Source organism: Phyllobates terribilis, unplaced genomic scaffold (assembly GCF_046119375.1).
Source record: "Phyllobates terribilis strain yellow unplaced genomic scaffold, ASM4611937v1 Scaffold_11__3_contigs__length_659146591, whole genome shotgun sequence".
Lineage (NCBI taxonomy): Eukaryota > Metazoa > Chordata > Amphibia > Anura > Dendrobatidae > Phyllobates > Phyllobates terribilis.
In genome coordinates, this window is record NW_027362771.1 from 104,598,590 (window position 1) to 104,742,768 (window position 144,179).

The 144,179-nt window shown below is 44.6% G+C and overlaps 3 protein-coding genes and 2 long non-coding RNA genes across 5 annotated transcripts in view; 2 read left to right on the forward strand and 3 right to left on the reverse strand.

Annotated features, from left to right (window-relative positions):
- Window positions 1–1,326, reverse strand: part of LOC141165012 (uncharacterized) — a 22,343-nt gene extending 21,017 nt beyond the window's left edge. Inside the window, exons 1-2 of the mRNA XM_073650661.1 lie at window positions 1,231–1,326; window positions 56–138 (exon numbers count right to left, since the gene is read on the reverse strand). Of these exons, the coding sequence (XP_073506762.1) occupies window positions 56–138; window positions 1,231–1,276 (129 nt within the window). The 5' untranslated portion in view covers window positions 1,277–1,326. The remainder of the gene's footprint in view (window positions 1–55; window positions 139–1,230) is intronic.
- Window positions 1,327–40,499: 39,173 nt separating this feature from the next.
- On the reverse strand, window positions 40,500–42,037 carry LOC141165014 (uncharacterized). The gene is made up of 4 exons (XR_012251028.1): window positions 41,926–42,037; window positions 40,986–41,068; window positions 40,642–40,686; window positions 40,500–40,542 (listed from the first exon to the last, which is right to left on the reverse strand). It is a non-coding gene; the product is annotated as an uncharacterized lncRNA (long non-coding RNA).
- A 489-nt stretch (window positions 42,038–42,526) lies between these two features.
- On the reverse strand, window positions 42,527–84,505 carry LOC141165015 (uncharacterized). Its single transcript, XR_012251029.1, has 3 exons — window positions 84,467–84,505; window positions 42,718–42,811; window positions 42,527–42,617 (listed from the first exon to the last, which is right to left on the reverse strand). It is a non-coding gene; the product is annotated as an uncharacterized lncRNA (long non-coding RNA).
- Window positions 84,506–84,955: 450 nt separating this feature from the next.
- Window positions 84,956–99,263, forward strand: LMAN2 (lectin, mannose binding 2). The gene is made up of 8 exons (XM_073651392.1): window positions 84,956–85,162; window positions 91,962–92,080; window positions 92,170–92,287; window positions 92,375–92,454; window positions 94,498–94,659; window positions 94,804–94,918; window positions 95,329–95,448; window positions 98,413–99,263. The coding sequence occupies exons 1-8, from the start codon at window positions 85,018–85,020 to the stop codon at window positions 98,571–98,573; spliced, it is 1,020 nt and encodes a 339-aa protein (XP_073507493.1). The 5' UTR covers window positions 84,956–85,017; the 3' UTR covers window positions 98,574–99,263.
- A 19,821-nt stretch (window positions 99,264–119,084) lies between these two features.
- Window positions 119,085–128,379, forward strand: TMED9 (transmembrane p24 trafficking protein 9). The gene is made up of 5 exons (XM_073651393.1): window positions 119,085–119,277; window positions 125,362–125,462; window positions 125,540–125,665; window positions 126,058–126,204; window positions 127,441–128,379. The coding sequence occupies exons 1-5, from the start codon at window positions 119,109–119,111 to the stop codon at window positions 127,588–127,590; spliced, it is 693 nt and encodes a 230-aa protein (XP_073507494.1). The 5' UTR covers window positions 119,085–119,108; the 3' UTR covers window positions 127,591–128,379.
- Window positions 128,380–144,179: the final 15,800 nt, after the last annotated feature.

The following is a 144,179-nucleotide window of genomic DNA, read 5'->3' on the forward strand; positions in this document are numbered from 1 at the left end:
ATAGTTTTCTTACTTTTTTCTAGGCCTTTGCTGATATACTTTGTCTTATACTTACGTTCGCTTTCTGCAAGCAGCTTCGACTTGCTAGAGAGCCATTTTCATCTTGGTTATCTCTAATAGCAAATGACGTGGCAGGAGCTGAAACATATAAAATACCGTTAGTTACCTCTGTGATAATATTTGTTCATATTCTTATTTCAATTTTAGTTTAAAGAATCTTAGTGAAAAGTCATTATTAACATTTTAAAGGGAAAAGGGAGTGTCCCCTCTAGAATATTATATGGCATATATGTCCTAGATGGGAAAACCTCTTTATGATTTTTTTTTGTTGGGTTTATATTATGAATATATTTTTACAGCTGTTTTCTTCATTTTGAGTTTGCATTATTTATTAGCGTGACTATCCATATTCCAGACTTTACATTGGCCATTAGAGCTGGCACAATTGCCTGACATCTGTTTTCAGCTGTTCAGTTGTCAGCTTTGCTGTGTAGACTGGTACAGCATCAGCAGAGGATTTAGTTATAGCTCTGCTGTATTTCGGGAGCCACAATAAGGCTCGGAATGCATCTTCCCTGTCACTCCTTTATCTCTGGGGAAAGGAGCTGTCCATCTTTTTTTGGAGACTATATCAGTATATGACATTTTACTGTCAGCTAAAGAGGTTTTCAAATGCTGGCCAGAAGAAAGAAATCTTTATAAAGTAAAGAAATTAGTGTAACTTAGCCCGTGGTACTCTCACCACTGCAAGTATATACAGTCCTAATTATCTATCAGTTACCCGACTCCAATCACTGACTTCAGACATCAGGTGACTGATAGAAAGGACGCTATCAATGGAGAATGTAGTTTTATGTGGCAGCCATTAAGCTAACTAGACGTTCTTGTATTACAAAGACAGCTTGAATCTGCCACAACAGGAGCCACTCTTATAGAGCGTTTCCACTTTATGATGTCCATATACCCTAGTTGGGCGTATTCATGGGGCTTGACTTCATGAGACAATCCCTTTAAAGAAGTCTTTAGCATGCTCCTAAGCTCCCCCTACTGGTGGTTGCAGACAGTCAGCATTTTATCATTTAACTCTGAAATCTATTCAGGTCATTTGGAATTCTGTCTAAAAAAACATGAAGCTATATTTGCAAAAAAGGAAAAAAATTAGAAAATCAATCAGCAAAATTTTAAACCTAACAATCATATAAAAATAGTAACACAATCAGTGGCACTTACCAAAGCAACAAAGAGCTGCAATCACCAGAAGACACAAGGTCTTCATTTCTGCGCTTCTTGCAACTGTATCTTCAGTATGAATGCAGGTAAATGAACTATATGGAAACACTGATGATTTGGTTAATTTATACAATTTTCTGTGTAGGTATACATCCAATACTAAGCAAACAGGAATCATAATAAGGAAGCAAGTATGAAATCATTGTGAAACATGAGAACGATGAAATCTAATAATTATGTTACTTATTTTTCACGGTGTGCAAGAATGATCAAAGGATGTTACCTTACTGGTGATTATTCTTACCCTCATGTAAATCAAATATTATCTTGCCATTAACCTGGCAACAGGTAAAACCAAATGTAGAGTACACAGTGATCAGAAATAATAAATGTCACCGAACTGCAGAGCAAATACAATACAGATCATTTTACAAGAATGACTTATGAGCGTCACCCTTTAGGTCAGGGTTATTGGGCCGAGTTTACTAATGTTCTTTTGTGTTCTTGAATGGTTGTCCTAGTGGTAGGAGCTGCAAGACCAAGAAATTCGGGCAAAAATTAGAGCAGATGGTGGTAAAAGTAATAAAACTGCAGATTGTTCTTTTAGGGAGAGTAGTTTCCTGCAGATTAAATATTTGAACTCATTAAAGAGCTTTTACTTGTCCTCTCTGATACCTTGCAGCTCCTCTTCCACCACTGCCTGATCTCATGCCGGCCAGAACAAGATGTGTGACTGGCTGTTCAGCTGAATGGACATGTGGGCGCTGCAGCCAATCGCAGGCCTCAGCAGAAATGGCTTGGTCACTGCTGTGGCCAGTGACTGTAGTAATCCTTCTCAGTCGGAAACCTGTGGTTGACCAGGCAGCAGTGGAAGAGCAGCAGCAGAGAATTTGTAAGATATGATTTATTTTTTACAACCTGTATGCTTCTTTTTTAAAGATATCAGGGATGCTAAACAGCTTTAACATATCCATGTTTTGGCACACATACAGTGGTGGCCAAAAGTATTGGCACCCCTGCAATTCTGTCAGATAATACTCGGTTTCTTCCTGAAAATGATTGCAATCACAGATTCTTTGGTGTTATTATTAGTGTTGAGCCACCCCCGTAGTGTTCGAGTTCGGTTCGGTTCGTCGAACACCCGTGTGTTCGCCGAACTGTTCGTCGAACTGTTCGTTGAACACCTTCGAACACCGTTAAAAACAATGGCAGGCAAACAAAAACACATAGAAACACATAGAAAACACCTTCAAAGGTGTCCAAAAGCTGACAAACTGCTCAGAAGACATAACTAACACATGGAAAAGTGACAAGTACATATAGTCATGCGAAAATAAAAGAGGTGGAGGAGTAAAAGGAGGGGGAGACACAGATATAGGCATGTCATGCCCTTCTAAAATCCAAAAAGTGAGAAGCCGACACGGCCAGTCCGCTCCTGCCCGTGCCACCTCCGTGTCGCCGGGTTTGTGCCAGAGCCGCGGTGAACCCTGACGGCCAGCCCCCCTCTCCCAATACTGGTGCCTGTCCGCTGGTGGGTCGAGCGAGCCCCCCTGTGGTGGAGGCAGCTCTAAGCTTTTTAATTTAAATTGTCTCTCTAATTTGAATGAATACACTTTAAATCCATTTACAAGGATCTATTGGAGGGCAAGTCTCATGCCAGCAGCCGCGTAATTCCAGCTCCAGTAGCGTCCACTAAAGCTGCTGCAGTTAAAAAGCTTTTATAAGGATCGAGCTCGGCTGTCCACCGCAAGGCATCCTACTGCCAGTCCCAGCCCCTATGCCTTGGGGTGCCTCCTGATGCTCTTCACTAAGTATCCCATGGTCCCGAATCATTTCCTTTGAAAAAATTAAGTGTCTAAACTACAGGTGGTGTAGCTTGCTTAACAGCCGGGATAATCCGCTGACTAGCAGACACTGCTACTAGGCACAAAGTATTTCCTGGGCTAGATGCAGTTAAAAATTTGTAATTAGATACTCTCGTTGGATGCTGAGAAAGCATTCCATAGAGTCTCCTGGCACGCCATATATGATTCTCTTAAAAAGCTTGGGGTAGGGGTCTAGGGGACCCTTTTATAGCCAAAATCACGGCCCTGTATCGCAATACGTCACCTAGGCTGAAGATAAATGGAACTGTAGCACCCTGAGGGCTCGGTTGCTACAGACGTATTGCACCTCACCCAGAGGTGTGATATCTCACTCTCAGGTAAGGATGGAGTGTGGATCAGGACCCGACACCTGCATGCATTACACCACATTGCCGTGGGGCAGGGCGACCAATATGCCCCTGAGATGGGCACGACAGTCCCTGTCCCTGGCTGGAGTGGGGGGAGGGAACACTGAGGAAGGGGAACCCTGTAGTGCAGGAGCAGGGAGGAAGCAGTTCCTGGGTGCATTGAGAAGGGAGTATAAAAGGTGGGCACCATCTTAGTTCAGTGCAGAGAAGTCTGAGCAGAAGTGGCAGGGAGCAGGGGCTCTGCATGAGCTCTGCTCCGGAGGCGGGCCTAGTAACAGAGGCCCAGGCCTGGAAGAGGGAGAAGGAAGGAAGAGGAGCGGAGAAGGCTCCAGGAACGAGGAATGAAGGGATCCCAGGGGTGCGGACGGGTGAGTCGCCACCGCACGCCCGAATCCACCTGCGTGGAGGGGTCAGGCCAAAGGGGGAGACCGGTCCCCGAACTAGTGGAGGCAGGAAACGACCCTCAGCTAGAAACCGGAGGCTCTGACATTTTATGTGGCGCAGCCCCTCGCTACACCCGCTAGGAAGGCACCACATAGGGTCAGGGAAACTGGCGCCAAGTTTACCAAGAGGAGGCCCGAGGCAGCCGGACAGAAGTGTTGGTAAGAAAGGCCAGACAAAGGACACACAAAGGGGGTCCTGTGAAGTGCTCCAAAGTTATCTAGGAGTTGTCTGAGCCCCTCACCTGGTGAGCACAGTACGACGTGGGCAGCCGTTACCTGCAGACGTGGTCTGGATAATAAGAACTGTGAGTAAAAGCCCTGGACTGCATCACTGACTCCGTGTCGTTACTGCTGCTGCCCTACACCATCACCACCATCCTCCGCATACACTGCCCTGAGGCTATACTCCTCCCGTGGGGAGTTATGCTACGCTCTGCTGCACCCACAACACCAGCCTCAGCGGTCTGCCCTGGAGCGGCGGTTCACTCTGACCGCAATCCACGGGTGGCGTAGTCGGACATTTAAACATCAAAACCACATAAATAGTTCCGCCACTGGTTTGACCGCCCTGAGCCACGGAACCGGGTTGCCGCCACGGAGACTACAACCACCAGCATCCACCAAAAAGGGTCCGGCTCCGGGTGTCCCAAGGCCCAGGGGGCGCGTCAGAACATTTTCATCACCTTTCACAATCACCAATGGGACAAGGCAGGGATGTTCTCTGTCCCCTCTCTTATACATCCTAGTGACGGAGCACCTGCTCTCATCAATTCGCCATAACCCCAATATTAGGTGGATTGAGGTGGGAGGCACCGAGTACAAGTGCTCTCTATTTGCTGATGATGTCCTAGTATATATCACTCAATCACATATATCCATCCCTGCTGTTATGGCTGAAATAGATCACTTTGTTACATGGTCAAATTTTAAAATCAATGCAGCGAAGTCTGAGGCCCTCGATGTCTCCCTCCCCAAATCCATATAGGATTCCATCCAGTCCAACTTTCCCTTTGCCTGTCCCTCACAGGGTATCAAATACTTAGGAATTCCTATTCATAGAGACCTCTCCCATCTATGTTATCTTAATTTTGGGCCCTTTATTGAACAACTCCATACAGACCACGGTTGGCAAGTTAGAACTGTAAGATTCACTACGTGAACCGCTGGTGTTTTGTGGAAAAGCACATGTACACTGCGTTCCAAATTATTATGCAAAAAGTGTTTAGGAGTGATAAGGGAAGAATTTGTTTGTTTGTCAGTTAAACTCATTGATGGTGATGTGTGTCAGGGCTCTTTATATCACTGTAAGCAATTGCAGACACCTGTGCTAATTAGTTTGGCAGGTGTGTCCAATGAAAGGCAAGACTACTTAAGAAGGCTCTCTCACATTATTAAGCAGCCTACATTTTCTGCCAAAATGGGAAAGAAAAAGGATGTGTCGGCTGCTGAGAAGCAACAAATTGTGGAGTGTTTAGGTCAAGGCATGACTACAATCAACATTGTGCGATGATCAGGATGAAGTGTCTTGGCAATCAAGAAGTATGTAGCTGATTCACAGTACACACGTGTGCGTGCTGATAAGGGCAAATTGAGGACTCTTTCCTACAGGCAATTACGTCAGGTTGAAAGAGCAGCGGCCAAAAAGCCTTGTCATAGCAGCAGACAAGTTTTTGAAGCTGCTTGTGCCTCCAACGTCCCCCGAACAACAAGATGCAGGGTCCTTCAGAGGTTTGCAGCTGTGCATACGCCATCCTGTCGACCTCCTCTATCCACTTCACACAAGCAGAAACGGCTCCAGTGGGCCAAACATTACATGAAGACTGATTTCAAAACAGTTTTGTTCACGGATGAGTGCCGTGCAGCGCTCGATGGTCCAGATGGATGGAGTGGAGGATGGCTGGTTGATGGACACCCCACGCAAACACGGCTACAGCGCCAACAAGGAGGAGGTGGAGTAATGTTTTGGGCTGGAATCATGGGGAGAGAGATTGTCGGCCCCTTTAGGATCCCTGAAGGCGCTAAAGATGAACTCCATAATGTATGTGGATTTTCTCAAACAGCACTTCCTGCCATGGTTCAAGAAGAAGAACCGTGTATTTCACAGCAAGATCATTTTTCTGCATGATAATGCACCATCTCATGCTGCACATAAAACATCTGCATCTCTGGCTGATATGGGCATAAAAGGGGACAAACTTATGGTGTGACCCCCATGTTCCCCTGACCTCTACCCCATTCAGAACCTTTGGAGCATCATTAAAAGGAGTGTCTATGATGGCGGGAGGCAGTTCACATCTAAGCAACAGCTCTGGGAGGGTATTCTGTCCTCATGCAAAACAATTGAAGCAGAAACCATCCAAAACCTGACAAATTCAATGGACGAGAGAGTTCAGAAGCTCCTTTCGAACAAGGGGTCCTATGTGAAAATGTAACATCACCTAGAATAAAGTTTTCAGTTGAAAACTGTTTGATTTCAGTTTCTAACAACCTGCTAATGCTTATAATTTCAAAAATGACCATTTTTTTGGTCTTTATTAAAATGAAAAGGTTGATCGAAAAGTTTGGGGGATCTAAGAGTGTGGCAACCCAGTAGTCATGATTACTTCGAATTCTGACAATATGAGGGTCATGCTGCAGGTAGTGCAGCAAGAAGGCACTTATGTGTCTTGCGCATCTCGGAGCCCCAAAATTATTTTCCGGGCTAGATGCAGCTAAAAATTATTTTTAATTTTAAATCTGGTGAAGCTTTAGTATAGATGGCCTAATAGGATCAGTGCTGCACACTGCTACAAAGCCCAAATTATTTTCCAGTCAAGATACAGATAAACATGATTAGTAATTTGAAAGCTTAAAACGGTTGGTAGGGTGATTTTAACCAATCATCAAGCTTTTACTCTCCCCAGGATGACACAGGGGTAGAAAAGTCGTTTCGGATCCATGATTTGTTCATCTTTATGAACGTGAGTCTGTCTACATTATCAGTGGAGAGCCGCGTGCGCTTATCTGTCAGCACACCACCAGCAGCGCTGAACACACGTTCAGACAGAACGCTGGCTGCGGGGCATGACAAGATCTCCAAGGCGTAAGTGGCTAGCTCCAGCCATTTATCCAGATTGGAAGCCCAAAAAGAGCAAGGGTCCAGTGACACAGTCGTGGCTTCAATGTTTACTTGGAGATACTCCTGTACCATCGTCTCTAGGCGTTGACTATGTGTCAGACTTCTTGTCTCCTGTGGCCTTGCAAAGGATGGGCTAAAAAAGTGGTGAAATGATTCTGCAAAATTGATGTTACCAGCAGATACTGTGGTTCTGTTACGGTTTGAGTGCTGAACACTTGACGGTCCCACGGTTGGCAAGTTGGAACTGTGAGATTCACTACGTGCACCACTGGTATTTTGTGGAAAAGCACATGTAAGATTCTGCAACAGTCTCTGCTGATACTCCTGCATGCGTGCATCCCTTTCTATGGCAGGAATAATTTCTGCAAATTTACTTTTGTACCGGGGATCTAACAGTGTGGCAACCCAGTAGTCAGGATTATTTCTAATTCTCACAATTCGAGAGTCATGTTGCAGGTAGTGCAGCAAGAAGGCACTCATGTGTGTTGCGCATCCAGGAGCACCAAGTCCCTGTTGTGTTGGTGGCGAGGTAACAATCATGATTCCTTCCTCTGTCCTCTCCCCCCAACCTCGCACAACAGAAATGTGATCAAGGTCTCCCTCATCTGATGAGTCTTCCATCAGTTCGTCCTCCACTTCTTCCTGGGCTCCTGCACCTTCCTCACTAGTTTGGCTGCTACCATGCGCCCTGGTAAAACCATCTCCCCCACCCTCACATGCCTGCCGCCTTGGTGCTGCCGACCGTCTGGACCTTGCAGATGTTAGCCCTTCCGCATACAACTCCTCCTCCTCTACTTCCTCCACCTCCTCTTGTGCCACCACCTGACTCCGAATTCTGTTTAACATGTGCTCCAGCATGTAAATCACCGGAATAGTCATGCTGATAATGGCATCGTCAGCACTAAACATCTTCGTCGCCATTTCAAAACTGTGCAGAAGGGTGCATAGGTCCCTGATCTGAGACCACTCCTCCAGCGTGATTTGCCCCACCTCTGAATCTCGTTGGCCCAGGCTATACGTCAGAACGTATTGCACCAGGGCTTGTCGGTGCTGCCACAGTCGCTGCAACATGTGCAGAGTTGAATTCCACCGGGTAGGCACATCGCATTTTAGCCGGTGAAGTGGCAGGCCCAACGACTTCTGTAGAGATGTAAGTCACTGAGCTGCGGGTTCCGAACGGCGGAAGTGAGCACACAGCGACCGTGCCCTCTGCAGAAGGCCATCTAGTCTGGGATAGTGGGCTAAAAATTGCTGGACAACCAGGTTCAACACGTGAGCCATACAAGGCACGTGTGTGACATTGCCCCGGCGAAGGGCCGCACCCAGGTTTGCAGCATTGTCGCACACGGCCTTCCCTGGTTTCAGGTCCAGTGGAGACAACCATTCATGAAATTGGTTCTCCAGAGCTGACCACAACTCCTCAGCTGTGTGACTCACATTTCCCAGACATTTCAATGTAAAAACCGCCTGATGACGTTGAGCCCTACTGCCAGCATAGTAAGGAGGTGTGCAGGATCCCTTCTGCGCAGTTAGAAAGCTTGTGGCATGACCAGACAGGCTTTGGGTGCAGGTGGAAGACCGAGAGGAGGTTGAGGAGGCAGAAGCAGTGGCGGAACTTTGACATAAAGAGGATTGACGCACAACTCGTGGGGACGGCAAGACTTGGACAGCAGCCCCTTGTCCTGCTGTCACCATAGTTACCCAGTGCCCAGTCAGCGACATGTAACGCCCCTGTCCATGCCTACTTGTCCAAGTGTCTGTGGTGAAATGCACCCTGTCACACACAGAGTTTCTCAAAGAAGCGGTGATGTTGTGTGCGACATGCTGGTGGAGCGCAGGCACACCTTTCTTTGAGAAGTAGTGCCGACTGGGCATCTGGTACTGGGGCACTGCGACGGACATAAGGTCTCGAAAATCCTCTGTGTCCACCAGGCGGAAAGGCAGCATTTCTGTAGCCAAGAGCTTGCAGATGGTGAAATTCAACCTCTTAGCTTTCTCATGGCTAGGAGGAAATGGTCTTTTACTTGTCCACATCTGAGGGACCGAGGGCTGGCTATTGTGCTTAGACGGGGTTGATAAGGGTGTCCCCGGCAAACTGCCGGTCTGTGAGGAAGATGCAGGCGGACATGTTAGGTTGCCTTGATCCAAAGGTGGTGCTATCGATGTCGGACAGCGCTCAACACCAGCTGGTGTTCCCACCTCCAAAGAAAATGATGACCTGCCAATCACGCTGGCTGTTGCGGGTAAAGAGGTGGCAGGTCTGCGCCCCAAAACAGGTGTGACTGCTGTCCCGCCAGTCACAGAGGATGAAGAGGCCGCGGATGCACAAGATATGGCAGACGGTGGTTGGCCCGGCCGGCTAGGCCGCATTGTAGCACACTGAGCTTCCCACTGCAACTTATGCTTCATGTCCATGTGCCGGTTCATGCATGAAGTACTCAAACTATGTATTTTTTGGCCTCTACTTAGCTTTTGCTGACAAATGTTACAGATAACACGAGTTGGGTCATCTTTATCGATCTGAAAAAATGCCCAGGCTATGCAAGGCTTAGCACCCATGCGACCTGAAGAGCCACCACGACTTGTGGTGAGAGGCAGAGTTGTGTTTGAGGATGCAGTTGTTGACGTGCTTCCAGTACTACGTCTCTGTCCAGGAAGGCGCAACCTGACCTCGTCGTCACTAGCATCTTCCTCCACCTCCTCTGCTGACCTCATCTCTTGGCTGACTGTGGGTTGACAGTAAGTGGGATCTCCAACCTCATCATCATCACCCTGTGTGTTATCACACCCGTCGTCCTCAGAGCCAACCTGTTCCTGCCCTGACAAAAAACTAAAGTTGTCGCTCCAATCAGGTATTTGAGTCTTATCATCGTCTTCCTCATTGTCTCCACCAACAGGAGTTACAGTTTGGGAATGAGGGTCTACATTATGGTCAGAACCTTCTGCGTCTGGTCCTGGATCCGACTCATAAAGATTCTGGGCATCAGTGCAGATCATTTCCTCGTCTGGATTCACAGAAGCGCTGGAGTCGACCTCTGATTCCCAGGCTATAGTATGAGTAAACAGCTCTGCAGACTCAACCATCTGTTCTACCTCATACTCAGACGGGCAGCTGGAGATTTGGGAGCTGTGAGGAAGCAAGTGCGATTTGGGTGACACCTTTGAGGACTGGAGTATTTGTGATGTTGAAGTTGATGTGGAGGAGAGCCCACTTAAAGGAGCACTTGATATCCGTTGAAGCACCTGCTGTTTTTGTGCCTCATCTGGAATTTGTAGCGATTGGCGTGGCCGTAAGAAAGGGATCTTATCACATTGTCCGCTAAAAGAAGTAGACATTTTAGTTTGGCTGGAAGATGGTCTTTCTTCTGCAGATGTTACTGTTGCTTTAACACCTACCCCACGGACACAACCTTTTTTCCCCTTCCCAACACGCCTATTCCCCTTTCCACCAGCAGCAGGCCTTTTTCCACTCATTTTGGTGGTTAACTAATTCACAACTCTGGAGTTGTTTGCACAAAAAAACAATGGATGGTAACCGAGCAGAGCTGAGTGGCCAAACTGTGGTATTAGGCCAAAACTATTGGCTGGGTTAGATGCAGAAAAAAATTATATTCAATTTGCAACCTGATGGAGGTCAGTATAGATGGACTAATACAACAAGTCCCACACACAGCTAGAAGCCCAATATTTTTTCAGAGGTAGATGCAGAAAAAAATATATTCAGTTTGCAACCTGATGGAGGTCAGTATAGATGGATTAATAGAACAAGACCCACACACAGCTAGAAGCCCAATATTTTTTCAGAGCTAGATGCAGAAAAAAATTATATTCAGTTTGCAACCTGATGGAGGTCAGTATAGATGGATTAATAGAACAAGACCCACACACAGCTAGAAGCCCAATATTTTTTCAGAGCTAGATGCAGAAAAAAATTATATTCAGTTTGCAACCTGATGGAGGTCAGTATAGATGGACTAATACAACAAGTCCCACACACAGCTAGAAGCCCAATATTTTTTCAGAGGTAGATGCAGAAAAAAATATATTCAGTTTGCAACCTGATGGAGGTCAGTATAGGTGGACTAATAGAACAAGTCCCACACACTGCTAGAAGGCCAAATATTTTTTCAGAGCTAGATGCAGAAAAAAATTATATTCAGTTTGCAACCTGATGGAGGTCAGTATAGATGGATTAATAGAACAAGACCCACACACAGCTAGAAGCCCAATATTTTTTCAGAGCTAGATGCAGAAAAAAATTATATTCAGTTTGCAACCTGATGGAGGTCAGTATAGATGGATTAATAGAACAAGACCCACACACAGCTAGAAGCCCAATATTTTTTCAGAGCTAGATGCAGAAAAAAATTATATTCAGTTTGCAACCTGATGGAGGTCAGTATAGATGGATTAATAGAACAAGACCCACACACAGCTAGAAGCCCAATATTTTTTCAGAGCTAGATGCAGAAAAAAATTATATTCAGTTTGCAACCTGATGGAGGTCAGTATAGATGGATTAATAGAACAAGACCCACACACAGCTAGAAGCCCAATATTTTTTCAGAGCTAGATGCAGAAAAAAATTATATTCAGTTTGCAACCTGATGGAGGTCAGTATAGATGGATTAATAGAACAAGACCCACACACAGCTAGAAGCCCAATATTTTTTCAGAGCTAGATGCAGAAAAAAATTATATTCAGTTTGCAACCTGATGGAGGTCAGTATAGATGGATTAATAGAACAAGACCCGCACACAGCTAGAAGCCCAATATTTTTTCAGAGCTAGATGTAGAAAAAAATTATATTCAGTTTGCAACCTGATGGAGGTCAGTATAGATGGATTATTAGAACAAGACCCACACACAGCTAGAAGCCAATATTTTTTCAGAGCTAGATGCAGAAAAAAAATTATATTCAGTTTGCAACCTGATGGAGGTCAGTATAGATGGATTAATAGAACAAGACCCACACACAGCTAGAAGCCCAATATTTTTTCAGAGCTAGATGCAGAAAAAAATTATATTCAGTTTGCAACCTGATGGAGGTCAGTATAGATGGATTAATAGAACAAGACCCACACACAGCTAGAAGCCCAATATTTTTTCAGAGGTAGATGCAGAAAAAAATATATTAAGTTTGCAACCTGATGGAGGTCAGTATAGATGGACTAATACAACAAGTCCCACACACAGCTAGAAGCCCAATATTTTTTCAGAGGTAGATGCAGAAAAAAATATATTCAGTTTGCAACCTGATGGAGGTCAGTATAGGTGGACTAATAGAACAAGTCCCATACACTGCTAGAAGGCCAAATATTTTTTCAGAGCTAGATGCAGAAAAAAATTATATTCAGTTTGCAACCTGATGGAGGTCAGTATAGATGGATTAATAGAACAAGACCCACACACAGCTAGAAGCCCAATATTTTTTCAGAGCTAGATGCAGAAAAAAATTATATTCAGTTTGCAACCTGATGGAGGTCAGTATAGATGGATTAATAGAACAAGACCCACACACAGCTAGAAGCCCAATATTTTTTTCAGAGCTAGATGCAGAAAAAAATTATATTCAGTTTGCAACCTGATGGAGGTCAGTATAGATGGATTAATAGAACAAGACCCACACACAGCTAGAAGCCCAATATTTTTTCAGAGCTAGATGCAGAAAAAAATTATATTCAGTTTGCAACCTGATGGAGGTCAGTATAGATGGATTAATAGAACAAGACCCACACACAGCTAGAAGCCCAATATTTTTTCAGAGCTAGATGCAGAAAAAAATTATATTCAGTTTGCAACCTGATGGAGGTCAGTATAGATGGATTAATAGAACAAGACCCACACACAGCTAGAAGCCCAATATTTTTTCAGAGCTAGATGCAGAAAAAAATTATATTCAGTTTGCAACCTGATGGAGGTCAGTATAGATGGATTAATAGAACAAGACCCACACACAGCTAGAAGCCCAATATTTTTTCAGAGCTAGATGCAGAAAAAAATTATATTCAGTTTGCAACCTGATGGAGGTCAGTATAGATGGATTAATAGAACAAGACCCACACACAGCTAGAAGCCCAATATTTTTTCAGAGGTAGATGCAGAAAAAAATATATTCAGTTTGCAACCTGATGGAGGTCAGTATAGATGGACTAATACAACAAGTCCCACACACAGCTAGAAGCCCAATATTTTTTCAGAGGTAGATGCAGAAAAAAATATATTCAGTTTGCAACCTGATGGAGGTCAGTATAGGTGGACTAATAGAACAAGTCCCACACACTGCTAGAAGGCCAAATATTTTTTCAGAGCTAGATGCAGAAAAAAATTATATTCAGTTTGCAACCTGATGGAGGTCAGTATAGATGGATTAATAGAACAAGACCCACACACAGCTAGAAGCCCAATATTTTTTCAGAGCTAGATGCAGAAAAAAATTATATTCAGTTTGCAACCTGATGGAGGTCAGTATAGATGGATTAATAGAACAAGACCCACACACAGCTAGTAGCCCAATATTTTTTCAGAGCTAGATGCAGAAAAAAATTATATTCAGTTTGCAACCTGATGGAGGTCAGTATAGATGGATTAATAGAACAAGACCCACACACAGCTAGTAGCCCAATATTTTTTCAGAGCTAGATGCAGAAAAAAATTAGATTCAGTTTGCAACCTGATGGAGGTCAGTATAGATGGACTAATAGAATGATGCTATGCCCAAAAGATTTTACTTCACTAGGTGCAGTAAAAAAATTGGTATTCTATACACAGGTGGTATATCTTGCAACACAGATAGGCTACTCCACTGACTAACACACTCTGCAATAGGCCAAAAAGGATTAGCTTTGCTAGATTCAGCCAAATGCTGTGAAAAAAAACTTGCACAGCACTGGCACAGACCTGCCTGGCAAAAACTGATAGGAACTGATGTAACCTAGTCCTGAAAAGGACTCCAATTACAATTAGTCTTTACTCCCACAACCTATCTATTTAAGAGCACAGACCTGCCTGATAAAAGTCGTAGGAAATGCTGTAACCTAGTCCTTAAAAGGACTGCAATCACAACTATTCCCTACTCCCAAGCTATCTGTATATTTGTGCGAAAATTGGCTTGAAATTAACAAGGTATAGCGCACACAGCAACAGCGGTGCCGTCTAACACGCAGCTGCAGCAGTGAGAAAATGGTGGCGACGGGGAAAATGGCTTGGTCTTATAGGGCAAGGACATGTGACATACACTGCCAATGACACATGCCCTTGCTTGTGTGAAAAAAAGCACTTCGCTCCGTGTGTGCGCTGCTGATAGGCTGACAGATTGCACCTCCCCACTGTAAATGCGGGAAAGAGAAAAAAAAATGGAGATCTTCATTGTTCCTGCAGAGATCCATCCCCTGCCCCTCCCCCCACCCCGCTGTACACTCAAACTGCGTATTAACATTAATTTTCATCATTACTGAGAAAAAATCCAGTTATGATTTTGGTGCACGAACAGTTATCGAACATAACCTCGAACAGCCGAATTTTTCTCAAATTGTTCGTGTTCGCCGAACGGCTCGAACACCGCCCAAAACAGCTCGAATTTGAGATTGGCGAACAGTTCGAGTAGAACAACGCTCATCTCTAGTTATTATCTTCATTTAATTTGTCTTCAATGAAAAAACACAAAAGAGAATGAAGCAAAAATCAAATCATTGATCATTTCACACAAACCTCCAAAAATGGGCCAGACAAAAGTATTGGCACCCTCAGCCGAATACTTGGTTGCACAACCTTTAGCCAAAATAACTGCGAACAACCGCTTCTGGTAACCAACAGTGAGTTTCTTACAATGCTCTGCTGGAATTGTAGACCATTCTTCTTTGGCAAACTGCTCCAGGTCCCTGATATTTGAAGGGTGCCTTCTCCAAACTGCCATTTTGAGATCTCTCCACAGGTGTTCTATGGGATTCAGGTCTGCACTCATTGCTGGCCACCTTAGAAGTATCCAGTGCTTTCTCTCAAACCATTTTATAGTGCTTTTGGAAGTGTGTTTTGGGTCATTGTCCTGCTGGAAGACCCATGACCTCTGAGGGAGACCCAGCTTTCTCACACTGGGCCCTACATTATGCTGCAAAATTTGTTGGTAGTCTTCAGACTTGATAATGCCATGCACACAGTCAAGCAGTCCAGTGCCAGAGGCAGCAAAGCAACCCCAAAACATCAGGGAACCTCCGCCATGCTTGACTGTAGGGACCGTGTTCTTTTCTTTGAATGCCTCTTTTTTTTTCCTGTACACTCTATGTTGATGATTTTTCCCAAAAAGCTCTACTTTTGTCTCATCTGACCAGAGAACATTCTTCCAAAACATTTTAGGCTTTCTCAGGTAAGTTTTGGCAAACTCCAGCCTGGCTTTTTTATGTCTCGGGGTAAGAAGTGGGGTCTTCCTGCGTATCCTACCATACAGTCCCTTTTCATTCAGACGCTGACAGATAGTACGGGTTGACACTGTGGTACCCTCGGACTGCAGGGCAGCTTGAACTTGTTTGGACGTTAGTCGAGGTTCTTTATCCACCATCCGCACAATCTTCCGTTGAAATCTCTCGTCAATTTTTCTTTTCCGTCCACATCTAGGGAGGTTAGCCACAGTGCCATGGGCTTTAAACTTCTTGATGACACTGCGCACGGAAGACACAGGAACATTCAGGTCTTTGGAGATGAACTTGTAGCCTTGAGATTGCTCATGCTTCCTCACAATTTGGTTTCTCAAGTCCTCAGACAGTTCTTTGGTCTTCTTTCTTTTCTCCATGCTCAATGTGGTACACACAAGGACACAGGACAGAGGTTGAGTCAACTTTAATCCATGTTAACTGGCTGCAAGTGTGATTTAGTTATTGCCAACAGCTGTTAGGTGCCACAGGTAAGTTACAGGTGCTGTTAATTACACTTTCAAAGTTTACCCAATTTTTCGCACTGACTGACCTTCATTTCTTAAAGTAATGATGGCCACTCGTTTTTCTTTACTTAGCTGCTTTTTTCTTGCCATAAGCCAAATTCTAACAGTCTATTCAGTAGTACTATCAGCTGTGTATCCACCAGACTTCCGCACAACACAACTGATGGTCCCAACCCCATTTGTAAAGCAAGAAATCCCACTTATTAAACCTGACAGGGCACACCTGTGAAGTGAAAATCATTTCCGATGACTACCACTTGAAGCTCATCAAGAGAATGCCAAGAGTGTGCAAAGCAGTCATCAAAGCAAAAGGTGGCTACTTTGAAGAACCTAGAATATTAGACATATTTTCAGTTGTTTCACACTTTTTTGTTAAGAATATAATTCCACATGTGTTAATTCATAGTTTTGATGCCTTCAGTGTGAATGTACAATTTTCATAGTCATGAAAATACAGAAAAATCTTTAAATGAGAAGGTGTGTTCAAACTTTTGGTCTGTACTGTATTTGAATATTTATTTGAGAATGTATAATTCATTGCACAGGCTTTACCTTGGATTGAGTCCTTTAGTCTCATATGAAATATTTATTTATTTAATGTTATTACTGTCATAGGTTATTATATATGTCCAATTATTGTGAATAAGCTGTGGGCAAATAAATTAGGTTTCAGATATAATTATACAGATGATTTATTGAGGTGTTTATTTATTTTTTGTTATCTTATATGAGCATTCCTTTCCGGTCCCCTCCTCCTGAGCTGTATTTTAATCATGTTTTTTAAAAGAACTTTTATCTTCTTGTTGTTGGTTTTGAGATGTTTAAATTTAAATAAAAACAATTTATGATGAATAATTAGTATTGTGTTATTCCTTTATACCTTTTCTGTGTGCCATTGACCTGGTCTCTAATCTGAGCTGTTGTTAACCTGCGATTTCTGAGGCTGGTGACTCGGATAAACTTATCCTCAGAAGCAGAGGTGACTCTTGGTCTTCCTTTCCTGGGGTGGTCCTCATGTGAGCCAGTTTCTTTGTAGCGCTTGATGGTTTTTGTAACTGTACTTAGGGACACTTGCAAAGTTTTCCCAATTTTTCGCACTGACTGACCTTCATTTCTTAAAGTAATGATGGCCACTCGTTTTTCTTTACTTAGCTGCTTTTTTCTTGCCATAATACAAATTCTAACAGTCTATTCAGTAGGACTATCAGCTGTGTATCCACCAGACTTCTGCACAACACAACTGATGGTCCCAACCCCATTTATAAGGCAAGAAATCCCACTTACTAAACCTGACAGGGCACACCTGTGAAGTGAAAACCATTTCTGGTGACTACCTCTTGAAGCTCATCAAGAGAATGCCAAGAGTGTGCAAAGCAGTCATCAAAGCAAAAGGTGGCTACTTTGAAGAACCTAGAATATAAGACATATTTTCAGTTGTTTCACACTTTTTTGTTAAGTATATAATTCCACATGTGTTAATTCATAGTTTTGATGCCTTCAGTGTGAATGTACAATTTTCATAGTCATAAATAAATAAAAACAATTTATGATGTATAATTAGTTTTGTGTTATTCATATTTACATAGTTACATACATAGTTACATAGTTTATAAGGCCGAAAAAAGACAAGCGTCCATCCAGTTCAGCCTATTTCTTGTGCACTGCAGCTATTCTGCTATTCCTATACCATGCGGTATAGGCCAATTTACATCATTGACGAAAAATTCACTTCCCGACACCAATCTGGCAGTTAGATTAAATCCCTGGATTAATTAACTATCACTAAGCATAAGATGTAATTTTATTGTTCTCAAGAAAGGCGTCCAGGCCTCTCTTGAACTCATTAAGTGAGTTGGACATCACCACTTCCTCTCCCAGAGAGTTCCAGAGTCTCACGGCTCTGACCGTAAAGAATCCCCTTCTATGCTGGTGCAGGAACCTCCTTTCCTCCAGACGCATAGTGTGCCCCCTCGTCTTTGTCACCATCCTTGGTATAAACAGGTCATGGGAGAGATCTCTGTACAGCCCCCTGATGTATTTATACATGTTTATGAGGTCTCCCCTAAGCCTTCTCTTTTCCAATGTAAATAGGCCTAATTTTGACAACCTCTCTGGGTATTCTAGTCCCTCCATTCCCTTTATTACCTTAGTCGCCCTCCTTTGTACCCTCTCTAGCTCCAATATGTCTTTCCTGAGCACCGGAGCCCAGAACTGTGCACAATATTCTAAGTGCGGCCTTACCAGCGCTTTATACAGAGGAAGAACAATGTTCTCATCATATGCCCCTATTCCTTTATACCTTTTTTGTATGTTGGGTATGCTGAGTTTGAGGTATCTTGGATTATTTCATTAAAAATTGGTGGTATTTCCTTCTCTTTATAGGATTTGCAATGCCACACAGAGTTCTAGCAGCAGACACATCTCTTCAATAACTGTTAAGAGGAGACTTTGTGCAGCAGGCCTTCATGGTAAAATAGCTGCTAGGAAACCACTGCTAAGGACAGGCAACAAGCAGAAGAGACTTGTTTGGGCTAAAGAACACAAGGAATGGACATTAGACCAGTGGAAATCTGTGCTTTGGTCTGATGAGTCCAAATTTGAGATCTTTGGTTCCAACCACCGTGTCTTTGTGCGAAGCAGAAAAGGTGAACGGATGGACTCTACATGCCTGGTTCCCACCGTGAAGCATGGAGGAGGAGGTGTGATGGTGTGGGGGTGCTTTGATGGTGACACTGTTGGGGATTTATTCAAAATTGAAGGCATTCTGAACCAGCATGGCTACCACAGCATCTTGCAGCGGCATGCTATTCCATCCGGTTTGCGTTTAGTTGGACCATCATTTATTTTTCAACAGGACAATGACCCTAAACACACCTCCAGGCTGTGTAAGGGCTATTTGACCAAGAAGGAGAGTGATGGGGTGCTACGCCAGATGACCTGGCCTCCACAGTCACCAGACCTGAACCAAGAAGGAGAGTGATGGGGTGCTACCCCAGATGACCTGGCCTCCATAGTCACCAGACCTGAACCCAATCGAGATGGTTTGGGGTGAGCTGGACCACAGAGTGAAGGCAAAAGGGCCAACAAGTGCTAAGCATCTCTGGGAACTCCTTCAAGATTGTTGGAAGACCATTTCTGGTGACTACCTCTTGAAGCTCATCAAGAGAATGCCAAGAGTGTGCAAAGCAGTCATCAAAGCAAAAGGTGGCTACTTTGAAGAACCTAGAATATAAGACATATTTTCAGTTGTTTCACACTTTTTTGTTAAGTATATAATTCCACATGTGTTAATTCATAGTTTTGATGCCTTCAGTGTGAATGTACAATTTTCATAGTCATGAAAATACAGAAAAATCATTAAATTAGAAGGTGTGTCCAAACTTTTGGTCTGTACTGTACATTCCAGGAGACCCTAGGGTCATATACATCACTGAGGAGGACTGGGGGGCATAGATATAACTGGGAAGGGCTGAGGGGCATAGACATCACTGGGGCGGTCTGGGGGGAATATGCATCACCAAGGAGTGCTGGGGGCATATACATTACTGGGGAGGCTGGGGGGCATATACATCACTGGAATCTGGGTGCATATACATCACTAGGGCGGGCTGTAAGGCATATACACTACTGGGATCTGGGTGCATATACATCACTGGGGCGGGCTGCAAGGCATATACATCACTGGGGAGGGCTGGGTGGCATATTCATCACTGGGGAGGGCTGTAAGGCACATACATCACTGGGGAGGGCTGTAAGGCACATACATCACTGGGAGTGCATTGCTCGCTAACTCGACCCACAAAGCACATCCTCACCCTGGCACTGGACAGTGTGAGTGTAACGCAGATGGTATATAGAACCACTGTGCCATGGACCTGGTAGAACCTGGAGGGGCATAACTAGACTAACACCTGGGTTTTCGCTAGAGCCCCTGATGGTGTGGTTAGACTTGTGCCACAGATGGACACCAGGTGCTACTGCAGGACAGACTCCATTATGAGAGCAGCTGACCTCAAGGGTCAGGACAGCATACACAAACTCAGAGACCAAGGTCGGAACAGATACTGGTGTGAAGCGCATGGATCAGTTAACATACCTCCAGAGCAGTTTCGAGTTCAGTTAGGTTCAGCTCCAGAAACACCAGAAGCGGTCGACATTAGAAGGGGAATACCAGGCTGGTGACCATCAACAATGAAAAATGGTGACTTCGAGGAGGACTAGCTGACATGATTATTATATGAAAAATCCGCATAAGGTAAGAGCTTGACCAAGTCGTCGTGATGCACATGCCGTGAAATTTCACAGGAAGTTAGACAGGTTGACTCGCTCCACCTGATCATTGGACTGAGGATGGTATGCAGAAGAAAAGTCCAAGACCCCAATCAAAAGTTAACAGATAGCTCTCCAGAACTTGGATGTAAACTAGACTCTCCTGTCGGACACAATGTGGAGTGGAAACCCATGAAGATGAGAGATATGCTGTATAAATATCTCAGCGAGCTCGGCAGCAGATGGGAGACCAGGCAATGGAGTGAATTGAGCCATCTTGAAGAAACGGTCTACCGCGACCCAGATGACAGAGCAATCGGATGACACAGGGAGGTCCGTAGTGAAGTCCATTGTGATGTGCTGCCAAGGAACTGAAGGAACAGGAAGCGGTAGCAGCCACCCAGACGGCAGATGCTTAGGAGTTTTGTCTCGAGCACAGGAGGCACAGGCAGAAAAATACTTCAGAATATCATATCTCATCGTAGGCCACCAATAATATTGAGAAATTAGTTGCATAGTTTTTTTCTGCCTGGCATGACCTGCCAGTTTAGACTAGTGCCCCCACTGCAGAACTTGCTTATCAGATTCAGAGACTAAAGTCTTTTCTGTAGGAATCTGAGACATGTTGACAGGAGCTTCTGTGACCATCTTGGAAGGCTTGATGATAAGTTGTGGCTCCTCTTCTTGGTTGGAGGGCACGAAGGACCTAGAAAGGGCATCTGCCTTGCCGTTTTTGTCAGCCAGCCAGAAATGCAAGATGAAGTCAAAGCGGGCAAAGAACAGTGACCACCTAGCTTGACGCGGATTCAGTCTTTGTGCAGACTGCGGGTAAGCCAAGTTCTTATGATCGGTGTATATGAGAAATGGATGAACTGCCCCTTCGAGAAGGTATTGCCACTCTCCTAGAGCCATCTTAATCGCTAGTAACTCTCGGTTGCCAATCGACTAGTCGCATTCAGGAGCAGAGAAGGCCGTGGAGAAGAAACTGCAGGTGACCATTCACCCAGTATAAGACTTCTGTGTGAAAACTGCTCCTGCCCCAGAGGCTGAAGCATCCACTTCCAAGATAAATTGTTTATTGATTTTGAGCCTATGAAGTACAGGAGCAGCAACGAATGCCTGCTGAAGGGTCAGAAATGCGTTCTCAGCCTCCGGAGTTCATACCTTTGGATCAACACCCTTACTGATCAGTGCCGAAATGGAGGTGGTTAGAGAAGAGAAATGAGGAATAAACTGGCGGTAGTAGTTGGCAAATCCCAAGAAGCGCTGAATTGCCATACATGGAGGTGAATGGACTGCATCCTCCAAGCCATAAAGGGGTTGTCAAATACCCGATCAACCCCTTTTTAAAATAACCGCTCCCCGTTAAAAATAAAAATAAAAGATATTCACATCTTATAACATTAGCTCCATATTCAGAACCTTTTAACTAAGGAACCAATATGTTTCCAATAATATAGCAACATATATAGAAATTAGTCGTATTAAGTGAAATAGTGTAAGCATAAGAACATCTTGAAATAAACGTGTGACATTTTACGGCTTTTGGTCTTTAAGCTATTCTTCATGCTAGTTTTCTGTGGTGTTAGAGAACCATATTACAGAGATTCTATCCTTCTGTCATGTTGACAATGGGATTAACGTTGATTTGAAAGCAGATTATCAGATTTACAGTATTGTTCCTATATACATCTTCAAATATCAAAAACTTGGCTAGCAAATGGAAAGACAGTGTAAATCCTATGCAAAGTTCTTTTGGACTAGACAACAGACAGTAGATAGTAGAGTAAGCTGTGCTTCTGTCTGTGTCTTGTATATGGTTACAAGCATATCAATTTCATGAGCATCCTTGCATAGTATCGCCCATGACCTTGCTTTTTCAACACCAAGAGGACAGAACATTTGTTGACTTGAATGAACTTTTTTTCACAAGCTCTTTGTTGTAAATCTGAATCCCATGAGATAGGATAGTTCTCATTCTCTGATTCTTCTATCCTACCTGGTTGCTCCTGAATTAGGAAACTGAAATTAAAGTATTCCAATGGTTCATAAAAGACTTACCTTGAAAAAACATAAGTTAAGAACAGGAGAGCTGGCCACTGCAGGCAGGAGATACAAATCTGAGGCTAACTTGAAACAGGTTGGGCCCCAATGATTAATGGTAATCTCCTGCTGATAACACAGTGTTTGATCAAAACTACAGCAAGCCCAGTAAGTGACATATCCTTATTTCTAATCTACTTTACAGAAATACATACATTCTTTATGGGCACCACAGTAAATAGAGAAGGTGCCTAGGACTGCAAGGGGTTAAAAACTAAAGGCTGGAATGATACTTCAAAATTGTTACAAGGGTCCTGTAGACACTGGATTGGAGGACAAGAGGTCAGTGGGAGGGTCAAAGGGGTATGAGAAGGCAGGTATGGCACCAGGTGTCTGTACCTCATTGCTGGAAGAATCATACGGAGCCGTGATGTCCGACACCCTGGAGAAAATAATGATGGAGAGGGTGCAGCTGCAGGGGGCATCGTGGCTCCAGGAGATGCTGGTGCGGTGCCAGCAAGAGAATCCTCCGGAGGTGCCCCTTCAGACGTCACCGGCCCAGCATGGCCGGCCGCAACGCCGAACCCATCCGCTAGATCACCTATCCCCGAGTCATCCAGCAAGGGCGGGAAGAAGATTCAGGCCTGTCAATAGCGGAGAGCGTCGAAGATCGCATCAGCCAGCGTGATGCGAGAGGTCGGCGCCACAGAGGCGGACTTCGCGGAGCAGCACGCAGCCGAGCACAGATCTGGGTCTCAGTGCGGTCAGCGGCACCGAGGCGGCAAGGAGAGGTGAGCGAGCGGCGGGGGCGGAGCTGGCATGGCACAGGGCATGCGCACAGGCTATGGGCACTGGACGTAAAATCAGGTTGCAGGCATGGAAATAGGCTCCGGACGCAGTTACAGAACATGGGACAGAACGAAGCCTTTTGTGTGCAGGGCAGCACAATACAGGGGTGCAAAATGCTCTGCATGCAGAGACACTACAACCCTCAAGCATAAGGGTTAACAGGCGTAATCAAGGATGACAGTCATATGAGTTTCATATGGCTTTATTCACATTTCTAGAAAGGTCACTGGTCCTGGTTACCCTTATATCCCCAGGGGCCACGCATGGCAGGGATAAAGGGTTGCTCAGTTATTCAAGGCAGGGCAATGGTGTGTATTTGCTCTGTGGCTGGCTGCTTGCTCTCAAGTTTTTTATTTCAGTCGGTGAGTGGAGTCAGTTCCCCTTCTTCCCAGCGGACACAGCGTTGCTGCCACCATGGCTGCAGTCATCATGCGAGTCGTAGGAGATCTACATCAAGAGGGCGCTCCAGTAGCATTCAAAGAAGATTTTCGCATGGAGCATCCCATTCACCATCAGAGGATTCATCTCCCCAAATACAGTGCGGAAGGTCCCGGAGGAGCAGGAGTCAGAGGAATGCGGCCTGAGGGATAGGTGGTTATCTGCAGAAACCCGTCCCAAAACTTCACCTGTCACTTCACAGCCAATGATGCAAGCATCACCACCATGGCCTGAGGTCTCCATTGGATCAGCTTCTACACCTCCTGGGGGTGAGTTGAGCCGCAGCGGTGCTTGGCCTTCGGCAGCCGGCGACAATGATGTTAATACTAATGATGAATTTATTAAAACGTTGAAGGTTTTTCTGGCGAAATTGCAGCAAAAAGACAGCAACCAGAGGATTTCGGATCCTACAGGGGAACATTCCGCTCCGTCAGGTCGGGCTGAATTTTCCGCCAATTTCGCTTTTAGGGATTCCATGTTTTGTGGCGTTGTGCCATTTGGCACTCATGTCCCTGCTGAGACGAGGGAAAAAATTATACGAGGGAAAAAATTATCCACCACGAGTTTGTGGATATTTAGTCTCTCGTTCTGGTAGATCACGTGACGGTTGACAAGGAAAGGAATTTTGAGCATAATTCAGAGCAAAAGTCTAAGGTGGCAAAGACATTTGGCAAATGGTTACAGGGTTTTTCTATCTTAGCTTCATCATTTGTCAGCAATTTCCTGAGAAAGGTTCCAAGCTGTTTGTATATATGGATACAATTTATGGCGCCTACAGGCTGCATCATGGATCAGCATGGTGGTGTTACGACGACGAGTTTTGGTGTTGGTTGGCTTTGTCACCCTCAATTGGTTGGGCGGCCAAGGCAACTGATGATTGGATTCAGCTAATGTAATCTCAGAAGCTCCAGGCAGGAGCCACTTCAGCGGCTTCAGCAGACTCAACGCCAAATCAGTATCCCACAGCCTTGTTGGCTCTTTAACGAAGGTCATTTTGCAGTTGTCAGATAATTTAAAATCAGTTTGTGAGCAGACAGATGTGGCATGTAAAAGTTGTTTAAGGAGGTGTCTTTGTCTCATATGGCCGGTCCTCCATTCACGAATTTATGGTTGTCCCCTCTTGGCTTGGTCCCCAATAAAGAACAAGGCAAGTTTCGGCTAATTCAAAATTTATCCTATCCGCCTGGGGATTCAGTCAACAAAGGGATACCGAAAGAGGATTCTGCAGTATCTTTGATGTAGCAGTCCAGTGGGTCTGTAGGCACCGTAGGGGGGCTTTGCTTGCAATATCAGACATAGAATTAGCATTCCATTTGTTACCCGTTAATCCTGCTTGTTACCAGGCATTATGGCCTCCAAGTTCGTGTAAGTTGAGTCTAATGACCAATATGACTTTTCTTGAGCTTTTCCCCATAATAGTAGCTGTTGAAATCTGGGGTTCAAAAATGGCAAATAAAAGGATACTTTTTTTTTGGACGGATAACAGTGCTGTAGTGTGTGCAATTAATTCCCTAACAAGTTCTTCATTGCCGGTGTTAGCATTATTACGGTACTTGGTGTTACGTTGCCTTCACTTAAACATATGGTTCAGGGCTCACCATGTTCCTTGATTAGATAACGGTATAGCAGACGCTCTTTCTCGTTTTCAGATGGACCGGTTCAGGACACTGCATCCCTGGGCATCATTTGTCGGTTCTCCATGCCCGGATCACTTATGAGCTCTGGCCGAGTCGAATTGTTGCAATTAATTCAGACATCGGTGGTGCAGTCTACATGGCGGAGTCACAAGACATCCTGGGATACGTGGTTAGGTATTGCCAGTGGAAATTTTCCCTCTACACCTGAGCACCATTTAGACATAACATTGCTAACCGTAGAATTTTGAAGGAGGAAGGGCCTTTCGGGCGCTAGCATGCAAAAAGGTCTTTCGGGTAAATCTTTTATAATAAAATTATTGGGGGGCCGGGATGTTACAAAGGATTTTGTAATCAAACAAAACAAACAAATAGTTAAGGGTTGGAAAAAAAGAGAGTAAAAAAATGTGATTAGAGGCAACCAGTATCATTTGCAATGTTGAATCAGATATTTAATGCACTAGCTTATGTTACCAATAGTGCCTTTGAGAGGCGCCTGTTCGCAGCGGCTTTTTCCTTAGCGTTTTTTGCAGTTTTGCGGGTGGGAGAATTAGTTGCTTTTAGTGCTAAAGCAAAAGGGAATTTGCAGGCCAATGATGTCATAGCCTTTACGGACAGTTTAAAAATTTGTATAAGGAGGGCACTTGGTCTAGGTGAGGAAGCTATAAAACATTGATACAGCCTGTCGTGGTGGTCATTCATGCGGGGGGAAATGATCTCGATAAGATTAAGATTTCAAACATCATAGTGTTCATGAAGTCGGACCTAAGTAGGTGTAAAAATTTGATAAAAAAAAAAATTAAAACATTTGTGTATAGGTTTGGTCAGAAATCGTTCCAAGACAAGTATGGAGGGGAGCAAGGAATCTGGTAGCCTTGGAGATGGCTGGGAGGTTAGTAAACATGCAGGTATGAAGACTTGTTCATTTTAATGCTATTGGTAATAACATATTTTTGTCCAGGTTACAGGATGGAATTGATGGTGCCTTGGTTTTGTTGGGTGGCGATGGTCGGAGGATGAAATAAGGGCTTATTGTCCTCTTTCCATGGCGTTTTTTTCTTATTTTTTTACATGCTCAGTGTCTCGTGCAGTGATATCGGCATGGTTTTTGTTTAAATAAAGTTACATGATGAATACATTTAAATTTTAAGGTGGTGTTATGGTTATCAATAAAATAAAGGAAAAAATAAAGCTGTGGCTATTCGCTCACCCAACATTGGTCTTATGTGTTTTTTCTTGTTTAAAAAAGCCTTTTTACAGTTATGCCATTGGAAGCAGTCTTTATTTTTACAGGGACTGAAACCTGTGTTAAACATGAACTTCTCAGAAAGGCCCACAACTCATTAAATGGTAGCTAATATTTTGATAAACATCTGACATGATGGCTGATGAGACCCCCCATCAATTATGAGAACAAAGGTACAGAAGCAGTAAGCTAAGAAAACTCATTTATGACAATTGTGCAGTGAAAAACAGGCTGCCGATCACTCGCTGAATGAGTTAAAAGCTTATCTGTCAGGTGAAATTATCTTTCGGTTTGCACAAAAGATCATCTTCTCTGCAGTACATCATCTGATGTAAACAGGATGTGATGCTGCCGAGATCAATGTCAGCTTATGCGTACTGAAAGATCTATTACAGATCATTTAGTGTGCATTTGAACAGCGGTCTGTCTGTTTAAACATGCTATTAAATGACCATTGACCCGCAAACCTTTTGCCAGTCCAGGAGTGTGTCAGAGGTGACAGACAGTTGACCTGCAGTTGCTTGCAGGAGATCTCTTCCTTTGGCATTACAGACACCTTTTTAGACCTGTCTCACTCCGTGACCCTGCGGCTACCTTCCTCTTGCTAATTAACACCCGGGCCTAGGTGTTTAAATACTTTAAGTTTGCAATAGGGAGGCGCCCATGATATTCACATGTTTCCTTGTGAAAGCTTGGAGCTAGTGCAGTCTGCTTTCTTCCTCTCTGGTGCTAAGAGAACTTGTGTGTAATCTCTCTGAAGTCGGCTCAAGCTAAGTTACTTTACCCCGTGTCTGTCTACCTTGTTGTCTTTAGTTGTTAGTGGGGACTGAATAGTGCTCATCCCCATCTTCCTTAGCCAGGGCCTAGCTCTAGGGAAATACAGTGTTTTACGTTCCTGTGCGGCGATTGGTGAGGAACCAGTATAGGGACGATAGGGGAGACAGTGTGATATCAGATCAGCCTAGGAGGTCTCCACTCTCCCTTTCCCTAGCGTCTGGGCTCCCTTCCCCTCATCCCTTCGTGTTGCACTTAGTCTTTCTCACACCTTGCGTGACAGGCGGCTCAGCAGGAAGACTGGTCTTCGTTTTTACCTCTTACTGCATTTGCATTTAACAGTCGAGTGAATCAGTCTACTGGAACATTCACCATTTTTCTGTAATTATGGTTTTCATCCCCATTTTGGTGAATTTTCTAGGATTAGTTCTGAATGTCCTGGGGTGGAGATCACCGTACAGAGTCTTGGGGATGTCTGGAAGGAGGTTCAAGAGAATATTGGGATGGCTCAGATTCAACAAAAACAGAAGGCCAATGGAAGACATTCAGTGGGTCTTTGTTTATAAGATCAGAATAAGGTTTGCTTGTCATGCAGGAACATTAAACATAGGGTGCCGTCGGCAAAGTTGGGTTCAAAGTTTATTGGTCCATATGAGATCCAGTGCCATTCAGATTAAAACTTCCTCCATCCCTTCGCTCTCCTCAAGCGATGTCAGTCGCACACACAAGCGCGTTTTTCTGGGAGTTCCATACCTAAAGCATTTAGTTGTGATGAAGGTCTGTATCAGGACTGAAAACGTTTAACGCTATATGAATGCAAATAAAAGGAACTTATTTTCAAAGAGTGCCAAGTTTTTTCTGCTCTATGGGATGTAGTTACTGACAGCTCAGCTGTCCAATCTGGTACAGGGGCATGCTGAAGCTGGCTATCTCCAGGTCTTCATTATTCCCAGGTGACTGCGAGGCTACTTAACTGGGCTGTTTTTCCCAGACCTCTGCCAGATGTACATTCAGCTTTTGTGAGGTTTGTTTCTCTGTGCCTAGTGTGCTGTGTATTGATCTTCTGTTATCTGACCTTGGACCTCGTTCTGACCATCCGTCTATTTAACCCCTTCTGCTCTGATCCGCTATCCTCCTGGTATTCTGACCAACGGAACGTTACCTGGGTACGGCTTGTCTCTACGCCTTGTCTCTTCCGTCTGTTTATGACTATCCCGTCTCACGGGTTGGCTGTGAAAAGTGACTCAGCGTCACAGAAATATTACTATTTTTTTTCCACTAAAATGTTGCTTTGACCCCAAGTTTGCAATTTTCAAAAGGGGTGATAGGAGAAAGCGAACAGTACAATTTCTGCTGAGTACATTAATACCCCATAAGTGGTCGAAAACTGCTTTTGAGGCTTAGTGCAAAACTCAGAAGGGAAGGAACGCCATATTGGAGTTCAGATTTTGCTGGAATGGTTTGAGGGTGTCATGTCACGTTGGCAGAGCCACTGAAACTCCCATAAGAGACCCCATTTTACAAACTACACCTCTCAATGAATTTATCTAGGGGTGCAGTGATCATAATGACACCACATGTGACTCGCAGAAATTTATACCATTGGGCGGTTCAGAAAAAATAATTAAATTTTTACCACCAAAAAATTGTTTTAGCCCCAGATTTTACATTTTCACGCTGGGAAATGGGTAAAAATGGTGCCACAATTTGTCACACAATTTCTGCTTAACGTGGCAATAACCCATATGTGGCTGTACAGTGTTACTTAGCCACATATTGAGACTCAGGTGGGACAGAGCACTATTTGCCTCCTGGAGGGCCGATTTTCCTGAGACTTCTGGCCTTAGACAAACGTTGGTGCTGCACAGAGCCCAGCAAGCGTTATTTACAGTGGGCGGTCGGGAAGCAGTTAATAAAAAGTGATATTTCTAAATAGAACCTTTGATAAATTGAGCTGGACACATTGATGGGCATGCAACCTTTTTGAACAGCATAGTATAGTTTTGAACAGCATGTGTATTAATGTCTGATTATTTACATCATTTTAACTCTTAAGATTCCTGGTCTTCAGTGTAAAAGGTCACCCACCCTTCTATGACCATATGTAATACTGGAATCTTCTACTTATTAGGGCTTTTGGGCAGATATTAGCGCTCAGGTGCTTTGGCTATTTCAGTTTCACCTGTAGCTCCATCCCTGACATCATGACCCAAATATTGCCAAGGTTTTAAAGGGAACTTGTCATGTCCCCAAACACTATTGACCTGCAGGTTTATAGTATTGTAAAGCTGCATGGTCGCCGCACTGAAAGCCCGACTGCCGGGAAAAGATGAACTATATGTCTTCCGGCAGCCTCCGGCTTTCAGTCATATTGACACGGCCGGCACAGTTTCAGTCACCGCTTAATACACTAAGTGACAGCCGGCTCTGTACTGATGTGCTGCTGAGCTAGCTGTCAGTCAGTGCTGGGGTGCGGTTATAGCCGCCACTCACTGTATACTGAGCAGTGACTGAAGCCGTGCCTCTATGACTGAAAACTGGAGGCAGCAGGGAGGAATAAAGATTATTTCAGCCAGTAACTCCTCTTTCAGTACAATGTCTGCATGGCTTTAGAATGCTATAAATCTGCAGATTAGCCCTATTACAGGTCAATGGTACTTGAGGACATGACAGATTGCCTTTAAATATATGAACAGAGTGATAGCTCGCTTTAAAGCCTAATAATTTCCCTTGATATTCTAGATAAAAAATGGGGGTAGAATACCACAGGTTACTTGTAATCCTCCTTACATACACATTAAATATCAGATTCTTCTTCATCACTGAAGAAGTGATAGTGGCACCAGCACTTTCTTGACAATTTAGCGTTCATAAAGTTCATCTGTTGGAGCCTATTCCTTATAACATTAGTAATTTTGTGTGGGTGGCACTTGCCTTCAAAACCAAGAGAATGCAATAGATCTGAGTTTTGATGATACAGTGCCTTATTTCCACCTATTAAAATCTGTGTGGGTACTGCATATACTACTTATTGAGCAAAGTACAGTTAGGTCCATATATATTTGGACAGAGACAACATTTTTCTAATTTTGGTTCTAGACATTACCACAATGAATTTTAAACAAAACAATTCAGATGCAGTTGAAGTTCAGACTTTCAGCTTTCATTTGAGGGTATCCACATTAAAATTGGATGAAGGGTTTAGGAGTTTCAGCTCCTTAACATGTGCCACCCTGTTTTTAAAGGGACCAAAAGTAATTGGACAATTGACTCCAAGGCTATTTCATGGACAGGTGTGGGCAATCCCTTCGTTATGTCATTCTCAATTAAGCAGATAAAAGGCCTGGAGTTGATTTGAGATGTGGTGCTTGCATTTGGAAGGTTTTGTTGTGAAGTAAACATGCGGTCAAAGGAGCTCTCCATGCAGGTGAAACAAGCAATCCTTAAGCTGCAAAAACAGAAAAAACCCATCCAAGAAATTGCTACAATATTAACAGTGGCAAAATCTACAGTTTGGTACATCCTGAGAAAGAAAGAAAGAACTGGTGAACTCATCAATGCAAAAAGACCTGGGCGCCCACGGAAGACAACAGTGGTGGATGATCGCAGAATAATCTCCATGGTGAAGAGAAACCCCTTCACAACAGCCAACCAAGTGAACAACACTCTCCAGGATGTAGGTGTATCAATATCCAAATCTATCATAAAGAGAAGACTGCATGAAAGTAAATACAGAGGGTTCACTGCACGGTGCAAGCCACTCATAAGCATCAAGAATAAAAAGGCTAGACTGAACTATGCTAAAAAACATCTAAAAAAGCCAGCACAGTTCTGGAAGAACATTCTTTGGACAGATGAAACCAAGATCAACCTCTACCAGAATGATGCAAAGAGAAAAGTATGGCGAAGGCGTGGTACAGCTCACAATCCAAAGCATACCACATCATCTGTAAAACACCGCGGAGGCAGTGTGATGGCTTGGGCATGCATGGCTGTCAGTGGCACTGGGTCACTAGTGTTTATTGATGATGTGACACAGGACAGAAGCAGCCGAATGAATTCTGATGTATTCAGAGCCATACTGTGTGCTCAGATCCCGCCAAATGCAGCCAAACTGATTGGTCATTGTTTCATACTACAGATGGACAATGACCCAAAACATAAAGCCAAAGCAACCCAGGAGTTTATTAAAGCAAAGAAGTGGAATATTCTTGAATGGCCAAGTCAGTCACCTGATCTCAACCCAATTGAGCATGCATTTCACTTGTTAAAGACTAAACTTCAGACAGAAAGGCCCACAAACAAACAGCAACTGAAAACCACCGCAGTGAAGGCCTGGCAGAGCATCAAAAAGGAGGAAACACAGCGTCTGGTGATGTCCATGAGTTCAAGACTTCATGCAGTCATTGCCAACAAAGGGTTTTCAACCAAGTACTAGAAATGAACATTTTATTTACAATTATTTAATCTGTCCAATTACTTTTGGTCCCTTTAAAAACAGGGTGGCACATGTTAAGGAGCTGAAACTCCTAAACCCTTCATCCAATTTTAATGTGGATACCCTCAAATGAAATCTGAAAGTCTGAACTTCAACTGCATCTGAATTGTTTTGTTTAAAATTCAATGTGGTAATGTCCAGAACCAAAATTAGAAAAATGTTGTCTCTGTCCAAATATATATGGACCTAACTGTATATCACTCACTGTGCACTGTTTAGCAATTCTTGACTCCATATGGGCATATAACAGCACTATATGGGCACTGTATGATTTGTGAAGCTAATCAGTCAAGACAAAAACTGTGACAAATACTTATTTTCAATGAATTTATTAGACTTTTGATCAACAACGCTAAACTATAAATTGAGATGGTTGATTTTATCTTCATATTACATTCCAAACTCATCTGGATTGTGACCTTGGCTTCCTGGGAAAACAAAAGGAAAAAAAGTTGATACTTAATGTTATATGTTAAATACTTTTTTAAAAGACATCATTTTTAAAATCAGTAAAATGTACATTTACTCGAGATGAATGTAACTTCATATCACATATGGGACATACAGGTAAAGGGAATCTGTCACCAGCTATTTGCCATCTAATATGACAACAGTATAATGTAGAGACAGATACACTGATTCCAGTGATGAGTCACTTACTGGGCTGCTTGCTGTAGTTTTGATAAAATCACTGTTTTATCATAGAGAACTAGTAAATCTGCTGCCATGTAGTCCTCCATATTCATGAGATCTGTATAACCCCGCCCCCATCAATGATTTGCAGCTTTCTGCCTATGCACAGTGTACACACAGCTGCCAATCAGCGGTGTGGGTGGGATTATACAGAGCTCAGCATTCAGAGAACTGATAGAACTGCTGCGGATAAAATTGTATCAAAGCTGCAGGAACAAGCCCAGTAGGTGACATTTCACTGGGAATAAGGATCTCTGCCCCTACATTATGCTGCTCTCTTATGGGGTAACAAAAACCAGGTGATAGATTACCTTTAAGGTGCAGATTTAAAAATGAAAAATATACTGCATAGTGCATAAACAAAATGGAAGGGCATGTCATGAATTTTATCATAACATTAAATTATGGTTTTATAGAATAAAGTTGCAGGCTTTGCTTTTGGGTTCCTTAAAAAAATAATAGTTATTTTGATGTAAACTTATAAAAAGTATGGCAAAAGCACTTTATTTTCATGTAGATTAGTCCTATAGAAGCCAATAGGAATAGTTTGGTAAACTGTAAAAAATACCATAAACTATAATATTTTGGTATGCAAATGTATGTCCTGACTGGCACTGGCTCTGCATTGGGGCCGGCTGTCAGTCAGTGCCGGGGTGCGGTTACAGACGCCCCTCTGTATACTGAGAGCAGTGACTGAGCCTGTGCCGGAGCCCCCGTGACTGAAACCAAATGCTGCCGGGGAGAATAAAGTTAATTTTCTCCCCGCAGCGTTCGGGAAAGTGCAGGTGTCGGGCAGGTTAATAACACTATTAACCCCATATCTGCAGGTTAATAGCAATTGTTCCAGTGACAGTTTCCCTTTAAAGGGTTGTCCACTACTTGGACAACCGCTTACAAAATACTAAATTCCCCAATGTAAAATCTGAATGCCCAACACTCACCTCCTGTACCAGCGGCGTTCCTGCGATGTCGACACTGGGTTTCCTGAGGCTCCTGTGACATTATTACGCCACATGACCCCTGCAGCCAATCAGCAGTCACTTATGTGCTGCAGTACTCACACTTTGCCAGCACGTCCAAGATTGGTCCAAAGGAGGTGAGAGAAGAGCAGCTCAATAGCGGCTTGTGATTGGTTGCAGGGCTCACTCAGCCTCAGGAAACTGCCGATATTGCTGGAGCGGCGCCGGTACAGCAAGTGAGTGTAGAGCATCTTATTTTACACTGTGGAATATAGTATTTAAAAAAGGTGTTAGGTAGTGGACGACACCTTTAAGGCCCTGTTCGCATGTTTATTTGGATAGTCCTATTCAATGAGCATCCTTTTTGAGCATCCTAATATTGGAAACAGACAAACTAAATAAGTGATCTGTTGTGTCAGTGATGCAAATGAAAGTAGAGGGTCCCTGTTAATTATTATGGGGTCCGTCTGGATTCCGTTTTTTAGAACAGACAGAAAACTTCTACATGCTGGACTCTTAGTTCTAAAAAACAGATACCAAGTTGTCATTAGAATTATTAATGGGGGTCTCTCTGCTTCCGTTTGCATAGCTGATGCAACGCATTAGTAAAATTTTAACAGATAAACGCTAAGTCCGAACAGAAGTGTGAACAGAACCTTAGCTGCAACTTTCAAAATGCAACACTTGTTATACATGATGGAAGTGTAGTAAAAGGGATATTCATATCTCAGCAATTCATGACTGAGAGGGGAATATCCGTGTCTATACAGCCCAGGAGGCTGCACTATGCCGTTATCAGAACTTCCAAGTAACTAATGCAGCGCCAATTAAATTGTTACAATTGAAGTTTTTTCCTTTTTTTAATCTTGTAAACAACATACATAATATATACTATTTATAACAACAAGTAAAATTGGTACTGTTGTGTGACCAGAACACGTCAAAAAACACAAAAAATTGTGTGGGCTGTAAAGGATTAAACACACATACATATTTTTACCTTTTTTAACCAAGTCCAAGTCCTCATAGGAAGCCGCCAGAACGTCCACCTCCACTTCTTGCTCCACTGACTCCTAACCACCTAATAATCCTTTAAGCAGCCCTTCAAGCAGCCCTAGATTGACACCATTCAATAGTCCATCAAGCAGCCCTGGATTGTTACCACCCAATATTGTGCTAAGAAGCCCTTCATCGCCACCCAATAGGTCTAATAGTTCAGGCAATATTGGAAGTTGACGAGTTGTACGTTTATGCCCTCGTCCAGTCTCGTCTTCACTACTTGGTGGGAAATCTGCAGCAACACTGTCCTACAATATATATAAAAAAACAATATTAGACTTGTAGGAACAGCATTCAGTTTAATTAATCATCCATTACCCATATGTAAAAATACAGACAATGCTTTCATCCTTAGACTCCTAAAACAGCTTCAAGGGCATGTTTACTTCTGGACATTACTTTTACAGTATGACCCAAATATAGTGCTGAGATCCTGTACATCAACAGGACCGTTGGTTTCTCTCTGATTAGACTATTGTACAGTGTCTCATGTACAGATTACCCTTAGGATGTAAGCGGCTGCAGAAAACTCTGTGCTGATACTGAGCTAAGAAGAATTTGTAAAAGGCTTCAGTTCTAAAGTTCAGAATTGAGAATTTAGCGCTAACTTAAAAGAATTTATTCACCACTCACATCTTTTTGATACATTAAAACTTAGGATGGTCGGTGAGAAGGTCTACAGGCTCGTATACACATAAAGCAAGTTATACTGGTTCATGTGCTGAGATTGTATGGTGCTTAATGGGTTTGTTATATGATGTGATGTATGTAACTTTAATTCACTGCACACTGGAGAGGTAACATAAGCGGTCACTACTGTGTTCACATTCACTCGCAGTGAAACCTAAGGGTGCTTTCACATTGCGTTCTGTGTCCCTGTCGGGGAAAACCTCCGGAATCCTCCGCAAATCGGGGTCCAGGAGTATGTGCCGACGGGGCCATAGACTGTAATGATGCAGACAGGGCGAACGTGCGCTCTGACGTGTATCATTTTCGGAAATGTCCACCTACTCAAAGCCCCCTAAGAGAAGACCCTCAGTAAAATATTATAAGGACCTGATCTGTACATCTGGTAAGTGTTCCAGGTTTCCATGAATTTAACATATATAGTATCTGTATATCGTGTTATAATAAATCAGTGATGTCTGGGGAAGCGGTCATATTTTAGCAAAACCACTCACATCACAGGCAGATGACTCCCTGTAGACTGCATATATTACCTTATATACTGTTCTAGGCTTCTTTCTTTACACTACAGTATGTGAACATTTATCATTTTCAACCTATAACATTAGGAAACTTACCTGCACCACACAAATGTCTACTATTGAGAAGGGATCAACTCCACGCTGCTCCTGTAAAAGGAATGCGTCATTAGTGATTACTGATTGAGAACAAAGAGCAAATTCCAATTACGTGGATTTTCCATTGAAATTCAATTTGCAGCAAAGTTATTCACTGCAAATTGAATGTTCTTTATTATACTCTGGGGTCTGGAAAGAGAAAACTAAACGTGAAATGTGAAAAAAAAATAATACTCACCTCACTGTTAACCTCCCTACTCGCCCTGCTCCTTACTGCCTGCTGTTGGGGTCTCTTCTATCTGATGTCATATACCCGCATCTCTGGTGTTTTCACTCTAGAACGGGGCTTCCATCCATGACCAGGCCTGAGACATCCCTGCGCACTGTAACCCTACGACGCACTGTAATCCCATGGCCTGGTCACGGGCGTAAGTCCTAGCCTATAGTGACAAGGCTGAAGATGCGCGTGCAACAGTGGGGAGTGAGCACCAGGGCGGTAGGAGAAGTATTAAGGTTTTTTTTTTAGTTTTTTTTTTCCTGTTTGCCGGCCTTCTATGGTTGAGCAAAATGACATTCATCTGGCAGTCATTTTGCTGAATACGTGCACAGTGAATCACAAAAAGATCAGTTTTCTATTTGCCCATACTGTAATAAATAGCAAAAAAAGAAAAACTTTTAAATGTGTATAAGGGTCACCAGCCTCTTCTATGACACCAGATGTTGAGAGAAACAAAGATCAGGCATGTTTAATTTCAACATGTCCAATCCTTTGTTCCTGGGAGAGATAATCTGCCACAAGAGGTGTCTGGCAGCTTCTTTTCCCCCTTTTCTCATTTCGATACAAATTGATGGTGAAATTTGGAAACTTATCTAAAGTGATTGGTGAGGATCTTTGGCAATATAAATATAGGGGGCCATCTCATGCTCAGTAACCATGGCACACAATGTATGGCAAAGTTAAAGGGTATTCACTTTTTAGAAAATTTTCTATATACTTTGTGTATAAATTCTTCACAGTTCTATTTGAAGACTTCTTTTTGCAGTCATTTAATAGGAACTGATACTTTTCCTTTTAGTGTAGGTAAATTTGTCCTGATAAAGGGATGAACACACCAGTAAGACTGATCATAGTTACATTACTGTATGACAGCTCTGACTGTAACTAGCTGGATTCCCATTTTCTATCATACACACAATCTATGTACCGACATGAACTTCAAAAGTGTCCAATGCTTTCACGTTACTGAGCAATGTTACATAGAATACAATGTAAATATTTTTTTTCATTTTTTACCATCAGCTGTTCAATGTTTCTAAGAACATCATTTTCATCTGCAGCTACTTGCACCTAGGGACAGCAGATAACAGTCACTTTATTGGGCTTCATGCACTTGATTTAATGATTTCAGTAAGACTAATGAATTCTATATATCAAATAAATTATCCCAGTGACATGTAAAAATACTTCAAGGGATTGTCCCATGAACAAAATATATTTTAATTAAAGGGAATCTGTCAGCAGGTTTTTGCTATGTAATCTGAAGATAGAATGCTCGATCTCTCTCTTATTAAGCTCTGTGATATACTTGCAATGATTGTTTTAGCACCAGGAGCTGATCATTACTTGGACACAGCAGAGTCATGCTTTCTGGTCCAACTCCGCCCCCTTCTGTGATAAGCACCTCACTGTCTATAGCTATGTACACTGAATGCCTGGTGTGGGCGGGATTTGATTTCTCAGTTCTGCTTCACGCTAAATCTAAAACCTCTGATTGTGTCAGAACTACTGCACCCGGTAAACTGAGTGATACATCGCTGGATTCAGCGTCTTTGTCTACAACTTGCTGACAGATTCCCTTTAATAGATCTTGGAATAATAATAAGTTTCACAATTGGAGGTGTTAAAAAAAATTTTCCTCTACTGATGTAATCCTATATGTGCCCCAGCTATGTATTGTTATTTGCTGTGTTCAACCATGCAGAACTGCTCCAGTTCATGGTCAGCACATACCAGAGCTCCTGACCAGGGAACGAAGTATAAGTCACTTATGATAAGTGAGCATACAACCAAAACAATGAGGACTCGCAACTATTACTTTCTCAAGTAACTCATTTCACTGCCTGTTTTATTTCAGGAGCAAGTGTTTCTGCCTCATCTCGGACCCTCTGAGATCACCATTAATCAAGTCAGTGATGTAGGAGTTCCAGCAGCCATGGAGCTTATATGTCACTGATTTATGGTGAGCTAACACTGGTCAAAAGGCAGAAACACTCCTGTGATAAAACAAACAGACAGTGAAATGTTTTCCCTCACACAAACAAACATCGGTGAGCCACTGCTGTTTTGTCTGTATACTCACTTATCGTATGTGACTTCTGCTTCCTTCCCTAGCCAAGAGCTGTGATATGTGCCGACCATGAACTGGAGCAGATCTGCATGGTTGGACACAGCAAATAACGATATATAGAAGGGATACATTTATAAGATTATCTCATCACAGGAACATTTTTTTAGACATCAAATTGTGCAACTTATTATTATTCCAAGATCTATTAATTAAAATGTACTTTGTTCATGGGACAACTTCTTTAAATAAAAAAAGATTAAAATGAGGAAACAAATTCTTACTGGATTTTGATCTGATCCAAACATGGTGCAGCCGGTGACATCCTAGGTGATAATGGAAAACATTACTGTAAATGATGATCCTGGTAAGTAAAATAAAAAAGAGAGGAAACTGCTGCTATCAAAAAGTAATATCAACATTTATTATAGTGTTTTGTTGTAAATTATACACTGCTCAAAAAATACAGGGAACACTCAAATAACACATCCTAGATCTGAATGAATGAAATATTCTCATTGAATACTTTGTTCTGTACAAAGATGAATGTGCTGACAAGAAAATCACACAAAAACCATCAATGGAAATCAAATTTATTAACCAATGGAGGCCTGGATTTGGAGTCACCCCCAAAACTAAAGTGGAAAAACACACTACAGGCTGATCCAACTTTGATGTAATGTCCTTAAAACAAGTCAAAATGAGGCTCAGTATTGTGTGTGGCCTCCACGTGCCTGTATGACCTCCCTACAACGCCTGGGCATGCTCCAGATGAGGTTGCGGATGGTCTCCTGTGAGATCTCCTCCCAGACCTGGACTAAAGCATCCGCCAACTCCTGGACAGTCTGTGGTGGATGGAGCGAGACATGATATCCCAGATGTGCTCAATCGGATTCAGGTCTGGGGAACGGGTGGACCAGTCCATAGCTTCAAAGCCTTCATCTTGCAGGAACTGCTGACACACTCCAGCGATATGAGGTCTGGCATTGTCCTGCATTAGGAGGAATCCAGGGCCAACCACACCAGCATATGGTCTCACAAGGGGTCTGAGGATCTCATCTCGGTACCTAATGGCAGTCAGGCTACCTCTGGTGAGCACATGGAGGGCTGTGCGGCCCTCCAAAGAAATGCCACCTCACACCATTACTGTCCCACTGCCAAACCGGTCATGCTGAAGGATGTTGCAGGCAGCAGATCACTCTCCACGGCGTCTCCAGACTCTGTCACGTCTGTCACATGTGCTCAGTGTGAACCTGCTTTCATCTGTGAAGAGCACAGGGCGCCAGTGGCGACTTTGCCAATCCTGGTGTTCTGTGGCAAATGCAACGCGTCCAGCACGGTGTTGGGCTGTGAGCACAACCCCCATCTGTGGACGTCGGGCCCTCATACCACCCTCATGGAGTCGGTTTCTAACTGTTTGTGCAGACACATGCACATTTGTGGCCTGCTGGAGGTCATTTTGCAGGGCTCTGGCAGTGCTCCTCCTGTTCCTCCTTGCACAAAGGCGGAGGTAGTGGTCACGCTGCTGGGTTGTTGCCCTCCTACGGCCCCCTCCACGTCTCCTGGTGTACTGGCCTGTCTCCTGGTAGCGCCTCCAGCCTCTGGACACTACACTGACAGACACAGCAAACCTTCTTGCCACAGCTCGCATTGATGTGCCATCCTGGATGAACTGCACTACCTGAGCAACTTCTGTGGGTTATAGAGTAAGTCTTATGCTACCACGAGTGTGAAAACACAACCAACATTCAAAAGTGACCAAAACATCAGCCAGAAAGCATTGGTACTGAGATGTGGTCTGTGGTCCCCACCTGCAGAACCACTCCTTTATTGAGGGTGTCTTGATAATTGCCAATAATTTCCATCTATTGTCTATTACATTTGCACAACAGCATGTGAAATTGATTGTCAATCAGTGGACAGTTTGATTTCACAGAAGTTTGATTCACTTGTAGTTATATTCTGTTGTTTAAGTGTTCCATTTATTTTTTTGAGCAGTGTATGATAGCCAAATAGCAATGAGGTGATTTACGGATGATAAGTGCGCATTTGTGTCTGGCACTATAGGGTGGACTATGAGGCCGGTACTGTATGGCAACAGATGGAGCAGGCAATATATTGAGGCATCTGCGGCAGGCACTTGGTAGGACATCTGCAGCTGGCACTGTATGGGGCGTATGCGGCAGGCATGTGCAGTAAGCACTGTATGGCGTATATATGAAAGGCACCTGCAGCATGCATACTATTATCATTTTGAAGAGGCCTTTGAATAGAATGATGAAATATTGTAGATTTCTTTGATAAAGAAGAGTCATTTACTAAACTAAAGGTTGTTGCTTACAATGCAGAGCAATGAGAATACCGACAAAGTCCATGCAGGATGTGGACTCATTGAAATGAGGACAATAATAACAATAGTATATGTTGCTTACCTCAAATTCTTTTTTTGCTTTCTTTAGTTCTGGTTCATTATTCTAATAAGCAGATATATCACATTCATTAGGTATATAAATAAATCACTATGAAAGATAGTCTGAATACACAGTAAATGGCCATATTAGAATTCTTTTTACCTTATATTTCTTATATGCGCAACAAAATTTTACCATATCTTCACTCTAAAATAAAGGAAATCAGTAATTTTTTAAAAATGTTCAAACACATATAAAGAGTCTTCCTATATCAAAAGTCTGGGAAAATAGCGATGATGGCTGTGGTCTGCTTCAGACACCCCTACCTATTGTCTAAGTGCTACGAGAGCAAAGGCAGACACACATTTAAATAAATGCCGGGAACCAAAACCACGTTACTACATTCCAAATGTTATTTTATCTACTCAAATTTAGGAAATAATAATCTCTAATAGTTTTCTTTCTTTTTTCTAGGCCTTTGCTGATATACTTTGTCTTATACTTACGTTTGCTTTCTGCAAGCAGCTTCGACTTGCTAGAGAGCCATTTTCATCTTGGTTATCTCTAATAGCAAATGACGTGGCAGGAGCTGAAACATATAAAATACCGTTAGTTACCTCTGTGATAATATTTGTTCATATTCTTATTTCAATTTTAGTTTAAAGAATCTTAGTGAAAAGTCATTATTAACATTTTAAAGGGAAAAGGGAGTGTCCCCTCTAGAATATTATATGGCATATATATCCTAGATGGGAAAAACCTCTTTATGATTTTTTAGTTGGGTTTATATTATGAATATATTTTTAAAGCGGTTTTCTTAATTTTGAGTTTGCGTTATTTATTAGCGTGACTATCCATATTCCAGACTTTACATTGGCCATTAGAGCTGGCACAATTGTCTGACATCTGTTTTCAGCTGTTCAGTTGTCAGCTTTGCTGTGTAGACTGGTACAGCATCAGCAGAGGATTTAGTTATAGCTCTGCTGTATTTCGGGAGCCACAATAAGGCTCGGAATGCATCTTCCCTGTCACTCCTTTATCTCTGGGGAAAGGAGCTGTCCATCTTTTTTTGGAGACTATATCAGTATATGACATTTTACTGTCAGCTAAAGAGGTTTTCGAATGCTGGCCAGAAGAAAGAAATCTTTATAAAGTAAAGAAATTAGTGTAACTTAGCCCTTGGTACTCTCACCACTGCAAGTATATACAGTCCTAATTATTTATCAGTTACCCGACTCCAATCACTGACTTCAGACATCAGGTGACTGATAGAAAGGACGCTATCAATGGAGAATGTAGTTTTATGTGGTAGCCATTCAGGAAACTAGTTATTCTTGTATTAGAAAGACAGCTTGAATCTTCCACAACAGGAGCCACTGTTATAGAGTTTCTTTTTTTTGGCTCATAGAGGAGAGTGGGGATTTCCACTTTATGACGTCCATATACCTTAGTTGGGCGTATTCATGGGGCTTGACTTCATGAGACAATCTCTTTAAACAAGTCTTTAGCCTTCTCCTAAGCTCCCCCTACTGGTGGTTGCAGACAGCCAGCATTTAACATTTAACTCTGAAATCTATATAGGCCATTTGGAATTCTGTATAAAAAAAATATGAAGCTATATTTGCAAAACAAAAGGAAAAATATATAATATCAATCAGCAAAATGTTAGACCTAACAATGATATAAAGTGGCTTCCAAAATAAAACTTACTAGTGTAATAGTAACACAATCAGTGGCACTTACCAAAGCAACATGAAGCTGCAATCACCAGGAGAAGACACAAGGTCTTCATTTCTGCGCTTCTTGCAAGTGTATCTTCAGTATGAATGCAGGTAAATGAACTTTGTGGAAACACTGAAGATTTGGTCAATTTATACCATTTGCTGTTTAGGTATACATCCAATACTAAGCAAACACAAGAATGAAGAGGAAAGTGTGAAATCAATGTGAAACATGAGAAAGATGAAATCTGATAATTATGTTACTTACTTTTCATGGTGTGCTAGAATGATCAAAGGATGTTACCTTACTCATTATTCATTACTCTGCATCAGTAGGGATTTTTTTCTTAGATTCCTCATCATGAAACCACCTCTTGAAAATGAGAGATCTGGCGAAGATGTTTAGGTCCTTCATCGCTGTGAATGCAACAAAGCGGGAACAGGGAGAAAAAGTTAGTCCCCTTGAAAACTCTGCAATATCTGTGGTAGATAAATTATTATCTGATAAATGTATTACCTTTAGAGTATCCGTTGATGATTCACCATCAATTTGTTTTCGCTTGTTGAATGATTATCTATTAGTCCACTTTGACAGGTCGTGATATTCTAATCTGTTGAGTGGTGTCCGAGATGTTTCCAGATGAAATGGAAGATATGGACACTGATCTATTTCTAGAAAACGATGACACCGGATTTCTACGCCACCGATAAATTTGATTATTCTGAAAATCATTAAGATCACTACTGTGAACCGACTTACCTTTTCTGCTCCATGCCCGAAATGGGGCTGTATGCCATGCGGAAATTGTGTTGCCTGCCCTAATATAAAGCCTGTAACAAATTTCTCAAACTCTGACGGAACAAAAATATACACCATTACCCACAACATCACTTGCACTACACATGTTGTTGTATATTATGCTAAATGTCCATGCCCTATGGTGTATGTGGAACTCACAACTCGTGAGTTAAAGTTCGAGCACGCGAACATATTTGTGACATTCTAGCGGCCCAGGATGAGGACAATTCTGATCAGCTTAAGTCAATATCTAAGCATTTCAAACATTACCATAGCTGTGATGCCACTCCTAAAAGTAAGGCTGTGTGCCCACGATGCATTTTTTAAACGTTTTTGCAGCGGCAATTCCGCTACAGAAACGCTTAAAAAACGCTTGGTAGAAGGCCTGCCATGTTCCCTAATGATAATCTGCATGTGCGGTGTTCATGCTGCGGAAATTTCCGCTGCGGGTTATCATTGCGGAAAAAAACGAAGCACTACCAATTATTTTGCAGAAGCACTGCGTTTTCGCCGCCATTGACTTGCATTGGAACGCATAGATTATACATCACTGCATCTGTACATGCGGAATCCAAGTGTTTCAATGTGCGGATGGTACCTGGGTCTAGAGGAGAGGAGACTCTCATCCGGACCCGGGTACCATAGAACCTGTAAAAAAAAAGAATAAAATAAAAAATAAACATTATATTTACCTTCTGATGGCCCCTGGTCTCCTTGTCTTCGCTTGCCGGCAGATCGCGGTGGACTGAAGGACCTGCGCTGACGTCATTTAGTCATGTAACGAGTCACGCGACGCTGACGTCGGCAGGTCCTTCAGTGTACCGCAATCTGCCGGCAGCCAGGACGGATAGAATCAAGACTGCGGGGGCCATCAGAAGGTAAGTATAGATTTATTTTTTTATTTTTAACCATTCTCTCGGGTCACACTATATAAATCCATGCCGGTTGCATGGATTTATATAGTGTGACCAAGTTGTCAAGCACTTTCCAAGTGATGCTAAAATCGCTTGGAAAGCGCTTGACAACCCGCATGCGGAAATGCATGTGAAGAACTCTTCATATCCGCATGTCCCTGGCAGGAAAATCGCATGTACAATCCGCATGTACAATCCGCATGCATTTTTTCTGCCAGGGAGATGCAGAAACGCTCAGGAAAAATCCAGAGCATTTCTGCATCGTGGGCACATAGCCTAAGATGATTTTATCTAATTGACGTGGAGGCAATATTGCACAACGCCTCCCCCAGCAGGAATGTAAATGGATTTGGGCATTGAATACAGTGTACCCTAGGGGTTTAAATAAGGTCTACAGTTTTGCACCATTCCTATAATATGTGTATTAATGAATTTATGATCTGGTTATTTATTTCCTTGATTTTAATTGGTTTTATATATTAATACATTTTTAAGATTCAGCCTGAGAGGCACATCTATCTATATGTATATGTATGGATGTATGTGGATTGTGTCATTTATGGATTATATTCTTTTTTCTATTATATATTGTATTTTTGATCTTTCTTTTTTTCTAAAAAATTCCTTTGTGTATTTCAGTTTGGATTACGCAGAATTCGTGGAATGAGTCACAAGTGTGCTCTCTACAACCTATGTGAACTATTTGCACTTTATGTAATCATTATTGTACTGTAATTTTATGACATTTTGCACTGTCACTTTGTATCTAATTTTAACATAAAAACTTGTTTTTTATTATGGGTTTAATTTTCCTTTACACTGATTGCACATGAGATATAGCAGCTTATGCACTTTGTATTTTATTGATTTATGCTCCTTTATCTATTGCACAAGTTCACTTTAATTGTCCTTTATGACATTTTGTTTATTTTGCATATTTTATAAATCTTATTTATTGATTGTATGTTGCACTTCTTCACTTTATTATATTATTTGTATCCACCAAATCCAGCTTAGCCCCTTTTGTACTAGATATATTTGGAGTGACATAATCCTCTTGTCATACGTACTTCCCATGTTTCATCTCTGGTTTATATTTGTCCTCTGCTCCTCAGCATTCTTGCCGGGTTATTGAGTCCGTGCGCATGGGCACACCGAACCCGCAGGTTCTGCTACTCGCCCTGTCTTTATCCGAGGCCGTGCCGGGTCACGTGACCGGACTCCAATCACATGTTTTGTCACGTGGTCTGTGTCGCGCTCGTGTCACCCGGTCCGGCCCTTTCGGATGACGTGGCAGGGGGGTGGGCCAGATGGGTGCCGTAATGTTGTCTGCGCCAACATGGACTATAATTATCCCCTTACGTGGCAACCTGGCATTGGCTGGGAGTGATATATTAGGTGCCTCCTGCTGGTCTGACGCCACGCCCCCTGACGAAGGCTTTAACGCTGAAACACGTGTTGGGACCTTGCGTCAGTCCAGCAGGAGGAGATGGCTACAGGTAACTTTTATTAACAGATTCTATTCATTATTTGATTCTGTTGGCCCATAAAACATCACCTGGGTGGGTCGGTCTAAGGAGATTGCTATATACCATTGTACATTTGTATTTACTCTGTACCCCCTAGTTGCTATTTGTGCGCTAGCTATTGGATATCTGAATTCAATATTATGTGGTATATTTCATCCCCTCCTGCTGTACTGATGTATTAGTGTTGCTCATTATAACTTTTATTTACTCTAATTATTCTAATAAAATATCTTTATACTAACCTTTTTGGCTATTCTTTTTTAATTTGTTCTAAGTAAGACCAAATGTAGAGTACACAGTGGTAAGAAATAATAAATGTTACTGAACTGCAGAACAAATACAATACAGATCATTTTACAAGAATGACTTATGAGCGTCACCCTTTAGGTCAGGGTTATTGGGCCGAGTTTACTAATGTTCTTTTGTGTTCTTGAATGGTTGTCCTAGTGGTAGGAGCTGCAAGACCAAGAAATTCGGGCAAAAATTAGAGCAGATGGTGGTAAAAGTAATAAAACTGCAGATTGTTCTTTTAGGGAGAGTAGTTTCCTGCAGACTAAATATTTGAACTCATTAAAGAGCTTTTACTTGACCTCTCTGATCTTGCAGCTCCTCTTCCACCACTGCCTGATCTCATGCCGGCCAGAACAAGATGTGTGACTGGCTGTTCAGCTGAACGGACATGTGGGTGCTGCAGCCAATCGCAGGCCTCAGCAGAAATGGCTTGGTCACTGCTGTGGCCAGTGACTGACTGTAGTCCATTTTGGCGGGAAACCTGCGATTGATCGGGCAGCAGTGGAAGAGCAGCAGCAGAGAATTTGTAAGTAGTGTTGAGCGTTTCAAATTTGGGTTCGTGTTCGGGGTTCAGGTTTGTTCGTGCCAAAAAAATCGGCTCCGCCCATGAACATCCCTGATTTGCCACCCTGTCACGCAGATGTTATCAACCAGATGACAGTGTGGCAAATCAGGGATGTTCATGGGCGGAGACAATTTTTTTTAGCGCGAACAAGCCGGAACCCCAAACCCGAATTTGAAATGCCGAACAAATTCGCTCAACACTATTTGTAAGATATGATTTATTTTTTACAACCTGTATGCTTCTTTTTTAAAGATATCAGGGATGGTAAACAGCTTTAACATATCCATGTTTTGGCACACATATGATCTGGAGTGAATCACTGTTGAAGAATATTGTATATAACAATATATGGTACATAATGGAGTTCAATGTTACCAATCCATGAGAATGTCCTATGTTTTAAAAAGACTAGGCTCCAGCTTTTTGCAATACAGCAGTACTGAAAAGTGTCGTGTTGGATAAAGCTCTGGTTTAACCCCTTAAGAATTTGATGTACATTTTCATCATATGTCACAAAGCGTTGTAAGAAGACAGCTCAAGAGCGGAGCCAGCATCTGCCTGTAAGTGACCAGAAAGCTCCAATCACTACAGTTTAACCATTTCAATTTCACTGTCAATCTTTGACCGTTGCAATTAAATAATGCCATTGTCGGTGCGTGTGTGCGCACTGCCATCAACTCTGCAACATGATCAAGGAAAGCCAATGGGTCACCATGGCAGCCAGGGCCTGCTAAAGGCCAAAGTAACTGCCATTTTAGTCATCCTAAGTCCTAATATGAAGTTCAGCCATAGGATAACAGCAATTTCACTATAGTTTAGAATAAGCAATCGGATCATCACTGGTTTGAATATTCTAGGGCAGTGGTGGCAAACCTATGGCACACAGGCCAGTGGGGGCACTCAGAGCCCTCTCTGTGGGCACATGCACCGTCTTCCCAGCACTATTACTTTTTCTTCGGCTCCTGGGCACATTTCCGGGGACTGCAGTGCTCGCACAGGCCCTTTAATTTCTTCTTGCAAGCGCACGCAGCGTTCTGATGCTGACCAGATGTTTATGTATGAGTTGTTTTTTCTATGCTAAAACCTCAGTATTCAGGTTAACCCCTTCACGACATCAGACTTAAGTTTACGTCATGATCAGGTAGGGGTTCCTGCAAAATGACGTAAACTTACGTCATGGCGATCATGTGACCACAGGTGCAGTGGCCACACGATCGACGCCATGAGCTCAGCTTAACCCCCTCACCACCTTTGACGTGCATGTTTAGTTTCCACTGTTTAGGACATCAGGGGCTCTGCAAATGTGACATGGCGTGCACCATCTATGCCAGCCAAGTTTGCACTCTAAAAAGTCAAATGGTGCTCCTACCCTACCAAGCCCTGCTGGGTGCCCAAACACTAGTTTTCCACTACATATGGGGTATTTGTGTACTCAGGAGAAAATAGACCAAACAATTTGTTGTGCAATTTCTTCTGTCACTGAAGATGAAAAGTTTGGGGCTAAAGCAACATTTTTTCCTTCCATATTGCTTTAATTCCTGTGAAGCACCCGAAGGGTTAATAATGTTCCTGAATGTGGTTTTGAGCACTTTGAGGGGTGTAGTGGTGTCACTTTGGGGTATTTTGTCATATAGGCCCCTCAAAGCCACTTCAAAATGTGATGCGGTCCCTAAAAAAATTGGTTTTGTAAATTTTGTTGGAAAAATTAGAAATTGATGATAAACTTTTAACCCTTCTAACTTCTTAACAAAAAAAATAAGACTGTTGTATATGACGCACCCCCTGGGCCGTGGGGTACCCAGAGCCGGGCCTGTGGATGCTGGGGGTTGTAGCCACTGTGGCGGTGACCCGGTCCGTGACCCAGGGCGGTCAATCCAAGGCGTATTTAGGTGTATATAGGGTATAATGTCCGACAACGCCACCTGTGGAATGCAGTCAATAGAGACCGCCGCTGCGGAACCGTCCTCTGAAGCTGTTGGTTTGGCAGCAAGGGTAGTATAACTCCCCACAGGAAGAGTGTTGCTTCAGGGCAGTGTGTGTGGATGATGGTGGTTGTGCAGGGTGTCACAGTGCAGAAATAACCACAGAGTCCGTATAGTGCCGTCCCAGGGTCTTTACTCACGTTTGTGTCAACTTCCAAGTTACAGACGTCAAGGTAACTCCCCACGTCGTGCTGTGCGTACTCAGTGAGGGGCTCAGTCCACCCTCAGGTATTTCCAGAGCACTTAACAGGACCCCTTTCTGTGTACCTTCCTCTGGCCTTCTCCCTGCACCTCACACCCAGCGCCACTTCTATCCGGTACCCTCGGGCCTTGGCGGGCGACGTCTGTTCCGTCCCCTGGGTCCTATGCGGCTACCTTCTTGGTGGCTGGTGTGGACTTATGGCCTGCTGTACTTAAAGTGCTGCAGCCTCCAGTTCCCAGTTGAGCCCTGTAGTCTCTGCTGGTTGGGGGACCCGGTTCCCCTTCTTTGGCCTGACTCCCCTTCCTCCTCGTAGCGGCGGGCGTATGGGTGGCTGCTGCACGGCCCGTACCCCTGGGGTCCCTTCTCTTCTCGTTCCTGGAGCCACCCTGCTCCCTCTCCTCTTCACTTCTCTCCTTCCAGGCTCAGGCCTCCTGACTAGGCCTGCCTCTGGAGCAGAGCTCCTACGGAGCCCCTGCTCCTGGCTTCACCTCAGTCTGTCTGACTGGAACTCTGAACTGAACTAAGATGGTGTCCTGCTTTTATACCTCCTTCTCTAAGTGCTCCCAGGATCTACGTCCTCCACCCACCCCCACTACCTGGTTCCCCCTCTCTAGGTGGTTCCCCCCACTCCAGACAGGGACCAGGGACTGTGCTATCCCGTAGGAGCAATCTCGCCCTGTCCCCCGGAAATGTGGTGTAGTGAATGCAGGTGTTAGGGTCCTGAGCTGTACTCCTTCCTTACCTGAGAGTGAGATACCACACCTCTGGGTGAGATGCAATACCTCTGTGGCGACCGAACCTCAGGGGCGCCACATATACATCACACAGGAGACGCTGGGACTGCTGTAGATACATTTCAGGAGATGCTTGGGGAATATACATCATAGGAGACCCTGTGGTCATATGCATCACTGAAAAGGGCTGGGGGGCATAGACATCACTGGGGAGGGATGTGGGATCATAGACATCACTGGGGAGGGCTGGGAGAAAAATACATCACTAGAGATTGCTGAGGGGCATAAACATCACTGGGGAGGGCCGGGGGCATAGACATCACTGGGAGGGCTGGGGCTTCCGCTGCTTTCTTCATATGTGGGAAGGGAGTACATTGCACGCTAACTCCACCTACAAAGTACATCCTCACCCTGGAGAGCCTGGAGGGGCATAACTAGGCGAACACCTGGGTTTTCACTAGAGCCCCTGATGGTGTGGTTTGACTTGTGCCACAGGTGGACGCTAGGTGCTACTCCAGGACAGACTCCGATACCACAGCAGCTGACCCCAAGGGTCAGGACAGGAAGCACGAACTCAGAGACCAAGGTTGGACCAGATACTGGTCTTAAGTGCAGGGACCGGTTAACATACCACCAGAGCGGTTTCGGGTTCAGTTACCACGGGAACGGTTTCAGGTTCAGGTACCACCGGAGTGGTTTCACGATTGTCTCAGAGAAGACGGATACCGGAAAGCAGAACTGGTACTGGTACAGGTTTAACTGAACTGGTACAGGGACCTGATAACAAGTTAGCAGCTTGCAGACAGACTAGCTACAATTGCTGCTCAAGCACCTCCCAATAGGTGGAGATGCCTTAAATTATAAGTGCCTCCCAGCTATAGGCAGGGGGCACAATAGGAGTGCTCGCATTGTCTCTTTAAAATACAGGAAGTGCATGCGTGTGCCCTAAGCGTGCTGTCAGAGGACCTGTGAGGCACACGCTGACCCTGATGCACAGGAGCCGCGGCGGAAGCAGGAGATCAGCTGGGGCGGCGAGTATCTCGGTGTCTCTGCAGAGATGCCGACACAGGTGTTACAGTACCCTCACTAATGCCCCCTCTTCTTCAAGCCTGCCAGGAATCTCTCCAGAAGAAGTGGTGCATGGATGTTCTCCTTGGGGTCCCATTACCTCTCTCCGGGACCAGACCCCTTCCAATCCACAAGAAAACAGGTCCTCCCTCTCACCTTTTTCATGGCCAAAATGTTCTAAACCTTGAAGACATCTTCAGTGCTGACTGGTGCAGGAGTGGTACCCGGATCCTCAAAGTAGGTACTTAAGATGACAGGCTTGAAGAGAGATACACGGAAGGAGTTGGGCACATGTAATGAAGCTCGGAGCTTCAATTTGTAAGATACCATATTGATCTGCTTTAGGACCTTGAACAGACAGATGAAGCAGGGACCCAACTTGTAAGATGGCATCTTCAGCTGGATATATTTTGACAAGAGCCACACCTTATCTCCAAGCTGGAAGGTCGGTGGATCCAGACGTCTCTTGTCGGCATGCTTTTTCATCCGTTCGGGCAACCTCTCCAGAGTGGCTTTGGTATCCCTCCAGATCCTGGAAAATTCTTCAGTGAGAGCATCAGCTGCAGGAATGCCAGAAGCGGTCGACACCATAAGGGGAATACCAGGCTGGTGACCATAAATGATAAAAAATGGTGACTTCGACGATGACTCGCTGACATGATTATTATATGAAAAATCCGCACAAGGTAACAGCTTGACCAAGTCGTCGTGATGCACATGCTGTGAAATGCCGCAGGAAGTTAGACAGATTGACTTGCTCCACTTGATCATTGGACTGAGGATGGTACGCAGAAGAAAAGTCCAAGACCACATTCAAAAGTTTACAGATAGCTCTCCAGAACTTGGATGTAAACTAGACGCTCCTGTCGGACACAATGTGGAGTGGAAACCCATGAAGATGGAAAATGTGCTGTATAAATCTCTCAGTGAGCTCGGCAGCAGATGGGAGACCAGGCAATGAATTGAGCCTTCTTTGAGAAACGGTCTACCATGAGACAGGGAGGTCCGTAGTGAAGTCCACTGCGATATGCTGCCAGGGAGCTGAGGGAACAGGAAGCGGTAGCAGCCACCCGGACGGTAGATGATTAAGAGTCTTGTTTCGAGCCCAGGAGGGACAGGCAGAAACATACTTCAGAATATCCTAGCTCATCGTAGGCCACCAATAATGTCGAGAAATGAGTTGCATAGTCTTCTTCTGCCTGGCATGACCTGCCAACTTAGATGAGTGCACCCACGGCAGAACTCGCTTATCAGATTCAGAGACTAAAGTCTTTCCTGGAGGAATCTGAGACAAGTTGACAGGAGCCACTGTGACCATCTTGGAAGGCTTGATGATAAGTTGGGGCTCCTCTTCATGGTTGGTGGGCATGATGTACCTAGAAAGGGCATCCGCCTTGACGTTTTTGTCAGCTGGCCAGAAATGCAAGATGAGGTCAAAGTGGGCAAAGAACAGCGACCACCTAGATTGACGCAGATTCAGCCTTTGTGCTGACTGCAAGTAAGCCAAGTTCTTATGGTCGGTGTATATGATGAACGGATGAACTGCCCCTTCGAGAAGGTAATGCCAGTCTCCTAGAGCCATCTTAATCGCTAGTAACTCTGTTTATTGATTTTGGGCCTATGAAGTACAGGAGCAGCAACGAAGGCCTGCTGAAGGGTCAGAAAAGCGTTCTCACCCTCTGGAGTCCTTTGGATCGACACCCTTACTGATCAGTACCGAAATGGAATAGGTTAGAGAGGAGAAATGAGGAATAAACTGGCAGTAGTAGTTGGCAAATCCCAGGAAGCACTGAATTGCCATACATGGAGGTGAATGGACTGCATCCTCCAAGCCATAAAGGGGTTTCAACTATCGGATCAGATCCTTTTTAAAATAAGCGCTCCCCCCTTAAAAAATAAAAATAATCTTATAACATCCTATAAAATTAGCTCTATATTCAGAACCTTTTATCTAAGGAACCAATGTTTCCAGTAATATTGCAACATATGTAGAAATTAGTCATATTAAGTGAAATAGTGTAAGCATAAGAACATCTTAAATAAACGTGTGACATTTTACAGCTTTTGGTCTTTAAGCTATTCTTCATGCTAGTTTTCTGTGGTGTAAAAGAACCATATTACAGAGATTCTATCCTTCTGTCATGTTGACAATGGGATTAACGTTGATTTGAAAGCAGATTATCAGATTTACAGTATTGTTCCTATATACATCTTCAAATATCAAAAACTTGGCTAGCAAACAGAAAGACAACATAAATCCTATGCAAAGCTCTGTTGGACTAGACAACAGACAGTAGATAGTAGAGTAAGCTGTGCTTCTGTCTGTGTCTTGTATATGGTTACAAGAATATCAATTTCATGAGCATCCTTGCATAGTATCGCCCATGACCTTGCTTTTTCAACACCAAGAGGACAGAACATTTGTTGACTTGAATGAACTTTTCTTCACAAGCTCTTTGCTGTAAATCCGAATCCCATGAGATAGGATAGTTCTCATTCCCTGGTAGACAGTACAATGTTACTTTATTCTGTCTTGTCCTACCTGATTGCTCCTGAATTAGGAAACTGAAATGAAAGTATTCCAGTGGTTCATAAGAGACTTACCTTTTATTTCAGAAACAGCCCAAAAAAATAGAAGCTAAGAACAGAAGAGCTGGCCACTGCAGGCAGGAGGTACAAATCTGAGGCTAACTTGAAGCAGGTTGCGCCTCAATGATTAATAGCAATCTCCTGCTGATAACACAGTGTTTGATCAAAACTACAGCAAGCAGCCCAGTAAGTGACACATCGTTATTTCTAATCTACTTTGCAGAAATAGATATTCTTTTATTTTTACAGGAACTGAAACCTGCCTTAAACATGAGCTTCTCAGAAAGGCCTACAGCTCATTAAATGGTAGCTAATATTTTGATAAACATTTGAAATGATGGCTGATGAGACCCCCCCCCCCCATCAATTACGACAACAAAGGTGCAGAGGCAGTAAGCTAAGAAAGATCCTAGTTACTGACCGGTAACGGGATTTTACAGAGCCCATGACAGCACCACCTGAGAGAGGGTATCCGCCGACCAAGGACAGGAACCTACTGAATAAAAAGGCGGTACCTCTCTTCCACATCAGTTTTTGTTTCAGAGCATGAGAGGTCCTCCAAAAAATAGGTTAGTACATAACTGCCACCTAAACATTTCTTAATAAAACACCCTAAGAAATGCACACCGTAAGTGATAAAGGGGAGGGAATTAATAGGGTGCTGACATGGGCTCTGTAAAATCCCGTTACCGGTAAGTAATTAGGATCTTTTCCCCTTCTCCCATGACAGCACCACCTGAGAGATTTAGAGAGATAAGACACCAGAGGGAGGGATCACGGCTTGCAACACCTTCCTCCCAAAGGACAGATCAGTAGAAGAGGAAAGGTCAAGACGGTAATGTTTGTAAAATGTAGCAGGGGGTGACCAAGTTGCCGCCTTACATATGATGTTGATGGGCACATCCGCTTTCTCCGCCCAGGAAGCAGCTACAGCTCTGGTGGAGTGGGCCTTCAGGTTCTCAGGAACTGGCAGATTGCTAGAAGAGTATGCTAAGCCAATGGTGTCCCTGACCAACCTAGCTATGGTCCCCCTTGTAACCTTAAGCTCTTTCCTAGCCCCCTGAAATGAAATGAATAAGGCGTCACTTTTTCTCCAGGCCAAATACTGGGCTAATACCCTCTTAACATCTAGAGTGTGAAGTTTTTGTTCCTCCAAATCCCTAGGGTCAGGATAGAAGGAAGGGAGAGTAATTACTTGTGTCCTATAGAATTTGGAGGCCACTTTTGGAAGATAGGCCAGGTCTGGTCTTAAGATTACTATATCCATACACACTTGCGTGAACGGATGGTTAACTGACAGCGCGTGCAGATCACTAACCCTACGAGCTGAAGTTAGAGCTACCAGCATGGCTGTTTTTAAGGTGAGAATTTCTCCGAAGCTTTCTCTAATGGCTCAAAGGGGGACTTGGTTAGTGCTTCTATAACCTGATTAAGGTCCCAAGGAGGCATCCTTGGAGTAGGTATAGGTCTAGATCTACTGCAAGCTTTAATGAATCTGATGATCCACCTATTCGTTGCTAAATCGTAATTATATAGTGCCCCCAGAGCTGATACTTGTACCTTAAGGGTACTGGTGGCTAACCCCATGGTTAAGCCTTTCTGAAGGAATTCCAGGATGGCCCCAATAGGAAACCTCCCTTTGGCGGTCTGGCCCAAGGTAGACAGAAACTTAGCCCAGGTTCTGCCATAGATCCTAGTAGTCACTGGCTTCCTACTCGCCAGTAGAGTAGTAACTAGACCTGGAGAGAACCCCTCCTGCGTTAGTAGTGACCTTTCAAAATCCAGGCCGTCAAATGCAGGCCCGATCTTTGGGGATGGAAGACTGGGCCCTGCCTGAGGAGATCTGGGGTGTCCGGAAGAACCCATGGATCCACCTGGGACATCCTCATCATCCAAGTGAACCATGGTCTCTTGGGCCAAAACGGGGTGATCAATATAACCCTCGCCTGTTCTTCTCGGATCTTTCTCAGGATAGTAGGGATCAGCATTAGAGGGGGAAAGGCATAGGCCAGGGTAAAGTCCCAAGGAATTTGCAGCGCGTCTACCGCAAACGGCATTTCCTTTGGATTCAGGGAGCAAAAGATTTTGGTCTTCCGATTGTGTTTGTTCGCAAACAGATCTATCTGAGGTTGTCCCCATCTGCAGACAATCTGCTGGAATACCGCTGGATTCAATTCCCATTCTCCTTGTCTCAAGATGTGTCGACGTAGAAAATCGGCTTTTACATTCTCCTCTCCTCTTATACGCAGCACCGAGAGCGTAAATAGATGACTCTCCGCAAAGCGAAGGATCTGGTCCGCTACTAACATCAGAGGGAGGGATCTGGTACCCCCCTGATGATTAATGTAGGCGACTGTCGTTCGGTTGTCCGACATTATCCGGATGTGATGACCCTGAAGAAGAGAACTGAACTCTACTAACGCATTTCTGACTGCCAACAGCTCCCTCATGTTGGAGGAGAGACCCGTCTCGCTGTCCGACCAGAGGCCTTGTATTGAATGATCTCTCAGGTGAGCTCCCCAGCCTTCTGCACTTGCGTCTGTCGTAATCGTATCCGACACCTGGAAAGACCAAGGAACCCCCAGAGATAGATTTTCCAGATTCATCCACCACTCCAACGAGTTAATTACTAAACTAGAAAGGGATATTCTTTCATCCAGGCGACCTCTGAGCCGTCTGTCTGCTGTCAGGATCTCCTGCTGAAGACGTCTGGTATGGAACTGGGCCCACTGAACGGCTGGGATACAAGATGTCATTGTGCCCAATAGAGACATTGCATTCCTCAATGTCATGGATGGATTGTTGATTACGTGTGATATGAGGGAGCTGATCTTCAGTTTCTTGTCCTCTGGCAGAAAACATGTCTGGTTTTCCAAGTCCAAAATGAGACCCAGGAATGACTGAACCTTTTTTGGTTCTAGTCTCGATTTTTCTAAGTTTAACATCCACCCCAGGCCATTTAGACTGGCCATGACTTCTGCCAGAGCCAGTGCGCAGAGCTGTTTTGATCTGCCCACCACTAAAATGTCGTCCAGGTAAGGGATGACTAAGATATCTTTCTCCCTTAGATGCGCTGTGACCTCCAGGATAATCTTTGTGAAAACTCTTGGAGCCATGGAGATGCCAAAGGGAAGAGCTTCAAACTGAAAATGCCTTATGTGCTTGCCGAACTGTACATCTACCCTCAGAAACTGTTGGTGTGCAGGAAAGATTGGGACGTGGTAGTAGGCGTCCTTCAAATCGAGGACGCACATATAGCATTCTGGAAACAATATTTTTATGGCCGATTTTATTGATTCCATTTTGAATGGCCTGTAAATCAAATAGTCGTTCAGCTTCTTCAAGTTGACAATGGTTCTGAAGGAGCCATCCGGTTTCTTTATTAGGAAGAGAGTTGAGTAAAACCCTCTCCCCTGCTGGGGTACAGGTGTTTCTACTAGAACCCCCTTCACAACCAGAGAGTACCTCCTGTTGCAGGGCCATCTGCTCCCTTAGGCCACTGGGGGCTGAAATCCTGACGGTGTTCCTGGGAATGTTTTTGAACTCCAACTTCAGCCCCCTCCTGATTATCCCTAAAATCCAAGCACTGGATGATATTTTTTCCCAGGTGGGAAGGAAGTGGGACAACCTTCCTCCCACCTGGGGAGGTCCATCACTTAGGGGTTTTCTTACTCTCCGAGGATGGACCCCCGAACATGAAGCCTCTGTTATTCGGCTTCCTGTCTCTCCAACCACTTTGGTCTCTAGGAGCTCTTATATCGGGGAGCAGACACAGAAGGAAACCCATGTTTCTTGTCCGCTGCCTTATCCAGGATGTCATCTAAGGCCTTTCCGAAAAGTAAGTCCCCTTCGCAAGGGATTGAGCAGAGTTTAGATTTTGACTGCACATCCCCTGGCCAGCTCTTGAGCCATAATGCCCTGTGGGCTACATTAGAAAGGTTTGCTGACATGGCAGTCAGCCTAACTGAATCTGCCGATGCATCTGCAAGGAATGCAGCCGCCCCCTGCAAAAGAGGCAGACCCGACAGAATTTTCTCTCTAGAGACATTCCCTTTGATCTGGTCCTCTAACTGTTGAAGCCAGATCATCATAGACCTGGCGGTGCAGGTGGCTGCCACTGCCGGTTTCAGAGCCCCTGCTAAGAACTCCCAGGCCTGCTTTAAAAAAGACTCCGCTTTTTTATCAAGCGGATCTTTTAGGGCCCCCAAATCCTCAAAGGGTAGTGTGGATCTTTTTGAGGACTTTGTGATGGCCACATCAATTTTAGGGGTTTTGTCCCACGTAGCCGCATCCTCCTCTTCAAAGGGGTATCTCCGCTTAGGAGAAGGCAGCTGGCCTTTCCTCTCTGTTTTTTTCCATTCCCTATCTATAAGAGTCTTGATCCTCTCGTTAACTGGGAATGTGCGTCTCCTCTTCTGATCTAAGCCCCCGAACATGACGTCCTGAACTGTTCTGGGAGTTTTGGCATCGGCAATACCCATAGTCACTCTGATAGCCTTGACCAATTTCTCAGTATTGTCCACCGAAAAACAAGGCCAACCCCCTCCATCATCATCCGAAGATTCTGATGAAGATGATGAAGAGAGGTCAGAGGAGGAAGGATATTCCCTCGTGAAAAGGGACTCTACTGATTCCTCTGAGTCCGAGGAAACCCGTTTCTGCTTCTTCCTCTTATGAGAGGTTAAGTTCTTTAAGGAATCCCTGACCTCTGTCTGGATTAAAGTTTTTAAGTCCATAGAAAAACTAGGGGACTCCTCTGCTATAGTTTTCTGCATACAATCAGAGCAAAGTTTCTTAGCGTAGGAGCTGGGAAGGCTATCTTTACATAATGCACACTCCTTATTCTTATTTTTGTTACTACTCTTTTTTGGTTCCTAACAACCAGAAGGAAATGAAAGGAGAGAAAAGAGAAAAAACAGAGAAGAGCACATTACTAAGGTGAACTTTCACGAAGATCACTCACCACACTGCCGTTCAGACTAGGGTACCGGAGGCGGTGGTTGCCGTTCACATGAACACTCCCATCTGGCGGAGGTGGATTCACAAGATTTCTTCTGACCGATTCTGCCGGCACTCGTACGACCCCCACTGCTGTGGCTCTGATGATGGCAAGACTCCCGTTGCTCCGGTTGTCTCACATTTTGCTTGACCTGTTTACGCTGTTTAGGCGCTTGTGGCTGCTGCTGTTCCTCCTGCGGTGGTGACAGCTGCTGCGGCTCCTCACTCATGATGACGGGGATGCAGACACCGCCATCTTGACTTCTTCCCATTCCTTAAAAATATAAGGGGCTCCACCTCCTTTGGGCTCCTCCCCATCCGGCTGCAGTGTGCTCTCTCTTTTCCATTAACTCTAATTATTTATTTTATTTTATTTTTTTAAATTTATAATAAAATACATATATATTATTCCTTTTTTCTTCTTTTTTTCTCTTTTTGCAGGCTGGCGCGCTATGCCGCAGGATCCCTCCTGCGCGTGCACAGCCCAGCGGAAATCGTACCCCGCGCAAGCGCAGACCCGGGCTTCCAGCGCACTTGCGCCAGGGCGCGACACGACCCTGCGTGTGCGCAGCCCGGACTTCCGGCGCGCTACGTCACAGGGCGCGATGTGACCCCACACGTGCGCAGCCCGGAAGGCCTGCCTGCCGGCGCGCCCAGTCACGACCATCGTGCGCGCGCAGACCCGGCTGCAGGACCCGGCGCACGCGGGAGAGGACCCCGGAAGGCGCCACCCCCGCACAAAGACCCAGGCACAGCAAGATGGGGCTGGGAACAGAAGGCCATCTTCTGTCTCTTCACGGCCTCCAGGACGCATCGATCCCGGGATCCACTCCTGACCCGATAGGTACGGGGTACCACCTAGAGAGGCTCCCATCAAGGACAGGAACCAAAACTGATGCGGAAGAGAGGCACCGCCTTTTTATTCAGTAGGTTCCTGTCCTTGGTGGGCGGATACACTCTCTCAGGTGGTGCTGTCATGGGAGAAGGGTAAAAACTCATTTAACGACAATTGTGCAGTGTAAACAGGCTGCCGATCACCCGCTGAACGAGTTAAAAGCTCATTTATCAGGTGAAATTATCTTTTGGTTTGCACAAAAGATCATCTTCTCTGCAGCACATCGTCTGATGTAAACAGGACCTGTGCTGCCGAGATCAATGTCAGCCTACATGACGCGCCCCCAGGGCCGTCGGGTACTCGGCAGCCGGGCCTCTGGTTGCCAGGGGATATCACGGTGGCTGGCCCGATCCGTGACCCAGGGCGGTCAGTGAAATGGGGAAACTTCTATTATTTGGGGTTTTTGGAATTATTCGTGACGCAACCTGTGGAATGCGGCTAAGGGGTGCCGCCGCTGCGGGGCAGTCCTCTGAGGCAGATGCTCCTTACCCCACTGGAACGGTAGGTTTCTGCCTCTCCCGGACTGTCCTACCAGGAGATCTTGTAAAGGCGCCGCTTTCTTGGTATAGTCCTTCACAAACCTCCGGTAATACCCGACTAGTCCCAGGAACTGACGTACCTCCTTGAGGCTCTTCGGCTCCGGCCATTTCTGGATGGCAGTGATCTTCTCCGGGTCCGGTGCTACTCCTTCTGGACTGACGATGTGCCCCAAGTACTGTACCTTTCGCTTGAGCAGGTGGCACTTGGAGGGCTTCAGCTTCATCCCATACCGAGACAGTGACTCAAATACCTCTGCCAGGTGCTTAAAATGGTCCTCGTACGTTTTGGAGTACACTATCACGTCATCCAGGTATAGCAGTACAGTCTCAAAGTTGCGGTGTCCCAGGCAGCACTCCATCAATCTCTGGAACGTCCCGGGGGCATTGCAGAGTCCGAACAGCATACTGTTGAACTCGCAGAGTCCCATCGGGGTAGTAAAGGCCGTCCTTTCCCAATCCTCCTCAGCAACAGCTACTGGCCAGTACCCACTAGTGAGGTCAAGGGTGGAGAAGTAATTTGCAGACTTTAATGCAGCCAGGGATTCCTCTATATGGGGCAAAGGGTATGCATCTTTGTGTGTTATGCGATTTACCTGTCTGTAATCTACACACATTCTCATGCTTCCATCCTTTTTCCTGACTAAGACCAGGGGAGCTGCCCAGGGACTACAGCTATCCCTTACTACCCCTGCCTTCTTCATGTCGTGCAACATCTCCTTCGGCTTCTGGTAGTGTGCTGGTGGTATGGGCCTGTAACGTTCTTTGATGGGTGGATGGTCACCTGTGGGTATATGGTGTTGTACCCCTTTAATCCTCAAGTGGGTGTTTACTGAATACCTGCTCGTATTCCTGAACCACCCAGTGTACACCCTGCTTTTGATGGGCAGGAGTGGTGTCTGTCCCAACATGGAGCTGTTGACACCAATCCCCCACCTGGGTTCCCGGGTCATTATCCTCTACTTCGTCTGGTGAGGTTAAAGACTCTGCTGTGTGTATGCAGTTGTTATCTACTGTGTACAGTCTGGCAACAGTGGCGTAGCGTGGTAATCTAACCTCATCCTCCCCATAGTTTAGGAGGAGTATGGGCACACTCCCATTGCGTACATCCACTACCCCTCTGGCAGTCAAGAGTGTAGGTCTATGCTCCGAGCAAAGGGGCTCTACTACCGCCTGGTAGCTCCTTCCTTTGAGACCTATTGCTGCTCTACACCAAATCAGCATCTCACTCATCGGGCGAATCACAATGGGTATCGGGTCTGTCACCCGTACATTACCAATATCACCACCTGATAGCTTTACCTGTTGCTGGTACATAAGGGCTCGGATCTCTTTCTGGAGCACCCTCCTCTGGCCTGGTTTGGCAGTGTTGGCCATCTGTTGGAGCAAAAACAACACTTCTCCCAAACAGTTACCGACAATGTTTGTGCCAAGTACCATAAACAAGTCTGTGTCATCAGGATTAGTCTCTACTACAATTAGTCCCTGGTCCTTCAGTTCCACTCTTCCCACCTTTACTGCCACATCCTTAACCCTGACTAGATTAAGGGGAAAGCCATTGGAGTCTTACATGGAAAGATTTGGAGCTGGCGGGCGAAGTTCGTCTAGGGACCAGAACCTTTTGTAGAGGACATCTGGCATGATGGTTACCTGAGATCCAGTGTCCAGCAGGGCAGGTGTCGCGATGCCATCCAGCACAATGGACAGGAAAGGTCTTCCTCTCACGAACCGATGGTACCAGTTTGATGGGCCTGCTTGATTTACTCCTGGGTGTCGGCCCTCAGCCCCAGAGTTTGCTCGTTTAAAGGATAGTTCCGCACTGTGTGGCCTGCCTTCTGGCAGCGGTAGCAGATGAATTCTCCTGGAGGGCGACGTTGGTCGCTGGTCCTCCCACGGGGTGGCATTGTCCTCCTATGGGGTGGCGTTGCCCTCCTTCTTCTTATCATCCAGGGGACATCCTCAGGGCTGTCGGCAAGTAGTATCCTTCCATCTGGCTTCGGCTCCTCGTGTAGCTGCAGGGTGCTCAGGACAGTGGCCAGGGTTTTACTTAACTAGCGCACTTCAGAGTGTAGGCTGTCCAGCTCGCTAGGAGGCACTGTTTGCTTCTTTGTTTCAGCCATTAGTGGAGGAGCAGTGGGTGCTGCGGGCACTGGGGTGGCCCCACCCTGGTAACGTTGGACAGCAGTATCTGTTGTTTCCAGGGGCTGCAGACCCTTTATAGCCATGTCCTTAAGGGTGCTGAAGGTGGCATCTGGATGGTCTAAGGCCCACCACCGTACAGTTCTGCTCTCCTCCTGGGACCTCAACCCCCGGATAAACTGTTCCATCAGCATTTTATTTTCATCTTGTAGGCTGGCTGGACTAACCTGTTTCAGGGCCCACAGGGCTTCCTGTAAGCGCCAGGCATAGTCCTGGATGCTGTCCTCAGTTTTCTGGACACAACGGTAGAACCTCATCCAGAGATCCGTCTCGGTGCGGTTTTCAAACACAGTCTGCAGTCCCTTAAAGATGATGGATACTGATTCCTGGACTGCGGCTGGCCAGGTTTCAACCTCCCGCTCTGCGGCACCAGTCAATTGTCCCAAAACTACAGCAGCTCTCTGTTTGCCAGTCACAGAATACATATCTAGCACACCGCATATTCTTCTATTGAATCCAGACAGGATGTCCGGTTTGCCGTTATACTGGGGGAGCCACTTCGCTCCAGGGATATACGGCAGGGCCATAGGTAATAACGGGGTCACGACCCCTGCTGGTGGAGCGGCCGCTCCGGCCTGTGCAGCGCCGGGCGCAAGTTGGGCATTAGGAGCGTTAACCGGTGCTCCGGCGGCTTGCTGGTCGTCGGTCATTGTTGCGCCCCCCTAGTGAACCGGAGCCTACCTTCTTTAACAGGTAGGCCGCAGCTCTGACGGTCTTCTTCCAGGACCTTGCGTCGCTCGCGTCTGACGTCGGAGCGTCCTCTGGCTCCTTCCAGGACCTGACGCTTCCTGGTTCGACGTCAGGGGCGGGGCGTGTCCTGGGCTTCGCGCGCTTTAGCAATTACGCCTCCCAGGTTCCCGCGGTTACGCCCCTCTTCTTCCCGCGCTGCAGCGCGATAATGGCGGCGGTCCTCACCACAGTTTAACACACAGTTCAGTTCAATAAAGGCGCATAGTACCCGGTGACAACGGGCACGCAATCCTGTTCGTGATGCCAAAACATGACGCGCCCCCAGGGCCGTGGGGTACTCAGCAGCCGGGACTCTGGTTGCCGGGGGATATCACGGTGGCTGGCCCGGTCCGTGACCCAGGGCGGTCAGTGAAATGGGGAAACTTCTATTATTTGGGGTTCTTGGAATTATTCATGACGCCACCTGTGGAATGCGGCTAAGGGGTGCCGCCGCTGAGGGGCAGTCCTCTGAGGCAGATGGTAGGGCAGCTTGTGATGGAATGGCTACCCACAGGTGGAGCGGGCCTCAGGGTAGTGTGGGGGATGTACTGGATGGTGGTGCAGGGGAGAGATGGCAGGATGGTCCCGGAGGAAGGATGGACACTCACACAGGGGTAAGCTTCAGTACCTTTACTGGTGATGCTGCAGGCATGGTCCAGGGTACTCCAGGTGAAGGGCGCACTTCTGGACTCTCTCCAGTGAGCGGGTATAGGGCCTCCTGATCCGTTGTTTTATACTCTAAGCTTCTGGCCTGCCTGGAGCTGGGCCTAGCTTGGTTACGGTCTCTCTCTGCACCTGCTGACCTGGTGGTAGGGCCTTCTCTTTGGAGATCACTCTCCCTGGACACTGGGACCTCCGTGACTCCTAGCCCTGGTACTTTAGTCAGTGTTTGGTGAACCTGGAACTTGTAGTCCTCCAGGAGTTCCGGTGATTCCTACTGGGTGTAAAGGGTCCCTGTAGGCGCGGACCCGGTGTCCGGTATATATATCGGGGTGAGCCTGGTATGCTCCTCTGCCCCCTCACTACTTCTTCTTTCTCCTCTCGCCTTCGGCCCACTCAAGGCCCTCACTAGGCTTCCACACGTGCTATAGGCCTTGGCTCGCCTAAGCACAGCAGCCAGCTTGCTGCTTTCTTCACTGCTCTCTGAGCGTCAGCACACTCTCAGCTCTCTCTGAGCTCTGTCCCTCTCTGTGTCTCAGCAGGAACTAATCTCTCACCAACTGAGCTGCCTGCCTCCACCCTCCCTTTATATATCCCTATCAGGGCTCCCTCTGCTGGTCTGAGGTGGTAGGGTGGAGGTGTGTGAATGTGTGAGGGCCTCTTGTGGAGAAGTCCATCCATGCACCCTTCTGGGTTCTGTGGCACCAATGCACAGCAGGGCGCCACATATGCGTACCGAAAGATCTATTACAGATCATTTAGTGCGCATTTGAAGCGCGGTCTGCCTATTTATACAGGCTATTAAATAACCGTTGACCAGCAAACCTTTTGACCATCCAGGAGTGTTTAACGTTGTGCATCGCGTATTCTGGATGCAACCTCATCGAGTCCAGACACTGACAATCTAAAAATATAGGCTGGGTGTTAATTAAATATTTCTAGGCATCCACTGAGAACAAAAATAGAGACCCTTCCCCAAGTGTCCTGTGTAAGACAGGACTGTATATGCAGATTAGTGTCCGCAGCATATACAGATGCCAATCAGATGGACACAGATCAGTCTCTCCTAAGACCACTCCTCTGACCTACCCACTTCATCAGCTGGGTGCTGTGCTCATTAAAACATTTCAGAACTGCATCAAAATAATAGGTGGAGTTCAGATGTGGAAGATTTTTTGAAACAAATGTAGATTTAGAACTCGTATTTGGCAAAAATAGAACCAATCATTGTATTATCAAATTAGTGCTACTGAAACTAGTGGTACGGTTGTATAGGTACAACAATAAAAATTATATCTGTCTTGTGGTAATCTGATTTACAGAACTGGAAACTGAGCTTTGAAGCTGAATAACAATGAGCCTGGAAGTATACTTGGGGCATGTTCTCAAAAAAAAAAGGGATTTCTCCTGCAGTCCCCTTCACAATGAAAAAAGGAGACAAATCCAAGTCTAAACTCCATTCAGGCCTTCAGCCATAATCTTGAGAATGTTGGGATGCCCAGCGGTCAACCCCCAGCGATCGTATCGATATGGGATAACTGTGTTTTTGTTAATAGCCCTTTAAAATACAAAATTCATGCCGGGATAAGCAACAATTTATCAAGCAGGAGCTATTTGTCATTATTCACCAACTACAAGAATAGCAAGAATATGTGTAATCTTTCAAGCAAAAAGTTTTTGAATTATTTCCCTCTTCCTTGTTTTGGAATCTATTCCTGTTTTAATTTAAACGACAGACAAGACAAAGAAAACCCCAAATGTCATTGTAAATGTTGTCTTATAGAGGAGCAAAAGTAGAACCCTAGATAAATATTGTGAATTACCATGTAAGATAAGGCAGAACTAATAGGATTACCACTAGGAACATCTGCCATGAACCTTTAAAGACGTGGTCTCGTTTTCACGATGACTTTGATTGTATCAGCACTATACACAGTGCTGTCTTGGAATAGGCCATTCCTGCCTTAGATAAATATTTGCTTGGCTAACATAACATATCATTTGATGGATTTTTGGAAATGACTTCCCTGTAATTTAATTTGCCATTTACAAAGAAAACAAGAACAAACGACACTGTTGGCGGAAGCTTATTTCGCCCAGGAAGTCTTTCGATATCAAAGAAAAACAACCTTTACACATATTTTGCTGAAAAGTTGACTATGCTAGTTGACATCCCACCCCCCAAAAAAGAATACCATGGCATCTGTTAGAGGCATCCATTGGCAGTGTATGATGGCAGTCACTCCTAAGACATAATTTCAATGTACATCATTGTTAACTATGAAAATTACTTACTGTGTATTAGAGAAAACACATTTCAACTCCATTGTATACAACGTATGAACATAAAATTTAGCTCCTTTCTAACATCTTCTATGTATGTACTGCAGAAGATAACTTTGTGGAGCAGGTTCAGGAGTTGGGCCAGCTCCAGGTTTGGTGGGTTTTGACTGTGTAATACAGCTAATAGTCACTTGCAACTGGTGCATTCAATGCTAGCCATTTAACTCCTTTTTGAGATAGGAGTCCTAAAGAGGGTGCATGTGTGTTATACAGCCAGCACGTGCCTCTCAATCTGAGCTAGCTCCTATCGTTACTTCTTTTTTTTTCAATCAAATGTTTATTAATTTTTATAAAGATTTTCACAAAAGTAAAAATAAAAAAAACAAAACAACAACCAGCCAGACAAACATTGGAGAAACACAGTTCTCCACCCCCCAACCTTAAGAAGCATTAAACATGAGTTATTTATACATCTTGGCTCTGCAAAACCAGCATAATTAGATGAACAAATATTTGAACATAGTAACAATAGTCAATCCAATTACATATAACTTGTGGAAGTATTAATAACATGTTTATTAATTTTCAAAGAAGTTTAATTTGAGGCATCATATAAAAGTAACTCAAAGCAAGCCGAGGCAAAATCTCCTCAATTCCCTAGATGTCAAACCAGAGCCATCAATCCATAGACCCCATATCTTGACAAATTTAGAGATAGCATCTCTTTTTAGGTATGTGCCTTTTTCCAAAGTTACTAGCCAGTTAACTTTATCAATAAATTCTGATATCATAGGCTCCTGATCTGCTATCCATTTTTGGGCTATCAATTTTCTTGCCATATATAACATAAGTGCCGCCGCAATTTTGTCGTACACATCAATAGTCAGATCTTCAACATATCCCAGTATAGATACTAATGGTGAAAGCTCTACGTCAATTGAATAAACCCTGTTAATCATTGCTACAACACTCTTCCAAAAGGACACCAAATTAGGACAGTTCCACATCATATGAAGCATATATGTTATGTTAGTTTTGCATCTAGGACAGTGGGGACTTGAACAAAATCCTATTGTTAAATAAGAATTGAGGTGTCCTGTATACCTGGTGTATCACATATATATGGGACAGTCTATGGGATTCACTTAAAGACAGCTGTGGAACGCTTTCCAGTATATCTGACCAGTGATTTTCCTCTATGGGTCCCATTACACTCTCCCATTTCTCTTTTGATCGCATCGGCTGGTTTGTCAATATAATGTCTAAGAGCATGTTATAAAGTAATGAGATCAGTCCACAATAATTGTGTAGATTAGCTATTCTCTGTATTATTGAGTTTCAGGGTACCCCTCCTTCCAGAACAATGCCTTCTGCCTGATATGCGCGCCTAAATTGTAAGTATTTATAGAATTCAGAGGGAGGTGACCCATATTCGTTTTGCAGCTGTGAGAATTCCTTAATCACATCACCTATCAGCACTTGATTAAGTCTGTTTAAACCCTTGGCGCTCCAGGAGCCAAATCCCACCAGTTGGTATAGATTTGGAAGCTATGGAGTGTTCCATAATGAAGTAAATTGTGAAACACATTCTATTCCTTGTAATTTTTTCACCGTCCCCCAAAGTTTATGACATAGCAGCATAGTCGGTATTTTGCCTCCAAGTGTCCCAAACGTATGCGCCTCCAATACCTCATAGAGTTTATCTGATTGGAAATAATGCTGTAGCAACATACGCTGAGCTCCCCCTCCCCCACGGTCATCCCAATCAATCACAACTCATTAAGGTGAGCTTTCATTCCATTGTCTTCTTTTTCGTCTGATACTTGTTAACCCTATGAGTGCCTCTTCTTCTCTCTTTGGAGTCACAAGAGATTGTCATTTTTACGTATTTTTTATGTATTGCAATGCTAAAGTATTGCAGTATATAGTACAAATTATCAGGGGGGAAATTTAATGAAAACTATTCTCTAAAATTTTTAAAAATATAAAGGTTTGAATCACCCTCACCTTTTCCCAATCCAAAAAATAAAGAAATGTAAAAAACTGACCATATTTGTGTCACTGTGTCCGTTAAAGTCATCACTATAAAATTATAAAATAATTAGCCTGTATGGTAAATACCATTAAGAAAAGAAAATCTATATATCTGCGTAAAAGTATTTCCGGGGGACAAGGGGAAATTTTTATTAGAGAACAAAATATATATTTTTCACCACTGACAAAATGATTTTTTATATCTTTCTGTCCAATTTATAGTTTTGGGAAAAATGTTTCTTCCAACTCGGAGAGTTTAAGGGCTGCAGTCGATCCATAGCTGTGAACTGGCAGTAGCTATGGCATGATGCATCCTCACATTATAGGAACCTTCACCTCCAAGCCTGTTTTCACCTTCCTGACCAAGCAGAACTTTACAATTCTGACCACTGTCACTTTATGAGGTAATTACTCTGGAACGCTTCAACGGATCCCACTGATTCTGAGATTGTTTTTTCAAGACATATTGTACTTCATGTTAGTGTGAATTTTGTTCGTTATGATTTGTGTTTATTTATGAATATATAAAAAATGTGATAAAAAAATAGAAAATTTTGCAATTTTCAAACTGAATTTTTATGCCCTGAAACCAGATAGTTCTATCACACAAAATAGTTAATAAATAACATTTACCACATGTCTACTTTATATCTGCATAATTTTTTAAACATATTTTTGTTAGGAAGTTAGAAGGTGTGGCATAGTGACAAGTTCGGTGGTATACGAAGGTAAACACGGGATACTGTCTCTTTAAATTTTTGGGTTAGTTTATTCAGCAGGCATAAACTACCCGGTAGTCCATAAAGAAAAAAAAAACAAACACAGCCCATTCGGCTAAAGATACAAAAACGAAATACAAAAGTTGCAGCAGAGTCTGTATCGCGGTCAAGGTCTGGCCACTCACAATTAGCCACACACAGGTTCAGCACAGCCCATGCTAGCTCCACTCTGGAGCAGGTTTCCCCAGGTACTGAACACACTTGAGTGTCAGGGCTGGCTATTTAAAGCCCAAAGCACGCCCTGGATTGGAGATAAGTTGGATAAAGTCCCGCCCTGCACTTCGTTATCCAATAAAAACATTTCCTTGTAAATGTGGTCTGAATGTGCAGGAGAAACGTCAATGTTTTCACATCACTGATGCTAAGAGTCTCAGCGACGCAGACCTCCCTTCTGACACACTACCAGTGACTTTGTCACAAAAGGTTAAAAGTAAATCAGCAATTTTTGTACGGACCACATCACATTTGAAGTGATTTTGAGGAGCCTATGTGACAGAAAATCCCGCAAACTGCACTCCTCAAAGTGATCAAAACCACATTCAAGAATTTTATTAACCCATTAAGTGTTTCACATGAATTAACACAATATGGAAGGAAAAAAAATGTAATTTTATTTTTTTCCCCACAAAAATGTTGCTTTATCCTCACATTTTGCACTTTCACAAGGGTAACAGGAGAAAATGGACAGTACAATTTGCTGTGCAATTTCTCCTAAGTACACCAATACTCCACATATGGTGGAAAACTACTGTTTGTACGCACGGCAGGGCTCGGAAGGAGCGCCATTTGACACTTGTATCTTTGGCTGCTATTAGTGTTGAGCGAGCATGCTCGACACTGCTCGGTACTCGCCCGAGCATCTCACTACTCGGGATGTTCGGCGAGCACCGAGCATTTCCGGGTTACTCGGGCGGGAGCTCGAGTCTCCACCCTGCATGTTTGGCGCTCTTTACAGAGCCAATGAACATGCAGGGATTGCCAGCCAGTCACTGTAATGCTGCAGCCATGTTGGTTGTGGGCATTATAGTGATTGGCTGGCCGCACAGAGTCACCTCAAGTATGTAAAACCAGGTGCCGCCATCTTGTATACAGTCACTCTGGCTCAGACAGTGTAGGGAGAGTGCTGCTGAGCTAGGGAGAGATTTATACTGTGAAATAGGTAGTGTAGGGTCTCTAAAGCCTGCAAAATCAAACAAACAGTCCTTCTGAGGACTAATATCCATCCCAGATATCAGGCAGGCAGGCAGGCAGGCAGGCTGTACAGGAGACGCAGTGGTTATACCAGGGGTCTCAAACACGCGGCCCAGACCCCGCAACTATCGCGGCTCTCTCCAGCAGCCGCCGACATCAGCGCTGTAATGCAGTGTATTGCCACGCAGAGACCGGCTCTCGCAACAGCAATACCAGTGTCAACCGCTGGCCTATCAGAGGCCAGCAGCTGACCTCTGCGTCCCAGCGCAGTGGCGTATGACGTTACTGCCATGCGCAGATGTCAGCTGCTGGCCTCTGATAGGCCAGCGGCTGACACTGGTATTGCTGTGCAGAGAGCCGGTCTCTGCGCGGCAATACTCTGCATTACAGCGCTGATGTCCGCGGCTGCTGGAGAGAGCCGCGATCATTAGGGGGTCTGTGCCTGCGGGCCACAGGTGCAGAAAGGACGCCGAGGGAACGGAGGACAGGTGAGAATCTTTTTTTTTTCTCTGTCATGTGAAATACAGTATAGGGGGGGGGGGCACTGTGCGCAGTATGGGGGGGGCAGGGATCCTGGCGTTGTATGGGGGGGACGGGGACCCTGAGCGCTGTATGGGGGGGCGGGGACCCTGAGCACTGTATGGGGGGGGACGGGGACCCTGAGCGCTGTATGGGGGGGGACGGGGACCCTGAGCGCAGTATGGGGGGGGGATGGGGACCCTGAGCGCAGTATGGGGGGGGACCCTGAGCGCAGTATGGGGGGGAAGGGGACCCTGAGCGCAGTATGGGGGGACAGGGGACCCTGAGCGCAGTATGGGGGGACAGGGGACCCTGAGCGCAGTATGGGGGGACAGGGACCCTGAGCACAGTATGGGGGGACGGGGACCCTGAGCACAGTATGGCGGGGACGGGGACCCTGAGCGCAGTATGGGGGGGATGGGGACCCTGAGCGCAGTATGGGGGGGACGGGGACCCTGTGCGCAGTATGGGATGGGGGACATGTCTGCAACATGGGGACCTGGATGGGGGACATGTCTGCAACATAAGGACCAGGATGGGGGACCATGTCTGCAATATGGGGGACCATGTTTGCAATATGGGAGACCTGGAGGGGAGACCATGTCTACAAGATGAGGACCAGTTCAAAAGGTGTATAGAAAATAATGGCCCCACCAAATTAAATGTTTTCCCATGTGCGGCCCATACGCCCAGCTGAGTTTGAGACCCCTGGGTTATACCAACAAACACTGCATTACAGTCCTGTGTACTGCTGCTGCTCAAATTGCTACACTTAGCCCCAGGTCTCAGGGGCCAGGAAAAATCCTTTTTTTTTCATCTAAATCCTCAGTTAGACTGTACAAATACCCGTCTTATTAACCTTTTGGTATTCCCCCCCTCAAAAAAAATTGAGCGTGTCTGTGAGTGTTCAGACACAAATATATCTGTTTAAAGGAGTCTGGTTTCGGCCAGTTAATTAGAACTGTGGTTTTGCAGTTCCATGGTTCAAATCTCTGTATTATCCACTTTTTTGCCATTTTCCATAAAAAAAACAGTTTGAGTGTCTCGCTGACTGTTCAGACACAAATATATCTATTTAAAAAAAGTCTGGTATACGCCAGGAAATTAGAACTGTGGTTTTCCTCTTCCACGGTTCAAATCTGGGTGTAATCCACCTTTTTGCCTTTTTCCATAAAGAAAAACAGTTTGAGTGTCTCGCTGACTGTTCAGACACAAATATATCTGTTTAAAAGATTCTGGTATAGGCCAGAGAACTAGAACTGTGGTTTTCCTCTTCCACGGTTCAAATCTGGGTGTAATCCACCTTTTTGCCTTTTTTCCATAAAGAAAAACAGTTTGAGTGTCTCGCTGACTGTTCAGACACAAATATATCTGTTTAAAAGATTCTGGGGTAGGCCAGAGAAATAGAACTGTGGTTTTCCTCTTCCATGGTTCTAATCTCCTTTTTATTACCCTTTTGCCATTGATAGTGCGAGTGTAAGCTATTTTACTTCATTTACAATGGGCAAGGTGCGTGGCAAGGGACATGGAACTGGACGTTCTGGTGATGGTGCGTGCAGAGGACGGGGCCGTGGCCAAGGTGAAAATATGCCACAACCAACAGCCACATCTTCTCGCTTCCAGTTCTTGACCGAATTACTAGGGAAGCACACAACAACACCACTATTGCCAACTGATCAGTGTGAACAGGTTATTAATTGGATAGCAGATAATACTTCCAGTCATCTGGGCACCACCACCTCCGGTCTATCTTCCACACGGTCAAGTCTTAGTAGCCGTGCGTCTCGATCGCATACTCCTCCTCACCCTGATGCTCCTTCCTCCCACCATGCCGAGTGTCGTCAGACAGCAACTGATCCCACAGTTGGACACTCTGAAGAGCTGTTCACTGGTCCATTTCCATAATTGGGCCCCTCGCCTGCTCCGCTTGAAGTGGTGGAAGAGGAGATCCCATGTAGCGATGGCCAAATATTTTAACAGCCACGGCTACAGGAAGGCGACGCTGGCAATTTGTCACAAGAGGTGGACGATGACAACACACAATTGCCACGAAGTGAGAAGGAGGACCGTGGTGCGCAAGTGGAAGAGGAGGAGGTGGTGGATGATCTAGTAACTGACCCAATGTGGCAGGAGGACACGCAGAGCGAGGCCACAAGCACACAGGGGGAGGGAGGCAGAGTATCCAAACAGGCAGTAAGAAGCAGTGTGGTGGTCGCAGACAGAAGGCGGGCAACCGTTCCCCGTAACACCAACACAAGGAACGTTGCCAGTACAACTGGTAGGTCTTCCAGAGTCTGGAATTTTTTTAAAGACTCTGCTGATAACTCCAAAAAGGCCATTTGTACCACCTGCCAGGCCAGCATCAGCAGAGGTGACAAAACTACCAGCCTGACCACCACCAGCATGATCAGGCACATGTCAGCAAAGAACCCGACTTTGTGGGGCGAACCCCAGGGTCCACGACCAGTGTCAGCGGGTGTCACCATAGCTTCTTCCGCTGTTGTGCGTGTAAGAGAACCCCCTGTTGTGCGTGCAAGGCAATCCCCTGTCCATACTGCATGCAAAGATGCCCCCTCCTCTCAGTCTTCACTTGCTATGGCAGTTTCTCAAGAAACAGCATCAACATCCACGTGCACGTCCCACCGCAGCGTTCAATTGTCCATATCCCAGACCTTTGAACGAAAGCGCAAATTCGCAGCCAACGCCCCACAGGCCACAGTCCTAAATTCGCACATTTCACGATTGCTTGCGCTGGAAATGCTGCCTTTTAGGCTGGTGGAGACGGAATCCTTCCGCAACCTTATGGCGGTGGCCATCCCTCGGTACTCGGTCTCCAGCCGACACTATTTTGCCCGGTGTGCCATCCCCGCACTACACAAGCACGTGTCCCAAAACATCTGCCGTGCCCTCAACAACGCAGTTACTGGGAGAGTCCACCTGACAACGGACACGTCGACAAGTGCTTGTGGCCAGGGACGGTACATCTCCCTGACGGCACACTGGGTAAACATAGTGGAAGCCGGGACCCAGTAGGACCTTGGGACAGAACACATCCTCCCCACACTGAGGATTGCGGGCCCTATGTCAGTCAGAGTTGCCCCCACAGTGTACAGCTCCTGCGCATCATCCTCCTCCACATGTTCAGCCTCCATCTCAGATATCACCACATCAGTTACAACCTGGAAGCACTGCAGTACTGCCTCAGCCAAGCGGCAACAGGCTGTGCTGAAACTCATAAGCTTAGGTGATAAACCTCACACTACTTGTGAGTTGTGGACAGCTGTGAAAGAGCAGGCAGATCTGTGGCTGAGACCGCTGAACCTACATCCAGGCATGGTCGTGTGTGACAAAGGCCATAACCTGGTGGCGGCTCTGAGGCAAGGCGAGATCACACACGTACCATGCCTGGCTAATGTGCTTAACCTCGTGGTTCAGCGGTTTCTTAAATCGTACCCCGAGTTGCCAGATCTGCTCGTCAAAGTACGCCGCCTGTCAGGTCATTTTCGGAAGTCGGCTACAGCTTCCGCCGCCCTTGGTGTGTTGCAGCAGCGTTTGCAGCTTCCGGAACACCGACTGGTGTGTGATGTCCCCACATGTTGGAACTCTACCCTCCACATGTTGCAAAGGATTTGTGAGCAGAAGAGAGCAGTTGTGGAGTACCAGCTGCAACAAGGCCGTCGATATTCAGGTCAGACTCCACACATAAGACCTCAGGAGTGGACCTGGATGTCTGACATATGTACCATCCTGACAAACTTTGAGGAGTCCACCAAGATGGTGAGTGGCGATGACGCCATCATTAGTGTCAGCATCCCACTTGTCTGTCTTTTGCAACGCTCTCTGCAGAGAATTAAAGAGGAGGCATTGCAGCCAGAGTATGATGAGATGGATCAAGAAGCCGTAGCGGGCGATTACAAACAGCCCAGCCTCATCTCATCCGTGCATTGGGGGACAATGAGGGAGAGGAGGAGGAGGAGGAACAGGAGCTGGTATCATTCGCGGTAGACGGTAGTACCTGTACAACTGTCATACCGTCGGTTCAGCGTGGGTGGCCTGAGGACAGGGGGGGAGGAGGAGGAGGAGGAGAAGGAGAGCATGGTCAGTCGTCATCTTGGTGAGGACACAGAAGTCTTGCCCATTACCAGTCTGGCAAGCATGGCTGACTTTATGTTACGCTGCCTTAACCGTGACCCTCGCGTTGTCAAAATGTTGGGTGACAGTCATTACTGGTTGGTGACACTTTTAGGCCCCCGCTACAAGGAGAACTTTCACTCTTATTCCTGAGGTGGAGAGGTCTACAAAAATGGGGCAGTACCAGAAGGCCCTTGCTGCAGAAGTGTTAAAAAAATTCCCATCTGAACACGCTAGCGGCAGAGGTAACAGTTCTTTGCCCAACCAAGGCGTACAGGCGAGAGAGACGCAACTCCAATCCAGCAGAGGCAGGGGAACACTGTCAATGCTCTGGGACAGTTTTTTGAGACCCGCCCAGCTTACAGGCCCTGAGGCACGGGTACTCTCACAAGGAGTGGGAAGTTTCAAAAGATGGTGAGGGAGTACCTTGCCGACCGTACCAGCGTCCTCCGTGATTCCTCTGTGCCTTTTAATTATTGGGTATCCAAGCTGGACACTTGGAATGAAATCGCTCTGTACGCCTTGGAGGTCCTGGCCTGCCCTGCCGCTAGCGTGTTATCGAAGCGTGTTTTTAGTGCCGCTGGGGGAATTATTACTGATAAGCGCACTCGCCTGTCAACTGACAATGCAGACAAGCTGACCCTTATCAAAATGAACAAGAGCTGGATTGGGCCAGACTTCTCATCACCACCAAATGACAGCAGAGTAACATAAAGTCAAATCCACTGTGTTATTTCGGGAGGTGTATTCCCATGCACCGCTTCACACCCACACATGGGTATACGCTTACTCATTTCGGCTGTATTTTGCTCTTCTCCTTATCCTCCGCCTCCACCACCACTATACCACCAGGGTGACCGTGGTCCGTGTTGCCAGCATTGCAAGTTCCTCCATCCTAATTTTTGGCAGCTTTTGCTTGGAAGGCATAGGCAAAGACTATGGGAGACCCACTCCCCAATAATGGGAATAATGTTTTTAATATGCTGTACTGCATGGCTCTTGTAAGGGGCATTGCAAGTTCCTCCGTCCTAATTTTTGGCAGCTTTTGCTTCGAAGGCATAGGCAAAGACTATGGGAGACCCACTCCCCAATAATGGGAATAATGTTTTTAATATGCTGTACTGCATGGTGTAACATCCCTGGCGGCGTGCTTGCATGGCTTAGCATCTCCCACCATGCAAGACCGCAATCTTACCTTTCAGGCCAGGCTGCACACTTTGCTCCAGTACCTGCTGTATGTCTCTTGTCTGCTGGCTTAGGGCGTCGGTGATGTTGCTTTCTGATTCTTAAAGCTACAGTGTGCGCAGTCCTAATGCGTTCCCAGCCTATTGCTGTGAGTCACTGGATACTTAAACTCCATCCACCCAGTAGGAGGTGCCTGAGCAACAATTTCTTACAGTGTGTTCTGTGCAACTGTGAGTTGCCAGGTCTTGTCCTGACTCTAGTCTGTTTCCGCCACCCTGGGGGCTGAGTACCCAGGGCTGCTACCTGTATCTCTGACTTCTAGTCTGTTTCCGCCACCCTAGGGGCTGAGTACCCAGGGCCGCTACCTGTACCTGTGACTTCTAGTCAGTTTCTGCCACCCTGGGGGCTGAGTTCCCAGGCTCGGTCGTGTATCTTGTTCCTGGTTCAGATCCTGTCTGAACAGTGTCCTAGTCCGTTACTTGTTTGTCTCTATGTCTGTATCTTCCCTTTTTCATGCAGTATCTGAACCTGCACCTAACTCCAACTCGTTGTCTCTGTACATCTGTTTGTGAGTTTTGTGTCCACTCGCTACTTCATTGCAAGTACCTTGTGTGTATCTGGTTCTGCTCGTTCTGTTTCCCTGCCTCTGTATCTAACTCCTGTATTCCAGCTATCTTCTTGTGTTTTCCAGTCTGTTCCATGTGAACAGAGCCCTGTCCTGTCTGCCGCATGTGCGAGTTTTGCTTTGCTCAGCTTACTCACCGCACCTGCGGTTTTGCTCTGCTTTGCTTGTTCACCGCATCTGCGGGTTTTGCTCTGCTTTGCTAGTTCACCGCATCTGCGGTTTTGCTCTGCTTTGCTTGTTCACCACATCTGCGGGTTTTGCTCTGCTTTGCTTGTTCACCGCATCTGCGGGTTTTGCTCTGCTTTGCTTGCTCACCGCATCTGCCGGTTCTGCTCTGCTTTGCTTGCTCACCGCATCTGCGGGTTCTGCTCTGCTTTGCTTGTTCATCGCATCTGCGGGTTTTGCTCTCCTTTGCTTGTTCACCGCATCTGCGGTTTTGCTCTGCTTTGCTTGTTCACCGCATCTGCGGGTTTTGCTCTGCTTTGCTTGTTCACCGCATCTGCGGTTTTGCTCTGCTTTGCTTGTTCACCGCATCTGCGGGGTTTGCTCTGCTTTGCTTGTTCACCGCATCTGCGGGGTTTGCACTGCTTTGCTTGTTCACCGCATCTGCGGTTTTGCAATGCTTTGCTTGTTCACCGCATCTGCAGTTTTGCTCTGCTTTGCTTGTTCACCGCATCTGCGGGTTTTGCTCTGCTTTGCTTGTTCATCGCATCTGCGGGTTTTGCTCCGCTCTGCTTGTCTACCGCACCTGCGGCTCTGTTCCTGTATCCCAGTCTGTACTGGTCCCTATTCTGCCTACGTTCCTACCAGCCAGTACCCGTCTGTCTGCATGCCAGCCGTGCCTGCCTGTGCCCATCTGTCTGCATGCCAGCCGTGCCTGCCAGTGCCCACCTGTCTGCATGCCAGCTGTGCCTGTCAATATCCATGTGTCTGCATACCAGCCGTGCTTGCCAGTACCCATCAGTCAATATGCCAGTTTAACCTGCCTGTTCCTGCATTCCCCGGTGTGGGTCAACAGCTGAGACCGGGGTCTGACCTGGAGTAGCACCTGGTCCCTCTGCTCGGTTCCTCCCTGGTTCACGGAGTCGACTGAGCCGCCGTGCGACCTTGGTCGGATCGTGTTGATATTTAGTTACGCCCCTCCAGCCACTCCTCGGTTCATGGTACAGTGGGATCACTAATCAAGCTCACGCCAGTCAGTCCGGGCATGAGCGTAACACATGGCTCTTGTAAGGGGCATTAAAATCGTCTTGTTAAGCTACTGTGACCTCCACGTCTCTTCCAAGAGTCATTGATTTTGTCTTGTTATTCCACTGGGACCTCCACGTCTCTTCCAAGGGGCATTGATATTGTCTTTTTATTCCACTGTGACCTCCACGTCTCTTCCAAGGGGCATTAAAACAGTCTTCGTCTTGTTAAGCTACTGTGACCTCCAAGTCTCTTCCAAGGGGCATTAAAACGGTCTTGTTAAACCACTCTGAACTCCATGTCTCTTCCAAGGGTCATTGATATTGTCTTTTTATTCCACTGGGACCTCCACCACTCTTTCAAGGGGCATTGATATTGTCTTTTTATTCCACTGCGACCTCCACCACTCTTCCAAGGAGCATTGATATTGTCTTTTTATTCCACTGGGACCTCCACCACTCTTCCAAGGGGCATTGATATTGTTTTTTTATTCCCCTGGACCTCCACGTCTCTTCCAAGGGGTATTAAAACCGTCTTGTTAAACCACTCTGAACGCCACGTCTCTTCCAAGGGGCATTAAAACCGTCTTGTTAAGCTACTGCGACCTCCACGTCTCTTCCAAGGGGCATTGAACTGTTGTTTTTAATTACCTCTAACCTCCACGACTCTTCTAACGGGCATTGCATTTCCTCCTAATTTTAGTCAGCTTTTGCTTTTCAATGCCTAGGCGAACACTAAGAGAGACCCACTCCCCAATAATGGGTAGAAGGTTTTTAGTACACTGTAATCCACGACTGTTTCAAGGGGCATTGCAGTTCCTCATAATTTTTGGAAAGCCTTCCATTCAATGCTTAGGCCAACAGTGTACAGGAGACCCAGTTGCTATAAATGGAAAAAAACGGTTTAGTTAAGGCCCTCTGACCTCCATGTCACTTAGAAGGGGCATTGGAGTGCCTCAAAATTTTTGGTAGGCATTACACTCACTGTATGCCCTATAACTGTGTAGCCGAACTGCTCCTTTTGGTACAGAAACATATCCTACAAGACACGTGTGGTTGACAGGCCTGATATTGATGTGAATGGTCCCTGTTCCTCCTGCTCTTTCTCCTTTGCCACCACCTCATCCATCATTCATCACCTGAAGCTTTGTTTTAACGGGAGTCATAGAACTGGGATAGTAGCAGGAAAACATCCAGCAATCCTCGGAGAAGGTAGGATATGGGCCAAAATGCTGACCACCTCAGGCCTAGCCGCTACTACATACATGCGCTTGCATTCCAAGGAACAGAAAGCTAAGGAGATGGATGGCCTCATGATCATGAATAATTTACTCGCTGTGTAGGAGGCCGACCACTGCTGCTGTCTACCTTCTGAACTTTGTGTTTGAAACCTGATTGACCCAGGACCCGCAATCCTCTATGTCTGGAGGACGTGTTGCATCCCAGTGTCCAACTGTGTCCCGGCTTCCACAATATTAACCCAGTGTGAAGGCGTCAGTGAGATGGACCATCCCTGGCCACATTCACTTGTCCACGTGTTTGTGGTTAGGCTGTCCTTCCCACTATATGCACTGGGGAGGGCACAGGTAATGTTTTGGTATGCGTGCTTGTGTATAAGGCGCACCCGGACAAATAGGGGCGGCTGGGAACCGTTTATGGACACACGGCCACCCCCAGGCGGCTGGGGACCGTGTGTGAGCACCCGGCCGTGGGGCGGCTGGGGATCGAGTATGGACACCAGGCCGCCCCTGGCGGCTGGGGACCAAGCGTAGACACCCGGCCGCCGGGCGGCTGGGGACTGAGTATGGATACCAGGCCGCCGACGCAGCCATGACGTGGTGGCCAGATTCCGCCTCCACATGCCTAAAAGGCCCAATTTCAAGTGCAAGCAAGCAAGCAGTATGGTATTGCAGCCTGGGGGTGGGTGGGTGGCAGGCTGCATAGTTGCGCTTGCATTGCAAGGAATGGGGGAGGTACAACTGAACACTGCCCTGGGACAATAACTTGCATGGGGATAGTTGCAAATCTGCATCTTCTGATGCGGCAAGGATCACTTCTGATGGGCACACTTTTAGGCAGTGACCTGGGTGTCAGAGATGCTTCCAGGGGTCTTCCCCATGCTGTTCCCATGTCTTTTCAGCACTGTATGCATGTGTCACACAGCACATGGCCAGATAAGGTTGTAAAATGTTAAAATGACATTTCCCGGTGAATGCATTTGTCACGGTTGAAAGCAATACAAAAGTGCAAAAGGTGTGGAGGAGTATTTTTGTTTTTGGTTATTTAGGCTATGTGCCCATGATGCAGAAATGCTCCGGATTTTTCCTGAGCGTTTCTGCATCTCCCATGGCAGAAAAAAAGCATGCGGAGTGTACATGTGTTTTTCCTGCCAGGGACATGCAGATGTGAAGCGTTCTTCACAAGCATTTCTGCATGCGGGTTGACAAGCGCTTTCCAAGCGATTTTAGCATCTCTCGGAAAGTGCTTGTCAACTTGGTCACACTATATAAATCCATGCAAACGGCATGGATTTATATAGTGTGACCTAAAGAATGGTTAAAAATAAAAAAAATAAATCTATACTTACCTTCCGATGGCCCCCGCAGTCTTGCTTCGCTGCGTCTTGGCTGCCGGCAGATCGCGGTACACTGAAGGACCTGCCGACGTCAGCATCGCGTGACCCGTCACATTACTATGACGTCAGCGCAGGTCCTTCAGTCCATCGCTAGCTGCCGGCATGGGAGGACTAGAGCAACGGGGGCCATCAGAAGGTAAGTATAACATTTATTTTTTATTTTATTCTTTTTTTCACAGGTTCTATGGTACCCGGGTCCGGAGGAGAGTCTCCTCTCCTCTACACCTGGGTACCACCCGCACATTGGAACGCATGGAATGCGCATCTACATATACAGTGATGCGGAATCCATGTGTTCCAATGCAAGTCAATGGCGGCGAAAACGCAGCGTTTCCGCAAAATAATTGGCAGTGTTGCGTTTTTTTCCGCAATGATAATCCGCAGCGGAAATTTCCGCAGCATGTGCACAGCACATGCAGATTATCATTGGGGAACATGGCAGGCCTTCTACCATGCATTTTTTAAGCGTTTCTGCCACTGCGGAAACGCTTAAAAAACGCATCGTGGGCACACAGCCTTATTTTACCTTATACACAAGTCTTTACCCTGGAAAGGATGTTCCTTAACATATTTCACAGGAAAACAGCTTCAGTTTCATTTTTGAACGTTTTATTGTGAGCCCGTAAACGTGGCTTAATACCTCTGACCACGTTGTTGACAGCAGTGACCTGGGGGTTAGAAATGCTTCCTGGGGCGATCCCCATGCTGTCCCCATGTCATTTGAGCACTGTCACTATCGTTTTGGGCACTTTTTAGGCTTTCTACAGACTGCCGGGGGTGCCACCGCAAAAATGCTCGGGTCTCCCATAGACTAACATTGGGCTCGTTGCTCGGGTCGAGCACCCGAGTATCACGGTGAGCTCAGCCTGAGCTTCGAGCACCCGAGCATTTTAGTGCTCGCTCAACACTAGCTGCTATCACAAATTAAAAAATGCTTTATTTTGCAAAAAAAAGTTTTTGCATTGCCATATTTTGTGAGCTATAATTTTTCGATATTTCTGTCAACAGAGTCATGTGAGGGCTTGTTTTTTGTGAGACAAGCTGACGTTTTTATTGGTACCATTTTCGAGCCCATAACATTTTTTGATTGTTTTTTATTCTGATAGCTCGCCTATGACTTTAGCTGAGCTCCCAGCAGCAATCGCGTGGGCACAGCTCCTGTCCCCCACAAGATCGCCATGACATAACGTTATTGGGCGGGAACTCCTTCTCGGCCATGAAGTATAGGTACATCAGATGTAGTGAAGGGGTTAAAATCAGTTGACAATCCTTTTAAAGCACCATTCTGTTTTTTTTTATTTAAATTTGGTATGTAGTATCACAAATGCATGTGCTCTGCCCGTAGTAATACCCTTACCATTCACCGACTTCATCTTTTATCGGCGCTGCTTCGGTTGGTCTACTGCTGGTTGTGACTTGACGGATTATACCAGTGTTTGCTGGGTGATCCGGGAGTCACAACTCAATGTAGGTCTATGAGAGCCAGAACAAGACGAGAATGAGCCTCTCATAGACTTATATTGAGAGCTTGTGACTGTTACCTCTGACTTCTGGTCAGTCAGAGGCTGCGGTCACAAGATGGTTGAGTGGGAGTAGAGCGGTGCAAGGAAGAGCAGAAAACGAAGGCTGGTAGGTATTTTACTAGGGGCACGGGCTATACATTAGTGATACCACTCCAGTGCTAAAGTAAAAAAAAAAAAAATCTGCTACAGTGTTGCTTTATAGAAAAGCCATCATCAGAAAATGTGTTTGAGACTATGTGCCCACGATGCAGAAATGCTCCGGATTTTTCCTGAGTGTTTCTGCATCTCCTTGGCAGAAAAAAACGCATGCGGATTGTACATGTGTTTTCCTGCCAGGGACATGCGGATGTGAAGCGTTCTTCACATGCATTTCCGCATGCGGGTTGACAAGCGCTTTTCAAGCGATTTTAGCATCACTTGGAAAGTGCTTGACAACTTGGTCACACTATATAAATCCATGCAAACGGCATGGATTTATATACTGTGACCCGAGAGAATGTATTAAAATAAAAAATAAATCGATACTTACCTTCCGATGGCCCCCGGAGTCTTGCTTCACTCGGTGCTGACTGCCGGCAGATCGGGGTACACTGCACTGAAGGACCTGCCGAAGTCAGCGTCGCGTGACCCGTCACATGACCTGTCACATGACTATGACGTCAGCGCAGGTCCTTCAGTCCATCGCGATTTGCCGCCATGAGAGGAGGAGCGCACCGGGGGCAGCCAGAAGGTAAGTATCATATTTATTTTTTACTTTATTCTTTTTTTCACAGGTTCTATGGTACCCGGGTCCGGAGGAGATTCTCCTCTCCTCTAGACCTGGGTACCATCCGCACATTGGAACGCGTGGATTGCGCATCTACATACATCTACAGTGATGAGTAATCCATGCGTTCTAATGCAAGTCAATGGCGGTGAAAACGCAGCACTTCCGCAAAATAATTGGTAGTGCTGCGTTTTTTCTGCAATGATAACCCGCAGCGGAAATTTCCGCAGCATGTGCACAGCACATGCAGATTATCATTGGGGACATGGCAGGCCTTCTACCATGTGTTTTTAAAGCGTTTCTGCAGCGTTTTTGCTGCTGCGGAAAGGCTTAAAAAACGCATCGTGGGCACACAGCCTGAATCAGGTATTTGTGTTACCGGCATTTTTAAACAATGTTGGCAATTTTTTTTTTCATACCATGATAATTACTACATTTTGAATCTTGCAATTTTCACACTGGCCACTGGGGCTTTTTTAGACTCTTACTATTGTTTCAAGAAATCCACATATACTATAGCAGCAATAAACTGAGTCTGACTCTATCTTTTGTAATTGAAGCATCTGATAAGTGGTACATAGACCATTGTGTAGGGGGTGGAGCACAGGGGGTGAGGAGCAGGGTCAACTATGACATGTCCTTAATCCTGGGGCTGTTCCTATAATACTGTCCTCCATCCTGTAATAATTTCCACCATCCTGTAATAATGTCCTCCATTCTGGCTCCTTCCTGTAATAATTTACACCATCCTGTAATAATTTCCACAATCCTGTAATAATTTCCACCATCCTGGCTCCTTCCTGTAATAATTTCCACCATCCTGTAATAATGTTCTCCATCCTGGCTCCTTCATGTAATAATTTCCACCATCCTGTAATAATGTCCTCCATCCTGGCTACTTCCTATAATAATTGCCACCATCCTGTAATAATGTCCTCCATCCTGGCTCCTTCCTGTAATAATTTCCACCATCCTGTAATAATGTCCCCCATCCTGGCTCCTTCCTGTAATAATTTCCCCCATTCTGTAATAATGTCCTCCATGCTGGCTCCTTCCTGTAATAATGTCCCCCATCCTGGCTCCTTCCTGTAATAATTTCCACCATCCTGTAATAATGTCCTCCATCCCGGCTCCTTCCTGTAATAATTTCCACCATCCTGTAATAATGTCCAACATCCTGTAATAATGTCCTCCATCCCGGCTCCTTCCTGTAATAATTTCCACCATCCTGTAATAATGTCCTCCATCCCGGCTCCTTCCTGTAATAATTTCCACCATCCTGTAATAATGTCCCCCATCCCGGCTCCTTCCTGTAATAATTTCCCCCATCCTGTAATAATGTCCCCCATCCTGGCTACTTCCTATAATAATTTCCACCATCCTGTAATAATGTCCCCCATCCCGGCTCCTTCCTGTAATAATTTCCCCCATTCTGGCTACTTCCTATAATAATTTCCACCATCCTGTAATAATGTCTCCCATCCTGGCTCCTTCCTGTAATAATTTCCCCCATTCTGTAATAATGTCCTCCATCCTGGCTCCTTCCTGTAATAATTTCCACCATCCTGTAATAATGTCCCCCATCCTGGCTCCTTCCTGTAATAATTTCCACCATCCTGTAATAATGTCCCCCATCCTGGCTCCTTCCTGTAATAATTTCCACCATCCTGTAATAATGTTATCCATCCTGGCTCCTTCCTATAATAATTTCCACCATCCTGTAATAATGTCCTCCATCCTGGCTCCTTCCTGTAATAATTTCCACCATCCTGTAATAATGTCCCCCATCCTGGCTCCTTCCTGTAATAATTTCCACCATCCTGTAATAATGTACTCCATCCTGGCTCCTTCCTGTAATAATTTCCACCATTCTGTAATAATGTCCTCCATCTTGGCCCCTTCCTGTAATAATGTCCTGGTCGCACAACATAGAGATCTCTGTGTCACATTGCAACATCACACAGTGGGGTCATATTACAACCTTTGACTGTCACAAAAAAATTCCAACACTGTTGGTTTTTTGTCGCAGGCTACAAGTTGCATGTGACTTTTCCCCCAAATACTTTATAGATGTCTGAGAATAATTAGTATTTATCTATAGGCTTTCAGATGATGAAAATAAACACAGCAAAACCAACCCACCCCAGGTCCACTGCTGCTTCTCCGCTGATGACTGCAGCAGCCAATCACTGGGCTTGTCGGCGGTACCGATGCAGATGGAGCTCACTGATTGGCTGCAGGAGTTGAAGTTTGTACACAGACTGAGGCGTTGTGGAACACACAGGCGATCTATTAACCCTCAACTGGAGAGGTGGGGTTTTTGTCACGCAACTGGTGATGTGGGGTTTCCTATACCCCAGTGTTTAGAAATCTCTTATTTTTACAGAAAATGCAAAGATCACGTTTGTTTTAATCGTTTTCTTATTGGCGATTGATTACACATGAGTCTAACCAATTTTTGACACCCACAAATGGATGGAAGCTAGTGAGACACGTATCCTCATACCAGCATCTTTCAATGAATGGCAGCCAAACAAAAATTCCCTGGGGTGTGGCAAACCCCACCTCACCAGTTGAGGGTTAATATGTAAATAGTTTCCAGCGAGACAGAATTTAGCAACATATAAACCATTATTATACAATGAGAATTTTATCATGTAGTAGAATCATAATGAGAACTCTTCAGACCGTGAAACACTACCACAGAAGGTGCCTCACCTACTATACCGTAACCAGACGCTGCATTGGCTGCTACTTAGAGCAAAGATTCCTATTGGTTAAAAGTGATTACTTGCTGTTCGCTGATTGGCTAGCGACCTGACAGAAAAAAAGCTTGAGTCACTAGAGGGCAAAGTGCTCGTGTTACAAACAAGACCAAGACGCCAGTGATAGTTGCTGAAGGCGCCATTTTTATGGAGACCAAACCCTTTGAAAGCCTGCGACGAATATCCTCAACAAAATGGCTTCCTACTTCAAGTTCTATAATGAATCCGAATCACTCCCTGGTAATCACATGCTAGACAAGCACTCAGTTACGATATACGCCATTTTTATGAAGGGCAAGGTATCGCTGAAAGTCTGGAACTAAGACAAAGATATCTGCTTTGGGCTCTGCTGCCCTCACAGCACAAAGTCTATAGGTTCCCCAGCGCCAGTCACGGTCCCAGATGTATAATGTGGTCGCTTGTCACATTTAGACAAGTTCTGGGGTGGGCAAAGAAACGTCGGAAGTGACGTACCAGGAAGCACCGTGCTGCCAAGAGCTGGTGATGATGGCGGCGGTGTGGAAGTCTGCTCTCCTGCTCCTCCACTCACTTCTTCTGGGCTTCCTGTCACACAGGGCCAGCGCCGATCTCACGGATGGCAACAGTGAGCACATGAAGCGGGAGCATTCGCTTATTAAGCCGTACCAGGGTAAGAGGCAGTGATCGGCAGCACCGAGTGGTCACTGGTGGCAGCGGTGCTCTGAGCGCGAATACTTGCGCGCCCATACTCCTCTGTGTTATCTGGAGCATAGCAGCCAATCACAATACTGGTCTCATATTTCTACTAAAGGTTAGAAAATGAACGCAGTGGCCACTGACCACTTTTTAACAAGTTTGTAAGTATTTTGTGAGCATAGTTACACATTAATCCTCATGTATGGTCAGAATTTATGGTGTCATGGTAACTGTACTGCCATGTGCAGGAGAATATCCCACCAGAATGTCCAACCACGGGGAACTGTAGGTATGGCTGTAAGGTGACAGTGGCCGATTATCAGCGGATTGTAATTGGCCAGTAAGCAGACTGCCAAATGCGCGTTCGTCTGGTGAAAGGGATGCTGTCAGCACAGGATGACTGTTCAAACCAAGCACAGGCGCTCGGTGCATTATGAAGTGGCCAAACTTTTCCAGATGGATGGAAAACGAGCAGGTGTGAAGGTGTATATAAATTATTGGCTCCACCATGATGCACCGAGCGCTTGGTCTTGGTTTGCACAGTCATTCTGTGCTGACAGTCCCTTTAAGATTGCTTAGAATTCTCCATTCTCTGCATACATTGTCCTGTGTAGACAGAACATACCTTCAAGAGCAATGACAGTGTATGCACAGAGGACGATGTATTACTGATTGTCCTGTGCACATAGGAGTGCAGTCAGACTGCTGAAGCCGGCTATTAAAGGACCGCCCATCACCTCTGTAAGCCATCATTTAACAGCCACTGTAAATAGGTTTAAATGGACCCTACATTAACACTACACAACTGCAGCTGCTAACCACATATATGCAAACCAATGTATTGTCGGCTAATAGCCTGTTTGGACTATTCGACTACAATTTCATGCACATAGGACAATCATTACACAATAGTTTTGTGCACACACTGACACTGCTCTCGGCTGGACAAGTACTGTTACTACAGGACAATGTACTGCCCAGAATGGTGACTTTTAGCAAGCTGAAATCTTATTTCATCTGACAAACAAGCGTTTTGTTCATTCATCACTGGCCAATTATAAGTCCCTGATAATGGGCCACTGTAAATGCACACCTTACTGTATATCTACATTTTAGCTCTTCTTTAGGGTCAGGTGTAGTGTCATTCCCCGGCACATTGGGCAGTACAGTTGCCATGACATGCCATGTATTATAAATTTTGACAATGCAAGAATATCAAGGCCTCATTCAGATATCCATGCTGTACGTATGTGTTCTATCCATTTTTTTCATGGATACAACTTGTTGCCATTATAGTCTATAGGGCTGTTCACATGTCCATATTTTTTCACAGACCAGGTCCATTTTTCTTCAGTATCACAGATGAAAAGTGCCAATATAAGTGTATGGCTCCATGAAAACCACGGACAGCACGCAGATGGCATCCATGTGCTGTCCATAGTTAAAGGGACTCTGTCAGCAGAGAATCACAGTTGAAACCCAGTACAGGCACTCGGTGCATCATGGCCTGACCACACATTTATATACACTTTCCCACCTGCTTGTTTTCCATCTATCTCCACCCTTCTCTGGCCCTATAAAGCCAGAGCTGTCAATCAAAGAGGGAGGTGGCTACAGAGGGAAAACAAGCAGGGAAGGTGTACATAAATGTTTGGCCCCACCATGATGCTCTGAGTGCTTGTAGTTAGTTTGAACAGTCATTCTGTGCTGACAGTCCCTTTCACTTTGCAAAGGATAGGAAAAGCTGTTATTTATTCATCCATGAAAAACACTGATGACCCATTGATGGTAATAAACGGACACAGACCATACACTGATAAAATTGGTACCATTTTTTCACCTAATTGTTTAAACCCATAGTGTGAATGAGACCTAAAGTTGTGCTCTTTCATCAGGTAATTGGCAGCCTGTTTACACAGCCAATTATCTGAAGACGCTCATTCCTGATAGGTTTATTCACATCGACCAAACTCCAGTATTGTCTCATCCCCTTAGTGAAAGTTTGTATGATGGTGAAGTGACAACGCACCAAGGATTCCTAAATTGGATGTCTTTGCAGTTATCTCATACAAGAGAGCCTTGCTTCACCTTGTGGTGTTTGCATGCAGTACTCTGCTACAACATACATGGTCTGGAATATTGGCACAGTAGAAAAATGAAATTTTTATTTTATATATTTTTCAAGGGTTATTTTCAACATAATATGCTGAATTTTAGAGATCTGACTGATGGGACCCCCTGCGATCTTAACCAGGATTTTCAGGGCCCCATCTTGAATGGAGGTGAGGTGCGCGTGCTTGACCTCCACTTTATTCTTTGGCCCTGATTCATGAAGACTGGCGTTTTGGTGAAGAGTGCGCTGGAGTAAGATGCACTTAGTCTTTCAGCTGCTGTGAGCCACTGCAAGAAATGTTCCCCATCCAGGGACTGAATACATTTCTGTTGTAATTGATGCCAATTTGTGACGTAAATTGAAATGAACCTGCCGTGTGTGTTCGGCCACTCCTCCCTCCGCGCTCTCAGGCTAAGCTTCATCCATTTTGGAACTAGCCAGGACATGAATAATAACAAATGTAGCAAAATGTTTTCACAATTGAGTTGTGCTAAAATTTTGCAACATTTCAAGCAATTTTACACCAGAAAACTGAGAACTGCTTGATGAATTGGGAGGCTATAGGATATGGAGATGCCGAGCATGAGCACCTCCACTCTATTCAAGAAAAGCCCTGTTCTTAGATCACTGTGGGTCTCAGCAGTCAGACCCCCAGTGATCAGGAAGTTAGCCCCTATCCTACTGAATAGCTTACAATATTGGAAATAACCCTTTAAAGCAGGGCTGTGGAGTTGGTAAGCCAAACCTCCGACTCCTCAACTTCCATGACTCCGACTCCCGTATACATGGCTCATGTTTAAGTGATAAATTTACTGTAGCACAGATTCATCTCAGCTAAAAGTCTAGACCCTTAGATCAGGAATAGTACAGACATTTATAGGACATTTCACAACTTTCCCAAATTCTTATGAAAAAATATTCCCCACAAACTGCATTGGACTACTGTACCCAATTTATTATATATTTTAGGAGTCGGTCCATTTTATACCGACTCCGCAGCCCTGCTTTAAAGAGGGGCTTTCACCAATTTGTTTCATGTTGAACTGGACACGATGTAATAGTGGCTGCAGAGCGGAATAGAATGTGTTTGTGTTTTTTTTTCATTTTGTCTATCTGTTGTGGAGATATTAGCAAGCAAAGTATTTTACACCAAATGTGTTAACCTTTTTTTGAAGTCCGAGTGGGTGCAAATAGTGTTGAGTGAGTATGTTTCATTAACCCTTTCAGGAAGCACGCTCGGTTGCTCGTCGAGTATATTGGTGTGCTTGGCATTTCTTTTACTGTCGACAGTAAAGAAAATGCCGAGCATGCCAAAATACTCGGCAAGCACCCAAGCGTGCTCGCCGAAAGGGTTAATGAAACATACTTGCTCAGCACTAGGTGCAATCAGTGTTTTTCCTGGTGGTGTGTACTTCTTTCTGCATGATGACCAATCTTTTACAGACAGCAACACTCAAAGGAAAAAACACGTCCCCATCATAGCTTAGAGAAGATTTCTCAGTGTGTGAGATGTAATCATATAGTGCTGATCTCCTGGTCTAACCTCCTGCATGAGTCAGTGTGGGGAGAGGAGCAGTGCAGCAGAGTGTAGCTGTGTCACATTACAAATCCCTCTATCAACTCTCCCCCTCTCCTAGCACTGTGAGCTCTGCTGTGCTTCCCCTCCCCTTCTCATTATATCTCACACAGGAATTGTTCAGAGGAAGATGATTAGTCCTGTTTAACATGTAATGACAACCAGCCCTGTTGTCACTGCAGAGCGATTACCAGTTGCCTTGGCACAGCATTCATTAGTGTGGTTGCTGACACTCAGTAATGAGGAGGACTGGTAGAAGGGTTTGTAATGTGACACAACTAAACTCCGCTGCACCACCAAGAGATCAGCACTGTATCATTACATCTCACATTGAGAAGCCTGCTATAAGCTGTGGCGGGGATGTGTTTTTCTTCCATTTAAGTATTGCTGCCTGTTTGATTGGTTAGAATCATACATGGAGAAGTACACACTGCCTGTGAAAACGCTGATAATACCCACTTGTATACATTTGTTTATTTGTAACGCATTAGGTTCCAAATACTTTGACTGCTAATATCTGCAATGGAGAGGCAAAATAAAAAAACAATTGTTTTCTTGGGCTCTGCAGCCACTATTAAATCGTCTGTAATGTTCAACGTGAAACATTTGGGAAATATTCCTCATCTTTCACTCATTAACACCTGCAATGGAGGCTCAGTAAGAAATTTGCACAGGAATAAAAATACTCTTTAAGGCTATGTGCCCACGATGCAGAAATGCTCCGTATTTTTCTCCCTGGCAGAAAAAAAACGCATGCGGATTGGACATGCGGATGTGAAGCGTTCTTCACTGGCATTTCCGCATGCGGGTTGTCAAGCGCTTTCCAAGCGATTTTAGCATCACTTGGAAAGTGCTTGATAACTTGGTCACACTATATAAATCCATACAACCGGCATGGATTTATATAGTGTGACCTTAAAGAATGGTAAAAAATAAATCTATACTTACCCTCTGATTTCCTCCGCAGTCTTGCTTCGCTCCGTCCTGGCTGCCGGCTGATCGCGGTACACTACACTGAAGGACCTGCCGTCGCATGACTATGACGTCAGCACAGGTCCTTCAGTCCACCGCGATCTGCCGGCAAGCGAAGACAAGGAGACCGGGGGCCATCAGAAGGTAAGTATATATTTATTTTTTATTTTATTCTTTTTTTTACAGGTTCTATGATACTCGGGTCCGGAGGAGAGTCCTCCACACCCGGGTACCATCCGCACATTGAAACGCTTGGATTCCGCATGTACAGATGCAGTGATGCGGAATCCATGTGTTCCAATGCAAGTCAATGGCGGCGAAAACGCAGTGCTTCCGCAAAGTAATTGGTAGTGCTGCGTTTTTTTCCGCAATGATAATCCGCAGCGGAAATATATCCGCAGCATGAACACCGCACATGCGGATTATCATTGGGGACATGGCAGGCCTTCTACCAAGCGTTTTTTAAGCGTTTCTGTAGCGTTTTTGCGGCTGCGGAAATGCTTAAAAAAGGCATCGTGGGCACACAGCCTAAAGCAACTGTATGACGAGGAAACAGGATGTTTTATATGCTGGACCCCCTTCTGAGTCAGTAGGCAAAGCTATGTCCAGGTGGCTTTTTATCAGACTCATTCATTTGAATGGCCACCATGTAAGGATGTGTGCCCACGATGCGTTTTTTAAGCGTTTCCGTAGCGGCAAAAACACTTAAAAAATGCATGTTAGTAGGCCTGCCATGGTCCCCAATGATAATCCGCACTGGATTTCCCCTGTGTGTGCCAGGAACAAGCCACATGGCTACCAGCTTATTGCCCTGGGTGGGTACTGCATTTTGAATGGGGTTGTTATTGATTTTTATTAAATGTACTCCTATAGAACAGAGTAAAATTTATTATTATTATTATTTTATTTTTATTAAATGCTTTCCGGAGGGCAGCCATATTGTGGGAGCACCGTTCCTTACAGTATTGTCTGCATACACCGTACAGCATGGTGTGCACTTTGTCAGCTGAAAGTAGTCAATTGACAGAGAAATGGGTTTAGTTGACAGTAATGAAGTATAGTCCCCTACCCTAAAGATGAAGGAGTGTCAGGGGAGCTGCAGGCAGTCTTATCAGGGTACATAGTGTTACTACCCCGCCTTATCGAGGCCTTCAGTAGTACAATAGAGCTGCCATCAATCACTGTAGTTTGAACTGTCATTTTGTGCTGAGTCCCTTTAACCTGCATAGTATTTACATAATTGCTGTTTTTTGTCTTCTGCACTAAACAGTGATCAAAACATTATATGTTCCTTAAATTGAAACCAATCAAAATGACAACTTGCAGAACAAAAATAAAGCCCTCACACAGAACAGAATGAACAGAAAAATAGAAAAGTTTAGAATTTTTCTTTTTAGCCACAAAAATATAAAGTCTCGAAGTTTGGTATTGCTTTAATTATGCTGTCCTGAAGAACCATTTTATAAGGTCATTATATGGCATCATATCATTCAAAACTACAGCTTGTAACGAGAAAAACAAGCCCTCATATGCCTCTGTCGACAGAAAAATGGTTATGGCTCTTGGAAGCAGGAGGGGATAAAAAATAGTAAAAAAATTGTCTGTGTTGGGATTTGATTAATGTCTATGGTGAAGGAACACAAAATGATCTAGATATGTCAAGTTTAATAATGCCTTCCCTTAAAAATCATAATTATTGAAATCCCAGAAGTTATTTCCATGGTAGTAATTTATGGAATACCTGCATATTTATGACCTAAATGTCTGACATATGTGTCCCATCTCTGGGAACCATACCGGTCTCTACTGCCATAAGTAAGCAACATTCTCCAATAATTTCTCGGAAGTTCCTAAAAGATCCTTCCTTTTGGGATCCGCACCTGAGGATATACCATAAATGGGAATAAGCTTTTAATATACAGTATGTCTTAAATGTATTCCTAAATAGAGACTTTACAGAGAGTCTGTAGGTGGGCCGGACTGGTGGAAAATGTAGGATACAAATCATAAAAAGGCCAGAAATGGTGTCACTCCTGATGTACACACTCGACAGCTTACTCTGAAAGTCACCTGAAATGACAGGTATGCTTTAATGATGTTCTTATTTTATAGGGGTGGGGTCCAGCTCAATGCCACTATGGGATTTTATGGGCAGCACAATGCTAACAAGTCAGTACGTGCGCTTGACACCAGATGAGCGGAGTAAAGAGGGGTCCATTTGGAACAGTATGGTAAGTTGTGTTTTTTTGTACTTTTATTGCTGATTGTAACAATCATAATTTGTATTATCTAGTAGAATAAATCCTATTTTTCTCCACAGCCATGTTTCTTGAAGGACTGGGAGCTGCATATACATTTCCGGATCCATGGGGCAGGAAAAAAGAACCTTCATGGAGATGGCTTTGCCCTGTGGTATGCAAAGGATCGTCTACAGCAAGGTGACTTTTTATCTGTTGGAGCTGGTTTGACTGTTCTTATTGCTCTTTAATGATTTAACACTTAAAGTTTACAATATATTTCTTAAGGACCCGTGTTTGGAAACCAAGACAAGTTTCATGGCTTGGCAGTCTTTGTAGATACCTATCCCAATGATGAAACAACAGAGGTGAGTGTGGAGTTCCCGCCTTTCTGCTGTCTTTCCCAGCAGATGATGGCTGATTTAGCAGATGATGGTCTTCATGTGCTTCATTCCACCCACAGCTTTTAACCTGTTAAATGCCGCTGTCAATCTTTGACAGTGGCAATTAACAGTCACCAGCAGGAGAGCAAGTCATTCCACGTGGCTATGATGTGATTGCGGGGCGCTGATTGGTTGCTATGACAGGGCAGCACGGTGGCTCAGTGGTTAGCACTGCAGCCTTGCAGCACTGGGGTCCTGGGTCAAATCCCACCAAGGACAACATCTGCAAGGAGTTTGTATGTTCTCTACATGTTTGCGTGAGTTTCCTCCGGGTTCTCCGGTTTCCTCCCACACTCCAAAGACATACTGATAGGGAATGTAGATTGTGAGCCCCAATGGGGACAGTGGATATAATGTTTGTAAAGCGCTGTGGAAATAATGGCGCTATGTGAGTAAAATAAATAAACAAAATATGACAGCCCAAGGTCTGCTGAAGACCTCCATGCGTGTCATGATGATTTTCCTTTGCCTGTGAAAGCCAGCCTTTAGCTTGCGTTCATAGGAGATTGTGATTTTAGCTATACATAGCAGTGCTCATGCACTGCTATGTATAGTACAAGCGATCAGAGGATCGCAGCTTTAAGTCCCTTAAGGGGATTATTAAATACATTAAAAAGTAAAAAAAAAAAAGTTTTTTAAAAATAGGAAACAAAAATAAAAAAAACACAGGTTCAAATCAACCACCTCCCCCACCTTTGCCCCATAAAAAATAAATCAAAGAAAAATATATATTTGGTATTTCTGCGTTCATAAAAGTCCAATCTATTAAAATAAATTAATCTGATGGATAAACGGCGTAACGAGAAAAAAAAGATGAAAAAGTCAGAATTATGTTTTTCTGGCCACAGCAACATTGCAAAGCTTCGTATCTACCCCAAATTGGAATCTGCTTAGGGCGCAAAAAAATAGAACCTCACACAGCCCTATATCCCACGAAATGAAAGTGTTGTGTCTCAGAAAATGGCGGCACAAAGTTGTTGTTTTTTGACCACTTAAATAATAAAAACAATGCTATACATGTTTAGTATCTGTGTAATCCTACTTACCTGGAGAATCCTATTACCAGGTCAGTTTTACCTTATAGTGAACATGGTGAATAACTCCACCTCCCAAAATAAAAATAATAAAATAAATTATGAAATTGCACTTATTTTTCAATTTCAACCCACTTGGAATATTTTCCAGTGCATCACATGATAAAATCAATGATGGCATTCAAAAGTACAACTCGTCCCGCAAAAAAACAAGTCCCCATAAGGCTGTGTGGACAGAAAAAAAAAAGTTATGGATCTTGAAAGAAGGGGAGGAAAAATTGAAAACGAAAAATTGAAAGTGACAGTCGAAATGCAGTAGTAATAAGTTGTATAGCGCCAACATATTCCGCGGCACTTTACAATTCAGACGTTACTTGTACAAACAATATAAAGACATTACAGAGTAACAGAAATGAACAGCTCAAACTAGAGGAGTAAGGCCACGGCCCCACTATCAGTATTTGGTCAGTATTCGGTCAGTATTTTTACTCAGGACTGGGAGCTAAAACCAGGTGAGGAACAATCAGAGAAAAGGTATAATAGAAACAAGTCACCAATTCTGCATTTATCACCCACTCCTGGTTTTGGCTCCCACTCCTGAGAAAAAATACTGACCGAATACTGACCAAATACTGATATTGGGGCCATGGCCAAAAGCTCCCAATTTATGAAGAACTTAAAGGGACAAATAAGTTAAGTGCGTGGTTTGTATGGTCTAGCTATCTTTCTAATAGAGGCATTGACGTAAAGATGTGCAAAGCAATCACCAGCAGGTATCTGAATATTTCCAGATACAAGGTGCTACTAAATGCATGGGGCTACATAGTTGTATTCTATATTATAGACACGGCACTTAAACATTTTTACCAATTTATTTCCTACCAATCTCAAGAAACTGGTTTCTCAGATATTAATCCTAGCTTTTTCTCTTCAGCGTGTCTTTCCATATATCTCAGCCATGGTAAACAATGGCTCCTTGGAGTACGACCATGGCAAAGATGGGCGCACAGTAGAATTAGCAGGCTGCACTGCTGATGTTCGCAATAGTAACCATGACACATTTCTAGCTGTTCGATACTCTCGTGGACGTCTCACGGTAAGAAAAGTGTAAGGTTTCGATTGCATATTCTTCACTTGCCGCAGAAGATATATAGTATCATGACATTGCTTGTGTGTTGCTGTTTGTAAAGCAAATAGATGAGAATTATCCTGCAAGTTAACTTCTTTCATTTTTCTGAAGATCATGACGGACATTGAAGGGAAAAACGAATGGAAGAATTGTGTTGATATATCGGGTGTTCGGTTGCCAACAGGGTACTATTTTGGTGCTACTGCAGCAACTGGAGACTTATCAGGTTAGAACTCTAATTGCAAAAAGGCAGCATTTCAATGAAATCACTTAGACCTGATGAACATGCTGCATTTACTAATGAATATCCTTGTCAGCATGGTTGTATAATCTTTAATCAGTCTCTGCCCACCTATCCTGAATGACAGTTCCTCAGTGTCCCCCCTCCCTGCTGCTGAGCTCACATTGTTCAGTGCAAGCTGCAGCTGTCAATCAGACTCATGAATATCAGGATAAATCGCTTCATATCAGCATTATATAACCATTCTAGAATAGATTTTCGAAGTAAATAACAAGTCTCATAAGGTCTATTTAATAATGTAAGCTTTTTGTAGATAAACTCTGACAGATCTACCATAAATACCAAATGTTTATTCCCATTATTTGGCACACTTTGTAAATCTTATCTTTTTATAGATAATCATGATATTATTTCCATGAAGTTATACCAGCTTATGGTAGAGCATTCGCCAGATGATGAAAATATCGACTGGACAAAAATAGAGCCCAGTGTAAGCCTCCTGAAGTCTCCTAAAGGTGAGTTTCTATAGCAGTGAGATCTTTTTATTATACTCGGTTGTGTATGTGGCCGAACAAGAAATATATACATGGCACATAAAGCGTAGATCTAAGAACAGTACAATAAATTATACTTTTACATGTTTCAATATTTGTTGCATTCATAGAAAGTCAGAACCAGTCTTCTGACCTGAGTGCTCATGTGGCCATTTCTCAGTTGACTGCAGGGTCCAACGCATCTTATTTTTTTTTCGGGATTGGTGTTTATCACTTCTGATTGACCCACACAATCAGACTCCATATCAAATTGATCAGGAAAAGCCCTGGAAACACTATAATCTTGGCAAGAAAACATGTAAATGTGGAGAAAAAAAATGGACATTATTGCTAATATTCCTTATAGCACAGACCAGAAAAAATGCCCTTAGGGAAGGTTAGGACCAGCTTTCTTCCCGTGATCTGGTAAGACTCTACTCTAACCAGGTCTCACTGAGATCTCACAGGGGGAGGAGGACAGCTGCGTTGTGTATCGTTGCGTACAACGCTCTGGAACTATTCAGGGCATCGGAGAATAATGCCCCTATACCCAACTTTACATCTATCCCATTTGTGTGACACGATGCTCACATGCAGAGGCTCTTAACTCGCAGCACTGTGACATGAGTCTTAGCAGATCATGGTCAGGAAGCCAGTTGTGATCACCTCTGGGGGTGTTTACTTTTTTTTACCTTTTATAATTGGGCACCATTATACAGAGAAAAAGTAAACCCTTCCAGAGAAGAACCTGTTAATGTCCTCTTGTTTTAAAGGGAAATTGGCATCTAAACTTCACAAGCTAATAGCTCTGCAAAGGAAATGAGAATTAGAAAAAAAATGTATTCAGCTCTTCAGCCATTTCATAATGGTGTTGCCAGTTTGTCTTGTAAAAAGTGGTGAACATTGCTCTTTAACCCCGACACGACATACAGTTACGTCATATCTCGTGTCCCTGACTTTTATGCATGCTTGCACTCCGAGCCCGCATGTTTCCCAGCAGATGATGGCTGATTTAACCAGCCATCATGTGCCTCTAACATCAACGGGTGAAGCAGGGTTGCACCTGTGGCATTTAACGCGCGCCGGCAGGGGGGCATGTCATTCTATACGCCCATCAATGCGCCCGCTATGTGATTGCAGAGCGCCGATAGGTTGCCATGACAGTCGGGGGTCTGCTGAAGACCTCCGTGCTTATCACGATTCTCCTGCATAGCCAGCCAGTAGCTGGCGTTCATAGCAGGGCTGTGGAGTTAGTAAGTAAAACCTCCGACTCCTCGATATCCCTGACTCCACAGCACTGCCTCACTACTGAGCGTGTACATAAAGTGCAGCACAGATTCATCTCAACTAAAAGCCGAGATCCTTAGATCAGGAACAGAACAGACATTTATAGAACATTTCATAACTTTCTAAAATTCTTATGAAAACATTTACTGCACATCCTGCATTGTACTACTGGACCCAATTTATTAAATATTCCAGGAATCGGAGTCTGACCATTTTATACCATTTACACTAAAATGGACACAGATACTCCAACTCCACAGCCCTGGTTCATAGGAGATCATAATTTTCACTATACATAGCAGTGCTGAAGCATACATAACCATTAAAAAAACATCAACTATACATTTTGTATACTTTTTCCCTGTGTCAGTCCTTATTACACCTAACTTAATTTATGGACATCTATGGTATTATTTCTTTGCCTGTGTGGATTGGGTGGGTTGTTACTGACATCTGGTGAGAATTTCATGTCAGTAGTCCTCTCTCCTGCCCTCTAATTCCTATCAGGTTACTTACATTATGTGATGCCATCTATTGTCTGCTGATGTAATTATGCTTTGTCCAGTATGGCTTAACCTTAATTGCACATGCATCAGCTTTGATCCACCCATGAGGTATACAGGTATTCTGTCCCTTCACATTTTAAATACACAGGTGGATTTATTACCATTTGTTTGTGCATGACTTGGAGGTAATCCTATCTGACTCGGTCTCTTTTGGAGATTTGTGTCTCATTCTCCCACTTTGTTTTTTTTGTGATCCAATTAAAAAAGTTTGTATTTTTTTTTGCTCCTCCTGGCTTTTTTACTTTTGCATTTGTAAAAGTACAATTATCAAAATATAAAATGAATCTAATTGGTAAATGGCATAACGATAAAAATATCCAAATTCAAAAATTACATGTGTTTTTTTTTTTTTGCCGTTATTTTTTTGCAATAAGAGGCGATCAAAACATCATATCTACCCCCAAAATTGTATCAGTAGAAACGTCAGCTCAGGGTGCAAAAAAATAAGCCACAACACAGCCCCATATCCAAAAAATGACGAAACGAGCAAAATTATTATTATTTATTTATTTATATATATTATTTTTTTTTTACAAATTTCTGAAATTGTTTTCACCACTTAAATAATAATAAAAAAACAACTATTCCTGGCTGGTATCTGCATAATTGTACTGACTTGGAGAATCATATTGCCAGGTCAGTTTTACTGTATAGTGAACGTGATAAATAAAAAAAAAAAATTTGTGGTATTGCACTTTTTTTTGCAATTTCAACACACTTGGGATTCTTTTTTTCGCTATCCAGTACATCACATGATAAAATGAATGATGTCAATGAAAAGTACAACTTGTTCTGCATGTGGATGGTAAAATAAAAAAAGTTATGGCTCTTGGAAGGAGGGGAGGAAAAAAACTAATAACAGGGCGATATTCTGTTTGAAGGGGTTAACAGGATTCACTATTTCGACAATGACCATGTATAATCTGGCTCATAACCAAATGCAAACAGAACATTGTGTGACTGTATTCAGACATGATCCTTTTGTAGCTGCCTATATCTGCGGTGGATATGGTATCTCCTACATGTACACCTGTTTTGTGGGTTTTTTTTTTTTCAGGATATTTAATTTATTTTTTCCCTTCTTGTCTTCCAGATAATGTCGACGATCCAACGGGCAACTTCCGCAGCGGTCCTCTGACTGGTTGGAAGGTGTTTCTTCTGCTGCTCGCCGCGCTCTTGGGAATTATAGTCTGTGCGGTGGTGGGAGCTGTGGTGTTCCAGAAACGTCAAGAAAGAAACAAACGTTTCTATTAACTGTATGATCTGGCAATATACCCAAAGCCAAAATGTGAACTTTTTTTCCCCCCCAAGAAACATGGATTGTACAAATGTTTCTTACGTGGGTGTTAAGGAGATAATTTAAGTGGCATTTTCATACTATTCGTTAATGGGAATGAATGCCGTCAAGAAGGTGGGTGGGAGAGGAACAATCACTTTTTAAAGACCTTTTTTTTTTTTCTTTGGGGAAGGTCTGATTTGATTTATTTTTTTAATATAAATGTCTGACTTAACTGGAGTGTGCATTAAGTATATTTTTGGGAAGGTTCATGGCTGCATTGTTTTTCATATATCTTCTTTTCTTGATTGCTGAACCTACAAACTTGTGCTAGGGACGTTTAGCGGAGCATCTCCAATTTCCAATCTGTTGCACCTATCCGGCGGCTCAATCCTGTGGATTGGAACGGCTGCTCCGTACAACTAGTGTCCGTCACCGTTGAGATCAAACTGCCCTGATCATAGCTTGATTTCTGGATCAGCCTTGCTGATATAAAATGTTTACAAAAATTGGAAATGAAGAAAGAAGAATTTCGCCTTGGGTCTGCACTACATATCACACAAATCCTTGGGATTGATTTTCTGCTACTGCATTTTTCAGGAATGTGGAGGGGTTTCCTATAAGTTTGTAGGATATTTGGCCACCCATTAAAGAGAGAAAATGAAAAAGTTGTGTTGACTCATTAAACAGTCCTCATATATTACATCAGCGGTAATCAAGTACACCGCACCAGCAAAGGGCCACATGTCACATTTTGCCAAGGCGCACACACATTGTTTTTACCCAGCTGGATTTTCTCTTGCAAAAAAAATTCAAGATTGTTCTTGGCAAAAAGCATAGGTTATACCCATCACAGGCTCATGAATAGCCCATATAGATGCATTCACGTACAAGGAACATACCGTACTTTACTAGATGGAATATAGAGTTTTCTATAATTGTGCCCAGGTTTCAACATCGTTCATGTCTGATCATATCATTCAGGATGCAACTGCACTACTAGGCCACGTTCACACCTTCAGTATTTGGTCAGTATTTTACATCAGTGTGTAAGCCAAAACCCGGAGTGGAACAATTTATTTAAACCTACAGCAAAATGGAAGCAAAAGCCATCTCACTACAAATGCAACAATCTTTATTAATCAAACTTCAACATATAAAAACATATTAAAAGAGGGGAAACATGCCAGAAATAACTCCATCAACTGGTTATACCAGATCATTCCACAGGAGGGAGCTCAAGCTCCAAAGACTAAGAATGCAATTAGCACAGAAATTATCAGCACAAAAAACTCTTTGCAGCTACAATGCATGTTAGCATGTAAAGGTAATCCTACATATAATTATATTTATAAATATATCAATAAAGTGCATATGTGCCAAATTGTGAATGGGTATATAATATCCATCCAAATACATAAAGCACTGTTACCTAAGTGCATAGCATGATGTAGAGCTGAGCCCAACTATGTATACACACTGTACTTGTATAATGGGAGCATAATACATGATATTTACATGGACATTGGGTCCTGCTATCCAGTAGTAGTAGAGTATACTTAATTATGCATCATTAAATCCCACAGTACAATGAGATATGGAAAAAAGTGCCTAATATAGTGCAAAGATGTATAGGATTTAATGATACATAATTAAGTATACTCTACTACTACTGGATAGCAGGACCCAATGTCCATGTAAACCATGTATTATGCTCCCATTATACAAGTACAGTGTGTATACATAGTTGGGCACCGCTCTACATCATGCTATGCACTTAGGTAACAGTGCTTTGTGTATTTGGATGGATATTATATACCTATTTACAATTTGGCACATATGCACTTTATTGATATCCACACCTTATCAAGGGTGTAATTATATTTCGGATTACCTTTGCAGCTACCATGCAGATTAGCATCTAAAGAGTTTTTTGTGCTAATTGCATTCTTAGTCTTTGGAGCTTGAGCTCCCTCCTGTGGAATGATCCGGTATAACCAGTTGATGGTAGTTATTTCTGTCATGTTTCCCCTCTTTTATTATGTTTTTATATGTTGAAGTTTGATTAATAAAGATTGCTGCATTTGTATTGAGATGGCTTTTGCTTCCATTTTGCTCTAGGTTTAAATATATTGTGTGGAAGTGGAATGAATATATGGGCCTTAGTTAGGTATAACCAGGTGAGGAACAATCAGAGGAGACGTATAATAGAAACCCGTCACCACTTCTGGATTTTTCTACCTACTCTTGGGGATGCATGGTGCAATCACTATACTAATGTGGCAGATAGCAGAAATACACCACAGGTCAGTTTACAATGTATAAAGAAAAAAAGAAGACAGTGGGGATCAGATTTCTATAAATCCTTTTCATTTTGCTGGAACTGTAAGACGCTGAAGCGCTCCTTAAACGCATCATGGGAACTTTAACCTAATTGATTTAATACTATCTGTTAAATCTATATCTCTCCCCCTTCCATTACAGGGAGTTTTCTCGTGATCTCAGATTTGACAACCAGTCTAGTATATGCGCTAATATGTAGAAAGGAAGTGAAAAGACCACATAGAGCAACACTGCTTATAAGACATTGTGTGAATCCTCCAACTGCTACCTTATAACTTCCTGCTATTGGCACATATGTAGTTCATTTCTATGTACCAAAACAGTGTATCAACCATATTAGGCCCCCTTCACAGGTCAGTGTCTCCAGTACGTGTAGTGATGGTTTTCACACGCACTGGAGAGACTCAAGTAGACCTATTCAAATAAATGGGTCTGCTCACGTGTCAGTGTGTTTCCATGGACTGTGTGTCCTTGTGCAAAACACGCTGACATATCCATTTTTTGCCGGCAGTCCGGGCCGGAAAACGTCCTGCACACTGATGACACACGTACCGGTGCCTGGGAAAAGCTGTACAGTTCCCGTTGTTCCTAGGCGCCAGGTGCTGAAGGCAGCTCTCATTATTGTCGCCTGGACTCCCTGAGAATTGAGGTTACGGCATGTCACAGCCAGCTGTCCCCACGTTCAGCTCAGTGTGAGCCAGCTGATGAACTGCCACCACCTTCCTGACATCCCCGTTCGCAGCGTGAGAAATTTCTGTCTGTGACTTGCGGTAACCTTAATTACGTTACTGCTCGTCACTGAAGCTGCATCCCAAGCTCAGCGTTTCCTGGATTCACAGCTGAGCGGTCGCATCATGTCACTGCTCAGCCATGAAATCCAGATGTAGCTGAATTGGGCTCTTCTTCGTGGGACAAATGGATTGTCAACGGACAGGTGAGGAATATGGTGTTTTATTTTTTATTTTACAGTAATACCTGGGAACAAGAGAGTGGGGAGTGTTTATTTTAAATAAAGGATTATACTCTGTGTCTTTATTACATTTGACTATGGGTTATTAATGGGGTCGTCTTATAGATGCCTCTCCATTACTAATCCCTGGGCTTGATGTGAGCGGCCATGAACCAGCTGACATCAACTCCAACCCGATTACCCCACTTGCCACCGCACCAGGGCAAGTGGGAAGAGCGAGGCTAACCGCCCAGATTTGGCGAATCTTATGGATACGCCCTTTCTGGGGAGGCAAAATGTTGATGTTCTTAGTCTGGGAAGGGGGCCAATATCCCTGGCCACTTCCCAGGCTATTAATATCAGCCCACATCTGTCTGTTTAGCCTTTGCTGGTTAGTACTTATAGGGGAATCCTATGTAATTTTTTGTCTGGGGTCCCCTGTAAAATAACCAGTAAAGGATAACCAAACAGCTGTGAGCTGTTATTAATAGCCTGGGAACCTAAAATAAAAATATTCCCTGGGAAAAATAAAAAATGTATGGCTCTTGCAAGAAGGGGAGGAAAAAAAACAGCAAAAATAAAAGGCTCCGAGGGTAAGGGGTTATAGTCAATAATATAAAGCTGTTTACTGTTGCCTGCTATAAGCCAGCATTTGGGGGGACTTTCATACCCCCCTATGACAGGTGAAAGGACACCTTTGTCCATTGTTTTGGCTGCTTCCAATGTCAGTGATATTTCTCGTATATGAAAAAGGGTCCTAGTTTCATCTAGTTTTTGATCAGATTGTCATCAGAGTTTGGTCAGTGTCACTTTTACCATCAGAGTTTGGTCAAAGTTTTAGCAGTTTTTCTCGGATGATAAAAAAAAATGATGGTTTCTCATGTTAAAGTCAGTGAAAAGCAGACATTGGATGGCATCTGAGTGTTGTCCAGTTGTTTTTTTCACAGACCTGTAGACTTGCATTGGTGAGTTTGATCCGACACTCAGATCAATATTGGAGAAGTCTCCATCCTTTTGTGCGGAGCACTTGGTCTGAGGAAACAGATTGGACATGTGAACAGCTCCATAGACTATCATAAATACGAGTGCTATCTGTGAAAAACAGAGCGCTTCTGGAAATATACCAGACAGACCAGATATATATTACATATACACTGTGTGAACAATTGTTAGGCAATATGAATTTTTGATAATCTTATTTTTGAACAACTATGATGATGTCGGTCTGTCCAAAAGGTTATAAAACCAGAATATTTAAAGGACCTAGGGTGGTAAAAAAAAACCTATACTCAGCTCCTGGGCCACTACTTTGTACTGAGCTGGTCTCCTGGGCTCAGTATCTGGAGGGCATGTCACTTGACAGTTGCATCAATGGCCACTGATTGGCTGCAGTGTTCTCATTTCGTCTGAGCCAGAAGAATCAGTGTTTATTCCAGCCAGATGTTGATAGTGGGAGACCTTTCAGGAATGCAGCACTGAGAATAGAGGAGCAACGCCGGTCCAGGAGATGAGCATTGTTTTTTTTTTTGTTTTTTTTCCATATCCTTGGTCCCATTAATAAGGGGTTATACACTATATGACAACCCCTTAAATGTAAATAAAATTAAATTTGGTACATATTTCCAGAATCTGTTATAGATGAGTTTTATGTGATTCAATACCACCACCTTGTGGCATGTCCTTGGTTCTTCTAGATAATAAACCCAGCTTTCCCTGAAACAGATCTAAATAATTAACTGTTTGAAAGAATTGTCTTAACAGAGAAAAATAACTTAGCTGACAAATTTGCCAGGAGTACCCTTATTTTTAAGGGCAATCCTGACAAATATTCCTCCTGGGCAATGTTTCACAAACATAGCTGCAGCAATTCTCATCATTTATGTATTGGACTAACCCAATAGCTACCAAATCCCCCCCCTGCAGGCCCGGCTCCTGGTGTCACACATCCGGATGTGAGCAGCCTCTTCTTATCCTCAGCATTATTGGGAGCATATCCTGCACATAAAGGGAGGTAGATGTGCTGTATATATAATACTAATAATGACAACAGATAGGCTTTACTGTTATGGATATGTAATAAAGCATTTATTTATACTGTGATAGACAGAACATGTTTTCTAATATTTTTGGATATAAAAACGTTAGGGGCTGTTCCATAGGACTGACACACAGCAAATATAGAGCTAATATTCAAAAAGGGTTCAAAAAATGAACCTGGAAACTATAGGCGAGTAGATTAACCTCTAGTTTGGACAAAATCTTGGAAGGTATTTTATACGATATTATCCTAGAGTATTTTATAATCCAGGATAATTATGGGTTTAATAGGGATCGGTACTGTCAAAATTGTTTGATCATCTTCTCCATTCTGAGCCCCTCACGCTACCCCCTTCTCCATACTGAGTTCCCCATGCTGCCTCTTCTCCATTCTGAGCCACTCACTCTGCCCCGTTCTCCACACTGAGCCTCCCATGCTGTACCTTATCCATATTGAGCCCCCCATGCAACCCCTTAACCACACTGAGCACACCTCATAGTGCCCCTTAACCATACTGAACCCCCACACTGCCTCTTCCACATGCTGAGCCCCCACGTTGCCCCTTTACCATACTGAGCCCATCCAATTCTGCTCGTTAACCATACTGAGCCCGGTCCATACTGCCCCATATATCTTTAGTAGTGTTGAGCGAGTATGTTCTGTCCGAGTATGCTCGGGCCGAGCTCCGAGTATTTACAGCTGCTCGGTGATATGGTTGAATTGCTCCCGTGTGCATGATTTGCAACTGTTTGACAGCTTTATTACATGTGAGGAATGTGTAAGAAATAGACATTCCTCCCATGTAATAAAACTGTCAAACAGTTGCAAATCATGCACACGGGAGCGATTCAAACATATCACCGAGCAGCTGTAAATACTCGTAGCTCGGCCCGAGCATATTCGGCGAAAGGGTTAATAGAACATACTCGCTCAACACTAATCTTTAGTTCTATGAATGCTTATCTGCTCCAAGCTCGAGCGACTTCTCCTCCTCTGCGGCGCTCTGCAGTGATGTCTGCAGTGTGACAATGTGAAACCATGCTAGGAGCGTGAGCATGCCGCTGGACATCGGGTCAGGGAGCTGATTGGAGCTCTTCTGACCCCGGAAGTGCTGCAGCTCATTCAGAGGTTCATTTGTATTCTGAAAGACATAAATACAAATTAATGCAGGGAAACCACCCTAGTCCATAAAGATGCCGGTTTTCTTCAGTCTGGAGGAGAGGAGGGGAGATTAAAAAAATATATAAATATTTTTTTTTAAATCTTGATCCCAGCGCCACCCCACTCCCCCCCCCTCCGCATCTCGCAGCCCTAGGCACCTGACCTCTGGTGCCTAGAGGCAAATATGGGCCTGTCAAAAGCTGATAATAAAAACTCCTAATTACATCTCTCTAACGATTCACCTTCATTGATAGAAACTGCTTAGTCCCCTAACCTATTGGGCAGGATTCACCAATTGTATGTCTCAACACCCGACATACAGTGGGTACGGAAAGTATTCAGACCCCTTTAAATTTTTCACACTTAGTTTCATTGCAGCCATTTGGTAAATTCTAAAAAGTTCATTTTTGTTCTCATTGAAGTACGCTCTGCACCCCATCTTGACTGAAAAAAAAACAGAAATGTAGAAATTTTTGCAAATTTATTAAAAAAGAAAAATGTAAATATAACATGGTCATAAGTATTCAGACTCTTTGCTTAGACACTCATATTTAAGTCACATGCTGTCCATTTCCTTGTAATCCTCCTTGAGATGGTTCTACTCCTTCATTGGAGTCCAGCTGTGTTTAATTAAAATCATAGGACTTGATTTGGAAAGGCACACACCTGTCTATATAAAGACCTCACAGCTCACAGTGTATGTCAGACCAAATGAGAATCATGAGCTCAAAGGAACTGCCCAAGGAGCTCAGAGACAGAATTGTGGCAACGCACAGATCTGGCCAAGGATACAAAATAATTTCTGCATTACTTTAGGTTTCTAAGAGCACAGTGGCCTCCATAATCCTTAAATGGAAGAAGTTTGTGACCACCAGAAGTCTTCCTAGACCTGGCTGTCCAGCCAAACTGAGCAATCGTGGGAGAAGAGCCTTGGTGAGCGAGGTAAAGAAGAACCCCAAGATCACTGTGGCTGAGCTCCAGAGATGCAGTAGGGAGATGGGAGAAAGTTCCACAAAGTCAACTATCACTGCAGCCCTCCATCTGTCGGGCCTTTATGGCAGAGTGGCCCGACAGAAGCCTCTCCTAAGTGCAAGACACACGAAAGCCTGCATAGAGTTTGCTCAAAAACACATGAAGGACTCCCAGACTATGAGAAATAAGATTCTCTGGTCTGATGAGACGAAGATGGAACTTTTTGGTGATAATTCTAAGCGGTATGTGTGGAGAAAACCAGGCACTACTCATCACCTGCCCAATACAATCCCAACAGTGAAACATGGTGGTGGCAGCATCATGCTATGAGGGTGTTTTTCAGCTGCAGGGACAGGACTACTGGTTGCAATTGAACGAAACATGAATGCGGCCAAGTACAGAGATATTCTGGATGAAAACCTCTTCCAGAGTGCTCTGGACCTCAGACTTGGCCGAAGGTTCACCTTCCAACAAGACAATGACCCTAAGCACACAGCTAAAATAACAAAGGAGTGGCTTCAGAACAACTCTGTGACCATTCTTGACTGGCGCAGCCAGAGCCCTGACCTAAACTCAATTGAGTATCTCTGGAGAGACCTGAAAATGGCTGTCCACCAACGTTCACCATCCAACCTGACGGAACTGGAGAGGTTCTGCAAGGAAGAATGGCAGAGGATCCCCAAATCCAGGTGTGAAAAACTTGTTGCATTATTCCCAAGACTCATGGCTGTACTAACTCAAAAGGGGGCTTCTACTCAATACTGAGCAAAGGGTCTGAATACTTATGACCATGTGATATTTAAGTTTTTCTTTTTTAATAAATTCGCAAAAATTTCTACATTTCTGTTTTTTTCAGTCAAGATGGGGTGCAGAGTGTACTTTAATGAGAAAAAAAATGAACCTTTTAGAATTTACCAAATGGCTGCAATGAAACAAAGAGTGAAAAATTTAAAGGGGTCTGAATACTTTCCGTAACCACTGTACATTAGACAGCTCTCGGGCAAAGATTTGTTAGCTGACAGGTATCTTTCCCTACTCCCCCATATACAGAAATGCTCAGCCGAGTGCTCTTGTACTTTCTGTGAGAGAGCCGGTGACAAACTCCTCTAAGGGTATGTGCCCATGTAGCGTTTTACAAGCGGATTTGATGCGGAATTTCCGCAGCGTAAACGCTTGTGAAACGCTTGTTAATCCGCACCCCATGGTCCCCAATGAGAATCCGCAAGTTCTATGCCCATGCTGCGGATTTTTCCGCAGCGTTTTTGATGCGCACAAAAATCAGCAGCATGTTAATTAATTTTGCGTTTCCGCATTCGGAATTGCCTTTGCAATGCAATAAAAAACGCAAGGCAATTCCGCATGTCAAAAACGCGCGAAAAACGCTTGCGAAATTACGCATGCGTTTTTCCGGGAGAGGACATGCGAAAATGAAGCGCAAATTTTCCGCTTCATTTCCGCAACGTGGGCACATAGCCTAACAGCTGTTTATCTCCAAAAATGAATAATATGATCTACTGTTTAAATACCACTGGCTAGATCCTTCTCTCCCTCAACATCATCTATCAGGGGAACGTCAGGAGGATCCCATACATGTTAGACTGTCTGTTATGAATCACCCACTTGCTGTTGATATGACAATGATGTGACTGTAAAGGGTCACACTGCTGGTCACACTCATTTATCCGCTCCCCTATCGCAAGAGGCTAAAAATTAAATAAGTACTCCCTAAAATCAGTCTAAAACAAACTTCTTGCTGCCACCACTTGCCATTTTGTAAGACCAGCAAGACGCCTCCACTGGATAACACACTACTACACACAGTTTTAAGTAGCAAGGAACAATATTATTAATTATAAGATTTAATATGCAAAAGTAGAGTGCTTACAAAATTCGTGAACTAAAAAGGACATACACAAACAGGCTATGTTCACGTCTAGTAATGAACCGTCAGAACGGATCTGGCAGCAATCCATTGGCAAAAAAAGTTGTGCAGACACAACTTTTTAGTCCGTTTTTAAAAAATGGATCTCTGCTGGATCCGTTTTTTTAACATGGAAATCTATGGAAAATGGATCCATTATATAGCCATCCAATATCTACCATTGGTAACGCACCCAGTAAGGCAAAAACTGATCCTTTACAAATGAAAGAAAATCAGACAGCTAATTAACAGATCCGTTTTCAATAGACTTCAATGTTAAAAAAACCCGACATCCAGCAGAGATCCATTTTTTAAAAACGGACTAAAGAGTTGTGTCTGCACAACTTTTTTTGCCAATGGATTGCTGCCAGATCCGTTCTGACGGATCATTACTGAACATGTGAACATAGCCTTACTTACACAAAAGGGCAGCAGTGTGGCTCAGTGGTTAGCACTACTGCTTTGCAACATTGTGGTTCTAGATTCAATTCCCACCAAGGACATCTGCAAGGAGTTTGTATGTTCTCCCAGTGTTTGTGTGGGTTTCCTCCAGCACTGCAAAGACATGCTGATAGGGAATATAAATTTTGAGCCCCAATGTGGACATTGATGAGAAAATTTCTGTGAAAGCACTACCGATTATGATGGTGCTATATAAACAAGCATAATAAATAAAAGGGATAAAATATGGAGACCTCTTACTAATTAGATTGGAAAGAGATTCTGCACCACGGAAACTTCAGGCAGATATGCAATCTTGGTTTTATCTTCTGTGCCTGACCCTCTTGATGAGAGATTTCAAAAGGTTCCAAGGAAAAACCCTGAACCTTTAACCTTTGTCCTGGTAAGGTGAGAGGAGCATTATATACAAGGAAAGATGGTTGCTGTACACAATTCTAATTAATGTCATATTTTCCTATATGAGCCTCCTAGTGGAATAATATGACTGCCAGGTTTCCAAACATATTTTTACTATTTTGCACACACCAAACATGACTATCGGGTTAATATTACATTTTTGTGGTTTCCAAAGATTGAAAATGTCACTGCTTCAAACTAGGAATGCATTTAAAGGAGTTGTCCACTACTTTTTTGAATTGCCCCAATGTATTTAGCATGTGGCCATAAGTTTTTTTTGTAAATACCTTTAGTTGTATGTATTGCCTGTGAGCGGCGCTGTCACTGGCCGCTCACAGGCATCACGTGACCCCCGGCTGCAGCTGGGCGTGACTCAGTGCTGCGTTCCACGGTCAGTGATGGGCTGTGAGCAGGGTTACCCCGCGCGTCACGCCCAGCATCCACCGCGCACTCTCCCTCTCCTCATTCATTGGGAAACTGCGCGGCCGATGCTGGGTGTACCGAGCGGGGTAACCTCGCCCACAGCCCAGCATCCACCCGTGTCACTGATGTCATGCCTCACTTGATGTGACATTAGCTGAAAAAAAAGCTGGGGGTTACGTGATGCCTGTGAGCGGCTAGTGATAGCGTCGCTCATAGGCAATACATACAACTAAAGGAATTTACAAAAACACTTATGGGCACATGCTAAATACATTGGGGCAATTCAAAAAAGTAGTGGACAACTCCTTTAAGTTCCCTGATCGCAGATCAATGTTGTTTGTTTTGAATATGGATTATTACAGAAAACAGGCATTGAAATATTACATTTTCATTGTCCAATTCTGAGATACATGATGTGGGCTAGAGAAATGTATGTTCAGTAAATGCACTCAATACTTGGTCGGGCTCCTTTTGCATCAATTACTGCATCAATGCTGTGTGACATGGAGGCGATCAGCCTGTGGCACTGCTGAGGTGTTATGGAAGCCCAGGTTGCTTTGATAGCTGCCTTCAGCTCGTCTGCATTGTTGGGTCTGATGTCTCTCATCTTCCTCTTGACAATACCCCATAGATTCTCTATGGGGTTAAGGTCAGGCGAGTTTGCTGGCCAATCAAGCACAGTGATACTGTGGTTTTTAAACCAGATATTGGTACTTTTGGCAGTGTGGACAGGTGCCAAGTCCTGCTGGAGAATGACATTTCCATCTCCAAAAAGCTTGTCGGCAGAGGGAAGCATGAAGTGTTCTAAAATTTCCTGGTAGACGGCTGCGCTGACTTTGGTCTTGATTAAACACAGTGGACCTACACCAGCAGATGACATGGCTCCCCAAACCATCACTGATTGTGGAAACCTCACACTAGACCTCAAGCAACTTGGATTGTGGCCTCTCCACTCTTCCCTCCAGACTCTGGGACCTTGTGGAGTGTGTCAATGACTGCCTTCTGGACATCTGTCAAGTCAGGAGTCTTCCCCATGATTGTGGAGCCTACTGAAACAGACTAAGGTACCTTTTTAAACGCTCAGGAAGCCTTTGTATGTGTTTTTTGTTAATAAATGACTTTTGCGTTTTCATTGGCTGTAAGCCATAATCATCAACATTAACAGAAATAAACACATGAAATAGGTCACTCTGTTTGTAATGACTCTATATAATATATGAGTTTCACTTTTTGTATTGAAGAACAGAAATAAATTAACTTTTTGATGATATTCTAATTTAGTGAGAAGCACTTGTATATCCAACATGTTGTTCACACGTAGAACAAAAAGGAGAATACTGGAGTCTTAAATTTGCTTTAAGAAGTTATATTGCACAATTTTATTAAGTTAAAAGCAGTACAAAAGTGACAAAAGACAACATACTGTGACAAACACAAAATCGGACTGAGAATAATCAATGGTGCCTAGTATGTATGAGAGAGAGTCCATATAATAATCAGCCAAACCCTCCTCTCCTCCACCTACATTAATAGCCAGTCCCCTTACCGTGCACCCTGCATACATCTAGCGGTGGATACCGCGATCCAGGCAGCACTTCTTCTCAGCTATATGACACAAACGGTATGTCTACCTCCCCTATAGCCCTCACCCTATTTCAGTCCCACATCACCTCATAATATGCACTTTTTCCATAGGAATCCCTGTATAGGGTCCCATCTCCTTCTCCTCTCCTGCTCCCATCCCAGTAACTTGGTAGGTTGCCCTGTTCTTCTTGTTTTACTTTGCTGGACGAAAGGTTACATAGACACATAGACCTCTGTATATATGGTCTATATATATAAATTGTAATTTGATAATCACTATAATGTTTCTATTCTATATCTGTATATTTCTGTTTACATGCAGTACACTGATGAAGGTCTTGTTGACCGAAACGTCTTTACTGTGGACTGCTAATAAAAGTACCTTTTATATCATTTGGTGTGCTGAGGTTATCACGACATTTCAAGGCTTTGGACCCGACTCAAGCACCCAGGTCCAGTAGTGCTGCGTTTTTTCTTAGTATTACTTACTCCTTTCCGCAAGCACACTGTTGTGTCATGTCATCAGTAACTTTTTCATATAACGCAGATGAAGCGTCAAGCATTATTGCCCAAACCAACCTTTCCAGCGAGTTCCTTAGGGCACCACCCAGTGAAACACGTGGGCGGGACCTTGAAAAAGAACGCAGACATCTCACCAACATTGAGTTACACTGCGCAACACTCACATCCCCTAGGGGATTAAGGGTACCAATCCGTCCTACTCTGTTCTCTGACATCCCCGATTATCGTAGTAAATTTGAACTCATCCTCAATAAATGTTCTTTTGATTTGATGCTACTAACAGTGGACTTTTTACATAAGGCAATCACCACAACGAAGGAACAGATCAAGAACATCGAATCCCAATTGACGACATCGATTAGCCCTGAGGACCTCCAGGCACTTCAAAGCAAAATCCAAACCAATATCGATCTACACAAGCGTGATACCGAAACCAGAAAGAGGAATAAATTTGCTAGAGATCTTGAGGACTACGAAAAGAACCGAGTATACAGATGGTGGGACAATCCCTCTACAAACAGATATACCCATCGCATAGCCAAGTCATCAACCGACTATACATCCTCCGGGTCCGACATGGACCAAAGACAGTCTATTATCCAGTCTGTTCCTTTTTTAGGTCAAACACGAAGACGTCCAAACAGAAGAAGACGAGGCGAGGCAACAGGAACAAGAGGAAATCTGGACTTCACACGAATCACCCGATCGCAGACCCACAACTGGTGGTAAATATTTCTTCCAAAACTCTCAACGTGGCACAAACATCAGTTTTACAAAAGGGACTCTCTTTCTGCCCTACATACAAATATAACACCTTTAAACTAGATATGGAACTACAACGCTTTTACCGCACCCTACGCTTGAAAACCCATTTTGCTCATAATCCTATTAGTGTCACCCCCCCAGTCATTGCGACTGATATCACAGCCCAAGATCTAGGTCTCCGCTCTAAGAGCAAATATAGGCCTCCTCGAGGCACTCATCCACTTGAAACTTTCATAGGATTTGTTGATGGGGCGTTTCAACAATTACGCTCCAACATCGACAAGGGCAGGGCACATTATCAGACCAATCTCTCTCCCCTTGATCGACAGGCCCTACGGAGCCTGCAAGAGGACAAAGATTTGATTATCAAGCCAGCTGACAAAGGTGGAGCTACAGTAGTCATGAACAAGTGCGATTACATCACGGAAATTTTGAGACAACTCAGCGATGAGCCCACATACCGTAAACTCTCTACGGACCCGACCACAAAAATACAAACACTCATCATTTCGACACTACAACGCTTTTTGACAGCCAATGTAATTGATTTGAAAACGTATGAATACTTAATCAATCTACATCCAATCATACCGGTATTTTATGTCCTACCCAAAATCCACAAGAGTCTTACCCAACCCCCTGGGCGCCCTATAGTGGCCTCCACGGATTCTATTTTATCACCCCTGGCAATTTTCTTAGAAAAGATTCTTACACCACTTACCCAAAAAAGTCCATCTTATTTATTAGACACGGGTGCCTTTCTAGAGACCATCAAAACCCTTCAACAAGTTCCTCTAGAAGCCACCTTAGTGTCTCTAGATGTCACAAGTCTTTATACTTCGATTCCCCATGACCGGGGCATCCAAGCAGTTGCACAAATGCTGAAGGACTCAAACACCAATCCATCAATAATTGATCTAACCGTAGAACTACTAACAATAGTTCTTACACATAATTACTTCCTCTTCCAGGATACATTTTACGTACAGACTAAGGGGACCGCGATGGGCTCAAATGTAGCCCCCCCTTACGCAAACTGCTACATGTCCACTTTTGAGACACAGTTTATATATAAGAATCAACTGTTTCAAGAACATTCCATTTTATGGAAACGTTACATAGACGACATCTTCTGCATCTGGACAGGCTCCCAGGACACCCTAGACGAATTTTTTATGGCCGTTAATACCTCCTGCCCTGGTCTACATTTCACCTTGAACCATCACCCACATCAGATCAACTTCCTAGATACCATAGTTATCAAAGATGGTTCAGGACTATTGACCACTGACATCTACAGGAAACCCACAGATCGCAACACACTTCTACATTTCTCAAGCAACCACCCAACCCCTATGAAACATGCTATCCCCAAATCGCAATTCCGAAGGGTCGAACGCATTGTGACAGATACAACATTACGTGAAGTCAGATTACAAGAAATGACACAGAAATTTGAAGAAAGAGGATACCCTCAGTATCTCCTACGTGAGTCACAGGACAGTCGCACACAACCACGACCAGACACATCTGATCGCATTCCATTCGTCCATACATATCACCCCCTAGCTTACACTATACACCGTACGATACGCAAACATTGGAATATTCTCCAAACAGGCTACCCCACCATCAAATCCTTTCAGCAACCCTTCCTACCGTGCTTCAAAAGAGCACCAAACATCAGAGATTCATTAGTCCGAGCTGACATAGGGACAACGTCCCTCTGTCCTCGTCAGAGATTTCTACAAACTCCTAAGAAAGGAACCTTCCCATGCCTCCACTGCCATCAGTGCCATAACATCCTTAGAGGTGATACCATTCATCATCCACAAACAGGCAAGAAATATACAATCAAGGATTACTACACCTGTGATACGAATTTTGTCATATACCTAGTTAAATGCCCTTGTGGCCTTGTCTACGTGGGGGAAACGACCCAACCCATTAAAGACAGAATCTCCAAACACAAATCTACCATCAGATGTAAAAATTTACTCCTACCTCTCCCCCAACACTTCACAGCAGCAGGACACAATGTGTCCCAATTGCGGTTTCAAGTTATAGAGCAGATTAGACCGCCCCGCCGTGGGGGCAACCGAATCCAGACCCTCAAACAGAGAGAGGCATTCTGGATTCATGAACTACAGTCCCTTCATCCCAAAGGACTGAACAAGGACTATGATCTTCACTCATTCATTTAAACCTACCTGATCCCAATTTGTCCAAGTAGGGACCTAGGTTTATATTTATATGTTTTTTTATATATATATATATATCCCTCTGACTCCACAAGGGGTTAACACCCGAAATCGGATTTCTATCTGCCATTTCAATATAAGGACCAAGATTCATGCATGCTTATAATATGGTAATTGGCTATACAAGGATTTTATAGCAGTATTCCTATGTGTTTTGACTATATTGTGTCTCAGAACTTTATTTGACATTGTATTTCATATTACAGACGAAGGATCCGTACCCATCCTCATCCTCCTATACCTCTCCTGCACTCTACAACCCCCTCTCCTGATGGTGGAACGCTCCTTGCCTCTCTCTTCTGGCAGTGAAACACTTCACTCCGACTCAGAAACCACTTCCTGGTCCCTGGAACGCACCTGCACGCCGGCTGACACGCACGCACGTGCGCATGCGCGGCTACGGACCAATCGTAGGCCGGCACTTCCCCTTTTCGCGTCACTTCCTGTGACGTCACCGCATCGAGCGTGATTCACCGGCATATTCATTCCCCTCATTGGCTGGCAGCCAAACCCTCCTCTCCTCCACCTACATTAATAGCCAGTCCCCTTACCGTGCACCCTGCATACATCTAGCGGTGGATACCGCGATCCAGGCAGCACTTCTTCTCAGCTATATGACACAAACGGTATGTCTACCTCCCCTATAGCCCTCACCCTATTTCAGTCACACATCACCTCATAATATGCACTTTTTCCATAGGAATCCCTGTATAGGGTCCCATCTCCTTCTCCTCTCCTGCTCCCATCCCAGTAACTTGGTAGGTTGCCCTGTTCTTCTTGTTTTACTTTGCTGGACGAAAGGTTACATAGACACATAGACCTCTGTATATATGGTCTATATATATAAATTGTAATTTGATAATCACTATAATGTTTCTATTCTATATCTGTATATTTCTGTTTACATGCAGTACACTGATGAAGGTCTTGTTGACCGAAACGTCTTTACTGTGGACTGCTAATAAAAGTACCTTTTATATCATTTGGTGTGCTGAGGTTATCACGACATTTCAAGGCTTTGGACCCGACTCAAGCACCCAGGTCCAGTAGTGCTGCGTTTTTTCTTAGTAGTACTTCATATAATAATCAAGACACAAAAATCGAATATCAAATACCGAGATAGCCCTCTATCAGAATAACATGGGTTGAATAAGGGGTAAATCAGATAGGAAGGAAAAAAGTCAATGTGTAATGCCAGATATGACAAAACAAATAATCCCATAATTAGAACATATTCATACTCCCATCAGCATATATGCCCTGGTATTTAAAGAACTATTCAACAAAATCCCCCAAACCATACCAGAGATGTGAAGGGCACCAAGTGCACAATCAGCCAGATACAGGAGGACCCCAAAAGTCACCTACGCACGTTTTGCTTTTAGTATTGACAGCTTCATCGGGGGGGAATTGTTCACATGTCCAATTGTATCTATGTAGTATTAAAGCATTTACAAAAATGCAAAAAATTACAGAAACTTTAAGAGTTTTCTTCCCTTAAATGCATGTACTTAGGGCTAAAACTCATTTTTGCAATTGGGTTTCATTACAAATTATGCACCATTTTGTTTTTACTGGCTGTTTCCCAACACATTCAACTTTGACGTGGTCTGTGGTCAGAAATCAGATGAGGAGCTCAGAAAAAGACATAGAAAAGTCACAAACGTTTCTGTCAGACTGTGGTAGAGACTGATTGACAGCTTCTCAGTAAACTGATTCTGAAGCCAGAAATAGTGACTTTACATAGGTTATAGAAGGCAAACGGTGAAACATTTTTGACAAAACCCCATTACAAAAATAATTTTTGCTCATATATACCGGCATTTACAGCACAACTCTAGCATTTTTTTTTATTTTACCGCTGGACTAGTGTTACTACTGCACGTTCCCTGCCCCTGGTACTATACTGATCAGCTGCCATCTTCATCTTTTATTAGCGTCGCTCCGGCCATCTTCTGTTAGTTGTGACTAGCTGGATCTTTCCAGTGTTTGCTGGATGATCTGGAAGTCACTACCCAATGTAGGTCTATGTCGTCGCCACATATTGTGGGACGTTCGGAGACGTTGTGCCTGTTCCAAATTAAAATGTAAAATTCAAATATGTGCACGGAAGAACTATGACTGATACAACTGAGGATCAGGGTAGGTCTGAGTTTTATTATATCATCGTCACTTATATATATAGACATTTCTTGGACATTTGTTGTAGCAATATAATTGGCTCAGCTTATCTCTACATATGTGCTGGCATTAGCATATATACATCTCATTGGCTAAAGGTAATTCTGTCTACACCCATCTTTTGGATTTTAGGAATCTATTTACCTTCTAGTTTCAGTTCTTCTTTATCTCTAAGTCTCTTTAAACAAAGACATTCCTAAAACCTTCTTAGCTGATCACAGGCTTCTCTTTGAGAGCAAAGTACATGGACAAAATACACACGTTAGCTCAAACCCCATTCTGGTAAGCAAAAGATACACATACAAAAATCAAGATGGAGTCAGGATAGATAAAGTGTAACTCCTGCTCTCACATGTATGAGAGACAGAAGGAGACCAAAACCAGCCTCTTGAGGGCGTATGGCCATTACCTCTGACTCCTGGTCAGTCAGACGCTCCAGTTACAAGATGGCGGTGCAGGACCGGAGAGGCGCAGGGGACAGCTGATGATGGTGACTGGTGAGTATACTGCTGGGTGCAGGGAACATGGATGAGTAGCAGTGACATAAAATAAACGCTGGAGTGGTGCTTTTAACCAGGGCTGTGGTAAGCCAAACCTCCGACTCCTCAACTTCCATGACCACAACTCCACCTCCCTCATACAGGGCTCATGTTTAAGTGATAAATTTACTGTAACACAGATTCATCTCAGCTAAAAGTCTAGACCCTTGGTCCATTTTATACCATTTACACCAAAATGGCTGACTCCACAACTCTGACTCCACAGCCCTGGCTTTAAGTAAGAAAAAAAAGTGTCCCCAAAAGTACAAAACCCCTTTAAAAAGAAAAAGAAACAACCAGGTGTGCAGCCATTGCAAAATTCTGTCACGACAGTGAATCACTGTCATAAACCAACACCACAGAGGTAAACTCTAAGGGGGGCATGTACACCATTGTTACATGGCAGTGTAGCACCCCGAGGGCTCGGCTGCTACAGGGGTATTGCACCTCGAACCAGAGGTGTGGTATTCCACCCCCGGGTAAGGATGGAGTGTGGACTAGAACTCAGTTAGCTGCATGCACCACACACACCCCATTTCCGAGGAACAGACAGACGGTACTCCCACTAGAAAGATGTGCAGGTACGACAGCTTCTGTTCCTGGCTGGAGTGGGGAGGGGGGGGGGGATATCCCAGTGGTGTAGGGGCAGATGGGAGTGGGTTTCTGGGCATAGGAAGGAACCCATTGGTTGCTAGTCACCTGGGCTCGGGTGTCAGAGGGAGTATAAAAGGTGGGCACCATCTTAGGAGTGAGTTCAGTCAGACAGAAGAAGAGTGAGAAGAGGAGTGACAGGGAGCAGCAGCCCTGTCTGGGTGCTGCCCCTGGAGGGAGCAAGAGTGAAGAAGAAAGGAACAAGAAGCAAGGAAAGAATGAAACATAAGGAAAGGCCCAGAGACATGAAGCAAGAAGGAACCCGAACACGCTAGGAGTCAGCGGGTGAAGGGTTGGCAGATCAGGGTACCGGATCCCAAACTGGTGGAGGCCACTTATCCTCAGCCAGGAACCGGAGGTCGTGGCCACGTCTTGGTGCGACCACTCACTACACCCACCACGAAGGCACGCCACATAGGGTCAGGGAGACCGGAGAAAGGTTTCGCCACCAGAAGGCCCGAGGAAGCTGGACATGGGTGGGTCCCTAGTGGGGACGGCCAGAGAAAGGAACGGGGAAAGGAGTTCAAGGTCACACTCTGGAACTGCCTGGGGGTTGGTCGAGCCCCGTACCTGGTGGACGCAGCATGGCTCGGGTCGTCATCACCTGCAGGACTGACGTTAATAACAACTGTGAGTAAAGCATTGAAAACTGCAATCAGTCTCTGTGTTCCATCGCACCACCAGCACCATAGGTACCGGGACGCTCTTACTATCACTCCCTTCACCCGCACTAGCTGCCCTGAGGCTATACCTCTCCCGTTGGGGGTTATACCACCATAGCTGCACATATATACCATCAGCCTCAGCGGACTGTTTTGCAGTGGCGGTTTCATAACCGCATTCAACGGGTGGCGTAGTCGGACACTAATACCATCATACCAATAACTGCCACTTAGTTTGACCACCCTGGGCGCGGACCGGGTCACCGCCACACGAAGACTACTACCCCCATCGGATCCGGCTCCGGGTATCCCCCGAGCGCCGCACTACAGCGCTGGCCCAGGGGGCGAGTCAGCAGCCCACCCTTACCCCCAGCTTCACCTTTCCTATTCAGTGCCAATAGCTGATTCTTGGTCAGTTACACATTTGCCCGCGTAATGGCGGCTGGACAGATTCTTATCGTATGTCTATGACATCTTTGGGTTTACTCTCAGTGTTATTTAATGCCCGAGCATGCGCAGAACTCCTGCGTCCTCAGAGTTCCGCTCTGCTCCCAACACCTCCACTAGACTAGCGCTGCCGGCATGACGTCAGCAGTGCCGGTGAACAGCCAGACTACAACTCCCAGAAGCCTTTGCGGGCTAGCCTGTGATTGGTGCATGGGGTGGACGTGGCAGCCGGTTTGATGCTACCTCAGCTTCCGGAGAGGTTCTGGTCTTGCAGGAAGATGGCTGCTGCCTGGCTGCTCTTGCTCGCCGCCTGTATGGGCCCGGCCACCTCCCTCTACTTCCATATAGGCGAGACCGAGAAGAAATGTTTTATAGAGGAGATTCCGGACGAAACCATGGTGATAGGTAAATTTCGGGGGAGTGGGGACAGGTCATCACGTGCTCTATCTCTCCCTGCTCCTTCAGTAGCGGCTCAGCCTCAGACATGTGCTGCTATGATGCCCATTTGTCTATAAGACTGTGACCTATACCAAGAGACCTGCTGCCATCACTGCCAGGAGATGGGGGAGGGGGCTGATGTAATCTCTAAGTCTCTGTCATTTCACTGCTGTCTACTGTAATGTGAGGTCGGTGGCATTACATGCTAGTAAGGAGGAAAGGCATGGATGCCATCTGCTAAAAGGATAACTCTATAACCGCCATACTGACCTCACCATGCGAGAACATAGACACGCTCTTTCCACCCCTAACCCCATAGTCCTCTGGTATCTCGGCATACAGACCACATTTTAGACCCCTAACCGCGCACTGTTGCATTATACCATATGGTAATATGACACTCGAGAGTCGTATGGGTGGTCTGAGGCTCCTGAGGAGTCATGGGGGACAGTGTCTAAGCCCATCCATGGTGGCTTCACTGACAGGAGGTCAGGATCTGTCACTATAAGACAGATCTGGAGATATTTGGCTGCGGGAGATGACTTATTGGACAGTCTGTATTCTGCTGTGCTGCTTACTGGCCCCCCCCGCAGGTAAATGGCACCAACCATACAGTGCACATCTAACAACTGCTACCTCTCAGAAACGTCTCAGAGATTTCATTAATAAGTTCTGGCTGTTGGCAGTGCCGCAGATTGCACAGCCTGAGACTGCTATATGCTACAGCGCAGCAATGTGCAAGTGTACGGGGTCTCATTATAAGAAACAGGCGGAAACCAGTTGGATTCTTGTGACATTTTCTGACTTGCCTGTCGCGGTACTTTGCTGCTCGCAGTGTAAGGCTGTGTGCCCACGATGCCTTTTTTAAGCATTTCCGCAGCGCCAATACCGCTTCAGAAATGCTTGGTAGAAGGTCTGCCATGTTCCCCAATGATAATCCGCATGTGCTGTGCACATGCTGCGGAAATCTCCGCTGCGGATTATCATTGCGGAAAAAAACGCAGCACTACCAATTATTTAGCGTAAACGCAGCGCTTTCGCCGCCATTGACTTGCAGTGAAACGCATAATATCCGCATGACTGCACATGCGGATATTCTGCCATTCAATGTGCGGATGGTACTTGGGTCTGGAGAAGAGGTACCAGATCTGGGTACCATAGTACCTGTAAAAAAAATAATTAAAATAAAAAATATACATTATACTTACCTTCTGATGGCCCGTGGTCTCCATAGCGATCCGTCCTGGCTTCCCGGCAGCTCGTGATGGTCTAAAAGGACCTGTCATGACGTCATTTAGTCATGTGACGGGTCACGCGACTAAAATCGCTTGGAAAGCGCTTGACAACCCGCATGCGGAAATGCATGTGAAGAACGCTTCACTTACGATTGTCCCTGGCAGGAAAACACATGTACAATCCACATGCGTTTTTTCTGCCAAGGAGATGCAGAAACGCTCAGGAAAAATCCGGAGCATTCCTGCATCGTGGGAACATAGCCTAACTCCATTCATTTGCTCTTTGCAGCTGTGTCACAGCCAATGTCACCTGGAAGCCCTGCATTACTCAGGTTATCTAAACAGTTTACAAGGAAACCATCATCAAAAAATGACCTACTGTTTAAATCCGGTTTGTGTGTTACATGCATTTTTTTTTTTTTTTTAAGTTTTGGCAGTTATGTTTTTCATGTTATGATCTTTATTAAAATAAAAAAATACAAATTAGTAATCGTGCGCTCTTCCCACTGGGGCTCTTAGACTCCTACTTCCTGTTCTTTCAAGACTTCTTAGCAGTTGAGGCAGGATTACAGTGATGTCCGTACTCAGCTGATAACACAGGATCCACCATTCACAATAGGTGACATCACAGCTGACCCTGCTCCCCCCTGCACAATGACTTTTGCTCAGGCACATTTTACAATTTAATACAAAAAGATAAGGTGAGGCTGCAACCATTTTGGCTAATGTGCATTTGTTATTTCCTGAAACAATTGGAAGTTAGGCCATGTTCAGTATTTTTGTGTAAATCAAGTTTGAGATTGTATTTTCCTTGTAATATTCAATTCAATCTTAAAAGTAAACACATGACTCAATCACAAAACTATAATTATTAAGACATCTCAATTATAATTGGTTTATGTTTCACAACAAAACTTATGACATCTTCTATTCATTAATATTGATTACTAGTAGCATTAAGATCAATAATGAAAATTTATGATAGAATAACAACTTTTACTGTATTAATTAATGAATGAGAGAGGTTTATAAAGGAGAATTTTGAGTTAGCGAGAAAGAAGGTAGAGAACGAGAGAAAGAAAGAAGGGAAGTTAGGGGAGAGAGGGGGGAAAGGTTATTTTGAAACTAAGGGCTTAAGTCCATGTAGATCCGAGCCTCCCAACGGAGGGAAGAGGAAAGGGAAGATTGGTCAGTATTTTACATCCGTATGTGTAAGCCAAAACCAGGAGTGGGTGATAAATACAGAAGTGGTGACGTGTTTCTATTATACCTTTCCTCTGATTGTTTCACTCCTGGTTTTGGCTTACAAATACTGAGATAAAATACTGAGCGTGTGAACATGGCCTTAGAGTCTGAAAGTATATGCATATTGGGGTTATATATATTTTTTCTGAGTTTTTGTAGCAGAAACTACTAGTTTTTGAGGATGATTTGGAAAGTTTCCTCTCTGTTTCTGCTCCAAAAACTCAGCAAAGTCTCATGACCCAATTCATTAAGGCTGCGTGCATGTGTCAGATGCTCCTCATTCATTAACAGGGGCACAGCTCTTAATGAAGCAGGAGCATCAGACAAGTGGCATGCACCTCACCATAAATCTTACTCCAGTCAGTGACTGCAGTAAGATTTGTGATGAAAGGGACACCACAGCTAGTCACGCCTCGATTCTGCTCCTGCTGCCCCATTTTGCCAGAGCTAGGTAAAATTGGTGTGAAAACGACAATAGTCTCAAAAGTGTTGAGTTCTCAGTGTGATTTATGGCAGAATTCTGGCATAATTGCTTTGATAAATCAGGCCCACAGTGTGCACATATCCTAAAGAATGTAACCAAAAAACAATGAACTGGAGTGTAAGTTGGTATACATGCAAAATATAGGACACTGGCCATTAAACAGACAAAACCTAAGTTACAAACAAAATGAATAAATACCCTGCTGTAACTAAATAAGTAAAACACCGTTTTTTATTTAAAAAAAGAAAAAAAAAGCAAAGCGTAAATGCCATCCTATCAGCGTCAGTGTACCCAAATCTTGATGGTCCTAACCTCTAGTATTAAAACCGTACCATGTGTCAAAGTGACGTCAATATGAATAAGGGCCGAGCAGGACCGGGTTCCGAATATGGATACCCAGCAATGGTAAGCTATACAAGGACAGAGACAGACTGCCGTATAACTTGTGTGATGATCGCATTGCACTGAACGGACTGGCCGGTACCTCTCCTGACCTGAGTATGACAGCGTGATGGATTTCTATGCTGCTGTCAAGGTCAGGAGAACAGACAGCCAGTATGAGGTTTATGATGCGATCCTTGCACGAGAAATACGGCAGTCTGTCTCTGCCCTTTATGTAGTGTCCAGCTCAAAGAAAGGGAGGCCACACCTTTACCTGCACTGAATGCAATAACCGATTCGGGTACACCTTGACGTTGGTGGGATGGCCTTTACGCTTTTTTGATCCAAAACGGTGTTTACTTAAGTACCCAATGTTATTTATATGCACTATTGCTTTTAGTTATTTACTTACAGCAGGGTATATGTTCATTTTGTTTCTATCTTAGGTTTCTTATGCTAAAAAAACCCCAGGGCAAGTGTGAAAATTGCAATACATTTTTTTTTGTTGTAAAAGGAACCTGTCTTGTCTGATAACACTATTAAAGAAGTTGTACAGTACTTTATATTACCCCACCACCACCACCAATGTATCCCCCCGGGGCCCCTAAGGATTTTTGTAAATACCTTATGTTGCTGTTTCTGCCTGTGAGCGGCGCTATCCTTGGCCGCTCACAGGCATCACATGACCCCACGTTGACGTCACGACAAGTGAGGTGTGACTCAGATCTGGGGTCCCCGCGGTGGCTGCTTGGTTGTAGGCGGGGTTACCCCCGCGTCACACCCAGCATCCACCGTGCGCTTTTCCAATGACTGGGGAGAGGCAGCGCGAGCGGTGGATGCCGGGTGTGATGTGTGTGTGTGTGTGTGGGGGGGGGTGGATGCCAGGCTGTGGGTGAGGTTACCTCCCCCCCCCTAACCACCCACAGCCTGGCATCCACTGTGCAACGCAGAAGACAGTCCCCCAGCTGCTGCCAGCACTTGTCGTGACATCAGCGGATGTCAGAGGCGGCTGCAGCCGGGGGCACGTGATGCCTGTGAGCAGCCAGTGATAGCATCGCTCACAGGCAGTATCTGCAACGTAAGGTAATTACAAAAATCTTTAGGGGCCCCGGGGGGATACATTGGGGGGGGGGGTAATATAAAGTACTGGACAACCCCTTTAAGCTGAATCTGCAAGTTATTAGATTTATGAAGGTGCCCAGCCCCTGTACTGAAAGTGCGGCACCCAGGAGAAAATTAACTTTATTTCTTCCGGACATGACAGGTTCTCTGTAATAGATTGTGATGTGGAGAAATAAAAAAATTCAAAAACTTATATAAACAGTAGGTCATTTTTTTATGATGGTTTCGCTTTAACTATGGCTTATTAGTTTAAGCCATTACAAAAACAGCATAAATCCTATTCTACAAAAATCTTGTAAAAATGAAATCCATAACATTGGTGTGAGCAGAGCCTCACACAGCCCCTAATCCTTAAAGGGATATTCCCATCTCCAAGATCCTATCCCAATATGTAGTAGGTGTAATAATATTAGCAAATCCCTACAATTAGAAATGTAGTATAGTTCTTCTGATTCACTATGTCTCTTTCATCATGTGCAGACATTGCAGGACCTTAGGTACCCATGGTTAAGACCACTGATACAGTGATAGCTAGTTGCTAGTGGTCGTAACCATGGATACCTAAGGTCCTGCAATGCCTGCACATGAGGTAAGCGGCATAGCGAATCAGAAAAAAAAGATACTGCATTTCTAATTGTAGGGATTTGCTAATATTATTATTATTATTAGTAGTAGTATTATTACACCTACTGCATATTGGTATAGGATCTTGGAGATGGGAATACCCCTTCAACCTATTTTATGAATGTGCTGAGTAAGCAGTATGGTGTACAGCAATACCTGTTTGACTTCCTGTGATCTTCCTCAAGTGCACGGTATGGGCCGACAACCTAATTTGCATTCCTTTAGTCTGGTTTTGGCTTTTTCTTTTCGTGTGTGACCACAAATCACCACTAAAATACATTTTAAACTGTTCATTTTCTGTAACAATTATTTTTTATTTATCAGACGCTTTTTTTTTTCTTTACAGGGGAAGGGTAAGTAAAAGCAATTTGGACTGGCAGCGACTTTATTTTTTTCCTGCTTTTATGTATTTTTCATTTATTTCACCCGTTCACCTATAAGGTCAAAAAATAACTTTTGGCAGCATTTCAACATTTAAATACTTTTATTTATTTTTTAAAAATTCTGATTTCCACTGTAACTGGGGCTGGTACATTAGCCCTAGTTACAGGGAAAATGAAGCCCCCTGCTTACATACTAGAGCTGACTGGGTCTGTAAGGAATGAGCAGCACCTGCTTTATCCCTATACCCAGTGATGACACAATCACAGGTGCTTTACAATGCAGTGACTTTTTAGAATGTCACAGCAGAGTTTTATGCGGATCACTCATGTTTATAGTCTATGGGCAGTGTGGAACTAAATGGCCGGGCTTGTTAGGATTTAGCAGGCCCGTCCCTCACTATCTCTGCCTTCGGAGACAATTAGGAAGACCTTATATGTTTTGGGTTGTCAGCTGCCTTTATTTAGCTATGTGTACATTACTTCTTGATAATGCATGCTGGTCTCTACAATGATCATTTATTTACCTTGCATGTAATTACATGTGAAAGTGATGTTTTTACCCTTCGTTCTTCTACAGGTAATTACCGCACCCAGCTGTATGACAAGCAGAGGGAGGAGTATTTACCCGCTACTCCTGGCCTTGGCATGTTTGTAGAAGTGAAGGACCCAGATGATAAAGTAAGTGCATTTTTCATATACTGCAGATATTCTTCATCTTAATGTTACTAAAATATGCATGTCCTTCCTTTGTCTAGGTCATCCTTTCTCGGCAGTATGGATCAGAGGGACGCTTCACCTTCACTTCCCATACCCCAGGAGAGCACCAGATATGTCTCCATTCAAACTCCACTAAGTTTTCACTCTTTGCTGGGGGGATGTTGGTAAGTTAATAGTTAGGCTAATCCAAATACGTTTGGACCACCAGCTATCTATGTGGTTAAGAGGGGGTGATATATGCTGTCTTAAATAGAGCTAGCTCACATGCTTCTCTAAAACTAAACAAAGTTAGTGAGCTGGACATGAAGTTGACGTGGTGGCCATAAGGTTTTAGGTGGATGTAAATGCCAAAAGTGCACTGTGGAAACAAGGAAGGCTTTAGATATTGGCTTGTTTCGCATCCTGTGTCAGATACTGATTTCTGTATTCTTGTCCTATTTGATTAAGTGCTGTCTTGTATATCATGGTTGCTTGAATTTTCTTGGCTTATCCCCAGCCGTTTTTTGCCCAGTCTACCGAATGATTCAGATTCCCGAAATGTGTGTTTGCTTAACAGAGGGTTCACCTTGACATCCAAGTTGGGGAGCACGCCAATAATTATGAAGAGATTGCGGCCAAGGACAAACTGAACACGCTACAGCTGCGCGTACGGCAACTGATCGAGCAAGTGGAACAGATTCAAAAGGAACAAAACTACCAAAGGGTAAGAATGCCAGTGTTACTACATTCTAAATGATATCCTGAAAAGTGATCCAATGGGCTATGAATACTGTCGCGCAGGTGCCTAAAAAGAGAGCCATCTGTTTAACCCCCTCCTGGCATCACAATATAACAGTTGATCAAGGAGCGGGCTCATAAACAGTGATGTACGGACTGGCTCTGGGTCTCCCATCTTGTACTCAACAGTCCCTAAAGTTGTTGAGTTCGGGTCAGTACATATATCACTGTCTGCATGCAGACTGTTTCATGGATATCTGATCTTGGCTTTACATGCAGTCTGTGTGATACAGGCAGAAGGCGGCTATATCAGCAGCATTGCGATCTATCTCCAATTGCTGCTGTTTAACACCTTAAATGTCCTTATCAAACTGTGACAGCTACATTGAAGTGGTGCGGTCCTGCCTGGGCATCTATTGAGGCAGCCACCCCTGATTTGATTGTGGTTTGGTGACTGGTTGCCATGGTAGTCTTTGGTTTCAGGGGGCTTGGTATGTTTGTGAAGCCTAGTCACAGACTGGGTTTCATAGGAGGCTGTCCTTTTCATTATATGCTGTAATACCTTTTGGTGCAAGCAATCAAGTCCCCTATGAGACCTAAAAAATAAGATGAAAAGTAAAAACAAACGATAATTTTTTTTTTTAAGTAAAAAACAAAACCTAAATTGCCTCCTTTTTCCTAAAGATAAAAAAAAGTTATACGTTTGGTGACAATGACCATATTTTTTATAAATGTATTTATTAAAAAGTGCAACATTTTTAAGTTACTAAAATATCAAAATGCTATACAAGTTTGATCTCGCCATAGTCGTACTATCCTGAAGAATCATGTTGCCCAGTCATTTTTACCGCACAATACCATAAAAACAAAGGTGGAATTGTTTCTGTTCCCCCACCGCCCCACCCCTCTTGGAAATTTTTTTCCTATTTTTCTGTACAGTATATAGTGTAATTGAAAACTACAAATTATTCTTCATACGGTGATGTCAAAGGAAAAATAAAGTTATAACTCTCGGAAGAAGAGGAGAAAAAAATGTAAAATGCAAAAGGAAAAATTGGCTGCATCCTTAAGGGGTTAATGTGAGCAATCATTTGTCTTATTGATGTTAAGTGTTATAATCATTGATTAAGTATCAAACTCTTGGAGTTGAATATTTCTACCTGTTTATTTTCGGATGTATTGTGTTACTTGATGTATTGATCAGTTATCCTGGTTCTTGCAGTGGCGGGAGGAGAGATTCCGACAGACAAGTGAAAGTACCAATCAGCGTGTCTTATGGTGGTCCATTGCTCAGACACTGATACTTGTGGCTATTGGGATCTGGCAGATGAGGCATCTGAAGAGTTTCTTTGAAGCCAAGAAATTGGTGTAAATTGTCAAAAAGAGGAGCAGTGTCTGCTTTACCAGAAGTGTTGGATCCATCTCCTACTAGGCGTCTTCCACCATTAAAATCAATTAGATGGAACTGTGTTACAGGGTGACTCCAGCATGTGGGACCAGAACACTCTGCTTGGATCACCATGTCCCTGTCAAGCCAGCGGGACTTATCCTAAAATACTGAATGATTTGATCTTAATATTCAGTTTCTGCATTTTTTCTTATTTTTTTGTATTGAACTAGAACTTATTCCAAAATCCACCAAAACAAGCTTTTTATTTTTTTTCTCTTTATTGCAGAAATCATGGAAATTATACTTGCAGTAAAAATACAGAATTGTTTTTATGGTGAAGCGGTTTTTGGGTTAATTTTATGTACTTTTATCATTACTGATGGTTATAGATTTTTCTTTCTATAGAGATGGATACAAATTCTGGATACTGCTCCTGGCCTAGGCTTGCACTGCACTGGAGGAAACTGGCACAGTGGCTAGCAGATTTTTGTTCTGTGACTGGCAAAGGTTTGTGGAACAGAATTTTGACTTTGCTGCTCTTGTACCGTCATGAGATTTTTTTATACCACGTTTTGAGATTCAATAGCACTTGCCAAAAACGTGCACCACCTGCAGTACTAATCTCTAAGAGACTGTCATTAAATTGGCTCCCTTCCTTATTCAGGGATTTAAGCCACTAGGATCCCAGATTATAAGGTTCCTGAAGTTACTGATTTTGATTGTCTGGGTATTTTCATGTTTTGCTTTAAATAAAAACAAAATTTCCCTCCATCTCGGTCTTGGTTTTGCCTCTTTACTTACTATATTTGTATATCGGTGCTTTTTGTTGCATTTGTTAGAAAACCCTCTGTAAAGTCTTTATATGGAATTTTGTACAATGCTTATGGCTATCAATAATCTCTCAACCCAGGATTATGACACAAAACCAGAAAGTAGACTTGTCAGCCCCACACCTTTTAACCCCTTCACTCCCAAGCCTGACTTCACGTCCCTGACCAGGGCAAATTTTACAGTTTTGACCAGCATTACCGTATTTTTGGGACTACGAGACGCACCGGACCATGAGACAAACCTAGGTTTTAGAGGAGACAAAAAGAAATTCCAGCAAAAAATATGGTCACGGTGCACTGTTATGAGGGGGGGGGGCTGCTGCTGACACTGTTATAGGGATAATGTCCCCCAATTCTGAACTAATGGCTCCCATCCCGGTATATATGCACGTCTTCCCCCATCCTGGTGTGCATGGTCGACCCCCCCCCCCCCCCCCCATCCTGGTGTACATGGTCGCCCGTCTCCCGTCTCCCCCCCATCCTGGTGTACATGGTCGCCCGTCTGAGTCGTCCCCCCCCCCCCCCCATCCTGGTGTACATGGGTGCCCGTCCCCGTCCCCCCCCTTCCCCCATCCTGGTGTACATGGTCGCCCGTCTCTCCCCCCCCCCCCCCCCCCCCCCCATCCTGGTGTGCTTGGTCGCCCGTCTCCCCCCATCCTGGTGTGCTTGGTCGCCCGTCTCCCCCCATCCTGGTGTGCTTGGTCGCCCGTCTCCCCCCATCCTGGTGTGCTTGGTCGCCCGTCTCCCCCCATCCTGGTGTGTATGGTCGCCCGTCTCCCCCCATCCTGGTGTGCATGGTCGCCCGTCTCCCCCCATCCTGGTGTGCATGGTCGCCCGTCTCCCCCCATCCTGGTGTGCATGGTCGCCCGTCTCCCCCCATCCTGGTGTGCATGGTCGCCCGTCTTCCCCCCCCCCCCCATCCTGGTGTACATGGTTCCCCGTCCCCCCCCATCCTGGTGTACATGGTTCCCCCCCCATCCTGGTGTACATGGTCCCCCCCCATCCTGGTGTACATGGTATATATGGCACCTCCCCATTCTGGTATATATGGCACACTGCATATGGGCGTGTGGAGCAGTGAATATTCATGCTCTTTAGTAGCGGGCACGCGTGATCGCCGAGCAGCTGCAGGCTCCTAACTGTGTCCCCGCTATTAAAGAGCATGAATATTCACTGCTGCACACGGCCATAGTCCTCTCCCCGCCGGCTTCAGTGCGTAGAGGAGGGAGGGACTATGGGAGTGGGGAACAGTGAATAGTCATTTTCTTTAACAGCGGGCACAGTGTTAGCCGCATCAGGCGGCTCCTGCCTCTGTGATTCGCTCCCCCCTCCCTCACCATCCACAACCGTACATCCAGTGAGTCTTATAGTCCGAAAAATACAGTACTTTGAGGTAATAACTCTGGAACGCTTCAACGTATCCCAATGATTCTGAGACTTTGTTTTTTCATGACATATTGTACTTTGTTAGTGATACATTTGGTCAATATGATTTGTTTTATTTATGAAAATATCGAAAGTTTGACAAAAAAAATGTGAAAACTTTGCAATTTTCAAACTTTTAATTTTTGTGCCCTTAAACCAGATAGTTATACCAGACAAAATAGATAATGAATAACATTTACCACATGTCTACTTTACATCAGTATCATTTTTTTTAAACATATTTTTTTATTAGGAAGTTAGAAGGGTTAAAAGTTAATTAGCAATTTTTAATTTCTTCCCAACCTTACAAAACCTTTTTTTTGTTTTTTAGGAACCACATCACTTTTTTAAATCAAATAATTTTTATTTAAACATTTTCAACATGAACAGGTAAGTTGACAATCACATCCTTTCAAATTCCCCCTCCAACTCCCACCCCTTCCCGCCAGCTCTTTTGACCTTAAAGGGGAGAGACAGTTTCTAGACATTGTTAATTTCTTCACATTGTAAAACTTGTTTCTCATGCAATAAAAGGATTTATTTTATTACGTATCAGATGTGTTGGTCACTTTCTATCTTTCCCTTATTTATTAACATGCACAGTTCATTTAGCTACTTCTTATCAATCTGCTAATTATCAATTAGCTGCAGTCATTACATTTATATTACAATCAAATCTGATTTATCTAATCAATGCAGTCGCTAACATTCTTGACCATGTTAATGTCATAGGGGCCAGGCCCAGAGAATCCAACCTAGGTGCCCACAATTTTTCAAATTTAAGAGGGTTCTCCCTTCTCTGGTATACATATCTCTCTAGTCTAAAGCCCCCATCTCACATAGCGAGATCGCTGCTGTGTCACGGTTTTGGTGACGCAACAGCGACCTCACCAGCGATGTCACTATGTGAGACACTTTGCAGCGATCAGGCCCCTGCTGTGAGGTCGCTGATCGCTGCAAAATGTCCTGGACCATTTTTTGGTCGTTGCTCTCCCGCTGGTCAGCACACATTGCTGTGTGTGACCAGCGGGAGCAGCGATCAGGCTGGTAACCATGATAAACAGCGGGTTACTAGGGGCACACGTGCACTTAGTAACCCGTTGTTTATCATGGTTACGAGCCTGCTAAAGTGAGTGGTAACCTTCTGCTCACTGTAGCAGAGTGGTAACCATGATAAACAACGGGTTACTAGGAGTGAGTGTGCCCCTAGTAACCCGATGTTTACCATAGTTACCAGCCTGCTCCTGCTTCAGCAGGCTCATAACCAGGAGCAGGACATCGTGGAAAGATTCTTTCCACGATGTCGCTGCTCCCCTGATCGTTGGTGAGCCTGCCTGTTTGACAGCTCACCAGCGACCACATAGCGACGCAGCAACGATCCCTGACAGGTCGTATCGTTGTCGGGATCGTTGCAGCGTCGCTAAGTGTGACGGGGCCTTAAGTATATTGTTGATTTTAGGGATATATTCTTTTATGTTTAGAGGTTCATTGTCTTTCCAGTGTGAAGCTATCCGCTTCCTGGCCTGGTATAGTAGACAGAGGATAGCTATCTGATGGGCCTCTTCAGTTGGTAAACCATTTACATATCTCAATAGACACACAATAGGATCATGGGGAATCTCACATTCAAACACCTTGGACACAAGATCTAGAAGCTCCAAAATCCCCTAAGTCTAGGGCTGTTCCACATTACGTGACCTAGATCTGCATCAGGATTACCACACCCATAACGGTTTGCGTCGTTTTTGTAACCAAAATTGTGTAAGCGCAAAGGATATTAAAATCACATCACGTTTGAAATGACTTTGAGGGATCTATATGACAGAAAATACCCAAAGCAATACCATTTTAAAAATTGCACCCCTCAAACTGCTCAAAACCACATTCAAGAAGTTTGTTAACCTTTCAGGTGCTTCACAGGAATTAAAGCAATGTGGATGAAAAAAAAAATAAAATTACGATTTTTTTTTTTCCCCACAAAAGTTGCTTTAGCCCCAAATTTTTCATTTTCACAAGGGTAACAGGAGAAAATGGACCATACAATTTTTTTTTATTTTTTTTTGTGCAATTTCTCCTGAGTACACTGATACCCCCATATGTGGTGGAAAACTGCTGTTTGGCCACACGGCAGGGCTGAGAAGGGAAAGAGCACAAATTGTGTTTTAGCGTGTAAAATTGGCCATGTCTTATTTGGAGAGCCCCTGATTTGCCTAAATAGTGGAAATGCCCCACAACTGACTTCATTTTGGAAACTACACCCCTCAAGGAACTTATTTAGAGGTTTCGTGAGCACCATGAACCCATAAGTGCTTCTGAGAATTTTATAGCATTGAGCAGTGAAATTGAAAAAAATAAAATTTTTGCAGTAAAAATTTGCTTTAGCCTCAATTTTTTCTTTTTCACAAGGGAAACAGGAGCAAATGGACCCCAAAATTTGTTGCTAAATCTCTCCTAAGTACAGATACCCCATATGTGGTGCAAAACTACTGTTTGGTCACACAGTAGGGCTCGAAAGAGAAGGATTGTCAATTGAATTCTGTAGCGCAGTTTTGTCTGGAATAGATTGCAGCCCCTTAAGTCCCAGAACAGCAGAAACCTCCCATAAGAGACCCCATTTTGCAAACTACACCCCCTAATGAATTCATCTAGTGTTGCAGTGAGCATGTTGATACCACATGTGCCTCAGAGTTTTATACCATTGGGCAGTGAAGAAAGAATAATACAATCTTTACCACTAAAATGTTGTTTTAGCCCCAAGATTTTAATTTTTATAAGGGCTGTTGTGGAAAAAAAGGACCTTACAGTTTGTTGTGCGATTTCCCTTGAGTGTGCAATCCTACATGTAATCAGGAACTACTTTGGAGGAACAGTGCAAAGTTCAGAAGGGAAGGAGCACCATATTATAGTGCAGATTTTACTGTTCTGGTTTGTGGGTGCCATGACCCACCGGGAGAGCCCCTGAGGTGCCAGAACAATGCGACCCCATTTTACAAATTACACCTCTCAATGAATTAATCTAGGAGTGCAGTGATCATATTGACACCACGGGTGGGTCACAGAATTTTCTGCTACTGGGCTGGGAAGAAAAAATATTTTTACCACAAAAATATTGTTTAACCCCAGATTTTACATTTTCACATGGGGAAATGGGTAAAAATGGTGTCAAAATTTGTCCCACAATTTCTGCTGAATGTAGAAATACCCCATATGTGGCTGTACAGTACTGCTTAGCCACACGGTGAGACTCGGGAGGGAAGGAGCGCTATTTGCTTCTTGGAAAACAAATTCTCATAGAATAGTTTGCGGACTCCATATACAGAGCCACTCAGTGCCAGAAGAGCCGAATCCCCCCTCAAGTGATCCCATTTAAGGAATTACATGCCTCTGGGAATTTATATACAGATGTAGGGACTTGTTTCCTTGGGTGTTTTTCAGAAACAAGCAGCAGTGGATATTGCTGAGTGAAAATTGCAAATCTGCCAGTGTAGGGCCGGTATATTGAAGTACTCATACATTATCATACATTGTGCCCAGCTCGTGCTGCTGGAGACATGCCCCCGTAAATTAAACGGGATCTCTTCACTACAGAAATGCCAAACGTGAGGGGATAAATTCTGCCGACTATGAATAGTATCCTACTTTAAATATCCAGGTATACACATAGCAAGAAATCACACGCAACTCCATGGTTTAAATATATCTCCTCTTTTTTTTTAATACCTGCGGTAGAAAGTTAGAATGTGGGGTGCGCTCCCTCTGTCAGTAGCTAAGAGAAGCAATGTAATTAAAATGATTGTTTGCCCTAATTTCCTATATGTTCTGGAACATTCAGCCTTCATACCCCTACAAAAGGTCTTTGCCATGATCAGCTCCCATTTAGCATCCTTCATATGGGGCTCAAACCGACACAAACTGAAATTGACCACTCTTCAGAAGCCCAGGGATGAGGCAGGTGCGACACTCCCGGACTTCTTCTTAGGCTAAGTGCCCACGATGCAGAAATGCTGCATATTTTTTCCGCATCTCCCTGGCAGGAAAAGCGCATGCGGATTTTACATGCGTTTTTCCTGCCGGGTAGAAGCGTTTGTCAAGCGTTTTTGCATGAATTTCTGCATGCGGGTTATCATGCAGATTATCATTGGGGACCATGGGGCACAAGCGTTTTTTAAGTGTTTTCGCTGCGGAAATTCTGCGGCAAAAACGCTTGAAAAACGCATAGTGGGCAAGCAGCCTTAGGCTATGTGCCCACGATGCAGAATTAAAGCAAAAAATTTCTGCAGTGTTTCTGCATGTCCTTGCCAGTAAAAACACATGCGGATTTTTACACACATTTTTGAAGCGTTTTTGACGCGTTTTGACATGCGGATTCGCCATCCGTTTTTCAAATGCATTGAGTAGGCAAATCCGCATGCAGAAACGCACAAATAATGGATATGCTGCGGATTTTTCCGCACAGAAAATCCGCTGCGGAAAATTCCGCAGCATGTGCACAGAACATGCAGATTGTCATTGGGGACCATGAGGCACGTATTACCAGGCGTTTTAAAAGCGCTTCCGCTGCGGAAATTCCGCAGAAAAAACGCTTGAAAAACGCATCGTGGACACGCAGCCTTATACTACTTAGCTGGCCAACTTCGCTTTCTACAACACTGGATAGCAGATAATCATTTGCCTAAGGTCAGGGACCCACTATCAGTATTTGGTCAGTATTTTTTCTCAGGAGTGGGAGCCAAAACCAGGCGTGGGTGATAAATGCAGATTTGGTGACTTGTTTCTATTATACCTTTTCTCTGATTGTTCCTCATCTGGTTTTGGCTCCCATGCAGGAGAAAAATTTACTGACCAAATACTGATAGTGGGGCCTGGCCTAATTCTGAACACCACCTTGCACACTGTTTGAGTCTTCAGAGTCTATGGGGGGGTCTTGGAGGCACCAGAGCAATACTCACTCTTCTTCTTGAAATTCACAGACTTGTGGTTCAAGGGTGGAGAGCCAGCAAAAAGATTTTTCAATTCAAGGCACTGTAGCTGAGTCCCCCTTATGGCATAACAGTGCGCTTCCTGAATTTCTACATTCCCAAAATGCTCAGTTTTGGTGAAACTTATGGGTCAAGACACTGGCACAGGTATATATCCAGGGTTTTCTTGTTTCCTTTGATAAAAACGTGGATGCTAAATGTGGTTTAGGCACACTAAGGGTCAGAAGAGAGAGGGGCTTTTGGATTTGGGAGTGCAGAATTTGCTAAATTTCTTTTGAGGAGTCATTGCGCTTTTCCAGAGCCTTTATACTACCAATAATGTGGAAGCGCCCTATATTTCCATTGACAGATGATGGACCTGAGCAGGGTCGGACTGGGGTGTCTGGGGCCCACAGGGAGAACTGACTCTAGGGGCCCACCTACAGCCATATGCAAATATCTGTTATCCGCTATCCCTGTTATAGTGGAGCATTGACTGGCGGCTCCTGCACATCTACTGTGCGACACTAACTGGGATGTAGAATTACTGTAGTTTGCATTAAAGGGGTTCTTTGGTTAAAATAAGTTATCACCGATCCATGGGCTCTACAGGATAGGTGATAACTTATTGATCGTTTGGGTCCGAACATTGGAAAACGCACCTATCGGAAGAATTGGGAAGTTTTATCCCTGACAGGACACTTATCCCCATTTTAAAATGCAGCGACAGCTGGGACCGCAGATCCATTCATTCTCTTGGGGGCTTCCAAAAAAGAGCAGCGCTCACAGTCACTGAGGGAATGAATGGATCAGTGGTCGCATCTCACATGCCGCTCCAGTCTAATGGGGAGAAAAGCTCCACATTCTGCCAATTGTGTCCCAGCAGTCAGACCCCCACCAATCAATATTATCACTGATCCTGTGGAGAGGTGATTACTTGTTTTCACCGGAGAACCCCTGTAAGTGCATCTCGGCAGCTCTGGTCCAAGTATTTAATCTCTAAGGCCACAGCCCCACTATCAGTATTTGGTCAGTATCCGGTCAGTATTTTTTTTTCAGGAGTGGGAGCTAAAACCAGGTGAGGAACAATCAGAGAAAAGGTAGAATATAAACAAGTCACCAATTCTGCATTTATCACCCACTACTTGATTTGGCAGCGACTCCTGAGAAAAAATACTAACCAAATACTAATGGTGGGGCTGTGGCCTAATGGAAAAAAATCTTTTCCTAGTTAATATCAGCAAGAACAAAATGACCGCCATACACAACACAGTTCACTATATCAACACCAATAATACCACATACAAAAGGGACAAATATTGCCACACCATGACTAGATCACATATTACCACCACATAGTGACTGAATAATACCACATGCAAGGAACAAATATGGCCACACCATGACCAGACCACATATTACCAACCTAAAGTGACCAAATACTACAATACTGATCATGAATACAAACCACAATACTAACAACCCTGTTATTACCACCAGCGACATTATACACAGGAGCTCTGTATATAGTGTCAGTGTACAGGTAACACAGTGATCACCAGTGATATTATAAACAGCAGCTCTGTATATAGTGTACAGGTAATACAGTGGTCACCAGTGACATTATACACAGAAGCTCTGTATATAGTGTATACGTAATACAGTGATCACCAGTGACATACACAGGAGCTCTGTATATACTATATACACACGTGGTCAGAATTGTTGGTACCCCTCGTTTAATGAAAGAAAAACCCACAATGGTCACAGAAATAACTTGAATCTGACAAGAGTAATAAATTAAAAATCTATGAAAATGAAGAAATGAAAGTCAGACATTGCTTTTCTGCTTCCACAGAATTTTTAAAAAAATTAAACTCATGAAATAGGCCTGGAAAGAAATTATGGTACCCCTGAAAATAATGTGACAAAAGGGACATGTTAAATCAAGTTGTGTCTACTAATTAGCATCACAGGTGTCTACAATCTTGTAATCAGTCAGTGGGCCTGTATATAGGGCTACAGATACTCACTGAGGTTTGGTGACATGGTGTGTACCACACTCAACATGGACCAGAGGAAGCAAAGGAAAGAGTTGTCTCAAGAGATTAGAAAGAAAATTATAGAAAAGCATGTTAAAGGTAAAGGTTATAAGACCATCTCCAAGCAGCTTTATGTTCCTTTGACTACAGTGTCACATATTATTCAGAAACTTAAGATCCATGGGACTGTAGCCAACCTCCCTGGACGTGGCCACAGGAGGAAAATTGATGACAAATCAAAGAGACGGATAATATGAATGGTAACAGAAGAGTCCAGGAAAACTTCTAAAGAGATTAAAGGTGAACTTCAAGCTCAAGGAACATCAGTGTCAGATTGTACTATTCATCGTTGTTTGATCCAAAGTGGACTTCATGGGAGACGACCAAGGAGAACACCATTGTTGAAAAAAAAAATAATAAAAAAGCCAGACTGGAATTTGACAAACTACATGTTGACAAGCGACAAAGCTTCTGGGAGAATGTATTATGGACAGATGAGACAAAAATGGAAGTTTTTGGCAAGGCACATCAGCTCTATGTTCACAGACGGAAAAATGAAGCATATCAAGAAAAGAACACTGTCCCTACTGTGAAACGGGGGGGGAGGCTGTTATGTTCTGGGGCTGCTCTGCTGCATCTGGCACAAGGTGTCTTGAATCTGTGCAGGGTACAATGAAATCTCAAGACTATCAAGGGATTCTAGTGAGAAATGTGCTGCCCAGTGTCAGAAAGCTTGGTCTCAGTCGCAGGTCATGGGTCTTGCAACAGGATAATGACCCAGGAATGGCTAAGAGGAAAACATTGGACTATTCTGAAGTGGCCTTCTATGAGCCCTGACCTAAATCCTATTGAGCATCTTTGGAAAGAGCTGAAACATGCCGTCTGGAAAAAGGCAACCTTCAAACACGAGCAGTTTGCTCAAGAGGAGTCGGCCAAAATACCTGTTGAGAGGTGCAGAAGTCTCATTGACAGTTACAGGAATCGTTGGATTGCAGTGATTGCCTCAAAAGGTTGTTCAACAAAATATTAAGATATTAAGTTAAGAAGAACCATCATTTCTGTCCAGGCCTATTTCATGAGGTTAATTTTTTTTTAAAATTCTGTGGAAGCAGAAAAGCAATGTCTGACATTCATTTGTTCATTTTCAAAAATTTGTAATTTATCAGATTCAAGTTATTTGTGTGACCATTGTGGGTTTTTCTTTCATGAAACGAGGGGTACCAACAATTTTGACCACGTGTGTAGTGTAAGTGTACATGTAATACACTGACTCACCAGTTACGTCTCTAGGTGAAGTTCTTCATCTTCGCTTTTCTTCTTCATCAGGCACAGTCCGACATCACTTCTTCCAGCCAGGAATCGTCTCTGCAGAAAATAACACACAGTTACCAATAACTGATCTCTTCTAGAGAATATTCCCACTTTTCCCCCCTGACTTCTACACTATACCAGTTGAATAAAAAAAGCAACATAGTGCCATCCTGCACAGTAACAGGACTCCTCTTTTGTCCCATCCCATGGAAAACAGTTTCCTAAAAAGTAAATTATATTACAGAAGTAATAATGTAATAATAATAATTGGAATCTAAAGTAATAATGTTCCCCACTGGCCACCATAAACTAATAAAGTATGTTCCTCAATCTGGCTCCCAAACAGTAATTAAGTCCCTTGTCCAGCCAGGCACCCCCATATGTCCCTTCTGGCCCCCATATGTCCAGGGTGGCCTCTCTATATATTTATCCTAGCCCACATGTATCGAGCCTGCCCTCCCCCCCATATATTCATCTTAGCCTCCCATGTGGCCAGTCTGCCCCCCCCCCCCACATATCCATCCTTGCCTCCATGTTTCCAGCCTGCCCCCCCATATATCCATCCTGGACTCCATGTATCCATCCTGACACCCCCCTGCATATATCCCTTCTGGCCCCCATTTGTCCAGTATGACCCCTCCTTATATTTATCCTAGCACACGTGTATCGAGCCTGCCCCCTCCCATATACCCATCCTAGCCCCCCATGTGGCCAGCCTGCCCCCCCCATATCCATCCTTGCCTCCATGTTTCCAGTCTGCCCCCCCATATATCCATCCTGGACTCCATGTGTCCAGCCCCCCCCCATATATCCATCCTGCCCTTCCCCCCTGCATATATCCATCCTGACACCCCCCTATATGTCCATCCTGCCCCCCCATATATCCATCCTGGCCTCCATGTGTCCAGCATGCCCCCCCATATATCCATCCTGACCTCCATGTGTCCAGCCTGCCCCCCCATATATCCATCCTGGTCTCCATGTGTCCAGCCTGCCCCCCATATATCCATCCTGGCCTCCATGTGTCCAGCCTGCCCCCCATATACCCATCCTGCCCACCCCCTTTGCCTGGGTCTAGCCAGGGCCCCCCCTTGTGTGTCCAGCCAGGGCCCCCCCTTGTGTGTCCAGCCAGGGCCCCCCTTGTGTGTCCAGTCGGGCCCCCCCTTGTGTGTCCAGCCAGGGTTCCCCCCTTGCGTGTCCAGCCAGGGTTCCCCCTTGTGTATCCAGCCAGGGCTCCCGCCTCGTGTATCCAGCCAGGGCTCCCGCCTCGTGTGTCCAGCTTGGCCCCCCATCATGTGTCCAGCTTGGCCCCCCCTCGTGTGTCCAGCTTGGCACCCCCCTCATGTGCCCAGCCAGGGTTCCCCCTCGTGTGCCCAGCCAGGGTTCCCCCTTGTGTGTCCAGCTGGGCCCCCCCTTGTGTGTCCTGCCAGGGTTCCCCCTTGTGTGTCCAGCCAGGGTTCCCCCTTGTGTGTCCAGCTGGGCCCCCCCTTGTGTGTCCAGGCAGGGTCCCCCCTTCTGTGTACAGCAAGGCCCCCTCCTTGTGTGTCCAGTCGGCTCCCCCCTTGTGTGTCCAGCTGGGCCCCCCCTTGTGTGTCCAGCCAGGGTTCCCCCCTTGTGTGTCCAGCCAGGGCTCCCGCCTCGTGTATCCAGCCAGGGCTCCCCCCTCGTGTGTCCAGCTTGGCCCCCCCTCGTGTGTTCAGCTTGGCCCCCCCTCGTGTGTCCAGCTTGGCCCCCCCTCATGTGTCCAGTTTGGCCCTCCTCGTGTGCCCAGCCAGGGTTCCCCCTCGTGTGCCCAGCCAGGGTTCCCCCTTGTGTGTCCAGCTGGGCCCCCCCTTGTGTGTCCAGCCAGGGTTCCCCCTTGTGTGTCCAGCCAGGGTTCCCCCTTGTGTGTCCAGCCAGGGTTCCCCCTTGTGTGTCCAGCCAGGGCCCCCCCTTGTGTGTCCAGCTGGGCCCCCCCTTGTGTGTCCAGCCAGGGTTCCCCCTTGTGTGTCCAGGCAGGGTCCCCCCTTCTGTGTACAGCAAGGCCCCCCCCTTGTGTCTCCAGTCGGCTCCCCCCTTGTGTGTCCAGCTGGGCCCCCCCTTGTGTGTCCAGCCAGGGTTCCCCCCTTGTGTGTCCAGCCAGGGCTCCTGCCTCGTGTATCCAGCCAGGGCTCCCCCCTCGTGTGTCCAGCTTGGCCCCCCCTCGTATGTCCAGCTTGGCCCCCCTCATGTGTCCAGCTTGGCCCCCCCTCATGTGTCCAGCTTGGCCCCCCCTCATGTGTCCAGTTTGGCCCCCCTCATGTGCCCAGCCAGGGTTCCCCCTCGTGTGCCCATCCAGGGTTCCCCCTTGTGTGTCCAGCTGGGCCCCCCTTGTGTGTCCAGCCAGGGTTCCCCCTTGTGTGTCCATCCAGGGTTCCCCCTTGTGTGTCCAGCCAGGGTTCCCCCTTGTGTGTCCAGTCGGCTCCCCCTTGTGTGTCCAGCCAGGGTTCCCCCTTGTGTGTCCAGGCAAGGTCCCCCCTTCTGTGTACAGCAAGGCCCCCCCTTGTGTGTCCAGTCGGCTCCCCCTTGTGTGTCCAGCTGGGCCCCCCCTTGTGTGTCTAGCCAGGGCTCCCGCCTCATGTATCCAGCCAGGGCTCCCCCCTCGTGTGTCCAGCTTGGCCCCCCCTCGTGTGTCCAGCTTGGCCCCCCTCGTGTGTCCAGCCAGGGTTCCCCCTCGTGTGTCCAGCCAGGTTTCCCCCTCGTGTGTCCAGCTGGGCCCCCCCTTGTGTGTCCAACCAGGGTTCTCCCTTGTTTGTCCAGCCAGGGCCCCTCCTTGTGTGTCCAGTCGGCTCCCCCTTGTGTGTCCAGTCGGCTCCCCCTTGTGTGTCCAGCTGGACCCCCCCTTGTGTGTCCAACTGGGCCCCCCTTGTGTGTCCAGCCAGGGTTCCCCCTTGTGTGTACAGCAAGGGCCCCCCCTTGTGTGTCCAGTCGACTCCCCCCTTGTGTGTCCAGCTGGGCCCCCCCTTGTGTGTCCAGCCAGGGTTCCCCCCTTGTGTGCGCAGCCAGGGTTCCCCCCTTGTGTGTCCAGCCAGGGTTCCCCCCTTTTGTGTCCAGTTGGCTCCCCCTTGTGTGTCCAACTGGGCCCCCCTTGTGTGTCCAGCTGGGCCCCACTTGTGTGTCCAGCCAGAGTTCCCCCCCTGTGTGTCCAGCCAGGACCCCCCCTTTTGTGTCCAGTCGGCTAACCCCTTGTGTGTCCAGCCAGGCTACCCCCTTGTGTGTCTGTCCAGCTGGGCCCCCTTTTGTGTGTCCCGCTGGGCCCCCCCTTGTGTGTCCAGCCAGGGGCCCAGACCATTACACACACACACACACATCTTACCTTCCTGCGCTCCCGTGCGGTGTCCTCCTCCTGAGTTGCGCGTCTCCTTCACAGCAGGCGCATGACGATGATGTCATACGCCGGCCGGCGAAGGGAGACGCGCAGCTTCAGCTGCTTCACAGGGACGTGCACCGCGGTGGTTCAGGTAATGAATGCCGTGTGCGCGCGTCCCTGCATACACTGTGCCTGCGCTTTTAAAGGGCCCGTGCCCCTTAAAACCGCAGGATTTTTTTTTTGCTCTCTTCTCCCCCCTCTCCTCTGCAGCAGGGGGCGGGGCCCACCGGGAAAATTCCCGGTATCCCGCCAGCCCAGACCGACCCTGGACCTGAGTGAGGACTTGTTTTTTTTTGTGGATTGGGAACATTTTACATAACATTTTGGATCACATTTATCCTACGCTCTACACTGAGCACTTGCAATGGGGTTTCTATCTAAATCTCCAAATAACGTGATTCAGATGAAACCCCTGAGGGATCCATTCATTATAATGAGGCAGCAGAGTTACTCTGTACTTTATTAATTACACCACTATTCCCAACAAGCAAACTCAATGATAATGTAATCACAGACTCAATTAAGCCTAGGGTGCAAATAAGTATTTTTATCGGAGATAATCTTTATTAAATATCATAAATAAAATAAACACGTTATACAAAAATATAGAGACCGACCACTAAGGCATGAATTTTCATGTTTTTATTATAGGGAAAATATATATTCTTGTACCGTGTTAGCCAGTAGATAGAAAAATATTTAGATGTGAGAGTCCTCAGTGGTTGATACCACTGAGGACTCTCAAATCTAAATATTTTTCATGTTTATATTAGGAGAGATTCCATCTGAGTTACATATACTAGGTATGCTAAGCACACAGCACTTTATCTCCATCTAGTGGTGGAACTCGATTAGTGCAATAGACTGATTTACCATCTCTTAAATAGCATGTCCTGGATACTAATTATACACTGCTCAAAAAAATAAAGGGAACACTTAAACAACAGAATATAACTCCAAGTAAATCAAACTTCTGTGAAATCAAACTGTCCACTTAGGAAGCAACACTAATTGACAATTTCACATGCTGTTGTGCAAATGGAATAGACAATAGATGGAAATTATTGGCAATTATCAAGACACACACAATAAAGGAGTGGTTTTGCAGGTGGGGCTCACAGACTACATCTCAGTACCAATGCTTTCTGGCTGATGTTTTGGTCACTTTTGAATGTTGGGTGTGCTTTCACACTCGTGGTAGAATGAGACGGACTCTACAACCCACAGAAGTTGCTCAGGTAGTGCAGTTCATCCAGGATGGCACATCAATGCGAGCTGTGGCAAGAAGGTTTGCTGTGTCTGTCAGCATAATGTACAGAGGCTGGAGGCGCTACCAGGAGACAGGCCAGTACACCAGGAGACGTGGAGGGGGCTGTAGGAGGGCAACAACCCAGCAGCAGGACCGCTACCTCCGACCTTTGTGCAAGGAGGAACAGGAGAAGCACTGCCAGAGCCTTGCAAAATTACCTCCAGCAGGCCACAAATGTGCATGTGTCTGCACAAAAAACCGACTCCACGAGGGTGGTATGAGGGCTTGACGTCCACAGATGGGGGTTGTGCTCACAGCCCAACACTGTGCAGGACGCTTGGCATTTGCCACAGAACACCAGGATTGGCAAAGTTGCCACTGGTGCCCTGTGCTCTTCACAGATGAAAGCAGGATCACACTGAGCACATGTGACAGACGTGACAGAGTCTGGAGACGCCGTGGAGAGCGATCTGCTGCCTGCAACATCCTTCAGCATGACCGGTTTGGCAGTGGGTCAGTAATGGTATGGGGTGGCATTTCTTTGGAGGGCCGCACAGCCCTCCATGTGCTTGCCAGAGGTAGCCTGACTGCCATTAGCTACCGAGATGAGATCCTCAGACCCCTTGTGAGACCATATGCTGGTGCGGTTGGCTGTGGGTTCCTCCTAATTCAGGACAATGCCAGACCTCATGTGGCTGGAGGGTGTCAGCAGTTCCTGCAAGATGAAGACATTAAAGCTATGGACTGGCCCGCCCGTTCCCCAGACCTGAATCCGATTTAGCACATCTGGGACATCATGTCTCGCTCCATCCACCAACGTCACGTTGTACCACAGATTGTCCAGTAGTTGGCGGATGCTTTAGTCCAGGTCTGGGAGGAGATCCCACAAGATACCATCCGCGACCTCATCAGGAGCATGCCCAGGCGTTGTAGGGAGGTCATACAGGCACGTGGAGGCCACACACAATACTGAGACTCATTTTGGCTTGTTTTAAGGACATTACATCAAAGTTGGATCAGACTGTAGTGTCTTTTTCCACTTTAATTTTGGGGGTGACTCCAAATCCAGGCTTCCATTGGTTAATAAATTTGATTTCCATTGATGATTTTTGTGTGATTTTGTTGTCAGCACATTCAACTTTGTACAGAACAAAGTATTCAATGAGAATATTTCATTCATTCAGATCCAGGATGTGTTATTTGAGTGTTCCCTTTATTTTTTTGAGCGGTGTATATATATATATAAATATATATATATGTATATATATATATATATATATATATATATATATATATATATATGTATATATATATATGTATGTGTATATACAGTACAAGCCAAAAGTTTGGACACACATCTTTTAAAGA

Bases quoted from the DNA above. Each gene is read 5' to 3' on its own strand.
- LMAN2 (XM_073651392.1), top strand. From the start codon at position 85,018: ATGATGGCGGCGGTGTGGAAGTCTGCTCTCCTGCTCCTCCACTCACTT. The intron at 85,163-91,961 runs GTAAGAGGCAGT...CTTATTTTATAG, and splicing joins GCTTATTAAGCCGTACCAGG to GGGTGGGGTCCAGCTCAATG. The intron at 95,449-98,412 runs GTGAGTTTCTAT...CTTGTCTTCCAG, and splicing joins CCTCCTGAAGTCTCCTAAAG to ATAATGTCGACGATCCAACG.
- TMED9 (XM_073651393.1), top strand. From the start codon at position 119,109: ATGCTACCTCAGCTTCCGGAGAGGTTCTGGTCTTGCAGGAAGATGGCT. The intron at 125,463-125,539 runs GTAAGTGCATTT...TCCTTTGTCTAG, and splicing joins TGAAGGACCCAGATGATAAA to GTCATCCTTTCTCGGCAGTA. The intron at 125,666-126,057 runs GTAAGTTAATAG...TTTGCTTAACAG, and splicing joins TCTTTGCTGGGGGGATGTTG to AGGGTTCACCTTGACATCCA.